We start from the raw sequence: 144,179 nt of genomic DNA, 5'->3' as shown, positions 1-144,179 counted from the left end.
AAAAAAATCTTATACCAAGAATATGCCCCGCCAAGGTTATCTTTCAGAATTGAAGGAGAAATTAAGAGTTTTTCTGACAAACCAAAGCTAAGAGAGTTCATCACCATTAAACTGGCCTTACAAGAAACGTTAAAGGGACTCCATTAAACAGAAGAGAAAAGGCCATAACTAGAAACAAGAATATTATGAAAGAAAAAACCTTACCGGTGAAGGCAAACATAGTAAAGTAGTAGATCAAGCACCTATAAATCTAGTATGAAGTTTAAAGACGAAAATAGTAAAATAAGCTATATCTTATTTAACAAAGGGATAGATTGGGAGTTGGGACTGACATATACATATTGCTATATTTAAAATAGATAACTAACAAGGACCTACTGTACAGCACAGGGAACTCTGCTCAATATTTTGTAATAACCTAAATGGGAAAAGAATTTGAAAAAGAACAGATACATGTATATGTATAACTGAATCACTTTGCTGTACACCTGAAACAAACACAACATTGTTAATCAACTATATTCCAATATAAAATAATAAATAAATAATAAAATAATTACTTAAGCAATACAAAAACATTTTTAAAAAGATGTAAAATATGACATTAACAGCACAACCTTTTGGAGAGAGGAGAGTAAAAATATAGCGCTTTTAGAATGCACTTGAACTCAAGCAACCATCAATATAAAATTGACTGCTCTGTACATGTTATTATATATGAACTTCATGGTAGCCACCAGCCAAAAATCTACAACAGATATACAAAAATAAAGAGAAAGGAATACAAACATAATACTAAAGAAAGTCATTAAACTGCAAAGAAAGAGAACAAGAGAAGAATAAAGGGACAGATAAGATCTACAAAAACCAGAAAACAATGAGCAAAATGGCAACAAGTACATACCTATTACTAATGACTTTAAGTGTGAATGGATTAAAAGCTTCAATCAAGACAGAGTGGCTGAATGGATGAAAAAACAAGACTCATATATATGTTGCCTATAAGAGACTCACTTTAGATCTAAAGACACACAGACTTAAAGTAAAGGGATGGAAAAAAGATATTCCACTCGAATGTAAACAAAAGGAAAGCTTAGGTGGCAATACTTATATCAGACAACATAGACACAAATGAAAGTGGGACCACATCGTTCCAAAGTCTGTGGGACAGAGCAAAAACAGTTCTAAGAGGGAAGTTTTTAGCTTTCCAGGCCTACCTCAGGAAACAAGAAAAATCTCAAATAAACAATTTAACCTTACACCTAAAGGAACTGGGAAAAGAAGAATAAAACCCAAAGTTAGTAGAAGGAAGGAAACAAGAAAGATCAGAGCAGAGATAAATAAAATAGAGACTGAAGAAACAATAGAAAAGATCAATGAAACTAAGAGTTGTTATTCGGCAAAGAAACAAAATTGACAAACATTTAGCCAGGCTCATCAAGAAGAAGATAGGGCCCAAATAAATAAGATCAGAAATGAAAGAGGAGGAGTTACAACCAACACCACAGAAATACAAAACATTATAAGATAATACTGCAAACAGTTATACACCAACAAATGGACAATCTAGAAGACATGGACAAATTTCTAGAGATACAGAATTTTCCAAGACTGCATCAGGAAGAGATTGAAAATCTGAACATAACTGAGTTTGAATCAGTAACAGAAGAAATCCCAACAAAAAGTCCAGGACTGGACATCTTCACAGGGGAATTCTAAACATTTAAAGAAGAGTCACAAAAACCAAACAAACAAACAAGCAAACAAACAAAGAGTCAATACCTATCCTTTTCAAACTACTCCAAAACACTGAAGAGGAATGATTTCAAACTGATTCTACAAGGCCAGTATTATCCTGATACCAAAACCAGACAAAAATTTAAAAACTATTACAGGCCAATATCCCAGATGAACACAGATGCAAAACATCCTCAATAAAACAACAGCATACTGAATTCAACAATACATTAAAGCACCATAATCAAGTGGCATTTATTCTAGGGATACCAGGATGATTCAACCTCCTGAAATCAATCAATATCATACACCACCTGAACAAAACAAAAGATAAAAATCATATGATCATATTAATAGATGTGGAAAAAGCATTTGACAAAATTAAACACCCATTTATAACAAAACCTCTGAACAAAATGGGTATTGAAAGACCATATCTCAATACAATAAAAAGGCAATATATGACAAACACACAGGTAACATGGAAAGATCAGCTACTTCATGGGTTGGAAAGATACATATTGTTAAAATGACCACAATGCCAAAAGCAATCTACAGATTCAATGCCCATGACATTTTTGACAGGACTGGAACAAGTAATCCTAAAATTTGTATGGAGCCACAAAAGACCTGAAAGAGCCAAAGCAATCCTAAGAAAGAAGAACAAAGAACAAACTGGGAAGTAACCACACTCCTCGCTTTCAAACTATATGACAGATCTATAGTAATCAAAACATATGGTGCTGACACAAAAACACACACAGAGATCAATGTAACAGAAGAGGGAGATCAGAGATAAAACCACACTTATACAGTCAGTTAATTTATTATAGGCAAACCAAAAATATGTAGTGGGGAAGAGACAGTCTCTTCAATAAATCATTTTTGGAAAACTCAAACAGCTATAGTCAAAAGAATGAAACTGGACTACTTTCTTATACCACATACAAAAATAAACTCAAAATGTATTAAAAACATAAATGTAAAATTTGAAACCATAAAATCCCTAGAAGAAAACTTAGGCAGTATGCTCTTTGATATTTATCTTAGCAATACTCTTTTAGATCTGTCTCCTCAGGTAAGGGCTACAAAAGCAAAAATAAAGAAATGGGACTGCAATAAACCAAAAAGTTTTGCACAGCAAAGGAAGCCATCAGTAAAATGAAAAGGCAATCTACTGAATGGGAGAATGTACTGGCAAATCATATACTCAGTAATGGGTTAATATCCAAAATATGTAAAAAACTTACACGACTCATTATCATAAATACAAACAATTCAATTAAAAAATGGGGATATATAGTCAACAGATACATGAAAAGATGCTGAATATCACTAATCATCAGGGAAATACAAATCAAAACCACAATGAGATATCACCTCACATCAGTCAAAATGATTACAAAAACACAGAAAGAAACTATTGTTGGCGAGGACATGGAGAAAAGGGAACCCTCCCACACTGCTAGTGGGAATGCAAATTGGCAGAGCTACTATGGAAAACAGTATGGAGATGCCTCAAAAAATTAAAAAATAGAACTATCATTTGATACAGCAACTCCTCTTCTGGGTATTTACCCCAAGAACATGAAAACACTACTTCAAACAAGATATATGCACCCCTTTGTTCATTGCAGTGTTATTACATTAGCTAAGATATGGAAGCAACCTAAATGTCCATTGATACATGAACGGACAAAAAAGAGGTGTTATGTACACACAATTGAATATTACTCAGCCATGGAAAAGAATGAAATCTGTCCATTTGCAACAACATGAATGGACCTAGAAAATATTATACTGAGTGCAACAAGTCAGACAGAGAAAGACAAATACTAATTGATTTCGCTTATATGTGGAATCTCAAAAAAATAAATAAAATAAACAGAACAGAACAGAAACAGATCCATAGATACAGAGAACCAACTTGTGGCCATCAGAGGAGAGGGGAGTGGAGGTTCGGGCAAAATAGGTGAAGGGGATTAAGAGGTACAAACTTCCTATATAAAAGAAATGTCATGGGAATAAAATATACAGCATAGGAAATAGTAATATTGCAATAAGTTTGTATGATGACAGTTACGAGACTTGTGCTGATCAATTCTTAATGTATATGTGTTGAATCACTATGTTGTTCACCTGCAACTTATATAATATTGTATGTCAACTGTACTTCAATTAAAAAAACCCAGAAGACATATTTACGTGGAGAAAAAACACAGAAACAAATGCCTCTTGCTCTGCATAATGTCCACAAAAACAAATAACGAGGCTATCCTAGAAACCACAGGGGAGTAAAACTCTGAACAGTTTGAAGAGGTAATAAATGAAAATTAATTGCACAGAAGCCATTATGCCTAATTTAAGATGCATAAAATATCATTAGTGTTACCTCTATTGAGTGTTCTGTCATTACTGTTTTATTTCAGTAAACGTAAAAATAAAGTCTTTCATAGGTTTTCCTCCTGATCTCCTTCCCACTAAATTTTTATTTTTCGTAGTATCTTAAGTTCTTGTAATAGGAACCACCCTCCTAGTTGTTTTTCAGAAACCTATTCATAATGGTTATACTATATTATAAAAATATATGTTGTTCTTGTTATTATTATTTTTATAACAGAAGTAATAATTAATTATTGTGATAAATATGAAAGGAATTACAGTTTATAACCTCCCTGGGCCTTAGTTTCCTTATCTTTGAAATCTGTTCGTACGAGGGAAGTTACTAAAGCCTCTTCCCCTGATAATTTCCCAGTCTATTCACATTTCCCATAGATCTAAGCACAAGGAGGCAAATTTAGTGACAAAGGCCTCCAGTTCTTTCTGGTAAATTCTTAAGATTAAGTTTATATCTAGAAAGTATGAAATCATTTGAAGAAAAAAACATTGGTAAGAAAACAGAAAAAAGCAATCATATTTTTATGTCACTTGTTTGCTTTCCTTTTTTAAAAAAATCAATCAGTTCTGAATTCCTTATCGAGACATTCAAGACCTCTATGATATTGCTCTAAATTACCTTTCCAACCCACTTCTATCTGTTCATCTTGCAACTGGCAGCCAGAGCACCTATTCCAGTAATACGCTAAGGACTGTCCCCCATCATGTACTTGCTTCATTCTTTTCTACCATTCAGGAAATCCCTTCTTCTATTTGCTTATAGAAGCTGTACCCTTCCTTCATGGTCAGAGCTCAAATGCCCACTTTCTTGGATTTTTATAACTAGAACAAGACCTCCTTTTCTTTCATTCTCCAAACATATTATCTATCTTGGAAGCACGGTCTATTAACACTGAAATACTTATTCCCTTCTTTTTTATGTTAAAATTAAAATATCATCTGATTTTCTTCTCCTTAGGTTAAGAGCTCCTTGAGGGAAAAATTAGGTCTTGTTCATATTTAAACCTCATACAAGTGGTTAGCAAAATGCATTTTTAATGTCCTAAAAAGAGTACCAAAGTAAGGGTCCGAAATATTGAGTTCCAGTTTTGAGCCCTTTAACAACTATGTGGCTATAGACATATTATTTAAACTCTATTAACCTCAATTATCTTGTGTAATATGAGGATAAAAACATCTACTCCACATGGAGGATTAAATGCTAAAGGGCTTTTAAAACTCTAAAATACTATATTACTTCAAGAATGAAAGTTATTAATGTTGTTCTTACAACTTTACTATTATGGTAGTCACTCAAAGACTATTAAATGTGTCTAAAAGAATGAAGGAGCAAAAGTAAGTAGATAATAAATGTCATATTTGAATTCAGTTAGAATGGAATGGCTACACACATTTATTTTCTTTCTCTCCTAAAACTCTATTAAAATAAAATTAAAGGCATTTTTTAGTAGTTAAAAAAGCAATATTACAAAGAGAATAAAGAGGGCATAAGAGTAGACAAGAGATTTCTACAAACTTTTAAAAATTTTGGAAGTAGATGGGGAGGTAATACATGGCATAGCTGAGCAGGAGTTAAAACGACTTCTGAACCTGAAGAGGGATATACCAAGGAGGATGCAGCAGAGCCCCACTAGGATCCCAAGAAAGACTTGTAGCTTGTAACACGTAGGAAGGTGTCAATGGAGAAAGGAATAGGAATAAGAGTGTTGTTAAAACTGGTGTGCAAAGCAGTTATTTTTCATATTTCCTTCTGTCTTCTGTACTTCTGTGACCAGGGTTTATTTCCTCTCCCCCTCCCTTCTCTTGCCATGACTCCACCTCCATGAGACTAGAACTTTATATTCTAGCGAAATAAATCCTGGGGGCTCTGGAATCATGCACACCAGGCATAGAGGAGAACGAAGGTGAGGTGTGGGGCCAAAAATTTAGGGAGATGAAGCGAGAGTCTGTGTTTTCAATTGTAGAGCCCCAGTGTTCTTCCATTTGCTACTCCTAAATGCAAGGAAAACAGGTGGATCTCTCCAAAGCTAGAGGCTGGAGGATTTCTGTCTATAACAAATAAAAGAGAAAACCCAGGAGTAAAGCATATAGAGAATCACATATGGAGGTTCTGCAATGAGATGTTTGCCATCTCATTTCTCTAACATGGAACCCAAGAGTCAAAGCCAACTCTTACACACTTCCCTTTCCCCTACCCAGAAAGTCTTCAATCTGCCTATTAGTGTCTCATAATTAAATGTGAAGGAACATATATTGAAGGAAGGAATGCTTTAAATATGGAGAGAGAGAGAGGGAAGGAAAACCCAAAGGAACAGAAGCTGGAGAAAATTCCAAATAAGAGAGAGAAAAGATAATAATGAACTCTTGAAACAAGTAGAGGATGTGGTTTTTTTTAAAACAGTACAACTGGAGATAAAGAAAAATTTCTGGAACATAGCAGGCACCCAATACTTGTTAAACAAATGAATGACTAAATAAAAATTGTGTTCATAGGATCCCAGGTTGAGCTCTATCTCCCCAGCTTGCTAGCTCTCTGACCTCAAACAAGTCATTTATATTGGCAAATGTGAGTAAAAGGTCTTAAGTGCTATGAGGTTACATAAGATTAAAATAATAATGACAAAGTCCTAATAGCAGGTAATATTTAGTGAGCATTTACTATGTGCCAGGCAAAGTTGCAAGTGTTTTGAAAGTATTAACTCATTTAGTCTAAAATACATTTTGAATTATAAATAGTCTGCCTGTGTAGACAATGATTAGAGCTCCTTGCCCAATGTATTTCCCACTGCAGTAGAACTCAGTCTTGGGCATATTTGGTTTCAATTTCTAGTACTTCTTTGGAAGCAGATGAAAGGGTTCAAATGACTTAGACCAAGACTAAGAGTCAGAGCTCTTATCCTGCCACTCTGGGAAAAATGGCACTGGAGAATAGAGGAAGTGATGGGGGGATCACATTTCTTATAATGGGTAGCTCTATCTGCCTTAAGAAAGAGAGAAAATTAGTATTCTCCTAATAGACAGAATGTCACAGAAAAGTTCAACCTTCTTCATAATACTGTAATTAGTATTTCATATACTATAATTTTAGTCTTGATGAGATAAGCACTTTCTGAAGAAATTTCAATATCTATATTGCTAGTGCTAGCAAAAAAAAGCAATTTAAAATGACACATTTTAATACATAATAGTTTCCCCAACCTTTTGATGTAGCAGCATGAATATTAAATTCTACGGGAGAGAAGGAGGTTTGAGGTTCCCTCAAGGGGTTGGTGCCTTTATGACAAACACGACATGTGTCTGCTGAGTGGAGCCAACCTCAGCCCCCTGGGTCTTTTGCTGATCAGGCTGGTAAGAAAGTTCCCTTAAGGTAATCTCACCATAATTCAAACAGATTCAACCACAGGACATGCTAGGAGTGGCTTGTAGGGAAGCAGGAGGAAGGACACTAATAATTTTGCATCACCTACCATGTGCTAGGCATTATACTCTATAAACAGTATGTCATTAATTCCCATTCTATAGATGAGAAAACCGATGCTGAAAAGGGTGAACTCACTACTGCATATGTAAGACCAGTAGGTATTTGAATCCAGATCTACCTGATTAGAAAATCCATGTTCTGAACATTGCAATAGCCTGCTTCTGTGAAACAGGTTGTTTAATCTTATAATCCCTTATTCCATGATTGGATTCCCTAGCTACATACACTGAAGGTAAATCACTGAAGGAAAAAAAAAAAGTGGATATCAAAAATTTCCAGTATTATTTAAATAGCACTGAGAGGGACACATACTCACTGAAAATACCCTAGCTGCGGTTGAAATAAAGAAATGCTATCGTTTGGCTTGTTATCTTTTCCGTGACCACTGGTTTAAGACTGCCTGCTGGTGTCATGACAGAGTAGTTTGTGATTACAAATGCTCATAAACATCCTCAAGGCATACCTCCTCTGAAAAGGGAAATACAATGATAGTGCATTGGTATTGTGGTATCTTCCTGTGAATTTCAACAGACAACTTTGATCATTTTCCAAACAGCTGTAAGAGGTGTACAGATTGAGGCATCTACTGGGAATTGCAGGTTGGGGGTAATTAAATTGGGTTCTCTCTCCTTGGATGGTGCTGTTGGCCAGTGCTAATGATTACCATCACTGCAGGGAGAGCACAAATGTCACTACTATTATTATTGAGAGAATGAAGAGGAACAAGAGAGATGAGATGAAGGGAAAGTGGAGATGGGAGGGGCATGAGGGAGAGAAGAAGACAGGATATTTACGTTAGCTATCATGTCTTCTTCATTTATGTGCCCTAGCATGGAACAGAGTTGCTGGCAAATAATTGATCCTCAGTAAAGAATTATCAAATGCATGGAAGAAGTGATGGCTGTATGGATGGCAAAAAATTCTAAAAATTAAGAACAACCCACATATCTTAGTCTGCTGTGGCTGCCATAAGAAAATATCACAGACTGGATGGCTTAAATGACAGAAATTTATTTTGTCTCAGTCTGGAAGCTGAAGTCCAAGATCAAGGTGTTGACAGGGTTGATTTCTCCTGAGGCCTCTCTCCTTGGCTTGCAAATGGCTGCCTTCTCACTGTGTCCTCACATAGTCTTTTTTTTCTGTGTATGGACATGCCTGGTGTCTCTTCCTCTTCTTATAAGGACTCTAGTTCTATTGGATTAGGGACTCGCCATATGACCTTATTTTATCTTATTTACCTCCTTAAAGGCCCCATCTCCAAATATAGTCACATCAGGAGTTATAGATTCAACATATGAATTTGGGGGGGACACAATTCTGTTTGTAACATCATACCATTCAATTCTAATTTGAATGTTATGTTTATTGTGGATTATTTCCTGATTCTTACCATGAGAATTAACTCCCATAGCACATTACAAAATTCTATGCCTAGAACTCATCAGTTTGCTCTTTCTTTGGACATAGCAGAAATCTTCTAACTGGTCTCTTTGCCTTTGGTCTTAACTCTCATTCTGTATCTTTCATTCTGAATAGCTGTCTAAGTGAACTTACTAAAACGCTCATGGAATCATGTTACTCCTTAGCTTTACACTTATCAATGAGCTTATGAATATAAGTACAACTCCTCGGAATGAGTCTAAATTCTCTGTACAATCTGAGACTCTGCCTATGGAATGAACTTCATCTTTTATATCTCTTATCATAAATTACCCACTGCCCACTCTGTACCACAGGAACCTCTGCTGTTTCAGATATCCAAGCCATAGCATGTTGTCCTTGCTGCCTGCAGATCCCTGGGCCAGAGTTCTACCCATCTCACTGTACTGACCCATGGTCATGCACATATATGCACTCCTCTGCCCTCTCCAGGGTTAAAGAATATCCTGACCCCTCCACTCAAACTCCCCTTGTTCTTCTCTTTGTGTTTTAAAATTTTCATTCTTTTCAAAATGTGCCCTAGAGGGAAATCATAATAAGATGTATTAAGAAATAATCATACACATTAGAACATTGGAAGGGGAAGTTCCAATTGCTGTTAATCAAGTTATTAGATAAAAGTTAGTAGATAACAGATATAAACTCTGGAAAAAAATATCCTGAAAGCATATGAGAGCAAACAAAAGGAGTCAGAAACAAGGGTGGGTGTTTATGATTGAACTTTTTTTTTTTTTTTGTCTAAGACTAGGCTCCAGTTGGTATCACATCAAGTAGGTAAAACTCAGTTGTAAAACATGTGGTTTTAATGCCTTGAAGAACCAGTGGAGAGAGTTATTGTAATGAAAGGAGTGGAAAAAATTAAGTAGAGAAACCAAGAAAGGAGAAAGTCAAAGAAGGAGACTCTTAAGCTTTGCATATAAAAACTCTACCCAAATTTCTGGCTGCCCTCTGAACTATGAAGGTATAGGGTAGATCCCAGCTCCCAGATGAGGTAAACGAAGTAGAGATTACAGTTGATGCCTACCACAGGAAAGCTAAAATTTGGAATTTGAGTTCAGTCAAGTTAACAGTCTGTTAAAGAAATAAATACACATCAAAGGAAGATAACAGAATCCAGCATTTCTACAATTTATGAACTACACTGTTTGAAGCACGATACTTGGGGGAAAAGATTAAAAAAAACTATATCCAGACAACAACAACTACATACTCTTTGAAATGAGGCTGAAAATAAAGACATAGCAGATAAATGACAACTGATAGGATTTGCTGCCAGCAGAGCTATACTACAGGAAATGCTGAAGAGAGTTCTTCAAGAATGAAATGGAATTAAGACAGATGAAAAGGTCGGGAAAAAAAACCAAACTGGAAACGGTAAATATGTAGGTAAATAAAAACAGCTACATTTCCTTTAAAATACATATGACTGTTGAAAGAAAAAATGGTAATATTAGGCTATGGAGTTTATAACATGCACACATGTAATGCATAAGACAACTCTAGCACTCGCTAAGATATATGCTGTGCCCTAAAATAAGGCTCAATGAATTTGCATGTATTGAAGTCATATAGTATATATTGTCTCATCAAAATTGAATAAAATTAGAAATAAATAACAGTAATACACCTGGAAAAATTCAAATATTTGAAAATCAAGCAATATACTTTTAACGAATCCAAGAGTCAAATAAAATAATCATCTAGGGGAGTTCCCTGGTGGCCTAGTGGTTAGGATTCTGGGCTTTCACTGCTGGGGTTGGGGGCCAGGTTCAATCCCTGGTCAGGGTGCTGGGATCCTGCAAGCCATGTGGCATAGCCAAAAAAAAAAAAAAAAAAAAATCATCTAGGAATAATTTCTTAATGAAAATATTTAAAGCCAAATCATAATGTAAATGCGTTAAACCCTTTCTGGGCGCTATATCATTTTAGAGAGGCATTGTTTCAGGTGCCTGATCTTGTTTTAGGGATATGTTATAGCATAGTGGTAATGACCATGGATGTAGGACACTGCCTGCCTGAGTTAGAATCCCAGTTCCATCAACCACTATCTATACTGTGGTGTAAAGCAAGTTGTTTAACTTGTTTGTACCTCTATTTTCTCAAAATAAAATGGAGTTCCATTCAAAAGTGTTGCTGAGAGAATTAAATGAGTTAATATGGGTAGAATGCTTAAAAGAGTGCCTGGAGGGCTTCCCTGGTGGCGCAGTGGTTGAGAGTCTGCTTGCCAATGCAGGGGACACGGGTTCGAGTCGTGGTCTGGGAAGATCCCACATGCCGCGGAGCAACTAGGCCCATGGGCCACAATTGCTGAGCCTGCGCGTCTGGAGCCTGTGCTCCGCAACAAGAGAGGCCGCGGTAGTGAGAGGCCCGCGCACCGCGATGAAGAGTGGCCCCCGCTTGCTGCAACTAGAGAAAGCCCTCACACAGAAACGAAGACCCAACACAGCCATAAATAAATAAATAAATAAAATAAATAAATAAAATAAATAAATATATAAAATAAAAAAAAGAGTGCCTGGAACACAGTAAGTATTTAACAAAAGTTAGTTATTATTATTATTATTTGTCCTCACTGCAACTTTAGAACATATTCAGAATAGGAATTGTGCTTGGTGTCTCAAGCACCTGCAATAGTAGCTGGCACATAATAGGCATTTGCTAAATAATTATTTTCGAACGATTAAAATGTTTTCTTTATTGTGTCTTCATCAGGGCTCAGGGATTATGCTGATCAATTTACATGCCTTATTTCACTGAGCCCTCATGACATGAGAGGTGATTACCCTTATGGTTCCCATCTTACAAATGGCAAAGCTGGGGAGAAGGGTGCAGGGGCTCATTCGAGGTCACACAAAACACAAGTGACAGCCCGAGCATCACACTTAAGGCCTTTGGACTTGGAATCCCATGCTCTTTCTCGCTTTCATGCAACTTAATAAATGGGTCTAAGACTCTAGCTAACTCAAATTTTTACAACTTTGAGAGTAAATTTTTAAACATTTAAAACCCCAGCAAAACTTACGATGATAAGGCTAAATCACCGCTTTCTGGTAGGGTGCCTTGGCGCAAATACCTCTGAGTTTACACCACCTGGAAACCAGGCACAACCTGTGAAATCTAAGCCTCAGCGTCCCCCTCTGCCTGGCCACACTCTCAGTTAAGGGTCAGCCTGTCATGTGACTTCCTCCCAAAGTGCCACATGGGGGCAACATCCCCATCCTTGATGAAGCTGGTATAGGGACACTTTCTCAGCCAAAGCCCAGAGAGAGGAAAAGCGAAATAAGTGTTCTCTTCTGCTTCCTACCACACTCTGGGACAGAAAGGAGCAGTCTTTTCTTTTACCTCCTTTATCTCATACCCTCCTCTGGTCACAGGTGGAAAGAATATTCACTATGGGGGACAACAGTTGGGTCCTCCACATTCAGCTTTTGCTACGTTAAAGGACACAAAGGTTTTGGAAACTCTCCTCTCACAAAACCTAGCAAAATCCTGTTTTTGCACATTGGAGGCTGAAATTTTGCTCATTCTCTAGTTTCCTCATTCTTTCTTTCAACATTCTTCCACTATGAGTCTTAAATTTTCACTAGGAAAATAGATATCTTTCTTTTATTAGGACAAACGCCATGCATTCAGAAAGGAAAAAGAGCACTACGGTAATTTTAAAAACATTCCTCTCAGTATAGAAGCTTGCTATAGGTGCCAAATGAATATGATAAAACACTATACACAGATATTTAAGTTTCACAAAAAGTCAAAATTATAAATTTAAAAAATCAGTAGCATTTTATACACCTTAAGTAATAATGAGCATTACAAAATGAATTTCTAGTTATCATTCATTAATATCTAGAAATGTTTCAGGATTGTCTATAATTGTTCAAAGCAATTATAAATTTAACTTTTATCTTTTGTACATTATTTGCATCCAATGCGACAACTTTGTGTGTGTGTGTGAGTGTGTGTGTGTGTGTGAGTGAGTGTGTGTGTGTGTGTGTGAGTGTGAGTGTGTGTGTGTGTGTGTGTGTGTACATGAGGGTCCAGTCCTCTGTACAAATATTCAATGATTTGCTGGTTTGACAAATCAGACTCTTTAAGTCATTTTACTTTCCTAAATTAGGATGTGGAGTTACTCATGAATCATGCCTATTAATTAGAAATTCCTGTTATTGGTTAAAATTCTAAAACCATAATAAAATCAATAACTTATACTTGCCCTTTAGTATGTGCTAGGTACAGTGATATGCCCACATATATTTCTTTGCTCTGTCAGCTGACAGGCCCCAGAAGCAACAATAGCCTAGTAGCAATGGCAAAACCAGCACCTAGAGCATCTTACAGTGCCAAAAAGTAAAGAAGTGCTCAAAAACCAAACAAACCACACACATACACACACGGAAGACCAAATAAACCTCAATGATGGGTATACGTCAAAGGGATACAGGAGACAACTGAAAGACTACCCAAAGGCCAAAGCTGGAACAATTTGAGCAAGGAAATAAATAGGGCAGTATTGGGTTATAACCCAAAATATAAAACTAATATCCATGAGACCATACTGATATATAAATGATTGACTAAATAAATGGGAGATAATAGGTAAATCTTCCATGCAGAAGAATGCCCAATAATTTACATAGATACTCATCCCTTAAAGAGGTAGAGCATCATTCCTCACTCTCTAAGTGTGAACTACATAGAGTGACTTTCTTTTAAAGAGTGAAGTATGGAAAGGGGGAGAAAAATAGTAACTTTACGGAGGTGAAACCTGGCAAATACCAGCTCAATTGAGGGGATCAGGACTAACATAACCAGTGATAAGTTATACTGATAGTATGTACCCTTGATAAGATGTGATGTGATGTGAATGGTACTTTACATGTGTGGTCTTCCCTCTCCCTCCCCAAACCTATTAACCCAGTCTAATCGTGAAAAAAAAATCACACAAATCCCACTTGAGGGATTTTCTACAAAATCCCTGACCAGTCATCCTCAAAACTGTCAAGGTTATCTAAAGCAAGGAGCCTGAGGGGCTGTCACAACCAAGAGGAGCCTAAGGGGGCATGCCCTTTAAATGCAAGGTGGTATCTTAGATGGGATCCTGTGACAGTAAAAGAACAGTAGGGAAAAACTGAGGAAGTCTCAATAAAAAATGGATGTCAGTTAAAACTAATGTATCAAGATTGGTTTGTGAATTGTGACAAAAAAACCACATTGGTATAAGATGTTGATAATGGAGGAAACTACGTGTGGAGTATGTGGGGGTATACAGGAAATCTCTGTGCTATCTTCACAATAATTATGTAAAAATAAAAGTGCTCTAAAGGTAAAAAGTTCATTTAAAACATGCTCCTTCTCTGTTACCAAACATACCATTCATATTTGTAAACTTAGACAAATCTACTATCCTAGAAGGTAGAATTCCCTGCCCCACTCATTTATCCATTTATTGAGAAGGCATGTCATAAGGAAAAGAACATCTTTGCCCAGAGACGAGGTCCCTTCCCTCATTGACTTCTTCTCTAGGGAACTGTGGCTCCACACATCACTGAAGCCATGTAGACATTGCGAGACACGCAAAGGTACGTGAGATCAGTTACCTTTGTCATAAGACCCAGCATTACCAAGGAAGCAAGGACTGTGCCAAGCAAGCCAGCATGACCTCATGTACCCATCGTGCCCCTTGCTTGCTGAGCCTTGTCCCCATGCAGTCCTATCCCATCCTCATACGTGCATATGCCCGCTTGCCCAGCATTTCGCTTGGCCCATCACGGGGAGGACAAGATCCTGGGCATGGCTGTTGAAGCCTCTGCTGCCTCTCTTGTCCACAGTTCAGTGTCATCATTCAGAGGCCCCATTCCGAACTCTGCAACTTTATAGACACATTGCTATCGCTACCATTGGTTCATCCTTTATCACTTTCTAATTAGTCCATAAAGCTTTTTACTCTAGAATTAGAGTTTTTTGTTTTTCCCACAAAGTTCCCCTTTTTTCTCTTACAAGAAACTCTTTCAAAAGCCTTTAACAAGGTATAGGCAACATGGATTATAGGCGATAAAGGTCAAATTTAGAGAGTCAGGTACGACAAAATTAGGTAGATACAGAGGCCAAAAATGGGATTTTGTTTATGATTAAATTAAGGATCATATTCTAAGATCATCTACAAGATTTTAAGATATCCCATTTCTCCTAAATGCAGAAAACAAGCTGTCATGCCAGACTACAAAACATATTATTTTTGTCTTATTTTATTTTTGTTTTGGAGGAGTAACACACTCTTGTACAATAAAATGTTGTTTTATAAATGCTACTTTCTTGTATTGCTGCTCAAATGAATGCTTCCACCTCATCTTGACAGAATAAAGAGTTCCTTTGTATATATGTGTGTTGGCTTCTCCAGGGAAACATATAATACATAGTATTTTTTTTTACTAATAAGATGTAAGTGGTAACTTTCTTCTTTCCACTTCTTGTTTTTCATGGTGATATCCACTGATATTTACCCTTTAGTTAGTATTGTATGTAAGTACGATAAATTACAGTGTGGGGTGTCAGACGAGAGAGTACAGTTTTAGAAAGAGATTGCATTTGTCAGTAGCCCAGAGATGGGCTCTTAAATGCCTATGAATCTTCTAACCCTTGCTCAGTACCAAAGGATAGATCCTGGTCCAACTACTAGATGCATCCCCTACTCTTCAGATCATGTGGTGTGGGCTGACTACTTTCACCATGAATCTGCCAACATGTGAGGTAATAATGCCACCCACTCTTACTTAAACACGTGGGAATGCACTGCTCTTTTACTGAACTGATGCTTTTTATAATGGGTTTATTCCTGTTCACCATGCAGAGATGAATGCCAGGGCTTGCTTGGCTGTGTTTTGTCCTCCCTAAGCACTTCCTCTTTGGTGACTGTTGCACAGCCATCAGGGACCCAGCTTCCAGAGTGCAGCCAGGAATGGAAATCAAGGCTGGCTGTCTACCACGTAGTGACAGGCAGACCCATATCCTTACTCCAGGACCACATTGGGTTTTGTTTTTCCTTCTGCAGATCAATTTCACAGTTTCTACAGGTCTGGGATCTGGCATGGAAAACAGCCCCTGGCCACCCACTCATGACTGAGTCTCAAACATTTTTTCAATAACTTCCTCCAAACTGCAGCAAGGGAGAGGTGGAGGTGATTGGGGGTAAAGTCAGGATTGTCTGGACTTCAGAGAGCTGGGAAGCCTGGGGTTGGCTCCTGCCTGTGCAACCCTGGCTGCTGTGACAAACAAGGACGGGGAGTCAATGGACACAAGACTGACCACAAGCATCGGGAGCTCCCAGATACTAGGTCACCACCCTCTTCTTTGTAGAAATTCCCTGCTGAGCTACTTGCTTATCTTGCTATCTCCCTTTTCAGGGTGAGAACCAAAAGAGAGAGAGAGAAAAAGAGAGCGACAGAGAGAGGGAGGCTGGGAGAGAGAGAAAAAGAGAGAGAGAGAGAGAGAGAGAGAGAGAGAGGAGAAAGGAGGGAGAAAGGGGAAAGGGAGAGAAAGAGGAAAGTAATAAATTAGAATGTACTTGGGGATTACTGCATGGGGCACACACAGAGGTGAACCTTCCATATTTCTGACTTAACTTGACATGATCACAAGCTGTCTGTCATCAGTGAACCAACAGGACAGAAAATGTTAGTATTGAATAGGGAGCTGGAGAAAGGGGGAAGCTGATACCTACAGGGTCTATTATGTAACGGACACAAAGCTGGACACTTTATATAAATTAGTCCTTAATCCTCACCACTAACTATAAAGTAGCTATTATCCCAATTAACTGATGAAGAAAATAAAGTTTGGGATCCAAAGTAATTTTCCCAGAGTCTCAAAATTAGTGAGTGTTATAGTCAGGATTCAAATTCTTATTTGTCCAATGTAAAGTGCTAAAATATTTCCAAGCTCTATGGTAATTATTTGGTACTACATTTAAAAATAAATAAAGAAATTAAAATATTCTTGAAGTTATCCTCTTAATAATAATCTTTGGAAGATCTCTAAAGCACGTACAGCATTGTGAAAACTTGAGACTGAAATCCAGGAGACCTGGCCCGAGCTGTGGCTCTCTTGCAGAGCTGGCACTAGGGGCATCCAGTTGGGAAGGACACTTGGAAAGCTTTTGAAAGAACTGAGGTCACTGCTGCCCTCCTTCTCAGTTACTCTGCGGGCTGATTTCACTTGGACCAAAATCAATACCCTATCTTCTCCTCCCCATCACTTCTCCCTTTCTTCAATCTTCTTTCCTCTCTCTTTTACTGTTTGATACTCCATTAAACAGGGAGAGGCAGAACAGATTAACTAGATTTTTTTTTCAATACTGAGGAAATACATCAACACTCATCTATGCTTGATAATATACCAATACTCTTTAAATAATTTAACTAACAGAGAAATATCATGATTGTGTTAAAGTTTGCAGAAGTCCCCAAAGTTCAGTGCACTTCCTTCTTTCCCTATCTTACCTCTCCCTCCTCACTGGCTATTTGGAGAGAGAGGACACTGACCTGACCAGTCATGTCTGAGGTGTCTTGGTGATATGTGGATGACAGGTGTCATACCCAAGTGACTCTCACGTGTCCTTCTTATTCTCTACAAGACATATTTCCCGAGCTGTCACACCTTCAGCCTGCAAAATACCTATTCAAGGAAATTCTTGGTTTCCTCTCCACTTAAAAAAATCATTATGGCTTTAATAAAATAAAAAAATTAGGTAAACAACATGCTTACATTTTATTGAATATCTGCTCAAAACCACTATGGTGCTGGTGGGGCACAAGCCCAGGTCTACCCATTTAAGTAAACAACGTTCCTTTGGCAGATAATAGCTATTCTATAAACGAGTGGCTCCTTGGCTCAGTAAAATTGGGACCTTAGCTAATCTCATGTAAATGTTTCTTTTTTAAAAGATTTATTGATGTGGACCATTTTTAAAGTCTTCATTGAATTTGTTACAATATTGCTTCTGTTTTATGTTTTGGTTTTTTGGCCATGAGGCATGTGGGATCTTAGCTCCCCGACCAAGTATCAAACCTGCACCCCTGCGTTGGAAGGCAAAGTCTTAACCAGTGGACCGCCAGGGAAGTCCCTAAATGTTTCTTTTTAAAAACAGCTTCATTGAGGTGTAATTGATATGCAAGGAATTGAACATACTTAATGTGTACATTTGAGTTTGGACATATGCAAATGCCCACAACACTATCACCACATCAAGGTAATAGATATAACCAACACCTCCCAGGGTTTCCTTGTGTTCCTTTGTGGTAAGAACACCTAACATGAGTTACAAGTAAATGTTCCTTTATTGCAAAATTTTTCAGTTTGTAGTTTTTATTGTGCTAATATACATATTGCTAACCCAAACTTATTTGACCCTCTACCCTTTATATTTTGTTTTTACTTAATATTAATGGAAGACATGACTGGACTAATTAATGTCCTCTAGAGCACACTTTGAGAATTGCTGCCTTAAGACTCCTAACCATCTGTCTCTGTTCTGTGGAGATTTGTACCAACCATAAGTTGGTAGGCGTCACGCTGAGGAAAGGAAGGCCCTTATCCACCTATCTTGAGGAGATGTTTTAAAACTTAGTGGCAGAATTACTTGTCTTGTTATGGCTGTTTAGCGTTTTTGGAACCCTCATGATTATTATTATTTTGTTTCATCTTCACAATGACCTGATGAAGAAGACAAGGAGGGTATCTCTACTGCTTCTGTCACTATCAACAACTATAACTTCTTGAACATTTACTATATGCTAGGTACTTAACTTACCTTGCTTTTGAAAATAATCTTCAATAACCACTATGACCTACTATGCTAATGAAGAAACATAGGCTCAGAAAAGTGCAGTGATTTCTGCCCAAATCCTTACTACAGTAGAACAGATGACAATTTTGAGGCTTAAGAAAGTCCCAGGACTTATTCAAAGTCAAGGAATTATACTCAATTAACACAGAAGACTTCTTCTACTTGACTCATGTTCCAATCCTATTACCACAAGCATATCTTATTATGTGATTTTCTTTCTTTACCCTCTACCCCATCCCAATATAGAGTCTAACAGGGAATCCCTTTAACAGGCCAAACTTCAATACAATTAAGGGCAATAGAGAATAAAAGTCTCATGGTTGGAAAATAACTCCACTAGGATTTCAGTTTAAAATGATGTCGTAGAATGTGGTAGTCAAGGAGTTGGAAGACCCAGGTTCTGGTCCTAGTTCTGCTGCATAATATGTGATATAATCTTAGTTTTCTCATCTGTACAGTGGTGATAATAACTCACTGAGATCCTGGGAAAACTAGAAAAGGACATGTTTCTAAGAAAATATTATTAATTGAGTGGAATTTTGAGAGTTTGGGCTGCTGGAATTGTGTGGGTACCTTGATTTGAAGTGCCTCAAATATTTATATAGAGAGGAGTTACACAAAACTTATTCACTTAGAGCTCCTGCCCATTAGAGACGTGGCCCTGTCTAAATAATATAATGAGTCTATATTATTCCAGCCTTGGGCAAGTTTCTCAAATATTCTGAGAAGTCTTGGTTCCTTATTTTATAAATGGGGTTAAAAGTACCTATTAATAGTTTTTAGAAATAAAATACATTAAATTATACATATAAAGAAAGGAGTAGAATATACATTTCTTGAAATCTTCCTAACATTCATCATATTATGTATTTTTCCCCCCAAATACTGCAAAATACACATAGGACACAGCTATACTTTTTAAAGACAGTAAAACTAAGGCTTATCAACTCTTAACATCTGGACCAATGAAGCTGGGGACACTTGTAGCTAGCATGTGAGCTTAGGTCTGGTCACCTCAAAGCCCATGTTTGGTGCTGTCACCTCACACTGCTCAACATTTACCAGGTGAGGAACAAATTCAAGTTCTTCTCCTTTCTCCTTCCCTTTAGTGAAACTTCTTTACAATAGCCCTTTATCTGGCTGTGCCTCTGTATTTAGGAACATTCACTAGTGTGTCTATACACAGTCAGCTCCTGTATTCATATACCTTTCTAGAACAAATGATGGGGGTCCTCAAAACTGAATTACGCCAAGGGGTCTTATCGGGCACACAGGTGTTAATACATCCCCAACCAGCCTGTTGAGACCTTTACAACTACCTTATAATTCAACTTTAAATACCTGCAGGAGCCTGGGAATTATACAGAATATGCAAATCAAAACTCCTGTGAAAAATCACACTGCCTTCCGTTATAATGATTTCATTGCTGATGATAATGGCAGTTGTATGCCTGTGAGCTCCTCAAAACTTGCAGCACCTTTCATGTTCCAGTAGAAACATGTGCCCTCTGCTCTGAGATGGGAGGGAATCCAAAGTACACATAATGCATGCTATTTCTTCCCTTTTTCCTTCTCCTCCTGTATGAACATGGAAGAGATTATCAATGCATTTCTGGGAGTCAAAAGAATGTACTTCATCACTTTTATCTTTGTTTAACTCTCTTTTTACCTATTTATGTCTGCTTGACACTTGCCATTAATAATAAGGGTACAGAATTACAGTGATCCTTAATGAAAGGTGTCAGCTTACTGGCTTACCAGAGGTATTCTCAGGTGCAAGTCTTGGTACCAGGATTCCAGGCAGTGAGGACTTTGAAGTGCTAGTTTGGATTTTCCCAGCAGGCACCTTCCCCCTGGTCCCAGAGAGCTCTCTTAGAAGTCCTCAGAAAGATGAGGAATGCAGACAGAATGGCACACTGAATGGATTAGGCTTCTATATTTAATTCTTTTGTTCAAGTGAGGTATATCTGGAGGAGAAGAGCAAAGCCTATCCTCATTCTAGTGCATCATTGCTAATCTGTGCAGAGAAACTTTGGTACATCACGCTTACAACTTCTGCCCATCATATCATGCAGGAGCGCTAATGATCTCACACTTGTTTCAGGTCTTGTAGTTTAAAGTTTACATTAAGAAATTAGGTTGGGCTTAGGTTGAAGTGGATCTGAGTTATAGACTGCTGTGGACATGAGTGCAGGCCTTGGGGTCTGTTACCTAGTAACTGTATGGCACTAGGCAAACCTCTCAACTTTTCTTGATATTAGCTTATGTATTTATTTACCAAGTGGGTATGCTTCATTTATCCCTTGAAGTAATTCTCAGCATTAAATAAGGAAATGCAGGTAAAGAACTTACCTGGTACCTTATAGTTACCCACTGAACAATAGTTCCCTTTCATTGGATAGAAACATTGGCAAATGCTCCTTTAGCTCTATTTTCATTGTTCTTCCAATTTAGAAGTATCTATCATCCTACAAGTGGTGCCAACTTGTGGGAAATAGGGTCCAGGGCTTCCTGCCCGTGCCTTCTTTCAGCAAAGAGGCTGCTATGCTTGTGCAAGATTGCAACCAACCCAGGAGCTGTGTTGACAAGACACTTGGAATTTTGTTTGATGGAAACAAGCAGTAATGTGATCTTTCAGAGAAAAGCAATATTAATACAAGGAGATCCTGATATAACATGATGTGAAATTGATAACATAATAAAGCTATATGACATTTCTGTCTCGGTGTGAGTTCTGTTTGGGAGTCAACATGCTAAGGAAAACGATGCAGGCTAAGTGAATGAATAAGGCTTCCCCTCCATCTCCGAGTGATTCAGTACAGAGGAAGGCGATGTCCCCCATAACTAAAGTTGCCTCATCCAATCCTGGCTCTATCCCTTATCAGCCAAGAGACTGAACGAGACAGGAGGAGATATCACTGATGAACTTGGGATGTTGCATAGCATATCCATGAGTCCATGAGAAGCGGTGGAGTAGAGTGGCCAACAGTGCAGGTTCTGGAGCTGAACTGTCAAGGTTCAAATCCTACCTCTGCTGCTTAGAAGTCACGTGACTTTGTGCAACTCATTTAGTTTCCCTCAGCCTCAGTTTTCTCATCTTTAAATTTGGAAAAGATAACAGTACTGAGTCTTTGGTGCTGTGTGAAGTGAATCCTGTAAAGAACTTTGAGAAGAGCTTGGCGCATTGCAAGTATTCAATAAATATTGTCCATTTATGTCTCAAACATGTTAGGCACCTGCTAAATAATACAATTCAGCTTGCCAAATTGGGTTTAATCCTTTTTGCATTAATCTGAATATGAATATCTGATCAATGTGTTGAAAATGTGAAGAAATGCTTTTCCTAATATAGCACTTAATTATGGTTAGTTTTTCTGCATGTGCTTCTTTATTGCAAGACTGAATTCCTTGAGAACAGAGACTGTATGGTTTTCTCCTATATTCAGAGTGCCTACTGTCATGTTTGACAGAGCAGTTAGTCAATAAAACTTGGTTGAAAGGTTGAGTAAGAAATTGACCAGTTAATTTAATGAAAGAAGCAAAGAATGTCTGGAGAACCCAAACCATTCCCAATGTATACAAACCTTCCCTTCCCTGTGTCTCCATGTTTGTGTGTCTTTCGGAGCCAATTCATTCCTTGTTGGGGGCTAATGATAAAGGGGGCTGTTATGAGAAAGGGTCACCTCTTAAGCCCAGACACTTCCTTTCTCATGGCATCTTCTAGTGTTTATGTAAGCCAAAAAAAAAAACAAAACAAAAGCATGCATTATATTTTTATGAACCTTGCGATTTATTCTGTTTTGTTGTCAGACCTTTGGGAATGCATTCTATAAACTTTATTGAGACAAGGTATCTAGAGATGTTTGCATATGTCTGAGCTCAGCACAATATTACTTTTTAATGCACTTTTGACTTTGCAGGCAGAGGATACAGTAAAACATGTAAAACAGCAGTAGTTGGGGCTTTTTTATTAACTGCATTTTGCCTTCCTGCTTTAAAAACAAACAAGTGCCTCATTCAAATGAGGTAAATTAATGCACATTAGCTTGGCACAGTTCCAAATGGGATATTTCTGCTGTTGAGTCAGAAATGGAGCTTTACTCCATGACAACAGGGACAGGGTACAGGCTGGATAACATTCCCATCAGCGCCAACTCCCCGCCCTTATATATTAGGGTCACGGCCATGTAGTGAGGCACAAGGAGGATGGTTGCAAACGGAGACTCACAGGCTCAGAGATGGTAGGAACTTACTTCCACCTTGGGGAGGAAACTCAGTCGCAGGGAGGTTTAGGGACATACCAGGTCACATGTGCAGTGTCGCCTCCTTATCACATTATGTGAGAGGGCTAGCCAGGGCTGAAATTCATGTGTGAAGCCCACACTGTGGGGCAGGGCCCGGATCTTGAAACAGGACAAGCAGGGAGTCAGATAATGGTTGAGCACAAAGAAAATGCACTAAGATGATGACAAATTTGGGCAAAATGAGCGTGAAAGCCAAAGCCTATGTAAGAGTCTGGGGTCAAGCAAGAAAGGCATTAATAAGGAAATAAGGCCTGAAGCGGTGAAACTGGGAGGCAAGTCGGTGAAGAGTAATGCTGAGGCACAGGGGCTGCTGGCGCCCAGGCCTGGCCTCAGAAACTCGCCTCTGTAAAGGCAGCTACATCTCAGCTAAGAGAAGGCAGCTCTGAGACTGAGACTAAACACAGAGACTGGAATCCAACACTGACGTGCTATCTCCAGCCCTCTGCCTCTCTTCCTAAACCAGACCAACCCACCATGATGTAAGAAGTTATTTATACATATGCTTTTTTTTCTCTGCTGGAAATTATCCTTAGGTATACGGCTAATTGCAGGTTAACTGAACAAACTTTTCCAAATGAATCCACCCTGGGAAACAGCATTTCAGGAAAGATGCAGCAGAAGTTTTACTTTAAGATTTCTGATCACAGACAAATGTTGGGCCTCAGAGAATCAAATGATGAAATTTTAGGCTCAGGTAGTTTTCAGGCAAAATGAGGGCAATAAAGATACTAAAATAAGGGCCTTTTAGGGGTTTCAAATAAAAGAGAAAAAAATTATTCAACACTAATTTTTAACTCTACATGTAAGGAACTTTAAAGTTTACAAAATAATTTCTTATTTCTGCCTTTGACGATAACAAGGGAGGTTAATCCATTTATCTATAATTACAAATCTGGGAAGTGGCACAGCTAGGATTTGAGACCAGGTCCCCTGAACTAATTTGGTGGCTTTTTCTTCCCATCACATGGCCCCTAAGAACATTTGTGTTTATACTAGTGGGGTATGGGAAAATCTTGTTCATAAGAATAAAGAGATGTGATTTCCTCTTACATTAGATGAAGAAGTTTGTACCCCTTTGAAAGTCATTATTCCCATAAATGGAGCAGAGACTACATGTAGTTCATGGACATCAAATGTTAGCTCAAATTGCCAATGGTGAAGGAGGGGTAGGGAAGAAAGGCAAAAACCACAGTGGTGAAAAAAGCTCTGGTTTTAGAATTAGACCATCAAGGTTAGTATTTGGGCTCTGCTGATTAATAACTGTATGTTTCAATAGAGTTAACACCAGGAAGCCTTCCCTGACCTCCCCTTGCCTTCCTCCCGACCACTACCAAGGCTGGATAAGGAGGTCACTCTTTCTGTTCATAAAGCATCCTGTATTACCCTTGTGATATGATTTATCACAGCACCAGAATGTGAGTTTCTTAAGGACAGGGCTGTGAAGATTTGTGTCTATGTCACCAAGGCCTAACACAGTACTTGATATATGGTAGTGTATTAGTGTTATCCAGAGAAACAGAACCCATCTCTCTGTACAGGAAGAGAGAGAGAGAGAGACAGGATATTAAGAAATTGGCTCATGTGATTGTAGGGCTGGAAAGTCCAAAATCTGTAGGGCAAGCCAGCAGGCTAGAGACCCAGGGAATAGCTGTTGTATCAGCCTTGAACTTGAAAACAGTCTGGAGGCAGAATTTATTCTCTGTCCAGAGACCTTAGGAATTTTCTCTTAAAGCCTTCAACTGATTGGATGTGGCCCACCCACATTATGGAGGGTAATCTGCTTTACTCAAAATTTATTGATTTAAATGTTCACAACATCTAAAAATTCCTTCACAGCAACACTGGGGTTTGACCAAACATCTGGTCAACATAGCCTAGCCAAGTTGACCTATAAAATTCACCATCCCTGTAGACTCAACAAATATTGGTTTATATGCCACATATCTTCTGTTTGCTCCTCAATATCCACCCTCCATTTTTCTCCACTCTGCCCTCTGTCCTAGGAGGCTGTCCTGTATGGACCACATGAACAGGGCTCTTGTGCCTTCTGGCTTCTGTTGGGTTCAGCCAGTAGGGAACACCAAGAGAAGATCAGTGGGAGGGAAAAGAGTGAGGTCAGAATGTTTATTTTCTCTGAAATTTCCTCTGGGACTGCTGTGTGCCTTGATCAAGGGTCACACTACTTTTCAAGATGGGCTGCTCTACATCCCTCTCTCTTGTTCCAGGTCCTAGTAACCTCTCCCTCCCCTAAACCTTTCAAAAATAGGATCATATCTTCTTTTCTGCTACCCCTGGGTTTCTACACTGTCCTTCATGGTCCCCCTATATTTTGTCTACATTTTTATAATAAACTTTTAAAAATAAACCCACTTTGAAGGAATCAGTTTCAGTATGCATTCATTTACTGATTGTTACAGTTGACTGGATAAGTTTTTGTTCTTAACCTGTCCTTAGTTATGAGTTCCTCATCTGTAAAATGGGAATAAAATGCCTTAAAACACAGTGTTATTGAATGATTAAACCAAATCATCTATGCACTATGCTTAGCACACATAGCAAGTGCCTCACATAAACACTTAACAAGTTTTCCATTATAACAGTAGTAATAATGGTAATAAAAAAGATAGATGATTTGATATAGTCACCCACCTGAATTATAAAGATACCTGGTAAAGTGAGAGCTGGCAGGCTTACTGAGACTTTAAAATGCATCAGTAATTTATTCATTCATGTATCAAACATTCACAGAGAGTACTACCAATACTAAGGACAGATTCTATCCACCCTTCTCACCATGATGTTAGCTGAGGCCTTGATCATCTCACCCTGGCAATGGTAACACCCTCCTAACTTGTCCCCCACCTCCACTTTGCCAATACCTATTTCCCATCAGTTCTCCATAAAATGCTCATTAAAGACACGTCAGATCACGTCTCTCCCCTGTTTAAAAATAGATAGCTAGCAGGAAGCAGCCGCATAGCACAGGGAGATCAGCTCAGTGCTTTGTGATCACCTAGAGAGGTGGGATAGGGAGGGTGGGAGGGAGACACAAGATGGAGGAGATATGGGGATATCTGTATATGTATAGCTGATTCACTTTGTTATAAAGCAGAAAGTAACACACCATTGTAAAGCAATTATACTCCAATAAAGATGTTAAAAAAAAAATCTATGATGACTTCCCAATGCTCTTGGATTTAGTAGCACAATGCTAAGGCCCTATATGAGCTGGTCCTCACCCAGATCCTTCCTTTATCTTTTTTTTCTTTTAAGATTTTTTTTTTTTTTGATGTGGACCATTTTTAAAGTCTTTATTGAATTTGTTACAATATCGCTTCTGTTTTATGTTTTGGTTTTCTGGCTGTGAGGCATGTGGGACCTTAGCTCCCCGACCACGGATCGAACCCACACCCTCTGCATTGGAAGGCAAAGTCTTAACCACTGGACCACCAGGGAAGTCCCCAGATCCTTCCTTTATCTTGAGAAGCTCTTCAACTTCCTTGCTGAACAATAACCACAGTCACCTTGATTTGGAACCACCAAGTTCTCATTCACCTGTCATTTCCTACATTTGAGAACTTATTTTCCCCCAATCCATTTATGTTCTGATTCTCCAACTAGTCAGGATCCCTCATCACAGCCTTTAACATTCATTCCTTTTTGCAATGAAATTGTTCACACTTATTGATTAATGTGTTTCCCCCACTAAAGAGTGAGTCTTATATACCCCCTATCACCACATAAGTGTTCAGTGCCCAAGACATGGTCCTGACCTCAATAAAGCTCATTATTTTGTTCTAGTGGCCTGACTCCTATGAGCCATGGGAAGAAATACGAACTCTGCTCTCTATTTCTAGCCTCTAAGTAGGAAGTGTCCATGAAATGTGTAGAACCTAAGAGACAGGTGCCGGGATGCTGAAGGAATTTGACACTCAGAATTAGACCTCATGAATTTAAATCCCACCTCTTCAGCTTTAAGCCCAAGTCAGCATGAGGAAGTAACTTTACCTTTGAGAATCTGAGATTTTGTTATTAAAATGAGAATAATAATTACCACTTCACAAGCTTTCTGGAGGATCGAGGGACATAAAATATTAAAATCACCCTGTGCAGTGCCTGGCACAGAGTAGTTCAGTAACTTTTATATTTTCACTTGTTTTGACCACTAGTATTATCCTCTCCACCACAATCATCACCTTATCCCATGAAATGAAGGGTCTGTGGAAATGTGTATAAAAATACGTGGATGAGATTGTTATATAAGAAGCAACCATCCACTATCTCAATGAAATGTCAAAAGCAAAACTTAAGCAGTTATATAGTATGGCTTGAAACCAGATTTTAAGAGATTTTTCAGATTCCTCTGGCATTCACCTAGGGAGTAAATTTAGAATTAGATATCAAGTCAATAACTACTAGAGTAGGGATATATATAGTGGAGAGTTGGAGACGGGACTAGAAGGTAGGAGGCTACCAAAAGAGTACATTATGAAGTTTTAGGTTCCCCAGGTGGAAGACCCCCTAGTGTGCCAAGACCCATGATGTAGCCCTGTGCAGGTGGGTAAAGAAGGGCCTGGAGCCAGGAGGAAAATTTTACATATGTATATGTGTATATATATGTATATGAATTTATGTGTATATATATATATATATATATACATATATATATATGTGTATATATATATATATGTGTATATATATATATATATATATATGTATATATATACACACATACCAAATTCTGTTTATTCCCTCTAAAGACAGTATTCCTACAAATGAAAGCCATCATCTGAAGGGCTTCAGTCTGGTGATGGCTCCTTGGACTTGACAAAGACCTTCAGGTGAGGAAGCAGCAGTGCTGGGACCACCTGGTAGAAGCCAGGAGGCGCTGAGCCATCCATCTGACTACAATGGTAATCATGGAATCTTTAAGGAGTGGTTGATTATTTTATTACAATGGAGAATCGGGATGGGGCTCAGGGTGGGGTGTCTGCCATTAGACTGATATTTTAACACTCCTCATTGTGATAAGCCACCTACATACAAATCATATCTAAGTCCTAAATGACTGAAAATCATTCAGACACTCTAGTAAGTGTCACTCATACAAGGATAACACATGTTTAATTTTATATCCCCTGACAGCCTCTTTGTATGCTTCTAGTCTGGAATGAAGCTCTATGCAACATAGGACCCAATTATTTGCATTGCTTTCAGCGTGATGCTCGTAAAGGAAAGGGCCTTCAGAGTCCGCCAGAGCTGGATGTGAAATCCAGGCCCACTTGTAACTAATAGGCCATCTCCCTGACCCAATATTAGTCAATATTTCTGTTATACATCTATTAATCTCATTAAGTGGTCTCAAACCCTTAGTGGACCAAAGACAAAGAAAAAACATTATTTATTATGTGACCTTGGGTTCTTCTCTTAATTTCTCTGAGCCTAAGCTTCTTCACCTGCAAAGTAGAGACAACAGTACAAACTCCAGTGGGTTATATATTAATATCCAATCTTACTACAGAAATAATTCAGGAAACAGAGGCACTCTGGGGATGATAAAAATGAAGCAAAGAGTGTAAACTGCCTAAGTGTCTGGAATGAGATACACAATCATTTCCTATGAATCCTCCTTCTTTGCTCATTTTTTCTTCTCTTCCAGTGAGAAGTAGAAAAAAAAGTAACTTAACTTCAACTTCTTCCCTCTATCTCCCCTCAGTTCCTTGTCTCTTTCAGCTTTTTACAGAAACAAATGCATCGAGTCACTCCTATGTACCCACTGGAGACATAAACATAAAGAAGGGAAGATCCCTAACTTGAAGACACACGCTCAGCCTAATGTGAAGAAACAAAAATATGTAAACTGCTACATTTTATGGGGCATAACAAAGTCCTACCAATCACCAGGAAGGCTTCCCTGGGGGAGTGACATGGCTTCTGGCTCTTAATGTGAGCTGGCCTGACGTCACTTCTGCTCCAAAATAGTGTCATCACAGCTGTTGCTTTTTAGTCTGGGGACGCATGTATTTGTATGTTAGAGGAAAGGACCTTCTAAGGTTAATTCAATTCTGGACACAAACCATCTTCTCCTTTAGAGATGACCAAATCTACCAAAGAGGTAAATGTTTTGGAATTTGTCCAACATTTGGCAAAAGGAAGACTTGAATGGCCCTCCAAGGAAGGCAGATGACTTGGTGCAGGGATTCCATCTCCTGCCCCAGACAGCCTGCCAAGTCCTGTGGAGGACCAGGCATTGCTGGAAAGCAGTTCGTCCTCTACCCCCTCATTTCTCTCTTTTGTTATGTTCAGTGCTTTCTTTGCAATCAGAGGAAGTTAGCTCTGAAGATACTGCAATCTGCAATATTTGAAAAAAGATCAAATCACTATTATTTATTAGAACCACTCTTCCACCAGCTAAGTCTCTGTGATATAATCTGGATAATGAAACTTCTATTGCTTGTGCTTCCATGTCTATTCAAAAGAGTTCTCACCAGATACTAGCTCTTTTGAAAAAAAGCCTTATATTACAGTCTAACATCTTTATTGACGCTCATATTGAGTGGCTTGGAAGCTTGCAGTCATTAAGTCTATATTTTGGCTTTATGTCTTTTGGGCCTTATGCAAGCAAAAGTCTTATCTGAGAACATAGCTGAGTATCATCTACATAAAAATGATCTACATTAATATTTGTGTTTATATCTGCCTCAGTTACACACCTCTTTCCTGATAATAGCATCCTACTTCTTGGGGGGAAGGTTTCTTGAGCCTGCTATAACCACATGGTCCTAGTGGGAATAGTGAATCTCAGAACGCTTCCTCCTTGCTATAAGTGTGAGCACGTGGTCCAGATTGGACCAATCACACACCTTCCTTAGGAATTTTCAAGTTGGAAATCAGGAAAAAGTCCCTTTCTTCATGGTGATCTAACTTGGCAAGACCTGAGGCCCAGGTGCTGTCTGCCTCTCAGTTGGCTGAGAGATGAAGGCAAGATGCAGAGGAAAGGAGGGATGGGGGACGCAGAGAGAAACCTGGTGGAGTCCCAAACCCTGGTTCCTGTCTTAATGGAGGTCTCCCTACATCCTTGCTCTTCTTCCATTTGGGAATAGGAGCCAATAAATTTCCCCTTCTAAATACTGTAGTTTAAGTTGAATGTTTGCAACTTGCAATCAAAATCATCCGGAAATATTTCTATCATTCCTACATTTTTTCCGGAGACCTTTGGTGGGGTGGGGTGATATCATTCAAAGTCTAAAGTCAAAGGTAAAACGTTACCCTAACTTCCTGGAACAAATCAAAGTGCAATCCTGGAATGGGAAGGGGTTTAAGGACAAGATAATGGGCTTTAGGGCTGTATTAGTTTGCTAGGGCTGCCATAACAAAATGCCACAAATTGGGTGGCTTAAAACAATAGGTATTTCTTTTATTACAGTTCTGGAGACCAAAAGTGCAAAATCAAGCTGTCAACAGGACCACAATCCCTCTGAAAGCTCTAGGGAAAAATTCTTCCTGCTCCTTCCTGCTTCTGGTGGGTCTTAGAATTTTCTGGACAGCATAGCTCCACTCTCTACCTCTATCTTTACATGACCTTTTTCCCTCTGTGTCTTCTGTGCCTTTTTCTGGCCCCACTCTTATAAGGAATCTCTTGTTGGATTTCAGGCCCACCTTTATCCAGTATGACCTCATCTCAGTCTTTATCTTAATTCCATCTAAAAAGACCCTATTCCCAAATAAGCCCCATTCTAAGGTCCCTAGTAGACATGAATTTTGGGGGGACACTATTCTATGTACTACAAGGACTGAACTAAGGTTGAAGCCTGGATCTAATAATAAACTGTTAACTGTGTAACTCTAAGTAAAGTCATTTAAAACCTCTGAACCTCAGTTTATTTATAAATGGATGTGATATTAACTATCTCTCAAGAATTTCTGTTAACATTAGGGAAATGTAGAAACTGTATCTTTCCTAGTGCTGGACGCAGAGTAGGTGCTTAAAAAGTATAGTTCTACAACTCCTTTACTTTATTAATGATTGCCATTGATTATGTATAAAAGGAAGCATTAAATACATGTTTAAATACATTAAACAGAGGTAAAAGCAATCTACTGTGGGAGTTTCACTGAAGAGAATCAGAGAAGGCATTGTGGAAGAGGTAGCATGTTTAGCTGGACCTTAAGAATGAATAATTTCATTAAGTGGAAAAACTATGGATGTGCAGTTAAAGTACAGGTCAGGAGAGGGTCTAGGCTGATATGGTCAAAGTAAAGTATTGCCTGCGAATGGTTCAATTCCCTCCCCATGATTCTTCTTGTAGTGGAGAGATCCACACACTTTAGACACATCATTGGTTGCTAATTTGGGCTTTCATAAATTTCAGTTTAAGAGTAATTTTGAGATTACAATCTATGATGAGACTGAGAAGTAGCTATTCTATACTGTGAAAAAAGGGTGGACTTCTACACTTTGAAAATAAGTGGATGATTACGTTGACATTTTACAGTAAATACTGAGAAACCAAAATTCTAACACTATAACATTTGGAAAGTATGTTGAAATTTATATGTTATTTGTCTTTTCCCCCAACTAGATGGCAAGTTCCTTGAAGATAGGGATTGCAGCTGCCCACCTCAGTGTCTCTAGTGCCTGGAACATAATAGGTGCTGATAAAATATTTGGTGAATGAGCAAATGAAATTGCATCACACATTATATCCCACGTGAAAATTCTACCAGTATGCAGTACTGAATCCTGTGCTTGCCCTCTTATTAATTTTTTTCTCATAATTTTGCTAGTGAGAATCAAGAGGTCCAAAAGTTGGGAGTAAATTAGGATGAAATGGACAACTGATTTTCCCACTCTCACCTCTGCACTCTCCCTTCCCCAGCTGATTACATAGTAGCAATCAAAGGAAGCCTTTTAAAATGTTAGACCCTATCACCCCTCTTCTCACAACCTTTAAAGGTGTCTGTGGTGGTTAAAAGATGACTGTAAATTCTGGCTATTCCTCTCTTTAAAAGGTGGAGTCTAATTCTCTTTCTCCTCCCACTGAATCTTTTCTGGCTTTAATAACTTACTTGACCCACAGAATGTGATATAAGTAGTGTTCTGGGACTTCTGAGCCTAACTTATTTTTCTTCACACTTATCACTACTAATATTTATGTATTTTTTATTGTCTATTCCCAGGATTTCATTATAAGTTTCATGAAGCTACAGACTTTGACTGCTCATAGCTTTATTCTCAGTGCGTAGAACAGTTTCTGTCACATAGTGGGCACTCGATAAATATCTGTTGAATGAATGAATTGAATGGGACTTAAACATTGGATTGTTAACACCACACTGATGACAAAGTAGTATTCTAAAAATGTCCCCCTTCTCTGGTAGGGGGTAGGCTGATCAATTTAATTGTTATTTCCTCTGCTTGAATTTCTATGATTTAACTTAATCTTTCATCCTTGCCCTTCAAACCTATGTTCTTTTGATTTAATCAGCAGGATGAGAACTATTGCACTTCCTTTGCCCTTCAGCCACTAGCAGAAAAATGATTGACAGTAAATCATGTCTGAAGGGATCTCTTCCTCTCTTTTGCCTGTCTCTGCATTAGGGTTGAACTAGGTTACCCACTTGAATAAAACAGCCCTTATCAGTACATATTTTAAAACTTCTTTCTTATAGTCTTTGTGTATGTGTTTTTGTTTCTCCCAGCTTTAAACATGGTGGCAGTCCTCATAACTTTATAAGGAAAAAAGATGCAATAGAAGAAAAACAGGAGAAGTAAATTGACATTGATTGAACATCTACTACAGGTTAGACTCTGTGCTTCAATTTTTCACTTGACAAAATATCTAGCCCTTCTTTCTGGCCTCCCAGCATTGAGGTCATTTCTGAAATTTAAATCTCTAACACTCACATATCACACAGAATTGCAGACATAGGTTAACAGATGTCAATGTCAATATTAAGCAGGTAATACTGTCAGTTTTTTAATGTTAGTGCACACATATAATGATATGCTTTTTTTTTTTCATGTGTAAATCAGGTAGCCTGGGAACTTCACATTTCCAACAGATCAACCAACTACCGAGAATAGAAACTTTATGAGGGCGGGTGGGTATTTTGCTTTGTCCAGACTTTATTCCCAGTGCCAAGAATAGTGTCACCTCCACAGTAGGTACCCAGTAAATGTTGTTGAATGAACACAGTTTATTGGAGGGTCCCCTTATCATTGCTGGTCTAATAAAACACTCAAACTACTACATAGCCTGTTTCTTTTTATCATAAAAGAAAATTTCTCCCCAGTACCCTGAGATGTCGAACCCATTGATGAAACTCTATGGTGCCTCACTTATCTTGACCTGATGCAAGTACTTCTATGTCCACTTCAAAGTTTATTCTTAATCTTCACAAGTGTCATCGCTAAATATGATGATTTCTCTTCTTCTGGACCATTAAATGCAATGATTACCGCCCACAGACCATCAAGAGCTAATGAAGGGAGAATAGCTCAGTGTCAGCTAGTCAAAGAGGACTGCCTGACTCCCTTGGTTTCCTTTTCCCAAACTTTTAACTTCCTGCCTTCGTATTCTGTATTTCAGTTTTGATATGATCTTCTGGTTTGATCTCAGATGATCTTCTTTGATTTGGTGCTACCCTTCCACCATGCACACACACTCACAAGCAAATATCACTGGATTCTCAGCTCTCCATTCTCTCTTGCTACTGGTGGGAGCTGCAGCTCCTATAAGAGATTGTCTCTCCATTCATTGATTTAGGCATATTTATTGAGCAACTGCTATTTGTCATGCACTCTTGTGGGTGTTGTGATAGGGGTGGACTTTAGCTTCTGTCCCTTAGAAGTCTAACTGTCTGAACCAGCCTACTTTTTATGCCATGTATCAGCAACCAGGATTTCCTGCAAGACGGAGTGACCAAATAATGATAATCTTTAAAGGAACAAAGATTTTAATGAAATGTCTGTTTTCTTTAAAAAAGTAAAGCAGTAGTAGGTCTAGAGCAGACATTCAATGCATGCATTATTTTGCAAGAACAAATAGTGTTAACTTATAAATAGGTCATGCATTATAAGTAATTATACCTTTTAAATAATACAAATAAAAATACGGAAAACAGTAGCAAACGTCTAGAGTATGTTTGCTCAAGAAAGTCTCCATTGTTAACAAGATGAATATTTTTAAATTTAGAGATCACACTTTGTTTAGATTTCCTTAAACTTCCGTCTTTGGCTCTCTTTTGGTTAATGTGAGACGTGGGTGAGAGATGCAGGTGTTAAAGGCACCAATCCATCAAATGACTCAACAATTATTTATTTAGCACCTACTCAGCTGTTTGCTGTGCCAGGCACTAATATAGACTAAAGTGATTAAATAGGATTATTCTGGAGATATTCATGCACAAAGAGAAGTAAATGGCATTACACAGGAAGTAACATGGTGCTGTATGGTGGGGAGCTGTTTTTCAGCTAGGACTTCAACCAACAAGTTGTTCTTTCCACAAACAGCATACCTTGCTCACTGCCTTGGGGAAGCACAGAAACTCAGGAGAAGTAGGCAGAGATGGTTAACAGGGCACTAAGTATTCAGAACAGGACTGAGAAAGAGAGGCTTGTGATGCTAGGCAAACAAAGAGATAGGAGAGCCTTTTTTTAGTTATAAGTAATTAGCAACAGACATTTAGAGAATCTTAGAGAAACAGCACTTCAAACACATTAATTGATAAAGATTTGTAATTGAAGTCCACATGAGTGGTGACATCAACAGAGATTGAGAACAAATTGCTAAACTGCAAAAGGCAACATCGGAGCAGGGGTGTTCATGGCGTCACATTCTCTGACTACTTCCTGAATTTTTAGGTCACATTCTCAAGCGCTACCACTCTGACAATTCTTGGACCACATTGAGACCTCAACTCTTTTGGCCTTATAATTTTCTAAACTCTCCAACACCCCTTTTGTGTCCTTTCTCTCAAACAGCTCTGATTCCTTCACTTGTTAATGTAGACCTATGGTTCTCTTTTTCATCATCAGCCTTTTTTTGCAGTTTGCATTCCCTGCTAGACTGTCTTCTGCATCTTCTTATGTCATCTGCTTAAGTAATAGGCCGAAATGGTTGCAGGAGTATTTACTCCATTCTATTTACAGTGAGAATGGGGGTTAGGGCTTCTTCTCTATTTACTTCTTTCCCTAAATAATCTCATTTGGTCTCATGACTTTAAGTACCATCTATAGTTTTATGGATCTCAAATATATAACTGCACCCCAGGTCTCTTTCACTTCCAGATTTAGATATCCAAGGTCTCTGGACCATCTTCATTTCAATATCCAGTAGTCACTTAAAACTCAGAATGTTTAAAAAAGTTTTCAGAACAGAGCTTTTGACTCCCTCATACAAAATGTTGTTCCTCCAGTCTTCCCTGATAAAAAATGTTGTCATCCACTAGGTTGTTCAAGCCAAAAACCAAGGAGTAACGCTAGTTGCGCTCTCTCCTTCTTTTACCTCCCCCTGTTCCATATTGTGTTCAACATCAGGTCCTGTTGTCTCTGAAACAGCGTCCAGGCCCATCCACCTCTCTTTCCCTTCCATAGGCACTGCTCTAGACCACACCGCCTTCATCTCTTGCCTGTGTTACTTCAAAACCTTTCTAACTTGTTTCTCTATGTCCACTCTTGTTCTCCTTCTATCTACTCTATACCCAGTATCTGACTTACTTTATTTTATTACAAAGTAACTAATATTTCAAAATCAGAATTTATGTCTTGTCACTGTGCAACATAAAACCCTTAAAGAACTTTTCTATTGACGTTTAGAATAAAATTCAACCTCCACAGTATGATTTACAGACCAACACAATCCGCCCTCCACATACTGCCTACTGTGGTCCACTCTTCCCTTTGGTCACTTATGGCCCAACTACACTGGCCTCCTTTTTGTCCACTTAGTCATTCAGCGTATGATTAAGCAGCTCCTTACTGTCACTCTAGCAGTAAACAAAAATGTCCCTGCCCACAGGAGCTTACATTTTAGTGAGGGGAACAGGCAGTAAACAAATATATATGTTTACATATATATATACATATATATTCCCTGCACCTAATATATTTATATATACACACGTAAACTTCTGGATGGGATAACTATTATGGATTAACAATAAAACAAGAGAAGAGAATAAAGAGTGAGTGGGGCTACTATATTTTAGAGTGATGTATAGTGGAGATCTGAATGAAGAAAAGTTATGAGCCAAGTGAATTCTTACAGATGACTATTCAAGGCAGAGGGAACAGAAGGGGCAAAAGTTCTGAGATGGGAGCTTGCTTGTATTTTGAAGAACAGCGAGAAGGCCAGTGTGGCTGGAAAAGAGTGAATAAGAGAGAGAGGTATCCATCCAGGTTTTGTCGTTCTTTGTAAGGACGTTGGCTTTTACAGTGAGTGAGGTAGGAAACCCCTGGAAGATTTTGAGCAGAGGAACAACTGACTCACTCTGGTCCCTGGGAGATGGCATGATGTGAATGGAAATGGTATATGATAAGAGGACACTTAGAGTAGTTCCAGGGAGAAAGGGTATCTTGGGTGAGAGAGGACACAGTGGAGGTGGAGAGAAGTCATGAATTTAGGAATGTGTTTTGAAGGTAGTACAAACATAACTTGTTCATGGGTCAGATGTGGGGTGTAAATAAAGAGAAGGGTCAAGAGTGATTCCAGGTTTTTGGCCTTGCCAACTGGATGAAGGGGTGATGAACCAGAGACCACAGTATCCTGGTTCCTAATGAGTCTATTAAAAAAATTTATTCAACAAATAGTTATTAAATGCCTGTTGTAGGCAGGCATAGTGCTGGACATTGGGTGTACTGAGATGATTCAAATTCTCTTCTGCCCCTGAAGTATTCAGAGTTGAGCATGAGAGACAGACACATACAATGAATGTACACCTTCCATACATCCATCAGCAGGACACAATTCAAAAGAGGCATACCAGTAATAATTCCAGCCTCAGGTAGAAACCCTGGAGTTATTTCCAACCTTTCTCACCCATTCCTTTTGTTTATTCTGGCAGTTTGCAATTTCATCTCTCCTTTTAATTTTCCATAATAGCTACAAATCAGGAATATCATTATTTAGTGACCACACAAATGGCATACTGTTTCCCATTTAAAAGTAGTTCACCCCTCCAATGTTAGTTCAATATCTGTATAAGGAATAGGAAACTGCAGGCTAAGAATACATTGATCTAAATATCTACTCAGTTGCTAAAAGGAACACACATAGATTCATAAGTAATGAGATGACTGACTTTACGCCACTAACAGTAAAGCCTTTTAACTAGAGATTTCCCTGTGATTGTTGTAATTAAGGACACCTTTCTGGGCCTATACTTTTTGGGTGTGGAAGTCACATATGTGCCACGAACTCAGATCAATGGACATTTGCCAACCTCCATCAACACAGCCTTTCTGGGTTGCTTGTTCCAAATACAGCAGATAGGGCCAACTTCTAAAAAAAGGGAACATTCTGTGCTTCTGAAATATGAGTGGATATAAAAGACAGCAGGTGGCTGAAATTGGATGAAACGTTCAAACTTTAATTAAACCATCAATGCAATCACTAATGATAGGAATAGCAACGGTTTCTTGAGGGAATAAATGACTTAAGACCAGTGAATGTGAAATAAGTTAACAGATTTTTTTTGAGTCCATGTTAGATAACTCACTTATAGAATCATACAAATTTAAACTGAAGTCTGTCATCTTCTTCTTGGGCAAGTCTTTCCCCTACTCCTATGTAAGGCTTTTGGGGTGCTGACACAACACTCTTGAGTGTTCCTCTATTTTATGTCCTCCTCTTGTAGATGGAAGTTGTGTGTAAACAGGGAGACTGTCCCCGAGTCTTCATGAGAACTTGGTACATGGAGTGAGTAGGCCAGTTTTAAAGGTCTCTGCCGATCCTTTCAGTTATATGACAGTATTTTTCAGGAGCCTGCTACGTATCAGACACTTTCAGGGCTGTAAACACATTATTTCATTTAATCTGCATGATTAATAAGACCTGCATAAGACCTCCAAGGTAGGTATTATCATTTTTTAAAAATAATCATTTTACAGGTGAGAAAACTGAGGATCAGTCATATGAAGTACTACGTGCAAGAGCAAAAATACTGTGACACTAGGATTCAGTCTTGCCTTATATGTGTTCAAAACCATTCAGTGTGGAGCTTGGGTTCTTTGAGGGCAGAAAACAAATTGGTGGAGAGCTTGATACTAGTCTTTTTCAGCGATGGCTATACACAGACTTAGAAACAGAATCATGGATGAAATACTTTTTCTTTAGCCTACACAAAGGTTTCTCAAAGTTGGCACTGTGGACACGTGGGGTTGGATAATCCTTTGTTGTGGAGGCTTTGCTGTGCACTGTAGTGTAGTGAGTGTCATCACTGGCCTCAACCCATCGGATGCCAGGAGCGCCCCGCAATTGTAGCAGCAAAAAAAAGTCTACAGACACTGCTAAGTGTCCCTTGTCCCACCTTGAGAACCACTGGTCTACACATAGAATATAAATTTTGTCCCATGCGTCTTACAAGGACAGTGTGCTTGCTTGTGTGTGTATGTGAGAGAGAGAATGTGTGTTTATTATAGGACTCCCTCCAGCTTGACTGCAATGAACTCCACCTGCAAGTGGAGAAAAAAAAAAAAAAAAAGACTTAATGAGTTGCTAAAATATTCTAAAGTTAATATTTAAGTCAAATGGGATCAGCGCTTTCTTGGAACAAAATGTGAAACTGAAAGACAAAAACAAAAGTCTTTGTGAAGGGGATTCTAGGCTTTGTGAATCAGGTCCTGGAGTCCCACTCCGCTAAACTTTACAACCCACATTTTCTTAATGGCAACCAGGGAAACTAGGCACTAATACTGCCTCTCTGTACACAAAATTCCAGATCTTTTAACAATGCAAAAAGGAGCCATTGTGTGCTTCACACTAGCGTAAATTATACCGTAAATACTCATTAAAGCTCAAGACTGAAAACCCATGCTACTTTTACAGATGATGAGGCAGAAAGCAGTCAGAGGGGCTGCTTGGGTGAGGCCAGGGGGACACACTGTACTGAGCAGGAAGTGGAGATGGATTTCCGGAAGTGACTTCACAGACAGAGGAGTGGGGGGGGGTAAGGAGCTATAGTTATTGAGTTTCTCTATATGAGATGTGCACATAGTAGGCACTCAAGAAATGTTCATCACAGTCCTGCTACATTTTTTAAAAAATGCAGCATTCACTGAGTAATTAATTACTGGCGCTGATCAGACAGACCACTCTACATAAAAAGAAATAGGATTGGGCTTCCCTGGTGGCGCAGTGGTTGAGAATCTGCCTGCCAATGCAGGGGACACAGGTTCGAGCCCTGGTCTGGGAAGATCCCACATGCCACGGGGCAACTAAGCCCGTGAGCCACAATTACTGAGCCTGCGCGTCTGGAGCCTGTGCTCCGCAACAAGAGAGGCCGCGATAGTGAGAGGCCCGCGCACCGTGATGAAGAGTGGCCCCCGCTTGCCACAACTGGAGAAAGCCCTCACACAGAGATGAAGACCCAACACAGCCATAAATAAATAAATTAATTAATTAAGAATAAATAAATAAATAAACAGATAAGACCTTTATGATTAGGAATGTCCGTAAAAAAAAAAAAAAAAGAAATAGCATTTAGTCCTTGTCTGTACATGTGCTAGGCAATGTTTTTAGTTGTTTTGTTTTTGTTTTTTTGGCTTATTACATGCTTTATCTCATTTGTGATGATCATAACCCCAAAGTCTGTATAATATTTCCTATTTTTACAGATGAGAAAGGCAAGGCAGAATGACTTGCCCAAGGCCATAAAACTAAGTAAAATGGGCCAAAATTTGAAATCCAAAGTCAGTGTTCTTTCAGTTATATTACAGTATAGAGAATATAAAAGGTACTATCCTTCATGGTAATTCACCTTAGCTTAATTGATGTTCAAACCTATTTTTTTTGACAGGGAGGACAAGTACTGTGAACTCTAATTGCAGATGAGCAAACTGAGCCTTGTTCCTATTCCAAAATCATTACATTTTTTCCAGGGACATTATTAAGCTTAAAACTAGAAACAAAGAGGATCAACAATATTCCTCAGGCTCAGTTGCCCTGACCACAGGTGCTGGAATCAAATCCTGGCCTCACCAGTTTTTATCTGGTGTGAACACACAAGTGACTTACCTATATCTCATTTCTTTTATCTGAAAAATAGTAGTAATAAAAGTGTGAAAATGAAAACTAAATGAGATTATACACATAAAGACTTTAGAGGACTGCAGGACATGTAAAGGATCAATAAATGTAAGTTATTATTATTATTGCTGTTATTATTATTTCAGCAAACATTGATGTTAGGTTAGTTAGCATAGGGACTTCAACAGCATTTATTGAGCAACTATTATATGCTAAGCACTATTTCAGATGCTTGGGTTATATCAATGAACTAAATAGACAAAGGTGAAGTCATTATTGTCCTTCCTGAACCCCTTACAGTACAGCTCATATACTGATACTGGAGTCTTGCCTGGCTAATCCACAAATTGGTTGTCACTGCCAAATCCTTTCCCCCAACATTTTCCTTTATCGTTCTGTGAAATAAAATTCACATTTTATGGCAAGACAAGAAAAATTTAAACGTAAAAAAAATTCTTCTTTGACCTTTGGCATCCTCTCTCCCCTGTACTGTGCATTGTGTGTCTACATTATACATCAACCAAAACTTCCCCATCGGCAGAAATACCTGCTCAACCATAAAAAGCAACATTCTCCTAGCATCAACAAGGCAACTCCTTAAAGATAATATTCCTTCTTGATCCCTTAAGGTGTAACATGGTACTTAGATCTGGATTATGTAAACTGTCAATGATATGTCATTTAATGTGCAGCCCTCTGTCTCAAAAAGTTTATATAACTGTGTCTTGACTTCTAATGGGTGGAACAGTTCTCTGAGCTTTCTGAGTTGCTGTTCCCTGGTTATAATCCTCAAATTTGGTTTGAATAAAATTTCCACTTCTTTCATAGACTGACAACTGACTAATTTTCATCGACAATTCTTTCATCCCTTCTAAGTGTGCCCAGTCTCCACACAAAGGCAGATGCACAGATGGGATTACACACACACACGTCAATTATTCAGTCTATGCAGACACTGAGTTAATATGCTCATGCATTATCTCATTTAATCCATTTAATCCTCATAACAGCCCTGTGAAATACATTCTTTCATAATGGTCACTTAACAGATGTGAAAAATGAGTCTCAGAGAGGCTAAGTCACTTGCTTGAAGTTATCCAGCCAGGGAGTAACTTGTCTGCCACTGGAAATAAGTCATCTGACTCCAGAGCCCTCCCATATGACTTTCTGGTATTTACTTTCTTACTCTAGTCAGGCACTCCTATATATTCCTTCCACACCCTCTTCTTGGGCAACAGTAATTCTTCAGGAAAGGAAAAACATAACTGTATCTTTTCAAAGGTAAGAGAGCCCTCTTTGCAAGTGAAAGCTCAGTCCTTGCCTAAGATCACAATACTAAGAAGTGGAAGAGCCATGATTTGAATCCAGATTTGACACAGAATGTTTCCACATGTATTTTCCTCTCTGATCTTTATTAGCATCAGTGAGAGTTAGGGTCAGAAGGAAAATTTGGGCTGTCCTTTTACAAACAATCCCCACATGAAGTCTTTTTGAAGTTTTCTCTAAATGAGGTTAGACATCCAGATACAGGGATATACTGGACATATTAAAGGAAAATAACATTTAACTTGTTTTCCACTGTCAAAACACACTGCCTGTGATGTACCGTGAATGAGGATTTTTATAAATCCTGTAATTATTCTTGGAATACATTTCTACTTTATCTTAAATGGGTTCATTCATAAAATGTAAACATTTAAAATACATTACAAATTTTATCACCCTGTTTTGACATTTTGAAACTCAAAAATGAAAATATTTTTCAGAGGACTATTCATTAGTGAGGAACTGGACTGAGGGCTAACTAATTATGAGTTTGTACAAAGTCACAGATCAAGTTGCAGAATTAGGACCAGAGAGGTATTGGGCTGAATTTTGGGAAAAGGATATTGAGGGCAGGTATGACACTTGGAGTCTTAAATTTGGAGGAAAGTGAGAGAAGAGAGGGAGAACCAGTGGCAGCAAGAAAGGAGGAAGGAGAGGAAAAGAGAAGACCCCATGTGGGTAGGGTATTAGGAAAAGTGAAAGCTAGGGAGAAGAAGGCTTGGGTAGCTGCAAGGTCTGAGATAGCAAGAAAGAAGGAAAAAAATCCGTAAGCCATGCCAGTGGTTAAATTGAATCTAATTTCATGTCTCTTACAGATGTTAGAAGATTTAGAATGGTAGACTTCTTATTTCCCTTTCTTTTTAATAATATACTGTCCCAGTTAGTCTGAATCACATAGGGCCTCTAAATTTTTAAGTGCTGTATAAATAATCTTTGAGTGGAGATGAATTATGAGTAGCAAAGTCAAAGAAGTAATAGATGACCTAAATATATTCAATATCCATTAAGTTCAATCCTAGTCACCAGCATTTATTGGCCATACTATGGGCTAGACACTGTTGCTCAGAATACAAAGGTAGAACTCATTTCTTGCCTTCAACAAACTCATAGAGTGTTTTGTTTTGTTTTGTTTTTCTGTAAGAGAATCTTTTCTCCTTTTTTTTGGATTTTTTAAATTGAAATGTAGTTGATTTACAATGTTGTGCTAGGTTGAGGTGTACAGCAAAGTGATTCAGTTATACACATATATGTGTATATATCTATGTTATTTTTTCAATTATTTTCCATTATTGTTTATCACAAGATATTGAATATAGTTCCCTGTGCTATACAGTAAATCCTTGTTGTTTATCTATTTTATATATGGTAGCATGCATCTGTTAATCCCATACTCCCAATTTATCCTTCCCCCTTGCCTTTCCCCTTTGGTAACCATAAATTTGTTTTCTATGTCTGTGACTCTGTTTCTGTTTTGTAAATAAATTCATTTGTATCTTTTTTTTAGATTCCACTTATAAATGATATCATATGATATTTGTCTTTCTCTGTCTGGCTTACTTCACTTAGTATGATAATCTCTAGGTCCATCCATGTTGCTACAAATGGCATTATTTCATTCTTTTTTATGGCTGAGTGTATATGTATATGTCCATTGTGTATATGTACCACATATTCTTTATCCATTCATCTGTCAGTGGACACTTACATTGCTTCCATGTCTTGGTTACTGTAAATAGTGCTGCTATGAACACTGGGTGCATGTGTCTTTTCAAATTATAGTTTTCTCTGGATACCATTCACAATTCAAGACAGTAATGTTTATGTTTAAAGGAGGGAGGGAGATGCAAGAGGGAAGAGATATGGGGACATATGCATATGTATAACTGATTTACCTTGTTATAAAGCAGAAACTGACACACCATTGTAAAGCAATTATACTCTAATAAAGATGTATTTAAAAAAATAAATAAAAGTATATTAAATATAAAGATGGTGGGGTAATTATCTGTGAGTGATGGCAAAGGCTTCAGAGAAATTGTTAGACTTCAGAGAAGTGTTAGACATTTGCCAAGCAAACAAGCAAGAGAAATGTTCATGAAAAAATCTGAGCAGATACCCAGAAATGTGAAATAGCATGGAGTATTTGGGGACATTCTAGTGTATTCTTTCCTAATTGAAGGTGTCCATTAAAATAAGCTGTTTATACATTACAAAATGGGATCTCCAAGGCCCCACCCTCAACTACTGCATCAGGATGTGAATGTGTGTATTTTGAAGGAGATCTTCCAAACAGATCTGATCAATATACCCCTTTCTGAGAGCCAATTATTTGAGCTTTCCAGTAGATAGAATGTAAATTGTGGGGCAGGCACAAGAAACAGAAGTTACTGTACAAAAGCAAAATAAACACAGACATTAAATACAGAGATCCTTAGGCCTTTTTTCTTCTTTGAAAGGATATAGAAATATAGTTACACTTCCATGTGTGTTACATGTCTTATAGTAATTTTATCTAGAGCTTTAAATCTTCTAATATAAAGAAATTCCACTAGTAAATACAGTTTTACATTCTTTTCTATTTTGTTAAGGACTGTAATGATATTCTTTGTGCAGTTCATAGCCTCATTTTAACCTTGAAATGGTGTAGTTGTTTGGAAGTGATAATCAGGTATATAAATAACCTCCAAACAATCCCACTAACCTAATTATTCTCCTTACCCTTATAAAGGCTCTCTTACCCTGGCTCTCTCTTTAGTACTATTTGGACAATTAACCTTCAGCCTTATATATTCTTCTTTCAAGTACAGTTTTCTAGGAAAATGGGAGTTAGGGACAAATTAACAGGATAACTGTTTTCACTTCATTATGTTAGACTGTGGAGAGAATGATAGGAATACATTTTTCATCACCCTTGTTTGGGTGTTCAACATTCTTAAGTTGATGGTGTACAGAAACTGAAAATAAGGCCCCTGGCTGATGGAGGTGACATCATTTTAATAGATATTAAATGTCATATGCAAAAAGTTGACAAGTCTAATTGAGTTTTCTCTGATATTAATCAAATTAACTGACAAGGAAAGTTTCTAAGCCTAATGAACATAGGCTGCTGTCCAAACCAGTTACCATCCAATATGTGCAAAGATGGACACACCTAATTGTGCTTTATGAGCTGGGCATTTGGGTACTTGGAAAGAAGCTTCCGTTGAAAGGAAGACCTTGGAGCCTTGTGTACTGTGGTTCACTACTTAACACATCTTTCTCTGCAAAGAGATAACGAGTTCATAGACAGTAAGGATTGTGTCTCATTATACACCCTGCAATGCAGGGTCCTCAGGGCCTACATCTGCTTGTCAAAGAGGAGGCCTTCAGGGAAGGGCTGATGAAAGAACAGATAAATGGAAATACATTTCTTACAGCATTCTCAGGGTTGGAAATTCCTTGTAGCTTACCTTTCTTCAAAATCTTTGTTGACAGCAGCTTCATCCAGGGTGGAAAGAATTTCATTCCTTTGTGTTTCCAGCATACAGATGGGCTTTTAAACAAAAGGTCTGTGCTGGACATCTGTTGCTTGCCCTTGCAGATCTACTTTCTGCTCTGCTCTTTGTCCACTACATCAATGGTCTTACACTCTGGTTTCTGGTTGGTTTAATCAATAGCTGCCCCCAGCAGGAGAGGAGAGGGATGGAGGGAAGAAAGTAAAGATATGGTACTTATTTCCAGGCTCCCTTCCTGCAGCGTCACCTCAGACAGGCTTTTTCCCTCTACTGACATCACTGACCCTCTATGGAAGCCAGCTCTGTAGTTCTCTTTCCTTCCTGCTTCCAGCAACATTTCCCCCCTCCTTACTCCAGGCTTAAGGATCATCTCTCTCACTGTCATTAGTCCTGAGTGGCTGTGCCATCCTTTCCACACCATTTTTAAATAGTCTCCTTATTAAACCCACCATGAATGATATAATTTTAACATGCCATTTGTTTCCTGTCGAGTCTGTGACTGATCCAGTAAAATGATCAGATCTGGTGGCTGAAGTGGGATACACACAGGAAGAGATGTGACTATAAGGGAGGAGGCCAGGCAGGGGTTAATATACCAATTCCAGAAAGAGACACAGATGGCTTCCACTAGAGCAGAGCTACTGGAGCCACTTATTATATTTTTTGAAAGTATATTGTCTCCTCTAGTCTATGAGCAGCTCCTTCTGAGCAAGAACTTTGCATATACACTCTAACCCTACCATACTCCCCTCCTTCCTTCATTTCTCCCTACTACTCCACTTCCACCCACCCCACCCAGATTGGGGGCTACCTGGCACAAACCCACCCAGAAGAACAATGAAACCATACAATAATGCAAATTTGGATTACTGATTAATGATTCACTTCCATCCTCTCAACCAGGCTTACCCCAGCCCTATCATTAACCTTGTAATAATACAATTCTGCATTTTGTGAGGTGGATTTAGGGATGCTGAAGGAACAAAGGGAGAACTGGAGATTGGGAATTGGGTGGAGGTTGTCTGACCTTCAAGAATGTGAAGAAACTGCATCAGCTGGCAAAACAAGCACCTTCATGTTCTTATGAAAAGACTATATTTCACCAATAGGGAGGCCAGGTGAATTATAGATTAAAACTTATTTTATCAGTGGCTACAACTCAAGGGGAGAATAGCAGTTGTAACCTAATCACTTCATCAGCCCCCTTCACTTTTTAGTTTACAAAATACATTTTTATACATTTTATCTTATTTGTTCCTAACTTTATGTTTGAGTTCTGTAAGAGAGGAACTAGGACCCAGACCCAGGGCTTCTGACTCCCTGTCTTCCCGAACACTCAGGAGGCCCCTCTTTCCAACTCTAAACATTGCATTCTGCTTTACTAAATTAACAAACTTTAGAAATGGAGGCCCTGAGGGTATCTTCAAGATGGCGGAGGAGCAAGACGTGGAGATCACCTTCCTCCCCACAAATACATCAAAATACATTGACATGTGGAACAACTCCTACAGAAGGCCTACTGAATGCTGGCAGAGGACCTCAGATTTCCCAAAAGGTAAGAAACTCTCCATGTACCTGGGTAGGGCAAAAGAAAAAAGAAAAAACAGAGACAAAAGAATAGGGACGGGACCTGCACCTCTGGGAGGGAGCTGTGAAGGAGGAAAAGTTTCCACACTCTAGGAAGCCCCTTCACTGGCAGAGACAGGAGGTATCAGGGGGAAAGCTTCGGAGCCACAGAGGAGAGCACAGCAACAGGGGTGCAGAGGGCAAAGTGGAGAGATTCCCGCACAGAGAATTGGTGCCGACCAGCATTCACCAGCCTGAGAGGCTTGTCTGCTCACCCGCCGGGGGGGGGGGGATGGGGGCTGGGAGCTGAGGATGGGGCTTCGGAGGTCAGACCCCAGGGAGAGGACTGGAGTTGGCTGCGTGAAGACAGCTTGAAGGGGGCTAGTATGCCACAGATAGCTGGGAGGGAGTCAGGGAAAAAGTTTGGACCTGCTGAAGAGGCAAGAGACCATTGTTTCAGGGTGTGCGAGGAGAGGGGATTCCTTCCCCGTGTGCCCACAGAAGGCAGAGCACCGCCTAAGCGAGCTCCGGAGATGGGTGCGAGCTGCAGCTATCAGCTCAGATCCCAGAGAAGGGCATGAAACACTAAGGCTGCTGCCACCAAGAATCCTGTGTGCAAGCACAGGTCACTACACGCCCCCTCCCTGGGAACCTGTGCAACATGCCACTGCCAGGGACAACTTCCCCCGGAGAAAACAAGCATGCCCAGGCTGTTGCAATATCACGCCGGCCTCTGCCACCACAGGCTCACCCTGCATTCCAATTATGACTACTGTACTCCTCCTTCTCCCTGGTCTGAGACAGCAAGAGAGCCCTAATCAGCTGCTGCTTTAACCACCTCCTGTCTGGGCAGGGAGCAGATGCCTGAGGGCAACCTACACGCAGAGGCAGGGCCACAACCAAAGCTGAATCCCAGGAGCTGGGCAACCAAAGAAGAGAAAGGGAAATTTCTCGGTGCAGGCTCAGGAGCAGCGGATTAAATCCCCACAAGCAACTTGATGAACCCTACCTCTGTGGTATACCTGAATAGACAATGAATGTTCCCAAAACTGAGGCGGTGGATTTTGGGAGCAACTGTAGACTTGGGGTTTGCTGTCTGTGACTGATTTGTTTCTGATTTTTATGTGTAGCTTATTTTAGCTTGTAGTCCTTGTTATCCTTGGCACATTTATTATTCGTTTGATTGCTCTCTTCTTTTTATTATTATATTTTTTAAAATTTTTATTTTATTATTTTATTATTTTTAAATTTTATTATTATTTTAATTTATTATTTTAATTTTATTTATTTATTTTTTCTTCCTTTTCTTCTGAACCATGTGGCTGACAGGATCTTGGTGCTCCAGCCGGGTGTCAGGCCTGAGCCTCTGAGGTGGGAGAGCCTAGTCCAGGACACTGGACCACCAGAGACCTCCTGGCCCCACGTAATATCAATTGGTGAGAGCTGTCCCAGAGATCTCCGTCTCAACACTAAGACCCAGCTCCACCCAACAGCCAGCAAGCTCCAGTGCTCAACACTCCATGCCAAACAACTAACACAAAGGTACACAACCCCACCCATTAGCAGAGAGACTGTCTAGAATCATACTAAGTTCACAGACACCGCAAAACACACCACCAGATGTGGCCCTGCCCACTGGAAAGACAAGATCCAGTCCCACCCACCAGAACATAGGCACCAGTCCCCTCCACCAGGAAGCCTATACAAACCAGTGAACCAAACTCACCCACTGGGGACAGACACCAAAAACAACAGGAACTAAAAACCTGCAGCCAGCAAAAGAGAGACCCCAAACACAGTAAGTTAAACAAAATGAGAAGACAGACAAATATGCAGCAGATGAAGGAGCAAGGTAAAAACGCACCAGACCAAACAAATGAAGAGGAAATAGGCAGTCGACCTGAAAGGGAATTCAGAGTAATGAGAGTAGAGATGATCTAAAATCTTGGAAAGAGAATGGAAAAAAAAAAAAAAAAGAAACGTTTAACAAGGACCAAGAAGAACTAAAGAGCAAACAAACAATGATGAACAACACAATAAATGAAATTAACAATTCTCTATTGAAGGAATCAATAGCAGAACACTAAGGCAGAAGAATGGATAAGTGACCTGGAAGATAAAATAGTGGAAATAACTGCTGCAGAGCAGAATAAAGAAAAAAGAATGAAAAGAATTGAGAACAGTCTCAGAGACCTATGGGACAATATTAAATGCACCAACATTTGAATTATAGGGGTCCCAGTCCCAGAAGAAGAAGAGAAAAAGAAAGGGTCTGAGAAAATATTTGAAGAGATTATAGTTGAAAACTTCCCTAACATGGGAAAGGAAATAGTCAATCAAGCCCAGGAAGCACAGAGAGCCCCATACAGGATAAATCCAAGGAGAAACACACCAAGACACATGTTAATCAAACTATCAAATATTAAATACAAAGAAAAATATTAAAAGCAGCAAGGGAAAAGCAACAAATAACATACAAGGGAATCCCCATAAGGTTAACAGCTGATCTTTCAGCAGAAACTCTGCAAGCCAGAAGGGAGTGGCAGGACATATTTAAAGTGATGAAAGGGAAAAACCTACAACAAGGATGACTCTACCCAGCAAGGATCTCATTCAGAGTCAATGGAAAAATTAAAACCTTTACAGAGAAGCAAAAGTTAAGAGAATTCAGCACCACCAAACCAGCTTTACAACAAATGCTAAAGGAACTTCTCTAGGCAGGAAACAAAAGAGAGTGAAAACACCTACAAAAACAAACCCAAAACAATTAAGAAAATGGTAATAGGAACGTATATATCAATAATTACCTTAAATGTAAATGGATTAAATGCTCCAACCAAAAGACATAGACTGGCTGAATGGATACAAAGACAAGACCCGTATACATGCTGTCTACAAGAGAGCCACTTCAGACCTAGGGACACATACAGACTGAAAGTGAGGGGGTGGAAAAAGATATTACATGCAAATGGAAATCAAAAGAAACCCGGAGCAGCAATTCTCATATCAGAAAAAATAGACTTTAAAACAAAGACTATTACAAGAGACAAAGAAGGACACTACATAATGATCAAGGGATCAATCCAAGAAGAAGATACAACAATTGCAAATATTTATGCACCCAACAGAGGAGCACCTCAATACATAAGGCAAATACTAACAGCCATAAAATGGGAAATCGATAGTAACACAATCATAGTAGGGGACTTTAACATCCCACTTTCACCAATGGACAGATCATCCAAAATGAAAATAAATAAGGAAACACAAGCTTTCAATGACATATTAGACATGATGGCCTTAATTGATATTTATAAGACATTCCATCCAAAAACAACAGAATACACTTTCTTCTCAAGTGCTCATGGAACATTCTCCAGGAGAGATCATATCTTGGGTCAAAAATCAAGCCTTGGTAAATTTAAGAAAATTGTAATCATATCAAGTGTCTTTTATGACCACAACCCTATGAAACTAGATATCAATTACAGGAAAAAAACTGTAAAAAATACGAACACATGGAGGCTAAACAACATGCTACTAAATAACCAAGATATCACTGAAGAAATCAAAAAGCAAATCAAAAAATACCTAGAAACAAATGACAATGAAAACACAATGATCCAAAACCTATGGGATACAGCAGAAGCAGTTATAAGAGGGAAGTTTATAGCAATACAATCCTACCTCAGGAAACAAGAAAAATCTCAAATAAACCTTACACCTAAAACCAATTAGAGAAAGAAGAACAAAAAAACCCCAAAGAAATCATAAAGTTAAGATCAGAAATAAATGAAAAAGAAATGAAGGAAACAACAGATAAGGTCAATAGAACTAAAAGCTGGTTCGCTGAGAAAATAAACAAAATTGATAAACCATTAGCCAGACTTATCAAGGAAAAAAAGGGAGAAGACTCAAGTCAAGAACATTAGAAATGAAAAAGGAGAAGTAACAACTGGCACTGCAGAAATACAAAAGATCATGAGAGATTACTACAAGCAACTATATGCCAATAAAATGGACAACCTGGAAGAAATGGACAAATTCTTAGAAAAGCACAACCTTCTGAGACTGAACCAGGAAGAAATAGAAAATATGAACAGACCAATCATGAGCACTGAAATTGAAACTGTGATTAAAAATCTTCCAACAAACAGAAGTCCAGGACCAGACCACTTCACAGGTGAATTCTATCAAACATTTAGAGAAGAGCTAACACCTATCCTTCTCAAACTCTTCCAAAATATAGCAGAGGGAGGATCACTCCCAAACTCATTCTACGAGGCCACCATCACCCCGATACCAAAACCAGACAAAGATATCACACAAAAAAAACAACTTTAGGCCAATATCACTGCTGAACATAGATGCAAAAATCCTCAACAAAATGCTAGCAAACAGAATCCAAAAACACATTAAAAGGATCATACACCCGATCAGGTGGGGTTTATCCCAGGAATGCAAGGATTCTTCAGTATATACAAATCAATCAATGTGATACCCCATATTAACAAATCAAAGGATAAAACCATATGATAATCTCAGTAGATGCAAAAAAAGCTTTTGACAATAGTCAACACCCAGCTATGATAACTCTCCAGAAAATAGGCATAGAGCGAACTTACCTCAACATAATAAAGGCCATATATGACAAACCCACAGGAACATCGTTCTCAATGTGAAAAACTGAAACCATTTCCTCCAAGATCAGGAACAAGACAAGGTTGCCCACTCTCACCACTATTATTCAACATAGTTTTGGAAGTTTTAGTCACGGCAATCAAAGAAGAAAAGGAAATAAATAAAATCCAAATTGGAAAAGAAGAAGTAAAACTGACACAGTTTTGTATCTTGTTTTGTAGCAGGATACAAAATTAATGCACAGAAATCTCTTGCATTCCTACACACTAACGATGAAAAATCTGAAAGAGAAATTAAGGAAACACTCTCATTTACCATTGCAACAAAAAGCATTAAGTACCTAGGAGTAAACCTACCTAAGGAGACAAGAAACCTGTATGCAGAAAACTATAAGACACTGATGAAAGAAATTAAAGATGATGCAAACAGATGGAGCGATATACCATGTTCTTGGATTGGAAGACTCAACATTGTGTAAATGACTATACTACCCAAAGCAATCTACAGATTCAATGCAATCCCTATCAAACTCCCAAAGGCATTTTTCACACAACTAGAACAAAAACTTTCATAATTTGTATGGAAACACAAAAGACCCCGAATAGCCAAAGCAATCTTGAGAAAGAAAAATGAAGCTGGAGGAATCAGGCTCCCTGACTTCAGACTATACTACAAAGCTACAGTAATCAAGGTAGTATGGTACTGGCACAAAAACAGAAATATAGATCAATGGAACAGGATAGAAAGCCCAGAGATAAACCCACGCACATATGGTCAGCTTATCTTTGATAAAGCAGGCAAGAATATACAGCGGCGAAAACACAGCCTCTTCAATAAGTGCTGTTGGGAAAACTGGACAGCTACATGTAAAAGAATGAAATTAGAACACTTCCTAACACCATACACAAAAATAAACTCAAAGTGGATTAAAGACTTAAATGTAAGGCCAGACACTATCAAACTCTTAGAGGAAAACATAGGCAGAACACTCTTTGACATAAATCACAGCAAGATCTTTTTTGACCCACCTCCTAGAGAAATGGAAATAAAAACATAAATAAACAAATAGGACCTAATGAAACTTAAAAGCTTTTGCACAGCAAAGGAAACCTTAAACAAGACGAAAAGACAACCCTCAGAATGGGAGAAAATATTTGCAAACGAAGCAACAGACAAAGGATTAATCTCCAAAATATACAAGCAGCTCATGCAGCTCAATATCAGAAGAACAAACAACCCAATCCAAAAATGGGTGGGAGACCTAAATAGACATTTCTCCAAAGAAGATATACAGCTTGTCAACAAACAGATGAAAGGGTGCTCAATAGCACTAATCATTAGAGAAATGCAAATCAACACCACAGTGAGGTATCACCTCACACCAGTCAGAATGGCCATCATCAAAAAATCTACAAACAATAAATGCTGGAGAGGGTGTGGAGAAAAGGGAACCCTCTTGCACTGTTGGTGGGAATGTAAGGTGATACAGCCACTATGGAGCACAGTATGGAGGCTCCTTAAAAAGTAAGAATAGAACTATCATATGACCCAGCAATCCCACTGCTGGGCATATACCCTGAGAAAACCATAATTCAAAAAGAGTCATGTACCACAGTGTTCATTGCAGCTCTATTTACAATAGCCAGGACATGGAAGCAACCTAAGTGTCCATCAACAAAGGAATGGGTAATGAAGATGTGGCACATATATATATATATATATAATAGAATATTACTCAGCCATAAAAAGAAATGAAATTGAGTTTTTTGTAGTGAGGTGGATGGACCTAGATTCTGTCATAGAGTGAAGTAAGTTAGAATGAGAAAAACAAATACTGTATGCTAACACATATATATGGAATCTCAAAAAGAAAAAAAAAGGTTCTGATGAACTAGGGGCAGGACAGGAATAAAGATGCAGATGTAGAGAATGGACTTGAGGACACGGGGAGGGGGAAGGGTAAGCTGGGACGAAGTGAGAGAGTGGCATGGACATATATACACTACCAAATGTAAAATAGATAGCTAGTGGGAAGCAGCTGCATAGCACAGGGAGATCAGCTTGGTGCTTTGTGACCACCTAGAGGGGTGGGATAGGGAGGGTGGGAGGGAGGAGCAAGAGGGAGGGTATATGGCAATATATGTATACATATAGCTGATTCACTTTGTTATAAAGCAGAAACTAACACACCATTGTAAAGCAATTATACTCCAATAAAGATGTTAAAAAAAAATGTTGTTTGGAGAAAAGAAAAAAAAAAAGACATGAAGTCCCTTTTGTTGATTGATAAACTAACTATTCACCAGGAAGGCAAGGTGAATTAGTGCCATCATCAAGCCATTATGAGAAACAATATATTAACATAACATCAATACCTCATTTCAGAAAGTTTGTATTTAATAGTCTTGCATTTAACAAGCTTCACTCACTTAAGTTCAATCTTTTTCTTTTCTAGTTCTGGAAAGTGAGAGGTTATCTTTGGCATACCTCCTGAAAAAAAAAAGTTTTCATTGGGGAAGGAGGGGAAAGGACAGAGACAGAGACCAGATAGGTAGTATCTGTAATATTGCATGTAGTATTGGTTTATTTATTCATTTTACGGCTATGAGGATGTGGAGAGGACACAGATAGGACCAAATTCTTGCTTCACTGTATACAAGCCGGGTAACTTCTCTGAGACTCAGCTCCCTGATTTGTAAAATGGAAATAATACTGCACCTCTCATAGGGATGCTGTGAAGATTAAACAAAATAACAACTGAAACTTTTAAATTCAATGCTCTGCCTGTGATGCATGCTCCAGCTTATACCTTTAAGTACCGTAAGTACCCCAAATGTCTCATAGGTCACAATCCTGCCAAATGCATGCACCGTTTCACAGAGGCGTTGAGCTGGGGGAACTCTTCCAGCCTTCCCTGGGAACACTCAGGACCCTCCGTGCTCCTGTTTCAGTTCAGTCTCTGCCTAGATCTTGGCTCTTAACCTTGTGTTTTATGGATGAACATCCATCCCATCTAGAGGAGATTCTTGCCATTTTGGTTCCCTGGATGAGGCCTGCATTACTCTCTAAGGCTGAGGGCCTGGCTCCTCCTCTTTCCTGCTGCCTCAGGGAGGGAAACATGACTGCATTGTCAACTGATGGAAACCCAATTCTCCATGACAATTTTCTTTTAGCTGGACTATTCCCTGGAGGTAAGGAGACATGCAGATTCATAACTAATACTTTGTGATGGTTGAATTTGAAAGTAGACTTACATTTTAAATTATTGCAAGCCCCTTCTGAAGTTACTTGATACCTTTTTCAATAACATTACCATTTTACTGTCTATGATCTCTTTGACCTCATAATGGTCATCAGTGTTCTCTGAGTGTTCAGAGCTCAGGAAACTTATGGGATAACTCAGTCATGGAGAGGAGATAGCGTTGCTGCAGTGGGAGCCTTCCAGACATGTATTTAATACCACCCTAGAAGTCATTACTCTTTCTCTTTAGCTCCAAGATACATTTAATGCTTTTTGGAATGGTCTTAGCTCTACCAAATGTGATCATTAACTGCATGAGCTTAGTCTGGTTTCTGAGTTTACCAGGGACTCTGTTTTTTTATGTATAAAGTGAGAGAAATAAAATCTACCTCCCAGGTTTGTTGTGAAGACTGAACAAGTCCTTCATTCATATAATAAACTTTACTGCACCTCTTTTGTATGCCTGACTCTCAGCTCAGTGATGGAAACACAAGGGTGAGTGAGACCTGATGCCAGCCTGGCAGGATCTTAAAGTCCAGAGTGGGAGAAAGACAATGACTGGGACCATTGGGAGCCCTGGGCTGAGTGCTGTGATGAAGGAAGAAGTGTGTTAAGGAAGCATAACAAGTTTAGGCTTGGGAAGGTCAGGGAAGGCTTCCTGGAGGAAGAGTCTCCTGAGATGACCCCTGAGCTGATGCATAGAAGTTCTTCAGGCACAGGTGGGCACATGCGTGTTCTGGGGAGTCATAAATGGCCGTTCCAAGTGGAGGAAGGAGACTTTGTGAAGGTATGGAGGCCAAAGGGTATGGAAGTTCAATAAAGCTGGAAGACCGTTACAGATGTATGATGAGGAGGGGCTAGCACTGACAGAGTTAAAGGAGGGGTGGGAAGGGGGAGGTACGTTGGCCTTCTCTGTCCATCCTTATGCCTGCTGGCTTGATTTAGACCCTTTTTCTCTTCATAGGGGTTTGGGATTATCTTCTGAGAGTCTTCTCGTTTCTAAGCTCGACCTTTCTACACTTTTGGGAGAATGATTATCATAAATTTGATGGTGTGGATCTGCTAATAGAACCCTTTACTGATATGGTTTCATTTCAGGAGCTGCCCTGTAAAGTTGTCCCTGGAAATGTTTGTCCTGGAAAATGCTCTGGGGTTGGGAGTGGAGGGGGTAGGGGTGGGGTGGAGGGCACGAAGGGTTCCGTGGGGAACATGTCTGGGAAGCACTCCATTTTATTCCTTCCTTTTGGAACACATATCAGGGCCTTAAAAGCTCTGAGAAGTCCTGCAGTTAAATAAACATTTTGGTTTAACCTCAGATTTCATACTGTTATTCTAATCAATGAATTTGTTGTGTCCTTTCTTTCTTTTCTTCCCCCATATTTTCATTCACTGGCAGGAGTCGTTCACAGAGCCCAGCATGGGAAATGCTGGGATGTGGGATTTCGTGAATTAAGTACACACTTCTGAGAAAGACAAACATTTATGACCCAGTTCCTCGTTTCTTCAGCCTTATCTTCCATATCTTTCTTCTTCAGCCTATTTCTAGTCTCATTGAATGACTTGAGGTTCCCTAAATTTATGATGCTGTTGTGAGGAGCTGAGGTGCCTCCTGAGAAAGAGCTTAGCTGTAAGGGAGAAGGATCCAGATGCAATGAACCTGACTCAGGGTCAAGACTTTGGAGGGAGGCAGAAGCTGTGAGTGTAGCTGCCATTAGACGCCATTCCTGTCTAGCCCGACAGATAAATACCAACAGATTCTGGTGTCAGCCTGCCAGCCAGGAGTGGAATTCATGTGCTAACTCTGTTTGCTCAATTATTTATCTCTCTAAGCCCAGTTTCCTCAGCTATAAACGTGGAATAACAATAAGTCCTGCCTTCAGGGCTACTGAGGGGATTAAATATAACTAATAAGAACCTACTGTATAGCACAGTGATCTCTACTCAATACTCTGTAATGACCTATATGGGAAAAGAATCTAAAAAAAAGTGGATATATGTATATATATATATATATATATATATATATATATATATATATATATATATATATATATATATATATATATATATATATATATAACTGACTCACTTTGTTGTACAGCAGAAAGTAACACAGCACTGTAAATCAACTAGACGCCAATAAAAATTAATTTTTAAAAATGCCTAGTATACTAGTTGGTGTACAGTAAGCACTCAACGAATCTAGCTATTATCATTTATGAGTAATTATTACTAATTGATTAACAATAATGTTAATAATAGCTAACATAAATATAGTGCTTACTTACTATGTGTCTGCACCGTTCTGAGCATTGTGTACATATTCATTCATTTAATCTTCACCACAACACTATGAAGTTGGAATTACTATTATCCCTATTGTACAGGGAAATGAATAATTTTAGAAGTCATACAACTAGTAGGTGGGAGAGCGAGGATTTGGTCCTAGGAAGTTTGACTCCAACACTATACTCTGAAATACTACCCTAAACTGTAATAAGCAAACTAATGAAAGAGCTGTTTCACCAAAAATGTTGTAAGTGGTTTGGGGGCACACGGAAGCATTCCTGTTTCAGGCTCTTGATTCTAGAAGGCAACCCAAAGAAAAAGAGAATGTCAAATTCCCTCATTCTGCTAGGTACCCCTGTGCAGTTTTGGACATCAGCAGCAATACTAAGTAAAGAATAGCAATGGCCGGCTAGATCAGAATTGCTAAACAGCACACGGGGGTACAGCCTAGAAATTTCCAGAAATACTTGTAAGGGTTTTGTGGGAAATGGGAGGTTCTAGGACAGCAGGTTGGGACAAACACCAGTGGCACTTAAGCTACTGCACTTACTGCAACCTCACCTGTACCCCTGCATAGATTGTCCGGCTTGCTTCAGGCTTCCTGGTTCTGTGGACACCATCTTGATTTGTTAGTGAGTCTTCCCGGGGTGAGTGCTCCAAGGGAAACAGCCGGGGTGGATCCTTCCACTTGGCCCCTCATGTCTTACTGCTTTTGGTCCTAACCAAAAGCACTCTTCAATAATTGCATTTTAAATTAAATTATATTGAAAAACCAAAAAAAAGTACAAGTTTATAACTGAAATGTTCATAATAATTGGCCACCTGATACCATGGGGATCTTATTTGATCTTATAAAAACCTGTCATGGAATAATATACTTTGCTTCCAAAATAATTTTATGCAGTTTGGAAGTGACAGAAGCCCATTTGCAAAGTACAAGTGGTTTGAAATAATGTTCATCTTTCAGCCTTTTATTAAGTTGGCTAAAAACCAACGTAATTGCATTTTTTTTTTTTTTTTTAATAATGCTTCTTCTCTTTAAAGCTAAGAGAAACGGTGAAATCGCTGGATCTCTTTGAAAGTGGCAAAAGCCAAGTACTGGGCCTTATAGGCTTGGAGAGAAATGAAATAACAACTCTATTTTGGACAAGTTTGGGCCTAAATATCTTTGCTCCTGCTAAGTTCTCTCTGATTTATGACTTGGTTTTGGCTAACTAAGAAAGCAGTCTGGGCGGGGAAGACCCACCCTCTGCTAATGGGACTTGAACGCCACCTTCCAGCTATTCACCTCTTACCAGTGGGGTGACCTTGTTGGAATGAGCCATCAAGAACATCCTGTGCCCCGACTATGTGCAAACACCACATTCTAGGCACTGTGGATACGGCCATGAACACAGCTGGCCTGGTCTGGTCCCTGCCCTCCTGGAGTTCATTCTTTAGTGGACTATGGCTTACCAGTTGACCTCTCTTAAGTCTCATTCTACTTTTCAGGAAAATGAGTACAACTCTAATATTTGAGTAAGTGGAAGGAACCTAGCAGAGCACACATCACGCTATATGTGAACTCCCTTTCTTTTTTTTTTTTTTTTTTTTTACTTTTTTATTTTATATTGGGGTATAGTTGATTTACAATGCTGTGTTAGTTCCAGGTATACAGCAAAGTGGTTCAGTTATACATATACATATATCCATTCTTTCCCTTTCCATCTTCCTTTCCTTTCCATTCTTCCCATTCCATTCTCCCACCCATTTGGCCTATGCCTGGGACCCTGGTCCTTCCTCTTCAGTCTCTTAGGCCCTGGTTCATCTCCACACATGATCCCCTATGCACATCTGGATCCAGATTTTCAGTCTATCCCTAGGCCTACATTTCTCCTGACCAAAATATCTCCCTGGAGCCAGCCTCCCTCAGTGGTCCGGTCTGCTCACAAGTTATCCTTTGCTGACTTACTTTGGGCTCCTGGCTTTTCTTCCGAGACAAATCCCAGCTTCTCTCACCCACCTTGGGCCCACACTTTCCCTGGATCTCTCTCCCCCATGCCCCCTGAAAAATCCTGACACAAGGGCTGCAACAGAAAGAGTTTCTTTCTAAAAGCCTAAAACTGAACAACTTCATCTTCCTCCTTTTATCTGTGGCTGGGATGACTTGCCCCTCAGGTGTCTCACTTTTACACTTGAGTCTCAGAGGGCCCTCAATTCCTCAAGGCTCCAAAATTTTCAGACCATGAGGAGAGAAGCGCCTGTAGATAGAAGTATTTTGCACTGAATCATGAAGGATGGGAATCCTAGGAAGGAGTTCAGTGGTTAGTTAGGAAAACCACAGAGTGGCACTGAGGTTCAATGAAACTATTTGGATCTATAAAATTGCCCAGCAAATTTCAGAGAATAAAGGATTCCAGATTAAATGTATGGTGCTTAATGGCCTGGAGCCAGGGCAGGTTCTCAAAGTCCAAAGCACACTTCGTAGGAAAGGGGGAGAATTGGGGTCTCTGTGTTCAGTTACCAGAGTAGAAGTGACTTGTTTTAATACTCTATGCTATGGTCATTCATTCATTCATTCATTCACTGTCAGCAAATATTTATTCAGTTTCTACTCTACTTGCTGTGGCCTCGATAGAACTCTGGGCAGGCAGACCTAGCCCTAGCCCTCATGGATCTCACATCCAAGTCAGGGAAACAGACAACACCCATGTGAACAAACATATAGGATACAGTTAGTGAGACATAATGGAGTAGTGACCAAGGGATGCTGTTTTAGCCAGGATGAGCAGGAAAACATTGCTTACTTATTTCCTGCCAGGCACCTGGCATTAGGCTAGAGGAAGATTGTTCAGCCTCCACACTACTGACATTTGGGCTAGACAATTCCTTGTTGTGGGAGACTTCTCTGCATGGCAGAATGCTTATCAACACTCTAGATGCCAGTAGACCCCTCCACCCACAATTGTGACAATCAAAAAGTCTCCATACATTGACAAATGTTCCCTGAGCACTGTGGATACTAATGGATTTTTGGCTAATTTCTTTCCTCACATCATTCCAAACAGGAAGCACCAAGTGCAGAGGAAGGATGTCCTTTTGGCTCAATCATCATAATGAGATCCCATCATACCTGGTCCCAGAGGAGGAAAAAAAAAGCCTAAGCTGGAAGAACTCAGGTATCAATCACACAGATAAAGCGTGCTCCCACCCTTTGATCAGAAGGAAGTCAGAACAAAATAATGGAATGACAATGGGTTTCCCATGGTGAGAGAGCAGGAACTCCACATACTACCTGTGTGACTATTGGCAGGTTACTAAGCCTTGCTGCTCCTCAATTTCCTTATTTGTAAATGGTCTTATATTGTCCTTCTCACAGGTCATGATTGCAGAAGCCTTTGCTGTGAGGCTTAAACGAGGTGACATCTGTAAAGGACCCGGATCTTAGTAGGTGCTCAATAAATCATCGTTTTTATGATGGTTACTGTCATTCTGTCAGTAACTTGGGGTCTATATTTAAATCTGTTCTCTAGTGTGAGCTCAGTCAGAGAGCTGTTGTGTTTCAGGATTAACAAAATAAAGTTGTTTAACTGTTTTCATTTATACATTTGACATTTTTTTCTCAACTAGCTTAAAATCTCCAGTAATACTTGGCACCCCCAGCTTTTGACAAGAGGCCCTGATTTTCCCCTACCTCTGGGCACTGCGAATCCTAATGGCTTTTTGGAGTCTGTGGCTGGGGGAAAACCACAGGTTCAAGTCATAGGCTGAGGTGGGTGGATTCCAGTGTAGTCAACAGACCTGAGGTGAGCTGTCTGAAGTTTTGGGCTCTCAGCTTATGTAGAGTAGAGTGAAATTCAAGTTTGGCCTCGTGGAGTAGATCCTGGATTTAGTTCAGGAAGCCCTGGGCTCAAATCCTAACACTGCTGTTTACTCTCCAAGTTGCCCTGTGCAAGTTACTCTACTCCCAGGGCTCAGTGTCCTTGTCAGGAAAATGGGCATGATGATGATGACTGTTATTGCATGCTCTGGACTTGGCAAGATGCAATAACTGATACACTGGTCCCCCTAGAATACTGTGTGCCTTCATTTGCTGTTTTAGTGCCATCGAGACTTTGTAGTACAAAAGTGTTTTATAAACCAAGATGGGAGCAAAAGGAAATGTTACAAAACACAGGAAACTGTTTGTTGAATTCTGATGACCATAACTGCATTCTGAGAATTCAGCTGACTCATAAGAAGGGGTCTCCCAGAGGAACAGTAACCCAGCTGGCAGAGGCTCCTTACAGAGGCTTCATAAATGGTAAGAATTTCTATGTTAGAATCCTAGACAGATAAACCTCAAGTACTCTTAGACATCATCCATTCCTTTGATGTGCAAATGCTTTTAGCAGTAGAGCCTTGAACGCTCCATATGTAAAGGTGAGACTGAAGCCAAGAGGTGGAGGGTGGAGATGTCAATCAGGTGAAGAAAGTAAGACCTAGGTAGTTTGCACATTAAGTCAAAGGCAAAGCACAGGATAACACCTGCTTTAATTTTGATGGGCCAGGCTCTCTCCCATGGTCTTCAAATGGGTGATTTTGCATCTCAGCGGGGGGATTAATCCTCACTGAAAAACTCTAGCAAGCAGCGACTACCGCCACCACCATCCTTGCAGAAGGATGGAGATTGGGGAGAATCTTAAGCGAATTCCTTTTGCATGCCTCACTTAACTTCAGTATATCTCACTCTGTAAGTAGGAGAATGCCTTCTCAATCTCCTTCAAGTAGCCTCTCCATGTACAAATACCCCTCCTTTTCACCAGGGCACTTGAGCTTTGAGAAAAGGGAAAAAATAATCTATTGAATTCATTTTTCACACCCATCCTCTTCTTGAGCCATCTTTCCCCACTTAAGAATTTGTCTGGGAGACCCAGAGATGTCTTTCTGAATAAAGTGCTCAGCATTGGTCCCTCAAACAAAGAATGAGCATTTGCTAATGCCCATCGCCCCACAAGTGTCTCCTCTTCTCTGAATTCTGAGTACTGTTGCAAAATGCTTGCTAAATAAGTGCGAATAAGATAATTACCTACTTCTATTTCCCAAAAGGCTTGATGGCAGGTGGAGTTAGTAAGACAGAGATCTTGCATTTAATAATAACTTTGTAAACATAGTTTTCTCCTGTTTAGATGCAGTAACAAATAACTTCCAGTTCTCATACAAATGTTATCAAGAGGATGTTAATTGACATGAGACCGTCTTATCATTTACAGTCCTGGTAGCAAAATTTTAAAGTAACCAGTTGAAGCAAGCATTATTTCAAGAAGAAAAGAATACCACTAAGGGTGTCATTCTGAATTGGGGTTTCCCGGGAACTGAGATGTCATCCAAATACTCACAGACAAGGTGAGACATCACCTTTGTGAAGATAACGATGCTGTCTGATCCTCATCTAGCTGCCTCCTTCTCGGAATCAAGGCGCCATCTCTATGTCACCTTGCTAACCCTGCCTCAGCAGAGACTGTCAGCTGAGCTGTAATTCAGAAATGTCCAGAGGTGACGGTGAAAGGAAGACCTGCTTATCTGACTGAAGAATCATGGGATTTCTTTTTTTTTTTTTTTTTTTGAATTTTTGGTCCTTTGTCAAAGGAAGGGATTTAGAATAATTTTCTGAATCTTTCCCTGGAGTCTTCCTCCCCTGATCTCTGGATCTAATCTGTATTTCAGAGCATCATAATGTCACAACCAAATCTAATTCATCTCCTCATTTTAAAGATAGGAAAATTGAGGTCAAGCCTAGGTGAGTGTCTTGAACCTGGTCAAGCTACAAGTTAATGGTTACTTAAAGCTGGAATAAGAACTGGTCTCGCTGTTGTTGTCTTTCCAATGCTCCTTTAGCAAGACTGCATTTCACCCTGTATTCTAGAATGCATGGCTTCTCTGTGATCTCTTCATTCTCTGGGGTGCTCATAAATATCCACTGATAGTGTCTGGCTTAATACAGAGAAGTGAGTCTTGTGGTGGGGATAGGGTGCTGGGCCATTACCTATATACCTTAAAACAAAGGCTGATGTGAGTGAGATAGAGGAGAATCCAGCAGGCTAGTCATAGAGATTGCTTTAGAAGATTACCCCACATTTTTTATTTTTATTTTAATATTATGGGTTCCAGCAATAAGATACATTCATACTCTTTTATCAGCTGAATTATTTAGAAACAACTATAAGTTTCTCATCTAATACACTGGATGACTCATGCGACCCCTATGCTAAAATGATATAAATTATGTAGCATTTTTGCTCTACCCCAGATTTGAAATGCAGTCAATTTTTCTACTTGTTTTGTTGTCGTTATTGGTGTCGCTGTATTGTTGTTGTTAGCTTTCTTTATTTTGTTTTATCCATGATGTTCCTGACGGGAACATAGCAGGGCTCAGTGAATATCTGTGGAATCAATCAATCAATGGATGACATACCTGACAATCTTTGCAATGGGTGTGAGCCTGAGATGGCAAAGTAAATAGATAAGGGGGGGAGAATTCAATTGAAATTGTAAGTGGAAGGTGGGGAGGAGACATATTTGATGATGGAAAGGCAATAGAGTTGGGAGTTGAGGGCTGTGGCTCTAGACTCCAGCTGCACTGTCTCAAATCCTTGTCTAACTCACTCATAGCCATGTGACCCTGGACAAGTCAGTTATTACCACTGAGCTTGTTTATACAGCTCCAAAAAGCAGAGAATATAATACTAACTCCATAGGGCTGTATGAGGATTTTACCAAACACTTAAACGTGCAAAACACTTATTACAGTGCCAGGCACAGAGTAAGAGGTCAAGTAAATATTATCATTTATTAATCATTAGTAATCAAAATATGCAGAAAATACCTCAATTCATTTATTTCTCCCCCTGCCAAATAAACAAAACATTAAACTAGTGACTCTGCTTAGACCAAGACCCAACTAACATAATTTTGGAAGATGTGAGTAAATTACACATAGATTAAGGACACATGAATATGTGTGTGTGTGTGGAAGGACAGTTAGAATGGCTGTTAATTTTAATAACTAGAGTCCAACGGGCTGACGTATATTATGCTGTTTGAGAAAAATAGAGTAGGCTCCCCACTTTACAGATGAAAACACTGAGGCTCAATTTTACATGAATCTACAGGTATCCATGACCCTGTACTTCCCCATGGGGCCTCTCGCTCTACCATGCTGCCTCCTCTCAGACAGAATGTGGGAGGAGGAGAGATGAGGACCAGGTGAGATGCAGCTTAAAGATGGAGATAAGGGAAACTGAGGGGACAGGATTCGAATAGCCCCATCTCCTCAGAAGTGAGAGGAGGCCATCTGCTCAGAGTAGATGCTCAAAATAAGGGATTGGCTGGTCAGGAGTGGGACAGAAGAAAGGAGTGGAATTTATAACAGAGAATATGTGAAGAAGTTAAAATGAGGGATGGACAGTCTTATCTGGAACTTTCTTTGCAATCTCTTCAGAGGCTGTTTTTTAAACTATTTTAAAATTTTATTTATTTATTTATTTATTTATTTATTTATTTATTTATTTATTTATTTATGCTGAAATAGCACCACTTCTCATGAGAAGGGCACTTTTCCCAGGGTTCTCCCAAGAGGAGTCACTCTAATGTGAGTAAGTGAAAGGTCCTGGCTTAGTAATGGGTGAGCTCCATAAATTCTAAGAACCAGAGAAGCAGACACCTCGCAGGCTTGATCTCTTAGCAGGGGGAAGACTGCAAGCCCGTGGGTGGACTTCCCCAGCGGGCCTCACCCATATCCTGAACCGTGGCCCTTGTCTGGTCAAAATCCTTTGCTGCAGTTATCTTTGCTCTGGCATCTGCATCTTTCTCTCCTTGAGTTTTAAAAGTTGGAAGAAAATCATTTTGATGTCCATCCACATATTCCTTCATTCATGTATTCAAGCATTTATTTGGTATTGATTCTTTACTCAATGTTTTCGATACACCATCTCTTTTTCATCTCAAACCAGTACTATAGGATGGAGTTTCTTCTCTCATCTTACAGGTTAGGCAGCAGGTTCCGAGAAGTGAAGTGATGTGGTCACACAGGTGCTATTCCTGTAAAGCGATCTGACCCCAGGCTTGCCTGTTTGCTTCTCTTCCAGGATTATCTTCTGGGTTTGCTTGGACTTTAGGACCCCAGGGACTTAGGTGGACAGGTACTACTGAACTTGTTCCTGGAAGGCAGAGAACCACACCACAGATTCTACGGGACTGGGGGCACCAGACATTCCCTTTTGCAACTTCGGCCTCCATTTCAGTTTTGCCTCAAGGCCAAGGCATTTCCGCATTCTGAGCCCTGTGGGAACCTCCAAGGCACAGACTTGAGTGGTTTCCAACCTTAAGAATTATTACGGTAATTAATTAATTACTATCCCATTAATTTGGCATGCATTTACCCCCACATAACTTGAGCCTTGCTGTGGGGATTTTGGGTGAGCTTTAACATTAGGGTATGTGACTTTTATCCACAAGGTAGTGTTGCTTTTCTGCTGGATCAGAAATACTACATGCTTAAGAAATAAGGAGGCAAGACTGAAAAAAATACCCTCCTTTAATTCTTCTTTTCTGATTGTATTATTTTTTCCTCTACTAAGTTTAGAGCTGCCTCAGAAACTCCAGCTGTCAAAGTTTTGGCTACTTCTAAAATGAGGGCCTCAGAACTACTTAATAAGAGAGAATTTAGACTGACCTTTTCAGGTCACCTGGACTCCTTTCCAGGTAAACCCTAATTATGAGGGAGGGTGTGTGTGTGTGTGTGTGTGTGTGTGTGTGTGTGTGAGAGAGAGAGAGAGAGAGAGAGAGAGGGTGGGTGGGATATGGGACAAAAAGAGGGAGGGACTAGTAAGAGAGAAAGAGAGAGAGGGAGAGACTCTTCCATTTTCTACACTACTCCGTGCTCCAGAGTGATCTTCTTGAAAATAAATATGATTAGCCGTGTTCCTCTCCTACTTCACGGTTCTCCACTGCCCGTTAGTAAAAGTCCAGACTCCTGGACACAGGGAAGGCTCTTCCAAATCTGACACGTCTACCTCTTACCCCTCCTGCCCACCTTTGGCACTCTCTCCCTCCCACCCTATACATCAACCAGTCTCTCTGTGAAGCCCTCCATTGATTTCTTCAGTCAGACTTTGGCCTTCTTTTTCTATAAAATCTTTACAATGTATATATATCTTCATTCTGGCCAGACCGTCATGTACCATCACACATGTCTGTTTGCCTTTCTGTTTCTCCTACTAGGTTGTAAACCACAGAAGGTAGGATCATGTTTCTATTTATTCTGTGCCACCAAACTTAGAATAGTATCCAGAGTAAAAAGGGTATTCATGAGCTCTTCAAATATGGGTGGAAGGAAGGACAGAACGAAGGGAAGGAGGGAGGGAGGGAGAGAGGAAAGGCTGGCATATGAGTGAGAGTCAGTTTTTCACAAGCTGCCCCAGGCCTGTGTCAGGCACTGAGCAGGTGCATTAGAGAGGGTACCTTCCTCAGTCCTCACAAGAGCCCTGCAATGTGTTTGCTGTTCCTCTCCATCTCAAATGAAGAAATAGATGCTCACATAGCTGGAGCACTTTGCCCATGATCACCATTGGGGATTTCAGAGCTGGGATTAGAACCCAGATAGGTCTGGATTCAAAGCATGATTTAGTCCCATTGATACACCTTCCCTTTCAGATGCATTCTCCTACAAGTTTCACCCCTCAATCTCTATTTGATGAGAAGTTTTTTTCTTACAATCCTGAAACCAACAGAATCATTCATCTGTAACTCTGTTACCACTATAACTTGAATATTTTGGGGTGGAATTAAAAGTTTGGAAAAATCAGGCTTTACTCCCCTCCATACCTATTTAAAAGTAACGAAAAGGGCTAATATTTATTGGACACTGTGATGGCTAATTTTATTTGTCAGCTTGGCTGGGTCACAGTGTCCACTCAAATGTTATTCTGGTTGTCTCTGTGTAAGTGTTTTTTGGATGAGATTAACCTTTAAATCAGTGGACTTTGAGTCAAACCCAATCAGTTGAAGGCCGTAATTGAATAAAGACTGACCTCTCCCAAGCAAGAAGGTATTCTGCCAGCAGACAATCTTTGGGCTCAAACTTCAACTCTTCTCTGGATCTCCACCTTGCTGGCCTACCCTGCAAATTTTGGGTTTGTACTTCCACAACCATGTGAGTTACTTCCTTAAAATCTCTATCTCTCTCTCTCACTCTCTCTATACACATACACACACACATATACACACACACCCTGTCGTTTCTGCTTCTTTGGAGAACCCTGACTGATACAAGCTCCTACCAGTTCAAGAAACTGGGCTATGTTCTTTTTAGCAGCACTTGTAGAACTCTGATATGCATGTGAATCATTGAGATCTTTTTTAAATGAAGGTTCTGATTCAGTCTGTCTAGGATGGGGCTTGAGATTCTTCATCTTCCGCAAGCTCCCCGGTGGTGCTGTTACTGCTGTTCAGGGAACGCCACTCTGTGTGCACTGGTTTAGCGCACTGGCTGTGGGATTGAGCAGCCTGAGTTCAACTCTGACACTGGTAAAGTTAACCTCTTTTTATTCAGTACCCACTTCTACCAAACCAAGACAATGAGAATACCCACCTTATCATATCTTAGCATAAGGCTGTTGTGAGGATGAAATGATAGGGTTGTGTAAAGCCCTCAGAACAGCGTCTGGCACACCATACATATACAATAAGAAAAACGTGTAATTATTTTATATTGTTGTTGTCTTTAAAACATCCTAGTGGTTCTCAGTGGTTGTCTGAGGGTAGAAGGGGACCATGATTTTGTCCCCTAGGGGATATTTGGCAATATCTGGAGTCATTTTTGGTTGCTATGAGTGGGTGGATAAGGAGTGCTGGTGGCATCTAGTGAGTGGAGGCCAGGGGTACTGCTAGGTATCCTACAATGCACAGAACAGCCCTCACATAATTATCTAGACCAAAGTTCAGCAGTGCTAAGGTTGAGAAATTCTGAAATAACCCTGCAAGTTAGGGACTCCCAGTTTTCAGATGAAGGCACAGAGATCCAGGGATATGGCTAAACGCATACATTTAGTAACATAGAAATATTTTTTATAAAACTGCAGACCTGGAGTGGATGCTTTTGGAGCTTCCTAAGTCGATATGTATGACAGAGACACACCTGTGTCTTCACATGGTTGGACTCCCTTTTTAACTTCTAGGGCTATAAATGAGCTTTGAGCCAGTATTGTTCTTGAATTTCAATCAGAAGTGAAATCCCAGAGGAGGCCATTCAGTCATGAACTATTCTTTGCAGAACCAGTGGAGTCACACACCAATTGTGCAATTCAAATCCTCTCAGACAAAGGCAGGGTGATTATTGTTTCTTGAGAAAATAAAAATCCATATGGATTAGAGCGAGAGCTTCAATGCATGTTTCAAACCTTGCACAAATGAACAACAGGAGTTTATTATTATTTATTTTCCGATCACAGCATGGCATATGTAATACCCTCTGCAACATACTTCTGTTTTCTCTTCTGATTCTACAAATACTTCTAAACAGTCGCTGCCCCTCTAAAAAAGTCAGCTGATTAGAAAATTTGTAGAAATAAAATCCAAAACTTCTCAGACCGGTTCATTCAATTCAAACTAACCAGCTAACCGACCAAATAAATAAAACAGTAGATAAAAATCAATCTGTAACAAAACAAAACTCTATGAATTTTTTTTATCATGATGAAAGAGGCTGGGCTTTTGTTAAGATGGGGTTGGCTTTATTGCTAATTAATCATATGACTTCCTCTTCAGAGCTGAACATTGGTTTATATAAAACATAGATGCTATAGGTCCACGGCAAACTGTAGAGGAAGGGCTCAAAAGAGAAGTAAGCATGCTAGAATGTGTTCACTATGTAAGACTGGAAAACTTACCATCTAGTTATGTTATTCATGAGAGCCCAAAGGACACTTTATTTACCGAAGTAAAAATGAATGCTCTGGCTATGGGGATACCAGTATTATTGAGAAGCTCAGCAACAGATGTTCTCTGAAGTCTTGGGTTAATGGTAATGGATGCAGTTACAGAAATGAATTTCCCAGTAAGAACTGAGATAGTAATATCACAGAATAGCAAAAGCTAAGTGGTAGCATTTGACTTCCAGGACCAAGTGAGTGTATTCTTTTTAAGGGAAAGCAAGATCAGAAAGGCTACCAGGGGAGCCATGCATGCAGAGACCTATGGAGCTGAATAATAGAGCATGATGTTCCTAGGGGTAAGACAGATGGGCAGCCAACAAGAGTGTTGCTTAATATATACAACTAAGAGATCAGGAATGAATGAACAGAAAACAGGTCAGCTGAATTGATGGAAAGCCATGATGTCTTGCCAAGTTTCTAGACGTGCTCTAGTTCTTGTATCCAGAGTCCATCAATGGAATGAGAGGTAGGGTCCCCATATATTTGTACCATAGCAAATATCTAAAATAGTGACTTTCCAGTCTTTCCACAAAGAAACCTGTAGCTATATATTGGGTAACTTTAAACTGAGAAACATGAATATCCAGATCTTTTGAATAATGTTGAATACAGGGTCCAAGTTGATGCTGACATCTGTGGACTCAAAGTGCTTTCATGGCCCCTATTAGAGAAGGGGCATAGTGGAATCAAGTGATAAATGGAATCCTGCTGCAGGTTTGTTTTGCAGTGTGTTCATCTATCCTGTAATCACTTCTTTGGTTCTCTGAATGTCTAATTGAAAAGGACATCCTTGGAAGCTGGCAGAATACTCATTGATATTGGACTTGTAGAGTAAGAGCAAGGGTAGTAGGAAAGACCAAGTAAAAACTCCTAAAATCATTATACCTACCCCCATCCTGGCCAAGATAGTAAGTAAAAAAACAATATTGTAGTTACTTTGCTTGAGCCCAAGTAGTTGCAGGAATTGTTGGAAATAGCTGCTGTCTGACCAGGAAGACTCCTCCCTGCAGTTAAAAGGAGCCATGGCCTGAGGCTTAAAGGTACATCAGACCAAACTCATCATATAAGTGCCCTGCCAAGTCAGGGCTAGACTTTGGTAATTTTGGAAGAGAGAATGGTCAGGTGAAACCCTACAGATAACAACCATAAAATACTGGATACAGTTTAAAAAAAGATATTGGAAAATATGCAAAAACAGACTGGAGAGTTTAATTTATAATAAATGCAATTAAAAGGGGCAAGAATTGAAATTTGTGGCTCTCTGGCTCAAGGGCTATCTAACACATGCAGCTCTAGTTGTAGAAAACCATGGTAGGGAAAACTGCAGTTCAGAAATGGAAAAGCAGCTGAAATTTTCAAGGAAATTTCTGGCAGGAAAAGAATTTCAGAAGGGGTGAGACCCAATTTCAATTAATAAATTGTCTAATTTGCTAGTTGGCAACCAAAATATGCACATGTGGAAGAAAAGGCAGGTATCTCTGTGGTAAAGGAGAAAATTTCTGAAAGATGTCTGCTCATGGAATATAGAGGAATGCAGAACCAGGTATGTGAATTTTCTGTTTTTCTTTACTAAGTGTTTTCTTCAACCATGAGCATCTCAAGTGGCAAAAATCTGAAATTTGACACTCTTGAAATATCAGAATACAAAGCACAAAGATGGCAGAACAGCTGAAAATTATGGGGAATTTCTAGAGGCAAGGAAACCATAGAGAGGGTAAACACTATTTTTGCCCAAATCTTTGCCTGATCTCCAAATTTCTCAAGCACAAGGAAGGTACACAGGGGGCCAGACTAAAAGATCAGCAGTGGGATGCCATAGAAACTGCTATCAGTAGCTTCATGCTTGGGGAAAAATAAGTTTGCAATTTGAATGTAAGCAAGTTAGCCACCTAATATAACCCCAATAATACTCAGGAGAATGTGAAAAAATCCTGAGCCAATAGTGTATTGTCTATAATGTCCAGTTTTCAATAAAAAATTACCAAACCAGCAAATAGAAAAGTATGACCCTATTTAGAAAAAAATCAAGAGGGTAGTCAATAGAAACTGAATCTGTGCAGGATAAGATGCTGACTTTAGCAGAAAGAGTCTTCAAAGAATATATTATGCATACATTTAAGGAAATAAAAGACAAAAATGTTGAAGGAACTGAAAGAAAATACACTAAAATGAATGAATGGATAGGAAATCTCAACAGCAAAATGTAAACTATTTAAAATGGAAAATCTAGAGCAGGAAAATAAAATAGCTAAAATTTTCTGGATGGGTTCAACAATAGATTAGAGATAGAAGAAGAAAGAAGCAGTAAATATTAAAGTATAACTAAAGAAATTTCCCAATTCAAAGAACAGGGGGAAAAAGTTGAAACAAAATTAAATAGACTCTAAGAGATCTGTAAAGCAACATGGAGCAGTTTGACATATATTAGTAGAAATTCCAAAAGGAAATGAAGGAAAGAACATGTCATAAAGAAAAATACAGAAAACTAAATTTAAAACTAGATTCCTAAATTTGGTTGAAAATACTAATTAGTATTAATAATACTAAATAATATTAAAATATATAATTATTAAGAAATCTCAATGAATCCCAAGTAGGATAAACATAAGAAAGTCATCTTTAGAGAATATCAAAGTCAAACCACTAAAAGATAACAATAAAAAGAAAATCTTAAAAGAGTCACCCCTAAACAAACCAACAAACAAGACCAAACCAACAAAAAAAAAAAATATGTGATAAAGAGGAAAGGATGATAAGATGGCTGACTTCTTATAAGAAACTGTGGAAACTATAAGGTATTGGAAGACTATTTTAAAATGCTAGGGGGAGTGGAGTTGGCCAAACTAATCACAAGACAACAAAAATAACAAAACAAAACATAACAAAACAAAACTAAAAAAACCCTGTTACTAAAAATTCTACATCTGGCAAATCTATCCTTCTACATGAAAGTAAAGAAAATTTTAGATACCCAAAAGCTGAAATAATTTATTGAGAGCAGATACATGCTATAAGAAATACTAACACACAGACACATCACTCGTGCTTATAATTTCTTTCAAGTATACGTGACTATATAAAGAAAAAATAATTGCACTAAGAAAGGAGAAGTTAAAGGGAAATACACTGATGCAGATTCTTATATTTTAACTTATGTAATTAAATATTAACTAATTATATTGGTGTAAATTTAAGATTTGTATGTAATCCCTAGAGTAAACCCATAAATTATGAAAGAGATATAGCTAGAAAGCCAATAGAGCAACTAAAATGGAACACTAAAATATATTGAATTAATACAAAAAAGGCAGAAAGGAGAAACAGAGAACAAAAAATTAGATTAGACAAATTAAAAAAAAGAAAAATAGCTGGTCTACATATAACACATTAAAATCACATTTTATGTAAATAGACTAAACCCTCATTCAAAAGATAGATTGTCAGATGGTATAAAAAGGCAATAATCTACTATCTCATTTCTATAAGAAACAGACTTTAAATACAAAGGCACCAGTAGACTGGAAGTAAAATAAAAATCTGTACTAAGCAAATAGTAAGCATAAGATAGCCAGAATGACTATATTTGTATCAGACAAAATATACTCCAAGTCAAAGAGTTTTACTAGAGACAAGCAGAAACACCTCATAATGATAGAAAAGTCAATACACCAGAAAAGTGAAAAATTATATATATAAGTGTATATAAAACAACTTCAAAATATATGACAGCAAAACTTATATACATAAAGAAATGTTTGGAGGGTTTTTTTTTTGTTTTTTTTTGTTTTTTACTTTTCCTCTCAGTAATTGGTAGAACAATTAGACAAAATATGGAAGATCAATCCCCTTAACCAAACTGTCCATATGTTATAGAACATATGGACAACTGCAGAATATACCTTCAAGTACACACAGAATTTTCACAAATATTTTTCACAAATATTTTCACAAACTTAACTAAGATTTAGCAGCATTTTAGCTGCTATGCAAATATTTATCTTTACTAGAGAAACAAGGCCTTGGTTCATGGTATACAGCTATTGATCCTGTGAACCCTTTTTCAATAGCTATCATGAAGAATGATCAGAAATAGTTCACATTCATAGAACAACAGTGTACATTCATGATCTTGTCCTAGGGCTATGTTGATTCTCTGGCTTTCTAAAACAATGTAGTTTGAAACTACCATTTAGACATTCTGAGGAATATCACACTGGTCTACCATACTTGTGATTTTTAAGTGTATCTGATGGGAAAGTACTCTGGATGCCCTGGTAAGACACATGTATGTACTCCAGAGGGAGGGAAATAAAACCCGCAGAGATTCAGGGCCTGATACGTCAATAAAGTTTTTAAGGGTCCACTTCGGTACTTTGTTCCAGAGGACAAAATATTCCATGTTGCTCCTACCATCAAGAAAGAAGCCTGGTGCTTGGTAGGCCTCTTTGGATTTTAAAGGTTTCATATTCTGCAATTGGGAATATTGTTTTAACTCATTTATTGGGTGCTGCAGAAGATGTAAGTTTGAATGGCGCCCACAGCAACAAAGGCTGTATTTGAAGCACGTGTGTAGCATGGACCATGTGATTCACCAAATTCTGTGGTACTACTAGAGGTAGCTATTGTGGGTAAAAATGCTGTAAGAAGCCTCTGTGAAGCCTCAACAGAAGAGTTGCAACATAGATTCTTACAGTTCTGTTCTAAGGCCATGCCAGCAGCAGCAAACAGAATAATACATCATTTGAAAAACAGCTGCTAGGATGCTATTGAACTCCCTTATAGACTGAATATCTGACTATAGACTATCAAGAGACCACGTGACCAGAACCACTCATCATGGTCTGACTACTATAAGACTGGTCGGTCAGGCTGGGTTGAAAAGCAATAGGACCAGGACCATCAAAAGTTTTGAGTGGATTTTGGTTTAGACGCAAGAAGAAACCCCTTTGGAGATGCCCATCAGGGCAGTGAAGAAAGCCAGGGAAAAGTCTAGAGAGAGGGAGCTGGCAATTGCAGACAAAGCCAAGGATGTCTACAACAAGGCAGGAGCGTCTCACGTAGCAAGCCCAGCCCTTGGTACAACCGGAACTTTCCATCCCACTGTCATAGTATGTCAGTCCAGCCTGAATTTTCCTGCCCTGTGCTGCAGTTGGATTTGATCACTAAAAATCTATTTCCAGTCTTATTTACTGCATGTGGGGTGTCTGCTCATAGGATTGCTTCTATTTGTTAAACCACAGCACACCAGGAAACAGGGCTTGCTGTGCCACATTAAATAATTAAGGAAAGTGAGGAAGAGAGAGGCAAGGTGACTTGCCTAGCGTCACAGACAGTATGTTATGGAGCCAGGGCTGTGAGGTCTATTGCTCAAACCAGTGAATATTCTGGATTAGCTAGTAGTTATAATGGTAATAAGCAAAAGACTACGAATTCCTCAAGGGCAGAGATTTTTGTATTTGGGGTTAATGATGTTATTCCAAGGGCCTCCAAAAGTGCTAGTCATATGGTAGGTATTCAATAAATACTCACTGATTTTGAATTTATCTTTCATAATATTGTATTAGAGCCATACATAATACCCACTGCTGCCTTTGATAGATGTCACCTAAGAAACTGGCGTGAGATCTGGTTCCATAACCTACATATTTTAGTACCCTTTAAGGGTCTTTTAATAATCTATAAAAAGGAAACAATAAACTCTTTTATCCAGAGTAATGTGAAGTTAAGTTGAAGTAGATGAACGTGGTACCATGCAAATGACATGTGATAAAAATTACATTCATTCTTTTCCAAACCCATTTCTAGCAGCTTCTAGTCAGGACTGTCATGTATAAGTATGAATGTTGTACAGACATGACTCTAGGAGGTATTGTTTACAACTTAGTCTCTGTAAATAGTGACCCTGATGTTTCGGGGGACAACTTCTATGGCTTTCCAAAGCAGTTCTGAATCTAGAACAGTAAATGGAGCATAATGAGAATTCAGTAAATAGCTTTCAAGTGAATCAACCATCATTCAATGATTAATGACATATATAGCAAGAAGACCTATTTTACCCTAAAATGCATCCACTCCAGAACATTTTCAAATGTAACAAGTACTAAGAACCCCTTCAATCAATCCTCAGTCAAATATATGCCCAGCCCTGTGCTAGGCATCAAAGGAAGGAAACAACAAAGTTGAAAACATGATTCTCATTCACCGCTCCGTAGAAACTTCCACTGATGTCATCAGGAACTTCCACGTCACTACACCCATTAATCATGTCTCTCAACAGCATTGAACAGCCTTTCTTATTGAAGCCCATTTTTTTCCTCTTGAATTCTGTGCATTTTTTTGTCCTGTTTCAAAGACAAAGTCTGCTCCTTCTATAGTAGATTATAAATGTTGGGAGTGGCCCAGGGCTCAGTCCATGAATCTCTTCTATCTACACTTTCTCCCTAAGTCAGTGGTTCACAACCTTGGCTGGATATTAGAAACCTACAAGGAGCTTTCTAATATACAGATGTTCAGGCTACACCTGAGATCGATGACATAAGAATCTCTGAGGGTTACTGAAACAACAGCATTTTTCACAAGCTCTCCAGGTGGTTCCCACGTGCAGTCAAGGTTGAGAGACGCTGGCTGGGTGATCCCGTTCATTCTATAGCTTTAAACACCATCCATATGCTGTTCATTCCCAAATTTACGATTCCAGCTGTGGGTCGGATTCCTAGCTCTGATTCCAACGCTGGCATCTGTCCCTGACTCATTCCCTACACTTCTGACTTGTTTTGGCTTTAGTACTTGCACAAGGTTTTCAACTCTGGATGAGAACTCCCTGGACCCCACGTATTACTACCCAGGAGCTAATTCAGCTTCTCATTGCCACCCACTTCTCTCCAAGCATACTCCTAACCCCCACCAGGGGAGACATTCAGCCAGGCTGTTCATATTACAGTAGAGGCTTACTTTTATTACATATCTACAAGTAAAAAGTGATATGCATGGGCTTTTATATATTTTATCTCATTTAATCCTTAGAACAAACCCTCTGAGGGAAGTATTATACATGATCTTATAGGAAATCAAGTCTTAAAAGATGAACACAATAAACAAAAATGGGCAGAAGACCTAAAAAGACATTTCTCCAAAGAAGACATACAGATGGTCAACAGGCACATGAAAAAGATGCTCAATATCACTAATTATTAAAGAATTGCAAATCAAAACTACAATGAGGTACCAACTCACACCAGTCAGAATGGCCATCATTAAAAAGTCTAGAAATAATAAATGCTGGCGAGGGTGTGAAGAAAAGGAAACCCTCTTACACTGTTGGTGGGAATGTAAATTAGTGCAGCCATTATGGAGAACAGTATGGAGGTTCCTTAAAAAATTAAAACAGAGTTACTGTATGATCTTGCAATCCTACTCCTAGGCCTATATCTAGAGAAAACTCTAATTCAAAAAGATACATGCACCCCAGTGTTCATAGCAGCATTATTTACAATAGCCAAGACATGGAAGCAACCTAAATGTCCATTGACAGATGAATGGATAAAGAAAATGTGGTATATATACAATGCGATACTACTCAGCCATAAAAAAGAATGAAATAATGCCATTTTCAGCAACATGGATGGACCTAGAGATTATCATACTAAGTGAAGTGAGGCAGACAGAGAAAGACAAATCTAATATGATATCACTTATACGTGGAATCTAAAAAAATAATACAAATCAACTTACATGCAAAACAAAAATAATACAAATCAACTTATGTACAAACATGTCTCACAGACATAGAAAACAAACTTATGGTTACCAAATGGGATAGCTGGGGCAGGGGGAGGCGATAAATTAGGAGTTTGGGATTAACATATACACACTACTATCGATATATATAAAATAGATAACCTAAAAAGGACGTACTATATAGCACAGGGAACTACATTCAATATCTTGTAATAACCTATAATGAAAAAGAAACTGAAAAAGAATATATATATATATATATATATATATATATATATATATATATATATATATATATACACATACCTGAATCACTTTGCTGTACACTTGAAACTAACACACTGCCAATTAACTATACTTTAATAAAAAGGTGAACATTTTTATCCAAAATCACACGACCAGTAAGTGGAGGATAAAAACCCAAGCCCAGGTCAGTTTTACTACAAAGTTATGCATAACCATTAATCATCCTGCTGCCTGTCTCTTGACTTTCGGGCTAATGAACCTGAAATACTAAGAAAGTATTTGTGCTTCCACTGACTATGTGCCATCAAATCTTTGGAATTCTGGAAAGTTAGGTTTGGATGGGGCTGGAGAGTTCTTAGAATTCAATTCTCTCATTTTACAGATGAGGACATCAAGCTCTTGAGAAAGAAAGTTACCGTCTCAAGGTCAAACAATTAATTAGTGTGCAGGCAAGGATTTAAATTAGGTCTCCTATGAATCCAGTGCTCTCGCCAGAACATAATGTTGTCTCCCACTAAAATGGAGCATGTCCAATAAGTTACTTTTCCCTTCAACATAGTCAAGGACCCTTCATAAAACAGGCTATGGGTTGTTCCGCTGTGGAAAATAATTATTTGTTTCATTTGCTGTACTCTTTTTACCTTTAATTTCACTCAATTCAAATAGCCATCGGTCGCCAAGCTACTTTAACCACAGAGCCCTTATGAGGTTTATTTGTCGCTGAAGTCTTATTTTCTGAGGTAAATTAATGACATGTTATTCCCAGAGACTTTATGGTGCTTATCATTATATTAACTCACATCAAAAAAATCACAGGGAGCTATTTTTCAAGCCCTGACAAAAACAGCCTAGAGAAATCCTAGTGAACTGGGGGCTGTGGAATCTAAACACACATATGGATCATATATTTCTCATAAAGAAAATGTTTTCATTTCACATTAGGTAAAAGCTTTCTTTAAAAATTGTCACTTAGCATAGGACAAGATTCATTCCTTCTCATCTTGGTTTTCAAGAGCAGAAGGGCCAGTAGCTCCTTTGCAAATAAAAATTATGAATTGTAGGTGGTGGTTTGGTGTGAGGTCAGAGAGACTGCAGTTTGAATTTCCGATCTTCTAATGACTAGTTCTGCATCCTTCAGTATGGGATTTGAATTCTCAGTGCCTCCTCTGTAAAATGGGCATGGAACTGTTACCTCAGAGTTGAGGGAATTGAGTGAAATAAGTAATTAAGTGAAGCAAAATACCCTTACTGTCCTGGACCATCATGGAGTTGAATAAATGTCATTTCTCTTCCCTAAGAAGATGGTTTGTTCCTGTCAGATAAATTAAAGAAACTCAGTCACTTTTCCAAACTATTCTAGGTAAGTTCCACCCTTTTCCTTTTGTCATTCATTTACTCATTAAACACCTCTTAATTGTGTGCCAGCCATGCCAAACACTGTGCAAGAAGCTTAGTATCCTACCTCCTTCTAAGAGCTTGGAACCTGGTGTGGAAGCTAGACCAGGGAACAGGAGATTGTACTAGAGCTCACTAAGAACTCTGATGGGTGAGTACCAGGCACTGTGTAGCCTCAAGGGCATCCCTATCTAAGTCTTCTTATTGACAGAGATTTGCTGGAGGGAGTAGCATCTAAACTGAGAATCTAGTAACACTCCTCCAGCTCTGGAACAGACTAACCTACTCAACAGGTTCCTTCAGGGCTAGGGCTGGTGGACAGGGTATTTCTTATACAGCCAAAGGTAGCCATTAGAAGATACTGTTTATATAAGACAAATCTGTGTGTTCAAGAAAGTTCTATTGAAGTAAGCTCCAACTAAACATCAGCAGCCAGGGAAGCAGAGAGGAGAGTCCAACCTCCTTATAAAGGGGTGTGGGGTGGGAGAATGGAGGCCATGGACTTTTACTTGGAAGCCAAGAACTGTCAGGTAATCTGCTTGACACCATTTTCCTCTCTTTGTCTCTCTCTCTTTCTGTCTTTGTCTCTCTCTCTCCCTCTTGCCCTCTCTCTTTAAAATTTTATCATCATCACAAATTAAGAAGGCTCTGTTATTCTCCTTTTACATAGGAGAAGCTAGGTTCCAGAAAGTTCATGTTACCTTGCCCAAGGCCCCACACTAGTAAGTAGCCAAGGCAGGAATTGGGTTTCACCCTGGCTGGCTATGCAGGCTGTGGCCCCTCTGCCTGGCTATCAGGCTCTCAGCTAAGTGTGCTGGGGACAGGGGGGCAGATCAGAGCCCAGAACTGCTCTATCACATCAGGCAGGGATTTACAAACCAACAGTTTGTCCCGAGCATGCCACAAATCACGTAAGCAGCAAGGCTAAATCAGGACTTGGCCTTCTGTTCAGTGGTGGGACCGTCACAAAGGCCCAGGCAGGTCATCACTGGCTCAGGAATGGGCCAGGAGCAGGCAGGGAAAGACCCTGTCTCATGGTGGGGATGCGGAAGAGGCACTGCAGGGGGCCTGGTCTGACATCCCTCGGCCCCATAGGGCAACCGTACTCAAACTGGCAGCAAGTCATTGGTGGTAAGAAGGATTAAAACGGTTCTTCCTTATTTAAAAGGGGAGAATAAAGTTGCTGACTGAGATAAGTTGTGGATAATGAGAACAGGGACTGGAATAAAGAAAAAGAAAATGGAGGTGGGATGCAAAAGGTGCAAGCTGCTGAATCAGCTCTCTGGCAGAAAATGGAATTAAAGCGTTGCCTTTCTCTTTCTGACAGAATGGATGTTGAGGCCTTCTTTTCATTTCTTTTTCCTTATTCATCTAAAAGGTTCTCTTTAGGAACGAAGACTTGCAAATGCAAACGAGGAACTACTGCCAAAACTCTTGACAAGATAGAAGGTGGGGAGGGGGCACTCACTGGTACTTAGCTTGGTCCAGAAGGATGAAAAAAGTGTCCTCATCCCACTGGGCAGAAGGACACATTTTTCATCCCCTGTGCCAAGGATGAACCTAAGATGTCTGATTTCCCCCTGCACAATGGAAAGAGAGGGGAAGACGGAAAAAGCACATTAATGTTTACTGAGTATTAACTACGGTCCAGCAATATACTCAGTAACATAAAATACTATGTCATTAATCTTTATAGAAGCCCCGCTGGGTGTGTCATATTGTACCCATTTTAGTGAGAAGGAAAATCAGGCAAAGAGAGATTGTCCAAGGTCACCCTGCTAATAAGTGGCAGACCTGGGATACAGACTCAAGGCGGTCCAGCTCCAAAGTCCAGATTCCGGCACTGTGCATCACGAGCAGGATGGTATCCCTTCCCTCTTTACCCTCGTGGTACTTTGCAGACAGATGAGCCCTTAGGTGGTAGGTAATCCTCAAGTCTCTATCTAATCCACAGAGTCATTAATTTTAGTTTTGCTCCTTAACAAAAATTAAAAATCTGGAAGCACTAGAACAGTTTTGAAATGGATTCTGAGGTTGAAGATGCCTCTATTTATGGAGTCAGAAATCTCTGCGTTTCTCCCTAAACCCAAACCTGAAGGTGAAGGGAGCTGGTCCTTCCCCATCCATTCATTGATCCAGTCACCCATCCATCTATATGACAAATATTTCATATCGCTATGCGACTGACCTCATTCTAAGTTAGGGGCAAATGTTCCTTCCGTCTCTTATAGAACCTCCCTATAAAGTAGAAGGATCAGACAGCTGCACACCCATAGTATAACAGATCATAAAGTGATGACTTGTATAATGGGAGATTATACAAGAGCTGTTTGATCCCAAAAGAAGAAGCAACACACACAGTCTTGGGGATGTTAGGGGAAGCTTTGTCAGAGCGACGTCAGATTAGAGCCAAGAAAATGACTTGGAGTTGGCCAGGTGCAAAAAGAGGTCAGTGGAAGTAACATACACAGAAGGAAATATGTGGTGGGTTAAGAGAACCAGAAGTGGGTGCACTTTGGTGTGAGGGCATGAATGTGCACAGAGGCAGGAGAGGCAGACAGCAGGTGGGTCATGGAGGCCTTGTGGAACATTCTATGAGCCTTAACTACTATATTGGTGATGAGGAGCCACCAGGGGATCTAGTTCAGGGCATGACCAGATTAGATTTGTATTTTAGGAAGTTCTTGCTAACACGTGGCAAGATGAGAGACTCAGGAATGAGCTGAGAAGTTGCCCAGTCTTTAACAAAAATCTTAGGTGATATTTAATCATATTTTGTTTGTATTTATTCATTATTTGCATTCATGTATTATTATTTGTATTTATTTATCTTTATTTATTTGTTCATGCATTCATTAAATGTTTATGGAGTGCCTGTTATGTGTCAGGTACTGAGCTGGACTCAAGGGGGATATAAAGATGAGCAAAACCAGGTTGTGATTCCTGCCAACATCTAAAATTAAGTCTAGTTGAGAAGCCAGTAATTATTTTAAATAGCGTAGGAATAACATGACAGCTGTCACAAGAGCTGTATAGGGGAGTATGTGGTGCCACAAGACCCTGTTAGGGACTGATGGGTCCTTTTCAACTTCCATGGGCAAGTGACACATGCCCTGAGGTCTTCAGGATCAGTGGCAGTGAACCAAGAGCCTTGGGAAGAATGCTTCAGACAGGTTGGTGATGTGAGAAAACCCTGGTTGGGTGTTGAGAGGGTGGCTGGAACCAAGGAGGTGAAGGAATCAGGGTGCGACAGGAGGCTAGTGGGTCATTGCCTTGGTCAGTGAATTGTTAGCCGACATGATGAAAGCGCCTGTGCGGCTGGGCTTACTTTCTCTCCCACCGCTCTGCCCCTCTGCCATGGCCAGGAGAACACACCCCCCCCATAGGAAGATGAGCCACGTGGATCAAAGCTGAATCACCCCGCCCATCCCAGCAAAGGCCATTCTATACTAGGCAACAACCAGATGAGCCTGAACCCGTGAGTAAGCCCAGCTGAGACCACGTTAACCACCAGGCAAACACAGTCTGAAACTGCTAATCTTCGGTCTCCTGTGAAATAAATGCTTACCACTGTAAGCTCCTGAGGTCCAGTGGCTTGTTATGTGTGCACATGGAGCAGGAAGTGGAGGAGCAGAGAGGTGTCAAGAATGATTTTTAGGTTCAAAGTTTATACATCTGGACCAAGATTGGAGCCGTTCTGTGAGCTAGGACCAAGAGTTAAGGAGACAGGGAAAGAGCATTTTAATCATGCCTAGGAAAACCAGAAGGGTGCTTTGCCATAAGGATGGAGATCACATTCTGAAGCATCAATTCAGCCAATTTGGATTGTACACGATTCTCAGATCATTCTTTTGCATCTGGGTCTAATCGACCCGGGTTCAGATTCTAACTCTAACACTGAATTTTTATGTGACTAGAGTGAGTTGATTGACTTTCCTGAATTAAGCTGGAAAATAAAAACAATCATTTGGTTTGCAAAGTTTTTGTGAGGACCACATAAGTGGCAGTTGAAGCATGAACTGCATTGCTTGGCCTTTGTTTCATACCCGAAGCATATTTGCTATTAGAATATAATTATACTAATCTGTGTTCAGGCTGTCTTCCATCTGCCAGAATACTCTCCTTACCTCTCCAAGTCCTCTTTGTGCTTAAACTTCTCTCTAGATTCACCAAATCCTTGAAGCCCTCCCAAACGATTCTAACACTCCATTGAATCTCACTTTTCTGAATGTCTGGATTTCTGTATTCTTGTATATATTCATTCATCATATATTTACTGAGCACCTATTATGTGCTAATCGCAAAGAAGAATAATTACAAGACACTGTTTTGCCCTACTCACAGGAGGCAAATACCACATGATCTCATATTTTCATTTAAAAATGAGTATTCATGTCATTTTCTGGGTTACAAATTGCTCTGATACACAGAATTTTATTTCCTGTTCACAAAATCCCTGTAGAGAAGTGAGGCAAGTGTCAGCAGCGTTATGACCCTTTTGTAGAAGAATGTCAGCTGCTTGGCCATGCTCCTCACCCCCTTGTCACTTGGTAGCAACTTCACTATAGAGCCTATCAGATTTTATTTTGTAATGTGTTTGCCTTCCTCACTTGTATGGTGGCTTTTGGGCTCAGGGACCCTAGGTTACTTATCTCTGTGTCTCAAGTGTCCAACTAAATGCCTGGCAAAGAATAGGTACTTAATAAATATTTGCTGTGTGAACTAGGGTCAGAGAGTTTGAGGGATTTCCTCAAATCCACATGAAAAATCAAAATCAGACCCGGGGTTAGAATATAGTTTTCCTTCCTCCCAATTCAGTGCTCCCTCCATTACAACATGCTGTCTTCTGTTAATTGCATGTTTCTGTGACTGGTTTTATAAAGCAGATTAAAGATGTCTCAAAGAGAAGGCAATGTGTTAGGAGCATAGTATGTGTTCATAAGAAACCTGTTAAGGAGTGAAAAAGGCGGTGGGAGTCAAAGCAGTAATATTTATTGACTGTCTACTATCCACTTGAAAATATTATCTTCTTTAATTTTCACAGCAACTTGATAAGGTCAGCACTGTCCCTGTTTACAGATGAGAAAACAGAAGTTCACAGGGGTAAACTTGGGTCAGGTTCTACAGCAGGTAAGCTGTGGAGCTGATGATAGAACTCAGGTGGGTCTGAATTCAGTGCCTGCTCCCACTTTATTATAGCCTCGAGCAAAAAAATGATTGTGTGGACAAACTGATGAACAAATGAATGGGTGAATGCTGTATTTTTTTAACTGACTTTCAGTTGAGGGAATGGGCCTAAATATGACAGCTTTTCAAATTCAGAGGCTGAGCCTCCTAAGCTTCAGACTGTAATTTTCACTCCCGTGGCTTTGCAGATAATGTTTTTTTGTCATTTCATAAAATGACTCTGATTAGGAAGGGATTGATCATTTCCTAAGACTGTTTTGTAAGAAAGGCCCAAAGCCAGTCAGCGTCCCCTGTTGGTGCTTATTTCTCTGTGTTTTTGATAACATATAATTGTCTTATGTCTCTCAGGATTGATTAGATGGAATGTTCAAAACGAAAGCTGTCTTATTACTGACCCTGCATCCTTTAGTTAATAAGGTTTTTTTTTTTTCTAATTTTACTTCAAAGATGAAAGTTTCTTAATTAACCAACAGAGGTTCTCTGAATCTAAGTATATTAAAATCATATTATGCCTTCCTGAGGCTCTACTTAGATTTTTTATTAAGCATAGCTATTAGAAGTGAAGATATGAGGGTAATCGTATCTATGTATAATGAAGAAAGATACACTTATGAGTTTTCTAATCAACATCACTGCCACACTGAAAAAGTCAATTATTTTGTAATATTTAAGAATGCTAATAAAAATGAATGTTATTTAGCTAAATCTTGTTAGCTCTGGAAGTGAGAAACAAGAATATCAGGATAGAAGAAAAAAGATCACAGCTTAATTCTAAACGCAATTTGGCGAATGTGCGTCAAAGCAACTCAATCTATTTTAATGGTTATTTATTGATCACTGTCATACGCCAATCTTTCTTGAGATATAGAAATATTCAGACATTGACTCAACTCTCAGCGAACTCACAGCTTTGTAGGAGAGAGTGATTCTTTCATTGTAATACAGGAGAGAACGGACAGGTGCATTAATAAAGGCATACATGCAAAGCCATGATGTGATAGGAAACTTGGCTCTTGTGGGGAAGGGGGAGGCTTGATTTGCCAATTTCCATGGTATAAATATTTCCACCACAGTTAATTTTCACAGTCCCAATTAAAAAGCTCCTAATTTGAAAATCGGCTTAAAAATTCTTGAGTATTTAACAATCGGGCTTGGGAGCTTTATAAGCTGACTCCAACAAACCACCTGAAGTGTGAGGGAAGCATAAGGACAACAGCGATGAATTCTGCCTGGACTGAAGCAGGAACAGGATGCAGAGCAGAAGACATTTGAGCTACGCCTGGAGGATGAACAAGATAGAAGAACAGAGAACAGGGATGAAGGATGTTCCAGACAGAGGCAATGCCTTGTGCAGATTTAAGCAGGCTGAATATCTGTGGTGTGCTGGGGCCATGAGTGATCTGAATCGCTGAGGCTGGGGCTCTGGAAGCTGGGTGTTTCATGGGGGCCAGATTGTGAAAAACCGTGAATGCCACACTAGGAGTTACAATTCCTTTCTCTAGAAAATTGGAGTCTCTGGAGGGGTTCACAAAACCTATTTGAAGAAAAACCACTGAAATAGCCCAAGCACAGATGGATTCTGCCAAATGGCCCAGATTTCTGCAAACACAGTTATTTTCAAAATGACTGATTTCTTGGCTAAATTTAATTGTTTTTTTTTAAAGAATTTGGCTTATTTAGTAGCATGGCGATAGAAAGGAAGAGAAAGTAAAGGACAGAAAGATGGAGGTAAGAAATTGAAACGCAGCTGTTACAGAAATCTAGGAGTATCTAAAAAAAGCAATGGGTGCTAATATAGAAAATATGGAAGAGATAGGTATGAAAAAGAAGAAAGTAAGAATTATCTGTTGTCCTATCACCCATGGGTAGCAGTTTTTATCATGTTATATTTGTCTTTCTAGTATTTTTATTTATATACTTATAATGCACATATTTCTAAAATTGAAAATCAGTTTATATTTTGTATGTTTTACTAAAATTACTCATGAACAGTTCCCCAGCTTGGCTTGTATTATTCTACACTTTCATTCTTAACAATTGCATAGTATTCCATTGCATGATGGTAACTTAATTTGTTGATCAAATCCACTATTTATGGACATCAATGTTGTTCATAATTTTTACTATTCCAAACGGCATTCTAACAAAAACTCCTTTTTATTCTTGGCACACATTTTGACAGGACACTTATATGGATGTAGACATAAAATCTTGTTTTGTATATTTTTTAAACACAAATTTTAGGGAAATAAGAAAATAAAACACTACTTTGCAGTTATCTCCCAATCACTTTCTTTTCCTTAGCCCTTCCTTACCCATTGATAGAATTTATTGTTGCGACGTCTTCTGTATTTTACAAGTGAGAGCAAGTTCTCACATGTTCCTGGATGTACATAACCCTTCTGTGATGCCAGCTAAGCAGTGTGTTCTGCTGGCCACTTCTTCCTCTACGCCATACCTGTAGCACAAGGTTTTATGACAAATATCTCTACGGTCAAATATCCCCCACTGAACATTAAATATCACACTTGGATTAGTCTTGGTTTCACGTGTGTGAGGGGTCTGTCTTAGAGCTAGCTGGACGTTTGGTGCACTGGTTGGAGGTCACTGACACAGGAAGTGGATGTATGTCAGCTGATCGCCAGTGGTTCCTTCAGGGGCATCATGAGAAATAGACTTCACAAAATACATTCTGATTGAGGGCTTGCTGTGTGCTGAACATGAGTCTTGGGACACTGAAAATTCAGTCTGGGACCAAGCTTTGGATAGCCTTGAACTTTAGCCTTAGATATTTGGATTTTATCCTACAGCTTACATTAGTTATGAAAGGGTCTTCTATAGGAAAAGCAGTATGTGAATCCAAGCACAAGAGAGAAATCATCTCTTACAAGTGACCACTGCTTGAGTATTTGGGGAGAATGCTTTCCTTTTCTCCAAGTGATATATTGCATTGCTGAAATAATGCAACAAATTTGGAAAATATATACCTGTTGTATAGCAGACACCCTGTCAGAAACAGAAGGGAGGCAAAATAAATCCACTGCCTTTCCTAAAAGAAATGCACAGTGTATTGGGGAGTAAAGTACATAAACAGTCCGACAGTAACACAGTAAGTGTCATCATAGAAAGGCATAAAACAAAGAGACATGAGAGAGCAGGACTGACTGACCGATGGGGGAGGTGGCAGGGAGGGTCAAAAACTGCCACATGCAGTGGTGATGCTTGGAGTGGGCTTTAAGGTATGAATTGAAAGCACTTAGGAGGACAGATGGCACTTCAGAGACAAAAAGCAATATGTATAAAGACAGGTAGACTTCAAACAGTCTATATATTTATCATGAAAGGTGTTATACATCACCCAAAGAGTGGATTTTGGCTGTAGATTTAAACCTGGGAAGTGATATACGTGGTCAGATCAGAGCTGTTGACAAAAAATTCACACAACCTGTGGAAGATTGGTTATAAGGTGACAAGACTCAAAATAGGAAAACTGGAACTCTAGCTGGAGAGAAAATGGTGGCTTGGATGAAGGTAAAGGCAATAGGGGGAAAGCAGATATGAGAGGTATTTAGGAGATACAAATGGAGAAGGCTTGGTGACTAATTAGATGAGAGGATGATGAAAGAAGATAGTATATGGCTCCCTGATTTCTGCCTGGGGTGGCTGGTAGATGATGGAAATTTTAGAGATTGAAAACAGCAGGAGAAGCAAGTTTCATGAGTTCAGCTTTGGACATAATGCTTTCGAGATACTGTGTGGTATCTGAATGAGAACGTCTAGGTAGCGGTGGCTTATATTGTTAGGTCTTGCTGAAGATTACTGGCCCACTGTGAATCACAAGACAGTACAATTCTAACATTTTTTAATGTTCCACTTTTTTACCAGGATCACATCTTATGTCTTCTACCATGTACAGACCAGAGGCTAAAGGACTTTGCAGCTTCACAGTTGGACTCTATGGCTTTTTTTATCTGCAGCAGAGTCCCATAGAGTATCTGGAATAACTGCTGAGCACTCAATGTATAACATCCCCTAATTAAAGATCATTACCAAGTTAGGGATTGTTGGAAGAAGGAATGAGGTAAAGTGCATTTCTCTTTTTTTTTTTTTAATTTATTTTATTTTATTTATTTTTAGCTGTGTTGGGTCTTCGTTGCTGCGTGCGGGCTTTCTCGGGTTGCAGCGAGAGGCTACTCTTTGTTGCGGTGCGCGGGCTTCTCATTGCAGTGGCTTCTCTTGTTGCGGAGCATGGGCTCTAGGCACGCAGGCTTCAGTAGTTGTGGCATGCAGGCTCAGTAGTTGTGGCACACGGGCTTAGTTGCTCTGCAGCATGTGGGATCTTCCTGGACCAGGGATCAAACCCGTGTCCTCTGCACTGGCAGGCAGATTCTTACTCACTGTGCCACCAGGGAAGTCCCTAAAGTGCATTTCTTATCAAACAGAAACCCACAACAATTCTAGTAGTGATTCGGATTGAAGTGGTAGCATCTGTCATGACTGGCTTTCATTTTCCTTCAGAGAACTACATTTTGCAGGAAAACATAAGTCATTGCCTTTTTAGTTTGCATCTTCAGATGAAATAGATTTACCTGGTAAATTCATTCATTCATTCAACCAACTTTTACTGAGTGCCCATTATTTAAGGTTCACTTTTTTTATTTGGAGGATCAGAGATGAGTAAGATTTCGTGCTAAATAAGACATGGCCCTGCGTCTCCAGGAACACATAGCAGTTGTTTTTCTTCATCATTATTGTTATAGCTATTACGATTGTCATTAATTAATAAAGATAATGGTTGTATTCAACACTTTGTGGCTAGGATGAATAAAATCTTGGTTTCCCTCCCTCCCAGATTAGGTACATATACTGCTAGGCTAAATTATTATCCCTTTTATTCCCTTCAGCCAGAAAGAAATGTGATGTAATGGAAGGGTTCCTCCCAACCATACTTAAGATCATATGCGGGGGACTTGTTTTTGTTTTTGTTTTTAACATCTTTATTGGAGTATAATTGCTTTACAATGGTGTGTTAGTTTCTGCTTTATAACCAAGTGAATCCGCTATACGTACACATATATCCCCATATCTCCTCCCTCTTGCATCTCCCTCCCACCCTCCCTATCCCACCCTTCTAGGTGATCACAAAGCACCGAGCTGATCTCCCTGTGCTATGCTGCTGCTTCCCACTAGCTATCTATTTTACGTTTGGTGGTGTATATATGTCCATGCCACTCTCTCACTTCGTCCCAGCTTAGCCTTCCCCCTCCCCATGTCCTCAAGTCCATTCTCTACATCTGCATCTTTATTCCTGTCCTGGAGGGGGACTTGTTTTTATGCAGATTCCCAGACTCAAGCTCTGTAAATTCTGATTCATTAGGTCTGAGGTATTAAATCTGGCAATTTTTAATTTTTACAAGCACCACCAGGAAATTCTACAGTACATAGTTTGTTGGGTGCACTTTGAGAAACCCTGGTGTATTTACTACAGCAAGGACTGTGAGGTCTAGCTGACGAGAACATCAATTCCAACTTCATTAGCGGCAAGCAGTGTGACCTTGGGTAGGTTTTTATGAAAACTATTTGAGCCTCAGATTGTGAAATGACTATGGGACATTTTTGTAGGACTAAATGAAATTTTGTATGTAAAATGGTTAACATTTAATTGGCACTTAATTTTAGGTTTTCTTCCTCCTTTCCTTTTTCATACCCCAATTAGCACTCTGTTTTGTGCTTCTAATCTAGTATTTTACCCTTTCTTCCCTTTACGAGAATTTCTTTATGTATCCCATTTCTTTCTCACTGGACTCTGCACTCCTTGAGTACAGGGATTTGCCCTCACTTTACTTCTTTGTCCTCAAAACTTGCACACAGTAGGCATATACTAAAGTCCTTTCTTAGAAAGTTATCCTTATACCCTGGTACTTACTTTCTTTTATGATCTCCTACCAAAATGACCATTAATGTGTTTGCAAGATTCACACTTCCTATAACTCACTAATTCCTCTCTGTCTTTTTATAGCACAACATATTTAGCATGACATAGGATCACACATTCTTTAATTCCCTAATCAAGAGGAAATGCCTGATTTAAATCAAGGTGTGATAGAACCAAATGCTTGTTTTGACAGTTCATACAGACTCATTCATTTGTTGGCCAAAGAATGACTTGGTGACTTTGGCTATAGCTTGTGAGCTGGTAAATGTATACTATATCTAATTACGTTTATTACTTCAGGGAATACTTCCTGAGCTCACACTGTGTGCCAAATCCTGTTTGGGTGGTGGGGATACAAAACGAACAAAACAGTTCTTATTTCCATAGATCCCATGGGATAGTAATGATAGCAAACCAATATACAGATAATTGTAACATAATGTGATATATACTCATCTAGAGGAAAGTGCGGGATGTTTGGGGACTCCTGACCTACTGTAAATGGGAGAGGGAAAGTTTCCTGAAGGTGATTATATCTATGATGAAAGCTGAAGGAGTGGAGAGCAGCAAGCTAAAGGAATAGAAATGGACTTCAGGGAGAAGCAACAGCGTGTATAAAGAGTAGGAGGAGATGGTGTTCTTCATGCCCGTGCTAACAAGTGGTTCTGTCTGGTTATGAGGGAAAAGCTTGAAGAAATATATGAGAAATCCTGTCATGGAGAGACTTATTTTGCTCGGGCTAAGGAATTAGCTTTGTCCTGAATGTGAAGGGAAGCCATTAGAAAGTTCTAAGTACAGATGTGACATAACTGTAATTCTAAGTTCATGTTTTCTGCCCACCATAAATGTTGCCTTTCACTGAGGTTTGCTTTAAAACAAAACTTTATTACATGCATTTATATATTTTCCTAAGAAATTAGAGCTTAACTTTTACAATCACTTGTGAGTTGAACATCTAATAAGAGCTGGCAACACTCAATAATGGAATATAATAAAAGTGTCATCTCAAAACAGAGGGCTGCTATTTATTTGAAAATAGCATATTGTCTTTAAGATCCCATTAGAAAAGTCTAGTGTAAAATGGCTTCTTGCTGGGTTTACCTCGCACGGCCTCTCCTAATATCTCAGTATTATTGGTCAGGATAGGTCAGGTTATGCTGCAGTAATAAACAACCCCCAACTCTCAGTGGTTTTGAAGAAAAGAGAATAGTATCCATTCTACAAGTCTCCTGTGAGTGACTGTCAGTGGAATGGGCTTTGCTGATTCTAGTCTCTTGGGTACTCAGGTCAGTGGAGAAGCTGTCTTCTTGAAAGTTGCCGACCAGTGAATCAGAGGAAAGGCAGAGCTCTGAAAAATCCGTGCAGTTCATGACACACTCTCCAGAGCTTTCCTCACTCAACTACAAGGAAGCCAGGAAATTCAAGCCAACTATGTACCCTGGAGAGGAGAAGACCAAAAGTATTTGACAAACGTCATTAATTACTACCACACCAATAAAATAGCCATGAAGCCTAGGAAAAAAGATAAAAGTTCACACTACCACCTGAATCCAAGAATGACCAACATCCTTTTGCTAGAATCTTGGAGAAGATTCTACTACTGTGGAAAGGCAATGTTGCCTGCCATTCCAGTAAACAAAGAATGTTGCCAGCTATTCCAGTTCTATAAGGATCAAGTCACTAACCACTGCAGCCACCCTGCCCCCCACCACGGTGCACCCTGAGGGAAATTTAGGATGGAGAAAAACAGGAAGCATTCTGTGCTTCAGATCACGGCCCAAGATAATTAAGATGCATATCTAAGGAATAATTTCAATGAGCCCAGACTCTTACAGCTTCCCATATGTAGAAAAGCACTAAAATCATTAACCTGAGATGTTTGCTTTTTGTGATTAGCAGTAATCTTTGATGTTCAACTATATGTTTTCTTTTCAGCAAATGCTAAAAAAAATACTGTATATCCTGGCTCCTCTTTTAGCTCTTCGGAACAGTTCCTCAGAGCAATCTGAGAGGCTGTCTCCTGGGCTGTAGTCCTCAGGAAGGCCCCAGAATAAAACTTAACCTGCAAGTTTTAGGTTATGTGTTTTTCTTCAGTTGACTCTACCTAGAAGGCCAATGATGGCTCATTGTGGGGGAAACAAAATGGTGGCTTTTATAATCTTTGGCTCATGAAACTGAGACGCCCACCTGTCTAAAGTCATCTGAGGTCTCTCCATCATCCCTAAGTTAACTTCCCCTTGGAAAACAGTCCCAGGGTTTGTAGCAAACTAAAATCAATAACTGTCTATTCATCTCAAGGTTTCTTCTTTTTGGACAGTCTAGAGTCCTCTTCCCTCCCACACTTCCAATTTTCTCATGTATAATCAGAGGCTGTGCTCACTATAAAAAAAAAAAAAAACAGGGCGAAAAGTACTATGCTAAGTGAGGTACATATCTTCATTTCTTTTGACGCCAGTCATGCTCCAATGAAACTAAATACTAGTAGCATTCACCAAACTCTCATTCTTTTGTCCTGGACAATAGGTTGCAATCATGGAATTTATAATATGAAGGCAAAGCAGTGGTCTTGTGATTTCTACCTGTTCCCAAAGGAATGATTTCTTGTAGCCAGCAAAACTGAAGAGGCCTTTAAATAGAGTAATGAAAGGTTATGGGAACTTATAGATTTGGATTTAAATTCTGGCTCTATCCAGTGTGGACTTGACAAAACTAACCTCTAGTGCCTCAGTTTCCCCATCTGTCAACAAAAATAATAATAGACCCACACCATGATGTTGTTGTGATAAAAACGATCTTACACGTAAAATATACAGAAAATGCCTGGCTTGGATTATGAGTGGTATGACCACACTTCACAAGCAGCCAGAGAGTGTGTTTCCTGAGTTATGTATGGTCTATTCATGTGTGAACTGTGGGTAAAAAATACAATTCTTTCTGTAACACCACATTTCCTGGTCTTCTAGGGAAGCCACCTGTGATATCCCTGACAACCCTGTTCAGAGACTTGAGTGTTTGTTGTCCCTTGAACTTCATTCCAGTAAAAGCCATTTCCAGCTTCTGCTGCAATGGTCAGCAGCTCAAAGACATGAAACCAAAAATGGTAAAATAACAAGAATGTAGAGTCATTTTTCATTTTCTGAAGTCCCAAAGGTTCAATGAACATCGACTGGGTACAATGTACTATTCTAGGTTTTTTTCCCCTGTTAGAGTGTAAATTCCAGAAATGTCCATCTTATATAGTCTGGACTTAGAAGGGGGTCTGGCATGTTATAAATGCTCAGTAAGTATTTGAACAAACACTTTATTGAGTCATCTAGCCCCATGCTGGGTACATGACTGACCTGAAATATTTGCTAACATCACATTTTTCTGAGCTTCAGACTCCTTATCTGGCAAAACAAAGGAGTAAGTCTCAAGGATTGCAAACTCAAATCCTGGTAATGTTAAAATAAATGTGTAAAGGCACCTGTTATAATACAGGTAGGAGTGGTGGGAACTGCAGCTAATTAGAGAAGTGCCTCCAAGGGATTTATATACAACTATTTTTTTAACAGTAAGCATACCAAAGAAAACCCATCCCCTGAAAAATTAATTCATTCTTCAGGCTGCTTGTTTGTGACCTTAGCAATAATAGTTCAAGTCCTTTCCTGCACTAACATTGTGAGTGCGGTTGTGTGAGCCAAGGTTCTCTTGAAGCCTTGTTGCCTGTTCACAGCCGCTGCTGCCAGCCTTGTTAATTTCTTTTTTTTTTTTTTTTTTATGAGATGCTGAAAAAGGTTTGCATGTAATTTCAGATGACTTTGTTACCTTATTTATCAAGGATGCCTGTCTTACCAGTAACTGATTTTGAATTCCAGATAACACTATTTACATCCAATCCTGGACATGAGGTCAAATGGCTAAACTGTGGCTTACTCACTTACATCCCAGATATAAGGTATCACTAAATCCAGAAATGAATTATCCCTGGTGGGGTCTCTTTAACACATGGCTCCGGGAACTCATCATTTAGATGTCAGTCATTCCCTCCTCCTGGCTCCAATGTCTCACACATTTCCTGACAACAATTAGGGGGACTAAAATCACTCATAATCACAATCACACCTGCCTTCCTTATTGGCTCACAGGCAATTTACTTCTCTCAGCTCCCCTGTCACATAACACACCCTGGGTGTTACTTTTCCAAACTTCAGTTATAGACATTCAATCTGACAGCTTCCCTGAAGTTATTATATTGCCCCCTCTTTTCTGATATTGATTCCAAATGTTTGGGTAAAAGTATTAAAAAAATGCACTCACCCATCCAGATGTTTAGGAGGATCCAGATGTGTATCATATATAGACATGCCTCTAGGTGATGGCTGTGATCTTGTAAGCTTTGAAGTTATATGGAATCAGAATAGAAATTTTATACCACCTGCCTTTCTTTGCGTACCCAAAATGTATTAACATATCTGCTAACAGAAAGGCCCATCTGTACCTGAGTTATCCCTTCAACCACTCATGAGACATGGCAGGAGGTTTAAAATTGGGGGCTTCTTTCTTCTTCCTCAACTGTTTTCTGGAAGAGGACTGGAATAGCTTTGACATCTATTTTCCCACTGATATGACTCACGCTGCCAGTTCTCTTGGAAGGCAAAAACAGCTAGTGTCAGTTTTTTGTTTTTGTTTTTGTTTTTTAAATTAATTAATCAATTAATTTATGGCTGTGTTGGGTCTTCATTTCTGTGCGAGGGCTTTCTCCAGTTGCGGCAAGCGGGGGCCACTCTTCATCGCGGTTTGCGGGCCTCTCACTGTCGCAGCCTCTCTTGTTGCGGAACACAGGCTCCAGACGCGCAGGCTCAGTAATTGTGGCTCATGGGCCCAGTTGCTCCGCGGCATGTGGGATCTTCTCAGACCAGGGCTCGAACCCGTCTCCCCTGCATTGGCAGGCAGATTCTCAACCACTGTGCCACCAGGGAAGCCCTTAGTGTCAGTTTTATTTGAAACAACGATTTTCTATCCCTATTATGACAACAACTACTACCACCACCAATATCCTGAATATCCAGAATGTATTAGGTACTCAGCTGGTAGCTATAGATCTCTTATGATATTTAATCGTTAAAAATTTGAGATGTTGGTCTTTGGTTCCAATTTTATAGATTAAAAAACCTAACCCACATCAAAGCTCACTTTCCTAAGATGGCACATGAAGGATTCATATGAAATTCGAATGCAGTTCAGTCCAATTCTAAATAAAAATATTAACAACAGCAGTTACAGGTGTTACTTTGCTATAGGTCGGGCCTCAGCACAAACTATTTCATTAACCTTGGCAACACCCTGTGAGATACATATGGTTCTTCTCACTCTGTGGATGAGCTTTTATTTGCCTATTTTTATTTTAGTTCCTTCCAAGTTTGTGTCTCTGTGAGGTTTTCTCACTTTTTTCTTAATTTCCCCCAATTTAAACACTGGTTTTGTTGGTGTCCCAATGTATTTTTTAATTTAATGGGGTACTTAATGAACACAACATATTGCTTGTGTTACCGAGTCCAAGCTCACTCTGCTTGCCGCACAACAGGCCAATAAATTGGGAGACGAGGTGTGGAGACAAGGAAAACGAGTTTATTCAGAAAGCCGGCAGAGAGAAGATGGCAGACTAATGTCTCAAAAAACCCCATCTTCTAGGGATGTGGATGCCAATTTCTTTTATAGAACAGAGAGGGGGAGGAGATGAGGAAGTAAAGTAAAAAGGCCATAAGTTTTGCAAATGTCCCCTGGAATGGCTAGCCTCCGGGAGGGGATGTGTTAATTTCTTCTTTCTTGCAGCCATCCACAGGTGGAACACCTTCTGATGTTTCCCTGAACAAAGGCACTGTGGTTTAACATTCAGGCAGAGGGGCGGGGTTCCCTGAGGCAGGCCATTGCATATAGACAGTATCCTTTTAGTGAGCAAAAGCAATGGGGAGCAAAGGTTAAAGTAAAAGGAACAAGACCCAACATGTAGCCAGATTTGGCTCTTCCCTGTTACACTTGGGTTTATACAGATATACTAAAGAGATTAAACTTCTTGGTGCCATTTATTTATTCTTCAAATCTTTCCCTATTTAGTATTTCCATAAAACTCTACTTTTTGTGTGAGAGTGTCTCCCCTGAGAAGCTTCCACTTCCCATATCTTAAACAAAGTGTGATAGAATAAAACAGGCCATTGGGAATCTGAACGCCAGCTCATTTCCTGATTAGCTGTGTGATCTCAGAAAATTAACCTAGACTTCTGAATTTTAGCTTACTCACTTGTAACATGGACGTATGGTACCTTCACGCACATACACACACCCACTGAGTATAACAGTTCGATTAGATTATAGACTGAAAATGCCTGTCATGTAGTAGTTATTCAAAAGATGCTACTTCTGGCCCTAGATCACATCCCTGTACATTCAGTCTGGGCCCAGAGGACATCTATCCCATTGCAGAAATGTCTCTGTTCAGTCTCCATTCAAACATACAAACACTTAGTAAAGTGTCTGACACAGTATATGGAACTCAATTCATATTAGTTCCTCCTTTATTTTCTCGTTTTTTCCTAATTTTTGTAACCTGCACATATGCTTGAGACAAAGTAAGCGTTCTGAAAAACTTGACTAAATAAATGAAATAAATAACCTGGGAGCTATGTCCTTTGTGTATTTAATTCTTACAACAATTATGTGAGATGGGAGCTATTATCTCTATTTCAATAATGAGGAAACTGAGGCCAGTGGTTAATGAAAACCCCCAAGGCTACACAGCTAATGATTTCCAGAGGCAAGGTTTTAGCCTTGGTTTTCCTGTCTTATTCAAAGTCCCCTTATCTTCCTGACATGTAAATCTCTCTCTCTCCATTATAAACATAGCTCAACTGATTCTGTACGTAAAATTTTGATATTTTATCATAAACTTTTGTATTAACTTAAATTAAAAATATTGCATAAAATATCTTATACATATCATGATTACTGAGAAAATTTGGCTCCTGGTGAGTAAGACACTCACCTTACCCTAGTCCCGGCCCTTTACACAATTTCTCATATAAATTGTCAATTATCATGTCTTCATGTACTGTTTAATTCATTAATTAATTCACTCATTCATTCATTCAGAAAACTGCACACAAACCTATGTTTCTATATAGTGTTGGTCTTATAAAAAGCCCTCTTGTTATGTAGCCCGGGGCAGGTTCAGGAACCCACACTCGAATATTAATGAGTGGGAAATGGATGATTTTATGATGCCTGACCTTTCCGCTTTAATCCATTAGGAAGTATAGATTGGTTAGTAGTTAGCACAACTGGGCAAAAGCTGTCTAAGTGGAAAATTGATCCTGGTTAAGTGCACGCAGAGCGGTTCCACCCGTTCATGCTTCCTATTTTAGCATTCTGACTTTTGCTCACAGTCACCTCAAGTTCATGTCCCAGCATGCCAAGCTGAATGTGGGGAAGACTTGTCATGAACTGACAGAGATGTCATTTTTTTCACATGTTAATTAAAGGGATAAGGTAAAAGAAATGGCATACAAATCAAAAAGATCAGCACCAGCCTCTAGGAAGCAGCCCTGGGTGTCTCCCCACTCAGGTCAATTGGGCTCTTCACTGAGGAAGTTTTACAGATACTTGCAAATATCAGTGTAGGGCCCATTTTCTTTGGCTCCATAGCAAAATCCCAGGCCTGGCTGCCCCTCCTTCATTGTTGAGGGCAGTTCAGGCAGAGGGAACACACTGTGGGCTGGTGGAAAGTGTTTGGGAGACCTGCGTTCTTGATGCAATTCTGTCTCATTCACCACCTTTGTCAGGGCTTTCATCTCCCTGTTAGAAAAGTCAGAGGGTTGGATTGGGTGATCTTTAAGGACCCACCCTAGAACTCTATGATGCCCTTGAGTTCCCATTCTAGCTCATATATACCTCGAGGTCTGCCTTTGCAGTAGATGAGGGTTGGAAATAGGTTTCATTTCAAGTACTAAATCCAATTAATTGGTCATGTCTGACTGGAGCTCTGTGTTGAGGGATTTCTGAAGGGGCATGTGACCCCAGAAGGACAAGTTCCACAATGTTCCACGGAGCGGGGTGAACTTGGGGATGGGGTCACAGTGGTTTCCTGAATGCCTTGTAATTGCCTTCCGTGTACTAGACTGCGATTGAGATAGGAATTCTGTCCTTTCATCTTTATACCCCTGGCATCTAGCTCAGGGCCTTGAAAATAGCAGATGTTCAATATATGTTGAAGGATCCTGAAGAAATGAAGGAATACGGCTCATGGAACTCTGAGACTCTAAGTATCTAGAGGACAGAGGGCGTTTATTTTAATGCCGACATTCCCTTTGCCCAGCATAACACTGAGCCGAGCCTGCTATAAATCTCAATAACGATAAGGTGAATTTTGGGTGAAATGATGACTCCTATAGCAAAATGAATATAAAGAAGAGGTAATGATATGGTTTCTGACGTGCTTGTGTTCAAATCCAAGGCCGATTATTTGCTAAGTGTTATCCTTGGGCAGGTTCCTTCAGTTTACTAAGCCACAATTTCTTCTTATATGAAATGGGGATGATAACAGTACCTAAATCATTGGTAGTTATAAAAACTGAAAAATGTGGCAGTCCATAGTATAGAACCTGGAATATATCAAGAACATATTAGTTATCATTATTGATATAATTATTAGTTACTGCCTGACTATGAAAATGTATTACATGCTATGCTGCAGCCAAGAATATTTCATGTTATCATAGTACTTCTAAGAAAATCAAGGCTACTTTGATGAGAAAAAGCAAAAAAAAAAAAAAATCCTTCTGGGAGGGAGTGGAGTGTTGGAGAGAGAAGGTGCAAGAACAGAGAGAAATGGGAGTCAACAACTCAGAGCCTCATAATTATCTCCATGTGATTTCCCAAAGCCCTTCACCCCTAAGCCTTACAGATATGTAAACATTCCCTCTTTGCAGACAAGTTCAAGGTGAGAGCACTAAATAATTCCATTACTGAGTCCTGGATCTAGGCTGAACTGTATTCTCAAAGATACATATGTTCTTATTTAAATGATTGTTTTCTTAAATGCTTCGTACCCATCACATTTTTAAAAGACCATAATCTAGGCAAAAGAAAATCACCAGAGATGTTGAATGAGGAGCTGGTAGGATCATGGAGCCCTTTTCCATTGTATGATCACTATCTGTGCATACTAAGTGGCACATACGACATACACATGGGGTATTTGAAGGGAGCTGTACAAAAATCTTTTGACTAGTGCAACAGTATGGCTAACATTAGGAGGGAAAGAAAATATCATGGCATAGGTCATAAAGCTGATTAGTTGGTCAAGTTACTGTATTTCAAGATGGCTGGCAGAAAATCTGAAATACAGTAGATATCAGTATATCAGTATGTTATTCATTTCCTTTACCCTATATCTTATGGCCATTATTAACACTGACGATACTCTTGTTCCTTACGCTCAATTCAAGAAAAATTTTTCACAACCTTCTTTATAACCATATTGCTCACTTCCTTCATTTGCTAAGTACAAATTGAATTTTCTCCCCACTTACTGACAAGCAACACACATGCAACACATATCTATAGAATCTCTTTTCTACATCAGGCATGTGGTAGGCACTGTGAAGGACAAAACATAGACCAGACATTGGTCCTATTTCCAAGGATTTTAGAGCCTAATTAGTCTAGTGTAGAAAGAGGGAGTAAGATCAACTTGGAGCATTATAATACAGAGCAAAAGTAATCCAGGATCTGGAGATTAGGACATGAAAATATAAGTGAGAAAGAAAAGGAAGAAGAAAGGAGAAAAAATAAACTAAAATACATTTAGTAGCCACTGTATACGAGGCACAGTTCTAGCCACTTAACCACATTCATGTCTGTATCTACACCTACACTTCTATATATATTCATAAAAATTATACCTGTCATCTACAGCTACATCATAAAATACAGGTGCATCAGCAAGTTTTATCATCTCTATTTTACAAATGAGGAGGGTGAGGGTCAGAGAAGCTAAGCAATACAACTGAAATGTATTCTTAGAAAAAGAGGAAAAATGATAGTCAGTACAATTGTCTCTATGACTCACCTCTCATTTGTTTCCCTGGCCTCCATATCCTTTTCCAGAATAATAACTTACATTTATTAAATGTCAGATCTGTGCTAACCTTTTAATACATATTGTATTACTTAATGATAATAATAACCCAGTGAAGGGAATGTAGTTGCCCTTCCTCATTTCATAAATGAGAAAATGGAGACTCAGGGAACCTACAATCTATAGAAGTGATTTCAAAACAGAATTCCAGAATGAGGCATTCTCTGTTATCTCACGCTCCCACGCCATGATCTGAAAATATATATGTTTATAATACATATGTGTAATATATGTGTATACACACACACACACACACACACACACAGACACACACACGATGTTATTTGTATCTATCATGTATCGAGCTCTCATTATGTGTTGGATTTTAAGCCAAGCTCTTTTCGTGCATGATAAAATTTTATCCACTTGAAAACCCCATGACAAAGTCCTATCACTTTCCCCATTGTATAGATGAGAAAACAGGTCCAGAGAAGTTAAAAAAAAAAACAAAACACTGAAGGTCACATAGTAGGTGAATGGCTGAGCAGGGGTATATACATGTTGGCTGTCTGACTTCAGTGCCCTCACTCTTAGGTAGCTGAGAGGAAAGGCCTGGAAAAGGAACTGGGCACACTGCTGAGGTGTCTTCCTCTTCGGAAGTAGAGTCAGAGAACTGAAAACTTCTTGAAAAAAATGTGGCTTGTTTCTATCATGAATCCCTCCAAGCCCTAGATAGAACTGTAATGCATGTGTTTCAGATCACAGTTAAATACCTTGAGGGCCTGCTTTGAATCCTCTTACCCGTTTGCTGTCTAAGGTCTACATGAGCATGAAGGAAGCTAGAAGAATGTCCATCTCCCACCAGCCCTGTTAGCCTAGCCTGACACATTAAGCTTACATTTCTGAGAGTTGCAGACACTGCCATTCTGTTTGTCTTGTGTAAGGCCGTGTCACTTTCTTTGCTTAGAGAGGCCTCCTCAATGTATTGACAACTCCAATCAGGAAAATCCACTCTGGTGTGTCCAGTGCCAGAATATTTAGACAAAACTTTCTGCCTGGAGACAAGGCCAGGACCTCACTTGGTGAGACTGTGGGGTGAGGAGTAAGGGAACTCTGGGTACTTGATCCTTCTGCCTAGAAATAGTGAGTGTGTGATTTGGAGCCAAGCAGACTGGGCTGGGATCAAATCTCTAATCCATATATTACTAATCATATGACCTTAGACAAGTTACTTAAAATTTGTGAGCTTTAGTTTCCTGAACTATCAAATTGTGATAATATTGAACATCATTATAAGGCTTTAATGAGACAGTTAATGTATAGAAAGTGCCTAGTGTATTTCCTAGCACAGAGTAGGTGCTAAAATGTGGTCGATATAATGATTCTCATCTTTATCATATTACCATCTTCATCATCATCATCCTTATTAAATAACACAGGGTATTAGCCACAATTGTTACATGTCCCCTCAGAATATCAGGATGTGCCACTGCTGGATAATTCGGGCAAAGACTTGTTGGAGGTTGCAGAAAATATCCTCTTTCTCAAGTTCAAATATTTGCTCATTCTGGAGGCAAAGGAGAGCTTGCTTTAGAGATTAACAGGAGATCCAATTTTAAATTTCCCATGTTGGAACTGAGGATTCTAAATAATGACCTGGAGATTTGAATATCAACATTCCCTGGAGAGGAAGTAGCCAAATGGCATTCTCTATTGCTTTCAGCAAATCCAATTAGTTGAAAGCTCAATTTACAATGAATCCTGGGAGTGACTTGTGGAAAGAACACTGACTAGGAATAAAGACGGCCATGATCTAGTCAAAATCATAGCACGTTATTATTTTCCCAGACAACCCTATGAGCACATGTTATTATTTTCCCAGAATCCAGTTCCAACCCTTCCTCTCCATAACCACAAATATGGTCCTGGATTGGGTCTATCACCTCTTACCTGGTGTATTTCAATAGCCTCCTCACTGATTTTCCTTCCTTAGTTTCACACCCTGCATTTCATTTCCTACCTTTATGACAAAAGGCTCTTTCTAAATCACACATATGGTCATTTCACTCCCCTATGTAAAACATTTCAAATTCTATACCTCCCAATTACCATAATATCTTCCCTCCCTTCCTTCCTTCCTTCCTTCCTTCTTTCCTTCCTTCCTTCCTTCCTTCCTTCCTTCCTTCCTTCCTTCCTTCCTTCCTTCCTTCCTTCCTTCCTGTGTTCTGTAGGCCAAATTCTGCCTCATAAGTGTCATGTGAAAGTAGCAATGAACAGGGCTGCTTCAGTGGAGGTAGAGGTGAAAAACCCAAACAGCACTTGTTTGTCACCCCCCTACTCCCCATCCTGCGCTCTGTTTCATTCACCCCTCCCCTAATCCAGGTGGTCTATGGAACACAGCGTGAAATGTCACTGGCCTATAGAATAAAGTTCAGACTTCTTAGCTGAGGAAAGAGTCAGCATTTAACCCCCACCCCGCCCCGCCAGACTCTCAGTGAGGAATTAGCCCAAGTGACGATGGCAATCCAGGAGGTGGGCCTCCCAAGGTGCAGAGCTAAGCTGATACATTAGGGGAGAGAGCAAAATGTGAATGGCTAAGACACCTGTCTTTCAACCTTCTTTTGCATCAAATGGAAACTTCTATATTACCTGAAGGAAATATACATGCATATACTTTAGAACCCGTGCATGAGTTGTTTTTTTCAACCCAAATGCCACAAATATTATGTCCTCTGCATAATCTCTCAGACTTCCCTGCCCTTCCTTTAGCCTATCTGTTTTATCTTGTACTTACTTTTTTATACCACTTTATGCTTTACTCTATGATACAGCATATCACCTTGCACTGACACTGCAGTTTGATGTCTGTCTCTCCCCCTAGACTTTAAGAACAGGGAGCATGTCTTATTCATCTTTTGACCAATAACACGGTGGTTGGTGCACAGTAGGTGTGCCACCAATATTTGTTGAACTGAAGGTGAGATCTACTTCACTAATAAGCAAAAGTACAGAAAGCATGCGAACACTGGCTAATGGTGTGGTTGAGACTATTACCTGTAAAAGCTGATTATTTTTTTAATAAAAGGATTTGATTGACAAGAATTGAACGAACAAACAACTCTTCTCAAAACAAAGCTATTGCATTATGAAACGTGAGCCATTACCTCACGAATAAAACAGACTGACTACATTTGAGGGTGCAAACTAATTTTGGAAACTGCATGGAGTGAGATGATGTGTATGAGGGGAAGAAGAGAATAAAGAAGAAACATATAAGCAGGATACAGGGCTTTCTGGCAACTGTATGCTCTGCCCTCAGCGATCTGAGCTTTTGACCAAGAAAATCAATGCATAGCAGCAGAGAGCTGACAGATGGGTGATCGCCATAGAAACAGCATGGCTCTCAGGATAGGTCAAGAGTTGACTGTATCCAAATCAGTATATTATCATATCTTAAGAAAGAATACAGAGAACCAAAGTGGAGGGGTCCCCTTACCAGGGGAAGAAGGAAGAGAAAGAAAATTGACAGAGCACTGCAGCCATCCCCAAGGGAAGAGACACTGAATCCAGAAAGCACGAACATTCCAGTTGCAGACAGAGAAGTTTCATCAGACTTTATCTTAGCTCCAATGAGAAATCCTTTGTGACAGTCTTCATGTCTTCATTTTGTTTATGCTTTCTTTTTCTTTTTATTCATTTATTTGACACAGGTGTATAAAAATAGTCATTAAAAGCATGTGCTTTGGAATCAAACATATTCAGGTTCATGTCCCAATACTGTCCCTGGTGAAAAATGGAAACTTGAGTGGAACTCTTCCCATATCACTTTAGCTCTTTCCGTTATAGTGCACTCTACCTGCCTACAAACTGCCTGATGGCCAGAGCCTGCTCTGCCTGCAACACTCAGCAGGCCAGAAAGACTGGAGAGTCATGCCTCCAAACCCACCCGCAGCAGACCTCAACCAATGACTTACGGAAGGTGGTGTATAAATACTCCCAACCCCTGGCACCTCTGATGGGATAACTCTCAGGCATGTTTTCTCCTGACTGCCTGAGTTTTCCCAGTGAGATTGAGTTTCAGTCACTCACAGTGGTCTCTGGCCAGATAATGCACCTTTTATTGCTTTCCTTCCCTTTCCTGTCTTACTTCCTCACTCACCATGGGTATTTCCTGGAATCATCTGCCAAATAAACTACTTGATCCTGAATCCTGTTTTCAGGATTTATTTCTGGGGGACTCAAACTAAGAGAGTGACCACCTCTGTGAGCTTCATTTTTCTTTTCCGAAAATGATGACCATGGTACATAAATGCAAGCTGCAAAGAGTATATAAGACAATACATGCAAAATGCTTAGCACAGTGCCTGGCACATTTGAATCTTGTGGACACGTTAACCATCATTTGTTTTGTGGTTCTTAAGAGCACAATATGTTCTGGATACGCTGCCCCCCCCCCCCCCACCGTGAGGTGCTGTACAGAGAAAGGCCAACAAGACGCTACTCATCTCTTTCCACAAGGAACTTACAGTCTCACAGAAAATAGAAGTTAACTATTATTCCTCATGGTAAGGGCTATATCATAATCATAGATAAAACGACATGATAAGGAGAGAAGTGTGTGATGCTGCGGGAGCCCATAATAGAATTTAGCCCAGTATTGGCAGAACACTTGGTAGGGATTTGACATTTAAGGAATGGACAAGGGTTGGCCAAAATGTGTGTGTGTGTGTGCGCGCACACGCACATGAGCACGGAAAGACAGTATTATAGGTGGAGAAAATCATATATCAAAAGACCTGCATATATGAGAGAAAAATGGCTGGAGGTAGAAAGGAGGCAGGGACAAAGGGAGAGAAAGAAAGTCTGTCCAAAATTCTCCTGAAGGAACAGAAAAAAGTGCCCTTTAATTTGATCCCATGTGCATCAAACAAACACCACTTCAGCTCCCAAAGTTTTTTTTTTTTTTTAATATTGGAAAACCAGTCAGATGTCTGGTGAGCTAACATTGCCATTTAGTCACTGAAAGGACCACCTTTGCTTTTTATGTGAACACACTGAGAGGTGTTCGGTTTAATTTGAATGTGTGTCTTGTGAGTTGAGTGACAGTCTGGCAAGTTCCTCGAGTTACACCAATTCTGGGCCACTAACAAGATGGAGTTTATGGAGCTGAAAGGCTGAGAATGCCACCCTGAGGCTGGGCCTATTCACAAGGTGACACTGCTCACAAGTGCTCCTGGTGGGCTCTCTTCTTCTGGGGATGGCTTCATCTTGACATCGTGCCCTTATTCTCTGTCAGCACCCAACATCCACCGCCCCCCCCAACCCCCATTCTAGATTGCAGATCTCTCTCTTCTAATGCCAGGAAATGTACACCCTCAGCATCTTTATCAGCAAAGACCATCAGTGAAAGCCTGAGTGATCTTCCTTTCTCAAGCCCTGGGCCCTGGAGAAGTTATAAATCTTCTGTGGTAGGGGTGAATTAAATATTACACAGTGCAGCTTTTTGAACTCATAGAAGGGAAAGTGCTCAATAAATGCATGTTAGTATTATTGCTTCTGGCTGTAGACACTAGGGCATCTGAGACCCCTTACTTTTTAAGTGTTTTCTTTCTTTTTTTTTAGTGGTTGTTATGAAACTTATCTGCTTGCAGGTATTACCCCAGTAGTCTATCTTGCCTTTAATTTTGAGTAACTCCAAGAACCAATGACCATTGGAACCACCACAGCTCAGACATCGTCAAGAAGACATATGTTTTATTCTTAATTGGGTGGTATGGATTATTTTTCTTTTCAGTATTACTGGAAAGGGGTATGAACAGATTTTCCAGAATGGTGCAATAAAAATAAAATTTGATTGATTAATTCAATAACTATGGCTAGGAAACCTCTTGTGTGGCAGCGGAGAGGAAGTGTCCAATGCCCTACAGATGGAGGCTGCATAACTCACGTCTGTTTGAGAGACAGACTCCTGAGCTAGATGCTGGCTTCTTGGAGAATAGCTCATGCTTGGAAGTAGGAGCCGGGTTGATTGGCTTATTTTCCTCCTGAGCTCCATCTAGTGAGTTAATCTAGTCTAGTGATGCCTACAGAGCATCAAGATATAGATGGTAAATCATATTTGTAAAGCTCTTTAGCAAGTCATCCTCCGTTTTTGCCATGATTCTACTGGCAGAAGCACTTAACTCTTGCCTGTGGGTAGAATTCAGGGGAGTCCTGACCCCAAAGTGAGGCCTGCTGAAGGGATAATTGATTCATTTGCATGGTAGGGAATTTCAATCAGGCATCACGGGACTCATGACACTGTACGCAAAATTCTTCTGTGCACATTTTTCTGAGGAAAGACTGATACTAATTTTTCCAAGTTGTCTATGAGTCCCCAAAATGTTAAGAACCATTACAGTGGACTATATATTCATGGGCTGGTGGCACTAGAAGGTATATGATGTTTTAAAAATGTATTTGTGAGCCCAGAATGACCATTTGATCAGAAATGTCATTTTTTCCACCTGGGGATATTATCTAAAACTGACTGGATTTACAAAAGGTACTGAAGACTGATTTAAGGGGAGGTCTGCGTGAACAGATCAGAGGTGGTGTGGACTCCTACTTATCCTTCAGGGCTCATTTTAAATGTAATTTCTTCAAATGTAATTTCATCATAACACTTTGCACACATGCAATATGCATAATTTCTTTTAAATGTCTGCTTTCTGACTAGTGTTGGAGCTCCTTGGGGGCACAAACTCAGTCTTTTTCAAGATTACACTCTTGGACCATAATGTCAGATACATTCTATAAATGTGTATGGATTGAATAAGCGAAAAGTCTCCCTGTGTGATGGGAACTACCTCAGCAGAGACCTAGGAGGTCAATGTGGAGTTCTGTGTTAACCATGAGGCTTTAAATTGTGAATGAGAGCTACCCTGCTAGTTTAAGTCTAATTGGGAAATTTACTATTTATGAATGGTGGGAAAGGAGGGAATGGGCTGGCTTCAGGAATGACTGGACACAGAGCTCAAAACAGAGCTCCAGGCATCAAGACCTTCACATCATCTTTTTCTTTGCTTCTGTTCCTCTGTTGGCTCAGTGGGCTGCCACCACAGGGAGATGATTTCCCTGCAGTGATGAACAGTTAACCTCCTTTCTCACTGTTTACATTTATTACTCCCTTTGAATGTGCAGCGACTTTTTCAGATAAACAGACTAAATCAGCTTTCTCTCATGTACAAATGAGGAAAAAAAATCAGAAGGGTCAAGTAATATGAATAATGTCATACAGCTAGAAAGCAGTGGAGCAAGAACTAAAACCTTTCAAAAAAACTTTTGTGGAAATGGGAAAGCCTGAGCTTCAGCATTCCTTACACCTTTATTTAAGTATTGTGGTTCCATTGACTGAGGGGTAGTAAGCAAGTAACCATGCCTTTCTGAGCTCTGTTCTTCCTAGCTGATACATAGAGGGCAGAATAACATCAGCTCCTCAGGGTTGACTGACATCTATCTATCTATCTATCTATCTATCTATCTATCTATCTATCTATGTATCTATCTCACACACACAAATATGTCATTTCACTTAATATACATATAATATTTTATATATATATATATATATATATATATATATAAAGTGAAATGGTGTATTTGAAAGTTCTTGGCACATAGTAGATTGCCAAATAAATACTGACAAAGTCAAGTATATAACCCATCTAGCAATGTACAAAATATGATTATGAAATGAACTTCATGGAAAACACTTCCCATTAGTTTAATTTTTATTTGCCAACATTTATTTTCTCTTCTATCTCACATTCATGTATACTTTTTTGGTGTACCATATTATATTGTATTTGACACAGTATTCCAAATACAAACACACATCTTTAGAAAGAACTTTCTATACTTTCATTCACCCAAAAATATTTATCGGATGCCTACTGTAATAGGTGCCAGACATTGGAGGACACACCAGTAAATAAGACAGATCAAGTCCCTGCCTGTGTGGAATTTACATTCTATAGGAGAAACAGATTACAAACTAGAAAATAAATAAATGTATAATAAAATTTCAGATTGAAGAGAGATGGAGTATAAAAAAAAAAAAAAGAAAGCAGCATGGGGATAGAGAATGAGGGGAAGGTAAAATTTTAAGTACTGAGCCACCAGAGCTTCTATCTGAATAAAATCTTGAAAAAAAGAAAAAAACTGAATGCTAGGTTAGAAGAATATTTATGGCAGAGGACACAACAAGAGCAAAGGGGTTAGTTAGGGCAAGAGTTTTTCTTTAAGAGCTCCAACAAAAGTAGAGTAAGTGGGGGAAGATGATAGGAGATGAAATTGAAAAGCTGGCCAGGATAAGACCATGTGGGTGCCTTGCAGGTATGGTAAAGTGTATGTGCAAGCTTCTAAGTGCACTGGAAAGCCTCAGGGAGTGCCTGAGTGAAGAAGGGACTTGTATGATTTTCTGGTTGATGGACACACTGCTGGGGACAATGATGGGAACAGAGATACCAATTTTGGTGCTACTGCAATTTAAAGATGATGCCGGTTCCAACAAGGAGTCCTGGAAGCAATGAGAATTCATCTGGTTTAGAAAATGCTTTGCAGGTATTAGCTGACAAGGTTTGATAATTGAAAGGAGGAGAATATAAAGTTATTCACGTTCTAAAGGAAAAGAGACGGACATTGAAAACTCTGTTTTCTAATAATAGCCAACATTTACTGAGCACTATGTGTCATGCCCTGTGCTAAGTGCTTTATATTCATTATATCATTTAATACTAGTCCTCCACCAACAAATGGTCTGATTTTGTTTATTTTTATTTTAAACTCTGACTCTCGGTTTATGTAGATCTTGATCTTGATGGCTTTGTCTCCCATTTCTCGCCCTGGACTCAACATTTGAAAGTAATGGCAGACTCAACTTTTAAAAACCTTAATCCCCTGAGTTTCCCAGAGGAGGGCTTCCTTACACATTCACCCACTTGTCCTTCCCAGCCGTAGCCTGCCTGACTATGAGGGCCCAGATCCCTGGGATGGGAGATGAGCACCTCTCTTCTTGGCAACCTTGAGCACTGTGAATGTAATTATTATTACTACTATTTTGTATACTCATTATGCATGAAAAAACAGGCATAACAATTTGCACTGCACAAGAAAATTTAAAAACAAAAGTTCTTTAATCAGGTCTCAAGTGGATGCTGTGAAAATAATGTTTCATTAAGTCTACCACTTAGAGCATCAGATTAACTCACTAACTGATTTTCTATACCTGAAAGTTCATATAGTAAAGTGCTGTCCTTGACATGTTTATTGACACAGGTGAGGGTTAGTATCAGAACCCACTTTTGCTTTTGGCCCTGACATGGTTTTGGGGTCGGTCTACAGGATGGCAGGTACTGATCATCCAGTAGAACATGGCCATCTATAAAATCAATGAGATTGATCTTTACCTATACATAATCCAGTTCTCACTCCTTCAAGTCATTATTATTTCACGTTTTGCTAATTTTCACATAAATAATAAAACAAATACGTAACATCCTCAATTGGGTTTTGGGCAATGCTTCGTAATGAATATATGCAAACTGAAGGAAGACTTATGGATCACTCATAGTGCTTGGGATTGCTCTTATCTTTCCTTCTATAGCATGTGAAGTCTAAGAACTTTACTGATTTGATGACATATCCCTGGAAACTAGAGCTGAAAGGATGGCAACCATATCCATTAGGCCCCTGGACACCATGATGCTCTTGAGTAGCAACCCACACAAAGTAGAGAGAGTAATACTTGGGAGCCAGGAATTGGTGGTTGTTCTGACATCAGTAAGGAAGGAAAATACATGTATGATGTTCCATTGCTATGCTTATTTTAAAAAGACAATCTGTGAGCTAAGTTGAGCTTGGTTTTTCTCCTGACACTATAACTTGTATAAATTATTTTACCAGTTGACACCTCAGTGTTCCCATTTCTAAAATCAATAGACAAGACCAGAGGATGTCTCATGTTCTTTCAGGCTGTGATTTTCTGGGAAGCTAATTGTTCTTAAAAGCATAATTTCAGAGATAGCAGAGTGAAAAGTAGATGGATGAACATTTGGACCCAAATCAAATATTTTTCATAATGAAGTCCCAAGTTTAAAACAAAAAGACAATTAAAAGAGCAAATAGGGACTTCCCTGGTGGCAGAGTGGTCAAGAATCCACCTGCCAATGCAGGGGACACGGGTTTGAGCCCTGGTCCGGGAAGATCCCACATGCCGTGGAGCAACTAAGCCCATGTGCCACAACTACTGAGCCTGTGCTCTAGAGCCCGTGAGCCAAAGCTACTGAGCCCTCGTGCCACAACTACTGAAGCCCGCACACCTAGAGCCCGTGCTCTGCAACAAGAGAAGCCACCGCGATGAGAAGCCCGTGCACGGCAAGAAAGACTAGCCCTTGCTCACCACAACTAGAGAAAGCCTGCGCACAAGGAAGACCCAATGCAGCCAAAAATAAATAAATATGATAAATAAATAAATAAATCAAAGGCTGTTTTATTTAAAAATATAAATAATAAAAAAGAAAATAAAAGAGCAAATAAAAACCCTTAGAATTTCTGCAATGTAAAGACATATGAATTCACAGCTGGACAGGGTAAACACACCTCCTCCTTTAACTTCTAATCTTCCCAATCTAATGAGAGATAATCAAGTTTGGAAAGTTTGGAAAGGAAATAGAAAATAACAACAGACTAATAGCTGAGGAAGAATCATAGAAAGCCCTTTAAAAATTGTCTGCCCAAAAGACATTAGATCCTTAGCGATTTAATGGTGATTTAATTCAAGCGTTCAAAAAGTACCTAAATACATTCATTATAATATATTATAGAGAGTAGAAGATGGAGAAACTATCCAATTCATTACACAAGACAGATTTGACCCTGATCACCAAAGGTAATAAGATATTATGCAAAAAATAAAAGGAAAACAAAATAATCTAAACCATGAACATAGATTCGAAACTGGAAATTAACTACTTTAAAATAAAGTTTAAAAATCTAATATTGCTGATTCAATAATCCAATAGGAATACACCAGTTTCAATATAAGAAAATGGAATAATGCAATAGAAATTTATCAGAAGGATAATAATAAAAAACAAAGGTAGATGGATATTTTAATATCCCCTAAATACATTTGATGAAATTTAATAACATTTTCATTTTTCAAGTTGGAATAAAATAATTCCTTCTTAATATGATGAATATTCCCATTTTAAACTCTCAACCAAGAGATTCTTTATTAGGGGGCACAAGACACAGATCTCTAAATTAGGAATAAAACAAGTTTGTCAACTCTGTCTACCCTTGTTTAACATCACTTAAATAGGTCTAGCTAGTGCAATCAAGCAAACAAGGAAATAAAACGAATACATATTAAAAAGAAAGAAAAAAATCATTACAGATCCATAAGCCATGCTTGCAAATCTGACATCCAAAATATTCTGAAAACTAAACATTTTATATCACTCATTTGATGCAAAAACGGATTTGAGCTGCTGTAAAGTCATTAAGTTTGACTGTTTATACTGCTGCAGAAATATTAATATGTTTGATTATAGGCTTCTTCCCAAGACTCTGCTGGGAGCATTATGTAATATACAGAATATGTACCATATCACTATTCAAAAGTCAGAATTACAAATCATATTTTAGATAAAATGTTGTGAATCTCTATTATGTGAAGATTATACACCAAGGGCATTTTATAAATCAGATAATATTTGTTAGGATGAATGAAGTAAAATAAAATAAAAATTAATAAAAATTTTTCTATAAATGGCATTAGTAAACAAAGCCAGTGATAAGAATGTTTATTTATGTATCTGTCTACCCCCTACATTGATAAAGCGATTTGAGGGCATGGGTTACATTTTGTTCATTTCTTTATCAATTGTACCCAGAATATTACTTGGTATGGAGGAAGTAAAAAGGCATTTTATTTTAAAGAAGAGATGAATGTATAAATAGGAAGATTATTATTAAGTTTTCCAATTTTTTATTTTAATGTATAAATTTTATACAATTCCAATCAATGTTTTAACAAGAATTAAAATTTTGTTTTCCTTTTTTAAATTTCAAAACCCAAGAAGAGGTTGATAAAATTTTTTATTTGGAAAAGCAAAATAGGCAGAAATAACAAAAAAAATTCTTGAAAAGACAGATAACCAAAAGAGAAACCAGGCTTATGCTGGGAACTTCCACTTACTATTTGAGTGCTTTTTAAAGTTTTTTTTAAACATCTTTATTGGAGTATAATTGCTTTATAATGTGTTAGTTTCTGCTGTATAACAAAGTGAATCAGCAATATGTATACATATGTCACCATATCCCCTCCCTCTTGCGTTTCCCTCCCACCCTCCCTATCCCAACCCTCTAGGAGGTCACAAAGCATGTGCCATGCAGCTGCTTCCCGCTAGCTATCTATTTTACATTTGGTAGTGTATATATGTCAATGCTACTCTCTCACTTCATCCCAGCTTACTCTTCCCCCTCCCCATGCCCTCAAGTCCATTCTCTACATTTGTGTCTTTATTCCTGTCCTGCCCCTAGGTTCTTCAGAACCATTTTTTTTTTTTTTTTTTAGATTCCATATATATGTGTTAGCATATGGTATTTGTTTTTCTCTTTCTGACTTACTTCACTCTGTATGACAAACTCTAGGTCCATCCACCTCACTAGAAATAACTCAATTTCATTTCTTTTTATGGCTGAGTATATTCCATCGTATATATGTGCCAAATCTTCTTTATCCATTCATCTGTCAATGGACACTTAGCTTGTTTCCATGTCCTGGCTATTGTAAATAGTGCTGCAGTGAATATTGTGGTACATGTCTCTGTTAGAATTATGGTTTTCTCAGGGTATATGCCCAGTAGCGGGATTGCTGGGTTGTATGGTAGTTCTATATTTAATTTTTTAAGGAACCTCCACACTATTCTGTGGCTGTATTAATTTACATTCCCACCAACAGTGCAAAAGTGTTCCCTTTTCTCCACACCCTCTCCAACATTTACTGTTTGTAGATATTTTGATGAAGGCCATTCTGACCGGTGTGAGGTGATACCTAATTGTAGTTTTGATTTGTATTTCTCTAATTATTAGTGATGTTGAGCATCCTTTCATGTGTTTTTTGGCAATCGGTATATCTTCTTTGGAGAAATGTCTATTTAGGTTTCCCACCCATTTTTGGATTGGGTTGTTTGTTTTTTGCTATTGAGCTGCATGAGCAGCTTGTATACTTAGGAGATTAATCCTTTGTCAGTTGCTTCATTTGCAAATATTTTCTCCCATTCTGAGGGTTGTCTTTTGGTCTTGTTTATGGTTTCCTTTGCTGTGCAAAAGCTTTTAAGATTCATTAGGTCCCATTTGTTTATTTTTGTTTTTATTTCCATTTCTCTGGGAGCTGGGTCAAAAAGGATCTTGCTGTGATTTATGTCATAGAGTGTTCTGCCTATGTTTTCCTCTAAGAGTTTGATAGTGTCTGGCCTTACATTTAGTTCTTTAATCCACTTTGAGTTTATTTTTGTGTATGGTGTTAGGAAGCGTTCTAATTTCATTCTTTGACATGTAGCTGTCCAGTTTTCCCAGCACCCCTTATTGAAGAGGCTGTCTTTTCTCTATTGTATCTCCTTGCCTCCTTTATCAAAGATAAGCTGACCATATGTGCATGGGTTTATCTTTGGGCTTTATATCCTGTTCCATTGATCTATTTTTTTGTTTTTGTGCAAGTACCATACTGTCTTGATTACTGTAGCTTTGTAGTATAGTCTGAAGACAGGGAGCCTGATTCCTCCAGCTCTGTTTTCCTTTCTCAAGATTGCTTTGGCTATTTGGGGCCTTTTGTGTTTCCATACAAATTGTGAAATTTTTTGTTCTAGTTCTGTGAAAATGCCATTGGTAGTTTGATAGGGATTGCATTGAATCTGTAGATTGCTTTGGGTAGTATAGTCGTTTTCACAATATTGATTCTTCCAATCCAAGAACATGGTATATCTCTCCATCTGTTTGGATCATCTTTAATATCTTTCATCAGTGTCTTATACTTTTCTGCATACAGGTCTTTTGTCTCCTTAGATAGGTTTGTTTGTAGGTATTTTATTCTTTTTGTTGCAGTGGTAAATGGGAGTGTTTCCTTAATTTCTTTTCCAGATTTTTCATCATTAGTGTATAGGAATGTGAGAGATTTCTGTGCATTAAGTTTATATCCTGCTACTTTACCAAATTTATTGATTACCTCTAGTAGTTTCCTGGTAGCATCTTTAAGGTTCTCTATGTATAGTATCATGTCATCCAAAAAAAGTGACAGTTTTAATTCTTTTCTCATTTGGATTCCTTGTATTTTTTTTTCTTCTCTGATTGCTGTGGCTAACACTTCCAAAACTATGTTGAATAATAGTGGCGAGAGTGGGCAACCTTCTCTTGTTCCTGATCATAGGGGAAATGCTTTCAGTTTTTCACCATTGAGGACAATGGTGGCTGTGGGTTTGTCATATATGGCCTTTACCATGTTGAGGTAAGTTTCCTCTATTCCTACATTCTGGAGAGTTTTTATCAAAAACGGGTGTTGAATTTTGTCAAAAGCTTTTTCTGCATCTATTGAGACTATAATATGCTTTTGATCCTTCAATTTGTTAATATGGTATATCACGTTGATTGACTTGCATATATTGAAGAATCCTTGCATTCCTGGGATAAACCTCACTTGATCATGGTGTATGATCCTTTTAATGTGCTGTTGGACTCTGTTTTCTAGTATTTTGTTGAGAATTTTTGCATTTATGTTCATCAGTGATATTGGCCTGTAGTTTTCTTTCTTTGTGACATCTTTGTCTGGTTTTGGTATCAGGGTGATGGTGGCCTTGTAGAATGAGAATGGGAGTGTTCCTCCCTCTGCTATATTTTGGAAGAGTCTGAGGAGGATAGGTGCTAGCTCTTCTCTAAATGTTTGATAGAATTCGCCTGTGAAGCCATCTGGTCCTGGACTTCTGTTTGTTGGAAGATTTTCTAATCACAGCTTCAACTTCAGTGCTTGTGATTGGTCTGTTTATACTTTCTACTTCTTCCTGGTTCAGTCTCAGAAGGCTGTGCTTTCTAAGAATTTGTCCATTTCTTCCAGGGTGTCCATTTTATTGGCATAGAATTGCTTGTAGTAATCTCTCATGGTCCTTTGTATTTCTGCAGTGTCAGTTGTTACTTCTCCTTTTTCATTTCTAATTCTGTTGATTTGGGTCTTGCCCTTTTTTTCTTGATGAGTCTGGCTAATGGTTTATCAATTTTACTTATCTTCTCAAAGAACCACCTTTTAGTTTTATTGATCTTTGCTATTGTTTCCTTTATTTCTTTTTCATTTATTTCTGATCTGATCTTTATGATTTCTTTCCTCCTGCTAACTTTGGGGGGTTTTTTTTGTCCTTCTTTTTCTAATTTCTTTAGGTGTAAGGTTAGGTTGTTTATTTTACATTTTTCTTGTTTCTTGAGGTAGGATTGTATTGCTATAAACTTCCCTCTTAGAACTGCTTTTGCTGCATCCCTTAGGTTTTGGGTTGTCGTGTTTTCATTGCCATTTGTTTCTAGGTATTTTCTGATTTCCTCTTTGATTTCTTCAGTGATCTCTTTGTTATTTAGTAGTGTGTTGTTTAGCCTCCATGTGTTTGTATTTTTTACAGATTTTTTCTTGTAATTGATATCTAGTCTCATAGCATTGTGGTTGGAAAAGATACTTGATATGATTTCAATTTTCTTTAATTTACCAAGGCTTTTTTTGTGATCCAAGATATGATCTATCCTGGAGAATATTCCACGAGCACTTGAGAAGATGTGTATTCTGTTGTTTTTGGATGGAATGTCCTATAAATATCAATTAAGTCCGTCTTGTTTAATGTATCATTCAAAGTTTGTGTTTTCTTGTTTATTTTCATTTTGGATGATCTGTCCATTGGTGAAAGTGAGGTGTTAAAGTCCCCTACTATGATTGTGTTACTGTCGATTTCCCCTTTTATGGCTGTTAACATTTGCCTTATATATTGAAGTGCTCTTATGGTGGGTGCATAAATATTTACAATTGTTATATCTTCTTCTTGGAATGATCCGTTGGTCATTATGTAGTGTCCTTCTTTGCCTCTTGTAATAGTCTTTCTTTTAAAGTCGATTTTGTCTGATATGAGAATTGCTACTCCAGCTTTCTTTTGATTTCCATTTGCATGGGATATCTTTTTCCATCCCCTTACTTTCAGTCTGTATGTGTCCCTCAGTCTGAAGTGGGTCTCTTGTAGACAGCATATATACGGGTCTTGTCTTTGTATCCATTCAGCCAGTCTATGTCTTTTGGTTGGAGGACTTAATCCATTTACATTTAAGGTAATTATCAATATGTATGATCCTATTACCATGTCCTTAATTGTTTTGGGTTTGTATTGTAGGTCTTTTCTTCCTCTTGTGTTTCCTGCCTAGAGAAGTTCCTTTAGCATTTGTTGTAAAGCTGGTTTGGTGGTGCTGAATTCTCTTAGCTTTTGCTTGTCTGTAAATGTTTTAATTTCTCCATCAAATCTGAATGAGATCCTTGCTGGGTAGAGTCATCTGTGTTGTAGGTTTTTCCCTTTCATCACTTTAAATATGTCCTGCTACTCCCTTCTGGCTTGCAGAGTTTCTGGTGAAAGATCACCTGTTAACCTTATGGGGATTCCCTTGTATTTTATATGTTGCTTTTCCTTTGCTACTTTTAATATTTTTTCTTTACATTTAACTTTTGATAGTTTGATTAATATGTGTCTTGGTGTGTTTCTCCTTGGATTTATTCTGTATGGGACTCTGCACTTCCTGGACTTGATTGACTATTTCCTTTCCCATGTTAGGGAAGTTTTCAACTATAATATTTTCAAATATTTTCTCAGTCCCTTTCTTTTTCTCTTCTTCTTTTGGGACCTCTATAATTTGAATGTTGGTGCATTTAATGTTGTTGCAGAAGTCTCTGAGACTGTCCTCAGTTGTTTTCATTCTGTTTTGTTTATTCTGCTCTGCAGTAGTTATTTCCACTATTTTAACATTCAGGTCACTTATCCGTTCTTCTGCCTCAGTATTCTGCTATTCGTTCCTTCTAGAGAATTTTTAATTTCATTTATTGTGTTGTTCATCATTGTTTGTTTGCTCTTTAGTTCTTCTAGGTCCTTGTTAAACATTTCTTGTATTTTCTCCATTCTATTTCCAGGATTTTGGATCATCTTTACTATCATTACTCTGAATTCTTTTTCAGGATGACTATTTCCTCTTCATTTTTTTGGTCTAGTGGGTTTTTACTTGCTCCTATATCTGCTGTATATTTCTCTGTCTTCTCATTTTGTTTAACTTACTGTGTCTGGGGTCTCCTTTTCACAGGCTGCAGGTTTGTAGTTCCCATTGTTTTTGGTGTCTGCCCTCAGTGGGTGAGGTTGGTTCAGTGGCTTGTGTAGGCTTCGTGGTGGAGGGGACTGGTGCCTGTGTTCTGGTGGGTGGGTCTGGATCTTTTCATTCTGATGGGTAGGGCCGTGTTTGGTGGTGTGTTTTGGGGCATCTGTGAAGTTAATATGATTTTAGGCAGGCCTTCTACTAATGGGTTGGGTAGTGTTCCTGTGTTGCTAGTTGTTTGGCACGGGGTGTCCAGCACTGGAGTTTGCTGGCCGTTGTGTGGAGCTGGGTCTTAAGTGTTGAGATGGAGATCTCTGGGAGAGCTCTTGCCAATTGATATTACATGGGGCAGGGAGGTCTCTGGTGGGCGAATGTCCTGAACTTGGCTCTCCCACCTCAGGGGCTCAGGTCTGACACCAGGCCAGAGCACCAAGACCCTGTCAGCTACACAGCTCAGAAGAAAAGGGAGAAAAAAAGAAAGAAAAAAATAATAATAAATTTAAAAAATTATTAAAATAAAAAAAGAAAAAGGAGAGCAACCAAACCAATAAACAAATCCACCAATGATAACAAGCACTGAAAGCTAAAATAAGATAAACATAAACAAATCAGTTGCAGACAGCAAACCCCAAGTCTACAGTTGCTCCCAAAGTCCACAGCCTCAATTTTGGGATGATTTGTTGTCTATTTATGTATTCCACAGATTCAGGGTACATCAAGTTGATTTTCGGGATTTAACCCACTGCTCCTGAGGTTGCACTGAGATATTTCCCTTTCTCTTCTTTTTTCGCACATCTCCTGGGGTTCAGATTTAGTTTTGGCCCCGCCTCTGTGTGTATGTTGCCCTCAGGCATCTTTTTCCACCCAGATAGGATGGGGTTAAAGCAGTGGCTGATCAGGGGGCTCTGGCTCACTCAGGCCAGGGGGAGGGAGGGGTACGATAGTTATAATTGGAATGTGGGGCGAGCCTGTGTCAGCAGAGGCCAGCGTGACATTGCAACAGCCTGAGGCATGCTGTGTGTTCTGGGGAAGTTTTCCCTGGGTCACAGGACCCTGCCAGTGGCGTGCTGCACAGGCTCCTACGGGGGTGTGGATAGTGACCTGTGCTTGCACACAGGATTCTTGGTGGCTGCAGCAGCAGCGTTAGCATTTCATGCCCCTCTCTGGGGTCCGAGTTGATAGCCATGGCTCATGCCCGTCTCTGGAACTCATTTAGGCAGTACTCTGCCTTCTGTGGGCAGACAGGGAAGGATCCCCTCTCCTCATGCACCCCAAAACAATGGTCTCTTGCCTTTCAGGCAGGTCCAGACTTTCTCCTGGACTCCCTCCTAGCTAGCTGTGGTGCACTAGCCCCCTCAGGCTGTGTTCACGTAGCCAACCCCAGTCCTCTCCCTGGGATCTGACCTCTGAAGCCTGAGCCTCAGCTCCCAGCCCCCACCCGCCCCTGTGGGTGAGCAGACAAGCCTCTCAGGCTGGTGAGTGCTGGTCTGCACTGATCCCTTGTGCGGGAATCTCTCCACTTTGCCCTCTGCACCCCTGTTGCTGCGCTCTCCTCTGTGGCTCCAAAGCTTCCCCCCTGCCACCCCCAGTCTCTGCCAGTGAAGGGAGTTCCTAGTGTGTGGAAACTTTTCCTCCTTCACAGCTCCCTCCCAGAGATGCAGGTTCCATCCCCATTCTTTTGTCTCTGTTTTTTTCTTTTTTCTTTTGCCCTACCCAGGAAAGTGGGGATCTTCTTGCTTTGGGAAGTCTGAGGTCTTTTGCCAGCATTCAGTAGGTGTTCTTTAGGAGCTGCCCACATGTAGATGTATTTCTGATGTATTTGTGAGGAGGAAGGTGATCTCCACATCTTACTCTTCTGCCATCTTGAAGGTCTCCTCTGTATTTTTTTCCCTTTGAGTGATTTTTGACAAGTTACTTACTTCTTCTAAGTACCAGTGTTAATGTGTATAAAATAATAATCAATAATTAGATACCACCAGAAAATAAGTAGAGCTCATCAGTCAGTTCGATAAAGTTGCAGAATACAATATTAATACACAGAAATCTGTTGCATTTCTATATACTAATAAAAACTATCAGAAAAAGAAATTAAGGAAGCAATCCCATTTACTATCACATCAAAAAGAATAAAAAACCTAGAAATAAACTTACCTAAGGAGGTACTTGGAAAATAATTAGACACTGATTAAAGAAATTGAAGATGACACAAACACACGGAAAGATATGTTGTGTTCTCAGATAGGAAGAACTGATATTGTTAAAATGACCATACTACTGAAGGCAATATACGGATCCAGTGTAGTCCCTATCAAAATACCAATGGCATTTTTCACAGAACTAGAAAAAATAATTTTAAAGTTAGTATGGAAACATGAAAGATCTGAATAGACAAAACAATCTTGAGAAAGAAGAACAGAGCTGGAGGAATCATGCTCCCTGACTTCAGACTATACTACAAAGCAATGGTAATCAAAACAGTATGGTTCTGGCCCAAATGGTACTGACAGCTACATGTAAAGAATGAAATTAAAACATTTTCTAACACCATATACAAAAATAAAGTAAAAATGTATTAGAGACTTAAATGTAAGATTGGATATCATAAAATTCCTAGAGGAAAACATAGGCAGAACACTCTTTGACATAAATCACAGCAGTGTTTTTGTATGATGTACAGAGAGTCTAAGATCCCTGATTTTCATTGTTTGTACGTGATAAGGCCGGTATTCACATCTAGAGTCCATTTCCCTACCTGGTTGGTATAGAAACGTTTTCCATCAATTGCTAACATGAATTGCTTAGACAAAACCGTGCTGGCAAAACACCACAGATAAAGCCTTACCTATAGAAAGCAGCTGATGCTTTTTCAACTAAGAACTCAGGAACAAAGGGACTGCGGTTGTACATTAGGAAAACTAGCCAATGATCTCAGAGGATGCAGGGATAGAGGAGGCAAGTTCTGGGCTCAGAGGGTAGACTTCATACAGAAGAAGGAGCATCTCTTTTCTTTTTTTTTAATGCAAGCTTTCCATAACTGGATGGAAGTCAAGTTTACTTCTTCCTGCTCTAAACACTAAACAGAATCTCAAGAATTCAATATTGACCTTAACTACTTACTGTATTTCCCTAAATGAAGGTAGGATCTGGGGGAAGGAAGAGGCTGTGTTTTCACAAAGAAGCTGAGTGTTTAAAGCAGGCTAGCAGTGGTACCTAGAACCAGCATTTCTGAAAATTACGAAGCATCACTCTCTTCTCTACCCAGTGATGGGTTAAACCACAAGACTTAGATTCCTCCTCACCTAGGATGGCCCGGAAAATCACACTGTGTGTATGCAGATTTACCTTGCTTAGTGCATAGCCCTCTTCTTAGAAGAGGGTCCTCCCTGATCTAGTCCCAAGACCTCTTGGTTAAAGTTCCTTCATGTTCACAGGTTGTTTCCCAGAGCAGCTGTAACCATCCTATCCTGTTTCTTCCAACCACTCTTCAGTTTCACTTAAGTAGAATTTGCTGAGTGACAGCCCAGCACTGTGTTAAGGCCCAGGAAGACAGTGACAATTTAAAAACAAAGATCCAGCTCTCCAGGGTCTCTCAGTTACAGGGAGAAAGACATGAAACACTGGATTGCTTCAATCTTCAGAAATAAGGATATACTGAGGAATATGGACTTTAAAGTAAGGGCAATCAGGAGCCACCGAGATTTTATACATAGAGATGGTTACACAGGTCTTCCTGCTTCAAGATCATTTCGAGCCTGGCATCACCCACAATCACATCCCACAAATAGCATGGAATTTCCTTTCTGACCACCACACACCTGGCTTGGCTGGAAATAGCCTTTGGACACTGTCTCTTTAATGGCCCAGCTTCCCTTATAAGGCCAGACTATGCAGCAGGAGACTCTTCTCCTTGTCCTATTGCCTGCCCCATATTGTTACCCAGTTCTGGTCAGTTCTTAATACTAAAGTATGGTCCAGGGACCACCAACATCTATATCACCTGGGAGCTAGTTAAGAATGCAGAATTTCAGGCCACGCTTAAGAACTACTAAGTAACAATCTGAATTTTAACAAGATCCCCAGGGAGTCATGTACCCATTAAGGTGTGCTTCAGTGTACTACAGTAGGTTTCACTATGGAGCTTGTTTTCACTGTGACAGAATGCCTTCTCTCATGTACCAGGCATTCATAGCGAGGAGGGCAGATGTGTGGAAGGAAACTGACATCCTTGAGGACCAAGCCCTAGGTTAGTTAAAGCCTAAAGCTGGTGGGCTAGAAACACCCCATGTTATTTCATCTTCTAGCAATCTTTCTAGGGGATTAATAATATTCTCATCTTACAAATAAAGTGAAGCTCAGAGGGTCTAGAGCCAAACAGCCAGGATCATTTAATCTCACTGTATGTTTTCTTCTCCAGAGCTCTTCATGAACCCCAAGAAGCATGAATCCACCATCTCTACTGATCCAAAATATAAGACCCCAACCCAGAAAGGAAAGATACTTGCCAGTCCTTCAGTAACAAACTCTCCATCCTACCAGCCTAGAAAGGCCACCTCTCCATCTCCACCAGGCTCAGTGTTCAGCTGAAATGCAAACGCTGTCTTACAGGCTTAGAATTCCTCCAGGGTCACCCTCCCTCTCCCCTCCCATCTTGCTTTTTCCTGCTACACAAATAGTGCAGGTAGATTTCACATTCCATGTCTCACACCTGAGTTCCAGATCCTTGGTTAGCGCAGTCCTATTCCAGAGAGAGAAATCAAGCAACTGAGAAGCAGACTGCTCCCAGAGAGGGAGGGAAAAGCAGGCGATTTGACATAACTGCCTAACAAAGTGTATTTATGAACATCATTGGAACAAATGTCTCCCCATAACCACAGCCATCATCTCCTAATGTCACATCATGGAGACACTGGGAAACAAATGGGACCTATAACCTGATTTTCTATCGGCTGGTAATGGCATCACTCACCTCCAGACTCCCTAGCTAAGCAGCATATGACTCACAGTTTCCCTCCAACTTTGAAAGCATTTTGGGGACTAAAAAGAAAAGAAATAAAACTATATGAAAAAACCCATACATTCCATCAGTAGCTTGTTTCTTAATGCATCAAGCAACTGATCATCACAGATGCCTTAAAAGGTGCTGAAATGAATTACCAGGGGCTTAAACTCCTTGGAAATTGATCTGACAGTAGGAGAAATGCAACCATTTTGATATGGATAATTCAAAGCTATTCTTATCTTAGAGTCTTGATTTTCTGACTTTCTTAGCTGTCCACATCCTGACACCTTCCCTGAGCTCCTAGCTCAGATATCCCCTTTCTTTGTCCCCTTCTCTCCATTTCTGCTTCCACTGCCCTTATCCAGTCCTCCTCCCCTCCTCTTCTCATTGGGAATACTGCAAACATTTCTGCTGGTCTCTTTGACTCTAAGCTCTTTTCCCTCCAATCTGTGCTCTGATCTGTATTATTATTGTTTGCATATTTGTCTGTTTACTTTTTTTTTTCTTTAAGACTGTGAAGTCTTTAAAATTAGGAACCAGCCATACCTGTTTCTGCCTCTAGAACTTAGCATAAAACATAGCACAATGTCATGGAGTGGAATTTAAACTATTATTCAAAGAACAATTTAAAGAACATCTTATAATGGCTGTGCTTTGAGCACCAAAAATGTGTCCCAGGAAACTCAGTACAGTACCAGTCCCTTTTGATGAAGACAGATTTTACAGACCATGATGGGAGATATCCTCCCCACTGTCCTATCTGCCTCTTCTTCTCTTCCATTCAGGGCTCATCCTGGATATGGGAAATCACACAGTTCTCTACAGGTGAAATCCTATTAAAATGAACATCAAGCTTTAAATATGTAACAAGGAGTCATACAAACTCTGCCAGAGGGGTCTGTGAAGGTCGGAGAGGTGCCCATGCTGTCAGCCTGGTAAAGCAAAACATCTATGGGCTCATGATATGTATTTAATTCAAATATGCTTCATGGACTGTAGACATATTTATTTTAGGTGGAAAATTTCATGAATTCTAATAGTATAGAATTGCAGTAATCTCTTCCCAATTTGGCATTCTTTTTTTTTTTTTAAATCCATTTTAACATTCTATTACATATTTTTTTTAAATGTCAACGAAGTTTTTTTTTGTTTTTTGTTTTTTTTTAATAAATTTATTTATTTATTTTTGGCTGTGATGGGTTTTCGTTTCTGTGCGAGGGCTTTCTCTAGTTGCAGCAAGCGGGGGCCGCTCTTCATCGCGGTGCGCGGGCCTCTCATTATCGCGGCCTCTCTTGTTGCGGAGCACAGGCTCCAGACGCGCAGGCTCAGTAGTTGTGGCTCACGGGCCTAGTTGCCCCGCGGCATGTGGGATCCTCCCAGACCAGGGCTCGAACCCGTGTCCCCTGCATTGGCAGGCAGATTCTCAACCACTGCACCACCAGGGAAGCCCCTGGAGTTCTTATTAAATACACAATTCCGGTTTATGTCAGTTTACTTCTTTATACTTTCTAGAAAACCTCAAGAACTTCTGTTTTAAGTTATGTGTTATATATTTATCAATAATAAAATCTCTTGTGATTTAATAAGAATGTGTGAGGAACTGTATTAAGTGAATACTATGGTCTAAATGTTTGTGGCTCTCCAAATACAAATGCTGAAATCATAACCACCAAATGTGATGGCACTGGTAGGTGAAGCTTTGGGAGGTACATTAGTCATGATGTGGAACCTTCATGAAAAGAATTAGTGTCTTATAAAAGAGGCTCTAGAGAGAGCCCTAGCCCACTTCTACCCTGTCCGGACACTGAAAAGGTGCCAGCTATGAACCAGGAAGATGACCCTCACCCAAACGGGCTGGCACCCTGATCCTGGACTTCCCAGCCTTTGAAACTGTGAGAAATAAATGTCTGTTGTTTATAAGCTACCCAGTCTGTGGTATTTTTTTATAGCGGCTCACATAGACTGAGACAGTGTATTTAATGTATAATCTCATGTAACTGTACAAAAATTTAAAGATAGATACAATACAATTCCATGACAAAAATACCCCATGGTAACACAATTTCATATAATATGATTGGTAATTAGCTTTCATCCTCTGCCCAACCCCATCTTCAGACAGACACAGGGGTTGGATAAAGTTTTTATTTTCTGCATATGGACGTTAAGATTGGGCAGTGAAATGTCAGTCAGCCTTGTCTGGGAATTAGGGAGGCTGAAGATGTGTCCCTGAATCTGCAACATTCTCCTGGCCCAACAGGCTAAGACAAGACAGGACACATGGAAGTGCAGGAAATTCCAGGGAGCCACAGGGTATAGAACAGCCCCCATCAATATTTAAGCTGCAGGGCACGCCAGCCACCAGAGGGTGCCAGATCACAGTCAGTGAGCTCTCCACAACTCCAGAGTTATTGGGAAGTCATTGGGGGTTGGGCTAGATTAAAGAGTTAATTTCCAGGCAGGACAAGAATGATGACTTTTTCAAATAAGTGTTGTGAGAGAAAAAAGGGAATTGTGAGTAAACTACCCTCCTTGTACCTTCAGGGGGCAGCAGGAGGGTACTGGGGGGTGGTGTAAAGAAGCTGACAACAAATGATTTGAGCCTGCATTTTGGGGACATATGGGACCCAGGAGGCCAACATAATCAACTCTGGGCCGTAAGATCAGAAAGGCCCTGAATATCTAGATGGAGGGCCAGGCGCAGGACAACTAAATTCCTCTTAGCATGCACTTGCCCGCAACGAAGTAAAACAAACACGTAAGCTAAAAATTTCTCCTGAGGAAGAAATGGTGCATAGAATTGACTTGTTCAATCCTCCTCTTTTAAATTGGAGATAATTAAGATGTCACTGACATTGCCATTTTCATTGATTCAATGATTTCATGGACTATAAAGTGCTTCTGAGGGCCTTTACAACCTCAGTCCTCTAAACACTACTTTTGCTTATATTGACTTAAGATCTTAAACCTTCTTGAAATAAGGAATCAAGCATGACCATAGTTATTTCTCAGGACCTAACCCTACGGTTAGGGACAGGCTGCTGCCCTTGTACCTATTTTGACTGAGAAAGATGTCCTGAAGTGCTCTGAATGCTGTGCGGGTCTCCAGCAGCCTGCAGGGAGGCGGGGTCTTAAATAGAGCTGTGGGAAGCTGGACCAGCATCCCCGCTACTCCCTATCAAGCCGCATCCATCGGATTAGGTTAGGAGTTAAGATGTTACACAGTGTGACCAATGGGATTAGAAGCAATAATACAACCTGTCAGCCAGTGCTCTCGGGACAATCGCCGTGTAAGGAGATTGCTTCCTAGAATGTTGAGGAGAGAAGGGGCACACCTGGTGTCGGGGGTGGGAAGGGCTATTTGGTTCCTTATTTAGTGGTGCTTGGTGGGGAGGGAGTGGTAAATCAGTCTTATTTCCCTAGTCTTATTTTAGGATTTTGACTGCAAGCTACAATACTGGAAGCCTTTTCTTATAGAACAAGGGTCACAAAAACACACATGCAGCGTTTCAGGAGCTGGATGGTTTCCCAGGAGCCAGGCCAGAGACATTTGTGAGGCCTTCTGTTTCACAAGGGTGAGAGAGGGTCACCTCTGCCAACCCTGCACTCACACAGGGCCAGGAAACGCAGTCGAAGGTCGAGGACACTTGGCGCCAGCTTGGAGGTGATTGAATCGTGGCTTCTGTTTGCCGGCAATCGGGCTACGGGGCTGGCCCCTGCTTGGCACCAAAGAATACCCTGATGTTGGCAGACAGGAAGCAGATTCAGCTCGGCTCCTGTCTGAACCATGTAGATGCTACGCTTGAATGTGTCTGCTAGGACTGACTTACAGACACATCACTTGACAGATGCTCCAGTGGCAGAAAATGCAAATGAGGAAGGAATCTTCAGAGAGAGCATCTCATACTCAGAAGTATGATAAACTCCAAATTTGCAAGGGATCATTGCCCAAGAATTCCTAACCACTGGTTGATTTTCTGTCTGCATCTTCTGACATCAAACCTTCCTGACACACATTGACTGCACACACAGAACCAGAGAGGCAAACTAAAGACTTGACTTTATTTGGGTGAATCATCCTGGATTCTCCTTATTTGTTCAAGGCTAGGTTCAAACCCGTTCCTTTGAAATTGCATAGGCAATTTATAGTGTCACCATTGGGAAAATGGGTTCCAGAGCCATATTACCTGAGACCAAATCCCAAATTCACAGCTTCCTAGCTGTGTGACCTTGGGAAAGTTACTTGAACTCTCTGTGCCTCAGTTTTCTCAGCTGGAACATGAGGATGCTTGTTAGCATCATTCTCATTTAAATGAGTTAACTTGTAAATACTGATCAGTACATGGTACTTAAATGGTAAGTGTTCCATAAATGTTAGACCTTCTATTTCTGACCCTAGGTTCTGCCTCCTCTTTCTGCTTCTAAAGGTCAGTCTTGCTCTTCAGACTTAGGGTTTTATTTGGTTTATGTGGCGTAACACCTGACTATCTCTCAAGGACACTGGCTTGGAGCTCCACAGTTTGATTATCGAGATAACATTTCTCTGTCTCTGGCCTGTCTTTGGGAAACCCGATTTCTGGCATTAGACAAGCGGGTTCCCTGAAATCAGACACAGATTTCACCATCCATATCTCTGTGGTGGAGAATTCTTACCCAAGTGCATTCATTTGGAGGCTTCGTGACACGAGTCATATCTTGGGTTCTTCCTCCCATAAACTGGCTCTTCTGATTCAAGAGATCAGCCTGGAGACTTTCCTCCTCAGCTGACTTTATCTTTAAGGCGCATGGTAGGTACTCAATAAATGTTTTTGACCAACTCTCCAGTTTCTTTTCTAGGCCTAGTCAACTGGTTACAAAGTGTTTTCAGCCTCCGATTTGTAAGAGCAGTATCAGGTTATTCATTTGCCCTCTGGCTGGGGACAGTTTCCCCAGAAAGGGGAGTCACCTCCTGACCATCTTGGGCAACCCATCGAGTTGGCATTTCCTTGAGTTCATGTGTCTCAGTGGGCTTGGCTGTCTATAGGCTATTAACTTGCAAGCTTCAACTCTCTGTCTGGTAAACCTAGGAAAATATAACCCTTGGCATATGAAAACTCTGAATAAAGTGCTGTAGAAAGATGTTCTGGGACATATAGTCAACAATAACAAATACTGTGTCCACATGTGGGAGTCACATATGGAAAACTATGACCCTGAACAGTGGTCCTCTACATTGTCCAGGTGGCAAAACACCTGGAGGTCACAGGACACCATCATCCTTGAACAGCTCCAGTGCAAAAGACACAGTTAACCCCAGCATCTGAACCAGGAATGACTTTTATAAGCAGAAAATATGACTAAATTGCTGTGTATAAATGCAACCAAAACCAGAGGAAGGTAACTCAAACCTATGAAATATACATCATGACCTAAGCATGATCACCTATTTCTGAGTCTTTCCATTGACATCATTTGCAAATTTTCATTAATTTGGTCATTGGCAGGTACATAGGAAAGGTTGAATAAGAGCAGGTCCCAAAGTTTCAAGAGAAAACAGGGGGAATAAAGTTTTGAAACGAGAAAATTGTATCCCCATTAACTTATTTTTTATGTGAAAGAAAATGTCTGAGATTGTTTGATTTTTACAGAGGAAAACTTTAGAGCAAGAGGAGAAACAATAGTATTTGCCCTCTTAGATTGCTCCCTGGTCTTAGAAGGTTGGGTAGTGGGAGTAGAGGTAGAGCAGGACAACTTTCAGTAAGTTCCAACTCACTCTCTCTTGTGTTTTCCATTCAAGTTTCTCCTATCTTGGGCCACTCTCTGATCCTTTGGATGACTCAAGGGTCTAATTGAAGTTGCCTGTCATTGGCTACTCTCAGACTCTGGACCTCTGATTTGTAAAAAAAAAAAAAGGGCATCTCATTGTTCCTTCCATGCTCCCCCAAAGAACCTCAGAGTCTCTTCTTGAAGATAGCCCCATGGAAAAGCATAGGGTCACCTACATAACACTCCCTAGACCTTTCTCTTCTCAAGCATCTCCTTTTAGTTCCTTCACAAGTAGCCCTCCTTCTCCTTAATTTGTCCCTTATGTTGCTCCTGATGACGTAAAGTTGTAGCTTGCCTTTTATTCTTTATGGCCGAAGACTGTGTTTTCCTATTCAATAGAAGACTTTCTATTGGACTAGTATGCATAGGTTTCAGTCAGATCCTCACATACGAACCAAGGGAATTCTGCCAATGTGGTATTCCTAAAGGACATTGCAATGCATGGGGAATTGGCAATCCATAGTCTGATCAGACCAGAAACCCAACATCCCAAAGGATGGGAGTTCTTCTACAAATGCCTGGCATTCTCACAGCCCCTTCCTGGGAATGAGGCCAAAGGCTGTGTCTTCTGCAGCCATGTAGACTTGTTTCCCTGACCACAACTCATTGGGCCATGTATTTGCACAACAGCTGTCGACAAACAGCTATGTGCTAGACTTAAGGGAGTCCAGGGACCTAGAGAATGTTTCACAAAGGGACTCTTCCCACTAGGATGTCCTATAATGGATAGTGACAAACGGACTTAATCTGATCCATCTATGTTGGGAACATGGATACATGGTGCACTTCAGCATGGCACAGAAGCTACAAGACAGACAGCAGTAGAGGCAGCTATAGTAGTGGGAGTGGAAGGTGAGACTCATCTCCATAGCAAGTATGGAGAACTTGTTACAGTGAGAGGTCGTTCTCAGCAGTTATAAAGGTTTGGCAAGGTGAATTGCTCTGGCTATACCTCTGGGTCACAATTATATGCTGAATGTTGTTCTCGTTCTTCATGAAGTCTGACTATGTTATTGCTCAGATGGTTTCCTCTGTTTCCTTACTTTTCAAGATGCTTTTAAAATAGTTCCCCATCAGCTGATGTAACTTGAGTATTTCTCTCTTCTTTGTAACCTGAAAGACTGTCCCCATCAAAGGGACATATCACAAAGTCTCCTTTGGAATTCTCTCTCTTAGACATGAGCTGTGGTCTAAATCAAAAACTGAAATATGAAAAATCAGAGAACACCCATACTCCTCATGAGGTCCTGTTAAAATATGATATTGTATTTTCACATATGCCATACTAAATTCTGATCATCCTAAGCCAAAAAGATAACAGACTATAAAATGTTAACAGAAAAAAAGACTGATGCAGGAATATCTTCCGATAGCTCATAAGGGGACCCACTCGGAACACTAGAGTTGATATAAAGATTATTTTAAGCTGAAGAGATTTGAGATTCAACAGATGCAGAAAGAAACCTTCTTAGAGCTTCCGTTGTCTGACAGAATAAGGGAAGAATCAGAATAAAGCAAAAGGTCTGAAAATGAGGACTGCCATAAATTCCCTTTTCAGGGTGGGTCTGCTCCCAGGAGAGAGACCAAGAATAAAGCTACCATAAATCTCCTCTCCTGGGGAGTTTTATGACCCTAAAGAAGAGGAAAAACCACTCCTATCTGTATAGACAAACATTATCACAAACTTTCTTATCTCCCATTTGTTCTCCTAAAAAACCCATTTGTCTTTCCTATAGAAACCTATTTGGTCTTCCCATAGGAACCTTCCCTACGAAGTTGGGTAAAGAACCCTAAATATAACCACTTCTTTGAACTACTCATCACTGAGCACTTCCATATGTATGCTCATTGCATGTGTAAATAAACTTTTTCTCATGTTAATCTGTTTTTTCGGTCAGTTTAATTTGCAGTCCCCAGGTGATAAGCCTAAGAGGGTAGAAGAAAAGTTTTCCCTCCCATATACCAAACAATTTACTTCAGTTCACTTAAATATAGTCCATCCTATGTTCAATTATAATCTATTTCAGTTAACTTAGACAGAGGGTATCTACTTTATAAGAATTTTCTAAGTGTCAGAACTTCACTATGCATTGCAAATAAAGGACTCTCCTTTGGCCTTCTCCAGAGATTAAAAACAATGCTTCACAGGAAAGAAAACCAACCCATTCAAGCCAAAGAGATCTGCACACTTAATATGAGTCACCTGTACCGACTGCGATGGACCCTACTGACAAAAGTCTGTTGAGAATGCCATTTCGAAACTACAAGATTTTGCTCAAGACAAAACAGAACAGAAAAATAACACAACAGTATTGCTCTCCACCTCCCTTGGTCCACCAACATGTTCCTGCTAACCATAAACACTTGAGCATAGAATAAGTATAAGAAAACTTAACCATATATATATATGATTTTTTTTACCTTTATTAGACTTTCCCATCAATGTCCAAGAACATCACGATTCAAGTTTTCTTGTGAGCAGCAATAATGTTTATCCTAAGATGAAAACACACAGAAAAATATGTAAACTCAGAGACTGCCTACTTTTAAATCTAGTAATTAACAGTTTATAGAAGGAGATAAAATACTGGAAAATGCAGGAGAGTTCTTCATGGCAATGGTCAAAGACAGCTAACAGTGATAGTTTGCCTAAAAGCCAAGAAAACCAGTAATAGATGGTTTTCTTGGATCTTTCTTCTAAAGATTTTTTGGAATATAGGCTGGCTCTTTTGGAAACAGACTTGTATTCCATGCAGTCCTGGCAGGCAGTCACTATATCTTGGAAAAGAGAGGAAAGAATTTTTTCGTGTGTCAGAAACGTGGCCAAATGATTTAATGACTCAGAGTTTCATTTTCCTCATCTGTAAAATGAGGGTGATAATACCTGCCCCATAGTCCTGTGATGAGGATTAAGTAGATGATGTGCAAAGCTGGCCCCACATTGCCTTGCACACAGCAGACACTGCATATACACTAGTGCTCCTTTCCTCTACGATCCTCTCCCCCACTGCCCTTTGCTTCTCTTGTAATTACTTCCAATACCTTATCACAGGGTTTGCTCCATGAAATTTGAAAAAAAAGAAAAACATAAAACATCTCTATGACTTCAAAATAAAAGTGGGAAGAAAAGAGATGACATCAACTTCACATTTAATAATAGGAACAGCTCAATGGATTGAATGCTCCCTATGTGCTAGGCCCTGTACTAATAATTTTATACCAGTGATTTCTTTAGCCCTCACAACAACCGTACAGAGAAGGTGCTATTAGAAAACTGAGGCATGGAAAAGTTAATTCCCTCCATTCAGACTGCACAGCACCAAGGTGGTAGAGCTGGGATTTGAGTCCACGGGGGTCTCACCTCAGCCTCGTCGCCTTCACCACCCCTTCACACTGGCTTCACCATACTCTGCACCACGGGACTGTCAGGTGCTCCAAGTTATGTCACACACTCCATTTTTCTGTCTCTTCCCTTTCCCTTCCCCTTCTTTCCTTTTCCTTCCCTCCTTTTCTTTTCCTTTCCTTCAACCTTTATTTTTAATCTGAATTCACTCTTTTGCTTATTTTGTTCCCCTGTTTTGCTTCGACCAACTGGGACAGAATATTAATCACTATAGGAAAACTGAGTTATCTGTCTGGGGTCAGCCTTTTACTAGCTGTGTCACTCAGAGGAGTCATTTAACTTCCATGAACCTTGAGGGTTTTTTTCTCTGTAAAATGAATGCATTAGACAAGATGATACCGTAAGTCCCTTTCCAGTTTACTGGTCCTTTCACTGGCTCCTTTGGAAGCAGTCTTAGATCATGCTGATGTCAAGATCTTCATGGATATATAACAGTTGTGGCTCTAACATACTCACAAGTTTGCTTGCTTTAGCTGAGGCTAAAATTCAGGGAAGAGATGTTTGTATTCACCTACACTCTTTACCGAGCTTACAGATGAAGATACTGAAGTTCAAAGAGGATAGGGAACTTACTCAAGGCCACACAGAAGTGAAAGAGCTAAAATTTGAAACCAAGTTTATCTGTCTAAAGCCCATGTTCTTTGCAATATTCAAAAAAGTACTAACCAGACAAATTAACCGACTCAAATTGGCCTCGTTTCTGAGATGTGAGCCAAAATTTAGGATGATAATAATAACCATAGCCAGCATACATTGTGAGCTTGTTATGTGCCAACAGTGACGTGGGAACTTTACATATATTATCTCACTTCGTCTTTTCCATCAAACCAAATGCCAGGTATGATCATCATCTTCTTTAGATAAATGAGAAAATTGAGGCACTAGGACTAACATTCCTTGCCCAAGACACAGAGCTAATAAGTAGGGGATCTCAGACTTGAACCAAGAGCAACTAAAAAGTTGGCTGAGGTTATGATTTATCATGCTCACCGGCACGTGGCATTTAGGTTTCATTGTCAAGTTCATAAGCTGCAGTTGTGAATACCAGAAGAGAAAGGTGGAGAAGGTTAGTGTGAGGGTGACCATAAACACAGCTTTGTCATTTAGGAATTCACAGACTCCAGGAAAGGAGAAGAGAAGGATTTGTTTTAGAAAGATTTGTCAGAGACTGCTGAGACCTTGCCTCCTACACTGTCTCCCCATTAAAATTGCCAGCTATTGTATTTCTGTCTTGACAATGAGAAAAGAAGTGACAAAGTGCATTTCAGGGGATGATGTGTGTCAGTGAGGTGTGCTGCATATCCTCCACACTTAGGGAGTCAGACCTGTGTGCGGTCTATCCTTGGGTGGAGGGAAACGGAGCTCCAAGAAGAAAGCACATAAAGGAAACGGTCAATGAGTGAAAGAAGTCTTCTTTTTGCGGCTAGATCCAGATTCACCAAGAAAAATGCTTTCCAGATGCATTCAGAACACGAGGACATGATTAGGATGGAGAAGGCATTCAAGTCTGTTTGGCTTCTGTGGAGGATTTGTTTGTATATTCTAATTGCATCATCATTTAGCTTTATTTCATCTGAAACCTGGCTGCCAAATGAGCATATTGATTACCTGTCACGGATGCATATTTCTCAATTACAAGCCATCAAGGCTTGTAAAATCTCAACCACATCAGGACCCAGGAGTGGATTTTAGATTGACTGTGAGTAGTCACATTAGTCATCTTCTAGTGAGTATCAGCTACAAGGCTGGCACCTACCAACTACACATGCTGCCTTACTTAAATGTCATAACCCCCTGCAAGGTAGACATAATTGCCTTTCTATCCCTTCAATGAGGAAACAGAGGCACAGGACAATTAACAACCTTGCCCAAGGCCACACAATTTGTAAGTGGTAGAGCAGGGATTTGAACTCATGTGTAACTTCAAATTCCATGGGGCTTTCCACCACATACAGGCAGTGAATGCACTGGTTCAAAGTGTGGACTTTGATGTCATGCTGCTTGGCTTGAAGTCCCAGCTCTGCCTCTTCTTAGCTCTGTGATCTTGAGTAGGTTTCTTTTTTTTTTTTAATTTTTATTGAAATATAGTCGATTTACAAAGTTGTGTTAGTTTCAGGTGCACAGCAAAGTGAATAAATATGTATGTGTGTGTGTGTGTGTGTGTGTGTGTGTGTGTATATTGAATTCAACTATATTGAATATAGTTCCCTGCGTTATACAGTAGGTCCTTGTTGGTTATCTATTTTACATGTAGTAGTGTATATATTTTAATCCCAAACTCCTAATTTATCCCTCTCTCCCCCTTTCCCCATAAGTTTGTTTTCTATGGCTGTGAGTCTATTTCTGCTTTGTAAATAAGTTCATTTGTATCATTTATTTAGATTCCACATATAAGTGATACAATATTTGCCTTTCTCTGTCTAACTTACTTTGCTTAATATGATAATCCTTAGGTCCATCCATGTTGCTGCAAATGACATTATTTCATTTTTTTATGGCTGAGTAATATTTCATTGTACATATATACCACATCTTCTTTATCCATTCGTCTGTTAATGGACATTTAGTTTGCTTCCATGTCCTGGCTATTGTAAAGAGTGCTGCTATGAACATCAGGGTGCAGGCATCTTTTCAAATTACTGTTTTCTTTTTTTTTCTGGATATATGCCCAGGAGCAGGATTGCTGGATCATATGGTAACTCTATTTTTAGTCTTTTAAGGAACCTCCATACTGTTCTCCATAGTGGCTGCACCAATTTACATTCCCACCAACCATATAGGAGGGTTCCTTTCTCTCTACACCCACTCTAGCATTTATTATTTGTAGACTTTTTCATGATGGCCATTCTGACCAGTGTGAGGTGATACCTCATTTTAGTTTCCAAACCATGCAACCAACAAGGGATTAATTTCCAAAATGTACAAGCAGCTCATACAGCTCAATATCAAAAAACAAACAGCCCAATAAAAATGGGTAGAAAATCTAAATAGACATTTCTCCAAAGAGAACATACAGATTGCCAACAGGCACATGAAAAGATGCTCAACATTGCTAATTATTAGAGAAATGCAAATCACAACTACAGTGAGTAAGCTTTTTAACATCTCTGTCTCAGTCTCCTCATCTGTAGAGCCAGGGAAATAATATTTCACAGAGTTTCCAGGATTAAATGAGCTACTATATATACAGCATTTAGACCAGTGCCTGAGATGAGGAGTGACCATTATTTCTACATCCTCGGAATGCTGTGAAAAAGAAACTATAAATCTTTGACCTTCAAAAACTTGCTGTAGGCACTCTGTATTTCCAAAGACTTTGCAACAATTCAATTTTCCTCACAGCAACCTAGCCCTTCGGGTCACACCACTATCTCTCACTCTTAGACTGAGATGTGAGGACCCACTGTGTTGAAATATTTTCAGTTCATACAATTTATGATCCTCCTTATTACATCTGAAGACACACATAATAATGTTATTTATTTGTATTCATCCACATGCTTTGGATATCTTGGGTCTACTCCTCACCGTAACCTCACACTTAGGTGCTATTACCTCCATTCCACAGGTGAAGATGATAAGGGCCATGCAGTTGTGAAGATTTGCCTAAGTTCACATAGCTGGTGTATAGAAAGACTGGGATTTGAACCGTAATCTGAATGTATCCTAAATTTGTATGCTTGCCTCCAAATGGTGATACTTAACCACTGATGATTTTTTCTTGTCCCCGATGTGAACTTTTTTTTTTTAAATTTTTTTTGGAGTATAGTTGATTTACATTGTTGTGTTAGTTTCAGGTGTACAGCAAAGTGAATCAGTTATACATATACATATATCCACTCTGTTTTAGATTCTTTTCCCATATAGGCCATTACAGAGTACTGAGTAGAGTTCCCTGTGTGATACAGTAGGTCCTCATTAGTTATCTATTTTATATACAGTAGTGTGTATGTGTCAATCCCGATCTTCCAATTTATCCCTCCTCCCACACCCCCGGTAACCATAAATTTGTCTTGTACATCTGTAACTCTATTCCTGTTATGTAGATAAGTTCATTTGTACCCTTTTTTTAGATTCCACATATAAGCAATATCATACAGACAAATATCATATGATCCTGAGGTGAACTTTTAAACATTGGGTGAGTTTCAACCCACCCATCTATCATCTTCCCTGATTTTTATCTATTGAACACATGTTTTACAGAACCCTTTCTACATTCCACTTTATTGGGTGTTGCGTGGACAGAGATGAACACAGGCACCGTCTCTGCATCAAGCTCACAGCCTAGGTGGGTGATCTACAATTACACACTTGAAATGTCCTAAGAAGGAAATGATGAAAATGCAAGGATGGAGAAAATTGAGGGCAACAGGCCAGTGGATGGCACAGCGTCTCTCTGAGAAAATGTCATTGAAGCTGAGATGACAGTGAGAAGGAGGCAACATGTAATGAGTAGGGGAGGGGTTCCTGGCAGAGGAGGACCGTGTGCACAGATCCTGAGACAAACAGGAGCATGGGAACTGGAAGAAAGCATGTGGAGTGGGGGAGAACAAGAAAGAGGAGGGTGGAGACAGGGGTAGGGATTTGCACGAGAGGCTGGAGGAATGGGCTGAGGCCACATCATTCAGGGTCCAGTGGGTCACGGTGAGGCATCGGGTTCTGAGTCCTACAGAGCTTCATATAGCCTTTGTTGGTAGAAGGTCATTCTCACATCTCATTGTCATCACAACCTTACTGATCTGTTTCCCTGGCAGACCATGAGCTTCTTAGGAGCCTAGGACAGTGTTCAGGACAAAGCTCACATTCAACAAACTGAATGAAAGAACAAATAGGATCTGATGACACTGCAGTTCTATATGATTCTTATTGCAAGACAGATATAATAAGACTGGAGTAAAATAAGAAATGAGTGTTTTTGTTCCTGGCTAAGAATCCAATCAATCAGATATATTTACATATATATTTGCACTTATGTAGAAATAGGTAGGTATTATGTATTAATAATTATGGCTGCCATTAATATTGAATAGTTTGGCACTGGGCTCAGTGTTATACATGCAAACTATTTAATTTTCATGACAAGGAACATGAAGTAGTTACTGCTAATCCCTATTTGAGAGAAAACAACAACAGCAAAACAACAAAAAGCCAGGGCAGTTTAAATAAATCACCCCGGGGAACAAAGATAGTATTTAACAATGCTAGAACTTGAACCTGGTCTGCGTACTTCACAACTTTATGAGATTTATCCTTCAAGGTAGTTATCCTTGGAATGTTTTAAAGTTTAAAAATTGTAAAGCAATTATACGCCAATAAAGATGTTAAAAAAAATTTAAAACATAATCTATGAAAGTAATTGTCATTGAAAGGAAATGAGTAATAGTAAACACCAAAATTAGAAACATAGAATTTTTAACAATAATTAATGGTTAATAAAAATAGAAAATTTGATAGAGTCATTAATAATGCTTAGAAAAGAATATGGAAAAAAAAGAAAGCACTCAGTGCATTAGAATGGTGTTCTACAGATGCATTTGTTTTAATTTTCTTTATTTTGATCATGTTGCTTTATATTACACAAAAATTAGCAGGAAAAGGGAAGCAATGGGAGGTGATTTTCCAGAAATGGCTGACCAACAAGCTGGCTGAACAAGCCAATATTTGTATTCTTCATTCTTTTTCTATTACTAGCCCTAGTTGACCTTAAATAGAAGGCTTCCTTCCTCCCCCTGCTTTCTGAATAACTCCTATTCATTCTTCAACACCCAGATCAAATTCCTCTCAGCCTGGGAAGCCCTTCTTGGCCTTCTAGGGTCCTACTATGCCACATCCTTTTCTTTCCTACAGTTTACAAAATATTATAGTATAAATTTTTTGTTTTATTCAATGCAGAAACCTAAGCCCTACACTTAGTAGGTTGTTTATAAATAGCTGTTGAGTAAATGAATAAGTTAATTATTCTGTCAATCATTCTCTTTTAATGCAAAGGCTGCCAGGTGGTAAACAAAGGGAACAGAAACATATACTTATTCAAATGTGTCAGAAACCACTCTGGACACTTTGTTCAAATTACTACGTTTAGTATTTATAACAACATTTTTGAGTATGTACCTCTATTTCCATTTAATAGATGGGGAAACAGGCTCAAAGAAGATAAACTTCAAATTAGCAGGCATTAATTTAGCTTTCCTGAGGGAGACAGGACAAGTCATGGGAAAAGAGTATTGCAGATTTGAAGAGAGATTTAAAAAAATAAGATGAAAAGATGCTGAGCAGCATTTGCAGCGAGAGTCTGAGATGAAATCTCTGCTCCCCTGGCCCTGGTTTCTCTATGGGGCAGGGGAGCATAGAGGTTAAGAGCATGAGGGCTGGGGCCAGCCCACCTTGGTTTGAATCCTAGCTCTACCACTCTCTACATATGTGACCTTGGGCAATTGAGTAACCTTTTTGAGATTCAGTTTACACATCTGTAAAATGGGGATGATAATAATAGCATTTACCTCACAGGGATATTATGAGGATGGAATGAGGTAATATGAGCTTAAATCGTCCTTGGCACTTAGAAAGCTTAAGTGTGTGAACTATTATTATTCAATGCTTTCATCAGGAACAAAGAAACAGACAAAGTTACACATTAAATAATGAGTATTGCCTTGTGGGACACAGACAAATTGTGGCCTGACCAGAGGAGGTTAAGCAGAAAAGAGGAAGAGTGTCCACATATTGAAGGGGTCCTTGAAAACGTTATTAATTGTGGAAGCAGAATATTCAGGAAGGACATGGCAGCTGTTAATTAGGCAATGCTTACTCTCTACAAGGGAGTGGGCCAAGCTCTCAGCACCATCACCTTGTTAACCCTCATAAGACCACCATGAGAGAAGGACTCTTTTAAACCTTTTCTTAAATTTTATAGTGTTCATTTTATGCTGAGGAAAATTAGGGTCAGATTACTGATATGATTTGATCATGGTTACAAAGTAAGTAGGCACAAGAGCTGGGATTCAAACCCAGATTTATCTTGTGCCAAAATTCATGTCCATAGCACCATGCTATGCCGCCACCCCACCGGTCCCCTTCTTCCTCCTGAGGGTTTGTCAGGAACCAAAGTCAGGGGAAGAGGAAATTAATTTATTCTGTGTCGTTCCAGAGGGCAGAATGAACATAGCATATAAGGAAGGAAGTTTGGTTCAACATTAGAAAAGATCTTTAGCTATAATGAGGCACCTGTGGCATCAGGGAACTACCTTAAGGAGTCAGACAGGCATTGAATTTTACCTCCATTTCCTACCAGCGAGGACTATATATGTACTAACATTCTCTAACGCTCAGTTTTCTCATCTGTAACGTTAATATAAGAATCCTTAATTCTCTTGGTTGTTTGGAGAATAAGATTATGTACGCAAATTGCTGATCGCCAACGTGTTTGCTCCTTCCATCTACCCCATTGTTTAAGCAATTAGAGCTGTTCTATAATGCAGTGGGTGGTATTGATTCGTATTTCTATTACCCGTCCCTGGAAGTGTGTAAGCAAAGGGTGATGGCAAAGTGATCGGGCTCTGCAGTGCTAACTCCAACCTCAATGGATAGAAGAACTTCAGAGAACCTCCAGCCCTAAGATTCTACGAAATTAGAAAGAACAGATAATAAAAGGTGACGAGAAAAGAACAGATGATTAAAAAAAAAGGATTCAAAATGATCTTACTCATTTGATCAGGGTGTTAACATTAAGACTACAAAATTGAACAGAGGTTAAAAAAAAAAGATTTGCATTTAAATATGAAAACAACAACAACAACAAGAGCAATAACAGAAACACAATCTTGGTTGTAGACAATGGGGAGGTAGGGTTTGGTCCCGATGCAAGTGAAAACGTGCTGGGGTGTTCTGTCAATCACCAGCTAAATGTGCGACACGATTTCTAAAACAAAGAGCGACAAAGAATAACCTTAATTAACTAGGTTGCATTGCAGTTTTAGAGCTTCAGTATCTATTAGTAGAACTGTTGGTGCAGGAGGGAGTGGACTGCTTTGAGAAGCCTTCAGAAAGCAAAATGAGAACAAGGAGGGAAACTTGTAGTTAAAAATGTAATGATTTGTCCAAATTCCTATTGAGAACCAGGAATAGATACCATCAAGAAGACATGATTTTGAATCTTGACCACATATCTTAATTTCAGCCTGAGACTTTAAACAAAGGAATTCACCATTAGAGCCAGTTTTCTCATCTCTAGCCTGGAGATTTTTTAATACCTGTCTGATAGGAACATTGGAACAGTTAAGACCATGTACACTAGAAAGACCGACACGATGCCTTTCCCAGAGCAGGTGAAGAATTAGTTCCCTCTAACCCCTTCCTAATTCCTCATGCCCTCGGCTTCCTCCCCAATGCCATGTCTCGCCATCCTGCGTCTGAAAGGAATGAGTGAATTTCCACCGAACTGCTCCAAACATTTCATCAAAGTTTCCCCTGACTTAATATACCACTCCGGGAAGATAAACACTGGGTTCTGTCAACAGAGGCAGGCTATGCATCCAGAGAAGACAGTTCCTAGCAATTTTGTCAGCAAAATTGTAACAATAAAGGCCCAAACAACACTTCATCTCCCTGCCAGTTGTCTTGAAAGGGCAGATTACTTTTTCCTCAATCTTGGCACATCCATTTAAGGTAGACTTACAAGCCAGGCAGGTGTAAAGTGCAAGCTAGCACTTGTTCACATTAGCAATTATCAATGGAAAACTATACAAATGCAAAGCCTTGGCATTACGGTTACCCTGGCAACCATCAGTCTGCAGAGGCCCAGTGGAGGCGGACATGAAAGCTTGACACCATTGCCCTGAAAAAAAATGGCTTCTCTTTCTCTATTTGCCCTGGTTACTTTTTGTGTTTGTCATTGCAAGCCCCAAAAGAAAATACTTCTTATCATCTACCCGGCATTTGGGAATCTAAGACTTAAATTGACAATTGCATGTTTCTGATGAATAGGTATTGAGCACCTACTATGTGCTAGGCACTGTGCAAGATAAGCCACTTTCAAGCTAGAAAAAGAAATTTATTTTTCCTGCCTTCCTTCTTTTTTTGCTTCCTTCCTTTTTCCTTTCCTTCCTTCATCCATTCACTCAATAACATTACTCAGGGAATCATGTGGGCCAGGCACCGTGCTTGACACAGCTGATGCAGAGATGCATAAGAACTAGTTCTTACCCTCAGGAAGTTCTCCATGTAGTTATATTGATAAGCCATAAGAACACAAGACCCATAGGTGAAGGCAAATGCGACTATAAGAAAGGCAAAAAACAATCTCGCCTAAGGATGTTACGAGACTAACCAAAGAAAATGCTTCAGAGATTTGAAAAGGTAGAAGTAGAATGCAAAGTATTATTCATTCTTTAATCTATTCACTCATTTCTTTACTTACAGATTTGTGGATGATCTAGTTGGTAAAAGAAGCCCAATGAAGAATAATAAGTTTGGAAAAGAGAGATGATAAGAAATAGAGAAAAGATGGCTAAGGATAGGCTGGGAAAGGACAACACTTACTAAGCTCCAGCTGCAAACCAGATACCACATCTGATCTAATTTGACATTCAAAAACTTAGTAAGACCGTTGTATGCTTTTTTTTTCTTCTTTCTCTTTTTCTTCTTCTCCTTCTCCTCCTCCTTATTATTATTATTGTTAATCCCATTTTATAGATGATCAGATGAGGAAATTGCTGTCTCGGGGAGGCTAACTCACTTGGAATCAACAATGCTTACATTCAACCAAGTGTCTGATTCAAAGCCTGTGCTCTTGTTGCTATGTCATGAGGGAGTGAGAAAATGCAAATTCATGAAATGGAGACAGAAAGAAATGCACCAGAAACATGGCACTTGAGGAAGAAATGATAATAATCGGTGGCACTCATGGGTATCGATTTCCTCCAGAAGGCCTTGACTTTGGAATATTTAACCTTTAATTTAGCAGAGACTCTGACAACCAAAAAATACCAATTGCCTCTTGACATCGTTTCTAAGTTCCATGACAATCCCCACAGAAAGAGCTTTCAAAGAGACTTAAAAATAAAAGGAGAGGTAACATTAGTGAAAGGAAAATAATTGTTTTAAAAATTGAGTTGCATAGCACCATTAGATGCGTGGTCCACTGAAGCCGCACACAGGGACAGTGTGGGGACAGCAAGGCAGGAACTGGCCCGGTGCTTACTTATGGATGAGAAAACTGGGCTCAGGGAAGCTAGTGACTCTTCTAAGCTCACATGTCTCTTACTTGATTAAAACCACTAGGCACTTCTTTTTTCATATCTATCAGCGGAGAGGAATTTGCCAGTAAATTTTAACTTAAGAAAATGTGGTCGTGTGTCATTGGCAACCAACAGTTTAGGCCCAGAATTAGTACTGTAGGATCTTACTACTCAAAGTGTGGTCCAGGGGCTGGCAGCATTACCTGGAAGCTTGCTGGAAATGCAGACGCCCTGAATCTGCATTTCAATGAGATCCCCAGGTGATGTGTGTACACATTACAGTTTGAGGAGCCCTGAGAAGAAATGGCCTATACTATAGAGAGAAGATGGGCTTTGGGGCTAAATTCACCTGGAGTTTAAATCTCAACACAAATATCTGAGTCATGAGCATGATTTGGAGAGTTAGGAAAGAAAGGGAAAAGCATTCAGGGAGAAACAGTAGCTTGGGTGAAAGTACAGTGGTGTGACTGTTCAAGGGACAGCAAGTGGCTTAACACATGGTCTGATGTTCTTCCCCAATTGTGCAGATAAGCTAGAAATAGGACTTAGGAGCCAGGATGAATAGTCAGGATGAACTGTTATTCTCTGGTGAATGGGAAATAATTAATGCCTAATACTACAACGACAACAAAAACAATTATTTGTATATATTATAGAGTTTAACTGTATCTGACACATAGGTACTCAATAAATATTTGCTGACTGACTGAATCAACATAAAATATATTTACATCCATTTTCTCATGGGGTATTTCCAACACCTCTGAGAGATAAAAAGAGCGGGAATTATTTTCTGTATTCTTATTACTATCTTCCTCCATTTTCTAGAAAACCACAGTTTGGGTGGAGAAAATATTCTGCATGAAATGATACTTTAGTAAATTAGTTCTCAAATTAAAGTCTTAGGACTCAAAAACACACCCTCTTTTTAGCCAACTAGTCCTCAATTCTTTGGCTTCATACTTTTGTCAGTTCACATCTGAGATCTCATCCTGAGAACTAAGTACACACAGAGAATGAGGGAGTCAGAAGTTGTCCCAGTGTGTCATGGTTACCAGCCCTCTTCTTTGCAGAAGTCTACCACGTGGCTTTCTGTGCTACCAATCCGTGTGTCTCCCAAAGGTGGAAGAGCGGCCTCTGCTAATTGGAGCTAACAAGCTTCTGTGCACATCTTGCTCTGTCATCAAGGTGGACACTGTGTCTCCAGATAACCCAAGAACCAGTCTCCCTTCCCCAGTTTTGGTTGATAGTTCCTGGGTTGTTTTTCCACTCAGAGATAATTACATTCTTGGGACTTAAAGTAATTCAACCTACGGAAAGACTTACCAAGAGAGGCAAAAATTAGCAAAGCAAACAACTTATTGACTCACAATTTAGTAGATTTACTATGAGGCCACATGTCAGCTTCCTAAAGCCTATTTCAGATGACTGATGACTAAAGGTGCCTCTCTCGAGTAAATAACTAGGGTCTGGAAAGAACGAATTCCCAGGTTGAGAAATGGTGGTTCTAGAAGACTCTGTGGTATAATGAAAGACCTGGCCTTGGGAATCAAACTGAAACAAATGGCCAGTTCTGATATTAATACCACCACCACTCCCCACTAACTAACTAGATAACATTTACCAAACATGTACGCTGTGTCAGGAAGAGTGTTAACTGCTTCCCCAGGCATTATTTTATTTAATCCTCACAACGATCTTACTATTATCCCTGTTCTGCAGCTGAAGATGTAAGGTCTTATGTTCAAGAGGCTTCAGAACCTTTTCCAGTCAAACAGTTGTATAGAGGTGTAGTTTCAATTCCAGTCCCATCCATCTCTAGAACTCACTCACTTGACTATTACATTATGTGGCTCCTATATAATTTTGATGACTTAGAACCATTTATTTAGCCTCTCAAGGACATGGTTTTCCCAATTTGAAAACAGGAAGATAATGCACACAAAGATCAATAGCTAATGTATATGAAAGTGCTAGAAGAGTAGATGGCACACAGTAGGTACTCAATAAATATTAATATTTTCCTTCTTTCCCTCTTGAGAAGTCCTAGAAGAAAAAAAAAAACAAAAAACCTGTTATCTAAACATCGGCTCTGTAATGCTTGCAATGGTTTTGATTACAAATAACTTCATTTTCCCTGGAGCTAGTCAACAGGATTTTGAGTTCTCAGACTAGATTTGTAGGCAGTTCTGATGGGAGCATGGGATCTGTTACAGAACATAGGAGCTCTTTTTTCTCTCCCCCAAGTGGGAGTTAATAGCAGTTTAGTGCTTGAAAGACTCTGTGGTGCCACACGCTTGATAAGTCCCACCAAAATGCTATTGACAGGCTTGGCAAAGCAACCTCAATTTGGAGTGCCTCTGATGTTTACTCTTAGCTTTAGATTGGAGTAACCTGTGGCAAAGTCTTCAGCATCTTCTTGACTCTTTTCCCTTCAATTTACTTCACTTTGGGAGAGAGAAGTAACACAAAGGAACCACTGCCAGAGATTTTTCATATGCAGCCGTAAAATGCAAGGAACACTATCTAGTTTCCAACTTTGCTGTGAGAAGCAAATGAGATAAATTCTGTTGCATGTCTAACTCACTGTGAGTGGTAACTAGTCCTTAGTTCCTGCTTTCCAAGGTCTTAAGAAGTCACAAAAGGGTCGTGAACGAGCTCTTCCATTGCTTCTAGAAAGGTTTAGCAAATGATCATTCCAAATAAAATGTGTATGTAAAGGATTTTCCTAGGAATGCCTATTCT

The sequence above is a fragment of the Eschrichtius robustus genome, chromosome 11 (genome assembly GCF_028021215.1).
Source record: "Eschrichtius robustus isolate mEscRob2 chromosome 11, mEscRob2.pri, whole genome shotgun sequence".
Lineage (NCBI taxonomy): Eukaryota > Metazoa > Chordata > Mammalia > Artiodactyla > Eschrichtiidae > Eschrichtius > Eschrichtius robustus.
Note: the sequence above shows the minus strand (reverse complement) of the source record.